A 143,657-nucleotide genomic window follows, 5' to 3' on the forward strand; every position below is an offset into this window, starting at 1 on the left:
AAAATATGACATGGAAAATTTCAGAAATAAGAATTCATAAATTTTAAATTGCACACCCTTCTTTTTTTATTATACTTTAAGTTCTAGGATACATGTGCAGAATGTGCAGGTTTGTTACATAGGTATACATGTGCCATGGTGGTTTGCTGCACCCATCAACCTGTCATCTAGGTTTTAAGCCTCGCATACATCAGGTATTTATCCTAATGCTATGCCTCCCCTTGTCCCCCGCCCCCTGAGAGGCCCAGTGTGTGATGTTCCCCTCCCTGTGTCCATGTATTCTCATTGTTCAACTCCCACTTATGAGTGAGAACATGCGGTGTTTGCTTTTCTCTTCCTGTGTTAGTTTGCTGAGAATGATCCTTTCCAGCTTCATCCATGTCCCCGCAAAGGACGTGAAATCATTCTTTTCTTTGGCTGCATAGTATTCCATGGTGTATATGTGCCACATTTTCTTTATCCAGTCTATCATTGATGGGCATTTGGGTTGGTTCCAAGTCTTTGCTATTGTAAACAGTGCTGCAATAAACATACGTGTGCATGCATCTTTATAGTAGAATGATTTATAATCCTTTGGGTATATACTTAGTAATAGGGTTGCTGGGTCAAATGGTATTTCCGGTTCTAGATCCTTGAGGAATCGCCACACTGTCTTCCACAATGGTTGAACTAATTTACACTCCCACCAAGAGTGTAAAAGCATCCTCTCCAGCATCTGTTGTTTCCTGACTTTTTAATGATCGCCATTCTAACTGGGGTGAGATGGTATCTCATTGTGGTTTTGATTTAATTGCTCACCCATCTGAGTAGTGTGATGAAATCTCATGCCATCCGTCAGGAACATGTATCATCCCTTTGTCCAATGTATCTGTACTGTATATGCTACCTGCCTATTTGTCGTGAACATCATCGTTCAATGATCCAGGATCAGTGAAGCAGATGATCTTCCTTCTGACCTATCTTCAGAGGGTCAGTAGTAGCCTAACGCTACAGCACAATGCCTACGTCATTTACTTCATTTCATCTCATCATGTAGGCCTTTTATCATCACACTCAAGAAGAGTGAATACAGCACAGTAAGATATTTTGAAAGAATCCACATTCACATGACTTTTATTACAGTATATTTTCATAGTTGGTTGATTTTATTATGGTTGTTAATCTCTTAGTGTGCCTCATTTATAAATGTAATGTTGTTATAGGCATGTACATATGGGAAAAAGCATAGTATAAATAGGATTTAGTACTATCCATGGTTTAAGCATCCACTGGGAGTCTTGGAATGTATCCTGTATGGAAAAGAGGGGATTACTGTATAAAAACTAACTTGAAATGGATTAAAGACTTAACTGTAAGACCTGAAACTATGGAACTAATAGAAGAAAACAGTGGAAATGTTTCATGACATTGGTCTGGGCAAGGAGTTTTTCTGACCTCAGAAGTACAGACAGCAAAAGCAAACTAAAAAGCTTCTGCACAGCAAAGGAAACAATCAACAGAGTGAAGACACGACCTACAGAATGGGAGAAAACGTTTGTAAACATTTGTGACAAGAGGTTAATATCTAGAATATATAAGGAACTCAAACTATTGAGTTCAATAGCAAAAAAACAAAACAAAACAAAAAAACCCCCAAAAATCCAATTAAAAATGGGCAAAAAACCTGAATAGACATTTCTTGAAACAAGACATACAAATAGCCAATAAGTATATGAAAAAATACTCAACATCACTAGTCATCAGGGAACTGCAAGTCAAAATCACAGTATCACCTAACTCCAGTAAGAATGGCTATTACCAAAAAGACAAAAAATAACAAGTGTTCATGAGGATGTGGAGAAAAAAGAACCCTTACACACTGTTGGTGGAAATGTAAATTATTATAGTAATTATGGAAAACAGTTTGGAGGTTTATCAAAAAAATAGAAATACAACTACCACATGACCCAGCAATCCCAACACTAGCTATTTATCAAAGGAATTGGAATCAGTATGTGAAACAGACATCTGCATGCTCATGTTTATTGCACCGCTATTCACAAGAGCCAAGGTCAGGAATCAACTTAAGTACCCATCATCAGATGAATAGATAAAGAAAATGTGGTATATATGCACAATGGAGTACTATTTCACCATAACAAAACAGGAAATGCTGTCATTTGCAACAACATGGATGAAACTAGAGGACATTATGTTAAGCATAATAAGCTAGATAGAGAAAGACAGATACCACATGATGTCATTCATATGTGGAATCTAAAAAAGTTGATTTAATAGCAGTAGAGAGTAGAACCATGGTTATCAGAGGCTGGGGGAGAAGGGTGGGAGGTAAGGGAGGGGAAGAGATAGGGAGAAATTGGCCAACAGGAGCAAAGTTACAGTTAGATAGGAGGAATAAGTTCTGGGTCCTATTGCAAGTAGGGTAACTATAGTTAGCAATGTATATTTCAAAATCACTAGAAGAGGATTTTGAATGTTCTCACCACCAAGAAACAATAAATGTTTGAGGTGATGGTAAGGTAATTACCCTGATTTGATCATTATACAATGTATACATATATTGAAACATCAGATAGTACCCCATAAATGTGTACAATTATGAGTTGATTAAAAAAATTTTTTTAAATAGTGAAGCTTATCATTATTAAGGAAAAATTAATTCAAGAATTAAGTGTTTAGGAGTGTAAATCTTCAAAAATATTGTAGCTAAGTTTATTTGGATTGGAGATAGGTATCAAGAAATTAGGTAAAGAAAATTGAATTCTAATCTGAAAACATTGCCAAGCCTCGATAGGAGGTCCTGTTGCAACACCGGGCCTGTCTTCTGGACACACAAAGTCCTCAAGGGAATGGAGGTAGCTGGAGACCCCTGGAGGAATCTTGCAGGGCTGGGGCTGTAAGAGAGTCCTATGGAACAAATAAGACGGAAACAGCTGCGACATATATTTTTTCCTTTTAGAGATCCAACCTTTTCCCACTTTATAATAAACTGAGAAGTTATATATCAAATATAACTGCCTATAAAATCTTAAATTGCTTCAATCTGAGTTTAACACCCACCTTTCCTTTCATCTTTTACCAAATAATCTTAAAGCTGTATCTAAAATTCAGTAAGAAAAATTACAATAAAAATGGGTTTTGTAGTTTTTTCAATTTATTTAATATTTCTACAGAGAATGGATAAATCACAATTTACAACTCCAGCATGAAACGATATCTTAAAGTCACACTTATGAGGAAACAAGTTAAATATACTGAACCCCCAGAGACTCTATACCATTTTTGAAATAGGCATGAGACTCATCCATTGTGATTCTTCAGATTTGGCAGAAATGTGGCAAAAGGGAATTTATTTCATATTGAAGGCTAGAGACAATTTGTTTCAACACCAGGGAAAGGGTCCTCAGGAATGAACGCACTCTGATACTCTTGCTAGAATAAGATGGTATTCACCTAATTAGACATAGTTATCAACTGAAAGTCAGTAGCCATCTATTTGTACATGTCCTCTTCACCCTTGTTTTTCTCTGTGCCTGGCCTTACAAAGGGTACTTCCCCAAGGAGGATTTCCTACCCCAACTGCCTAGGTAGTTACGAGGTAGCACAGTGCCCAGTGACACAGACACTCAAAAAGGATTTGTCATATGAATGCAATAATGGAAGTCTATTTTTAAATTTTATTTCTCAGTTTTCCAACTTAATAGGACAATTGTCCTACTCTTCTCTGACAAATATGCTGTTTTTATGATGTTCCACAGTGAGATTTAAGATCATTTCAGATTTTATCAACAAAAAGTTGAGCAAACGACCACATTGAGTTCCAACAGCATATGCCATATTACTAGGGTTGGAAATTTAGAGTCTAGTGGTATTAAACCCAAGTTTTATAATTCAAAGAAACATGCTCATCTTCAGTCTTTTCCCTTTAAAACTTTTGGTTGTTACCTCCTCTTGAAAGTAGGTATTAAAATTAAAATTCTAATTCAAAAATTCTCACACCTTAGTTTTATGACACTTCAATATCTTTAATTATCCCAAGATTGAAGAATTGCTTGTCCTTTTTTTTTTCTTCTTCTTCTTCTTTTTTTTTTTTTTTTTTGACATAGAGTCTCACTTTGTCACCCAGGCTGGAGTGCAGTGGTGTGATCTCAGCTTACTGCAATCTCCACCTTCTGGGTTCAAGCGATTTGCCTGCCTCCGCCTCCTGAGTAGTTGGGATTACAGGTGTCCAACACCAAGGCTGGCTCATTTTCGTATTTTTAGTAGAGACGGGGTTTCACCATGTTGGCCAGGCTGGTCTTGAACTCCTCACCACAGGTGATCCACCCACCTCAGCCTCCCAAAGTGCTGGGATTACAGGTGTGAGCCACTGTGCCAGCCTGAATTGCTTGTCCTTTTAAATTAACTTTTTATTATAAAAGACAAACTCATTGTAGAAAATCTGTAAGTGACAGAAAGAGAAGATAAAAATTATCCACGTATGAAATTGTTAATATTTAGTGTATTTGCTTTTGATCCTTTTTCTATGTACACATTGAAATTATTCTGAATATAGTTATGTATCCTGTTTTTTCACTAGAAAATGAATCTTAAGCACTTTTTAAAATTTAAAAAACTAATACCTGTTCATAAAAATGTCTTTTATGTCCCGCTCCAATCTCAAACCTTAGCAGTAACAACTTGAACTGCAAGATGTATATTCTTTTCTTTTCTTTTTTTTTTTCCTTTAGACAATCTTGCTCTGTTGCCCAGGATGGAGTACAGTGGCGTCATCTTGGCTCACTGCAACCTCCACCTCCTCCCACCTCAAGCAATCCTCCCACCCCAGCCTCCCAGATAGCTGGGACTACAGGTGCGTGCCACCATGCCCGGCTGATTTTTGTATGTTTTTGTCTTAGAGGCCAGGTTTCACCATGTTGGCCAGGCTGGTCTTGAACCACGGGCTCAAGCAATCCTCCTGCCTTGGCCTCCCAAAGTTCTGGGATGACAGGTGTGAGCCGCCACGCCCAGCCCAAGATGTGTATTTTTACATTTTTCTCTATCATAAGCATTTTGCCATATAAAATATCCTGTAAAAAATGCCTCCAAAGACTGTATTCTATCCTACCTTACAAATATGCTATAATTGCCATAATTTATTTAACTATTCCCCTAAATGTTTCCTAATTTTTTCATACTGAAGCAACTCTTTTATTAGGCTGTATTTCTAGAAGTGGAATAAATAGGTCAAAGGGTATGACTATTTTCCAGACTCTTTTTCTTTTTTCTGGAGACAAACCGTTGCTATATTGACCAGGCTGGTAACTTCTGGCCTCAAGCAATCAATCCACCCACCTCCTCCTCCCAAAGTGCTAGAACTGCAGGCATGGGTCACCATGCCCAGCCGTATTTTTCCACACTCTTAATATCTTCAGCTATAGTACCCCCGACATAGCTGGGCCTACCTCACACCCCCATCAGCAGCAGAGTGGAATGCCTATCTCAAACCTGGAGATGTCAAGTAGGCAGCTGGACATTTGATTCTGGGATTCGAAGTGGAGAATCAAGGTTTCAATAAATAATGTTTTGGTTTTTTTTTTTTTTCTTTTTTGAAAGCCATAGGACTGAATCAGTCAGTGAATGAATATAGACAAAGAAAAGACATAGTCCTGGGATATACCAATGTTTGGAGGTAATGGAAATGAGGAGAAACCTAAAAAAAAGAGACTGAAGGCTGGGCATGGTGGCTCACACCTGTAATCTGAGCACTTTGGGAGGCCGAGGCGGATAGATCACTTGAGGCCAGGAGTTTGAGACCAGCCTGGCCAACATGGTGAAACCCGGTCTCTACTAAAAATACAAAAATTAGCCGGGTGTGGTGATGCACACCTGTAGTCCCAGCTACCAGGGAGGCTGAGGTGGAAGAATCGCTTGAACTCGGGAGGTGGAGGTTGCAGTGAGCCAAGATTGTGCCACTGCACTGTAGCCAGCCTGGCGACAGAGCGAGACTCTCCCCCCGCAAAAAAAAAAAAAAAAAAAAAAAAAAAAAAAACCGAAAAGGAGTAGCCACAGAGGTAGGTGGAGAACCCAGAAAGTAGAATTCTGGAAGCCAGATTCACTGTGTCAAATGCTGTTGACAGGTCAAAATGAGAACCTAAGATTGACAATTTTATTTAGTGGTATGTAGGTCAAGGACAGGGTTAGTGGAGAGAGTGACAAAAGCCTGACTGGAATGGGTTTCAGAGAAAAGGAAACAGAGGCAGCAAATACAGACAACTCCTTTGAGTTTGCTGTAAAGGGAAGTAAATAAATGAGAAAATAAGTGAAAGATTTTTTTGTTTTTACGCATTGTGTGTGTGGCAGCATGGTCGTGGTGTTTTAGTCTGTTTTTCTAAGATGGGAGAAATAACAGCATGTTTAAAAAAATTTAGGAATTCTGTAAATATCTTATACATTATGAAACTTAGTTAGGAAGCTTAAGGAAACCTGGAAAAGCAAACACAAATTAATTATGGCCATTTCCCAGGATACCTCCCATTAAGTGGACTCAAATTAGGGTCCCAGCATCTTCTATACTTGAAATCACTGGGCCATGATGGATGAAGAATTGCTTGGTTCTGATCAAGGCAGAACCTCAAGAAGGACAAGAGGCCACAGCCATGAGTAATTCTGTCCTGGTTATTGGATGAGGGGATTATCAGGATGGGTCATCCCCCACGGTGACCATCAGGAATGATTATCTGGTTGACAACACTGCCATCATCTTCCATCTTCTAAGGGCCTCATGGGCATCTAGTATGTCATAGCTTGCATATAGTAAGTGTTCAATAATTGACATGGGCTGTCAATCCATATAGAAAATGTCATAAGGAAATTCAATTTGAGTAATTCCTTGGAACTTCAAGCAGTGATGATATTAGACCATCTATCACCCAATCTCTTAATGCTCTTTTAACCTCAATGTGATCTGCCATAGTTCCAGGAGTAATCTAGAATTCATCTTATAAAATCTCTTTTAAATAGATTTAACAAAATAGAAATAATCATACATTACGGGAGGATTTCTTTAAATTGTGAACTCTTCTAGTGCATCTAAAAATAGATTTAGAAATATTTAATTTACACAATGTCCAGAAACTTATTTTTCTTTTTTTTGTTTTTTTTTTTTTTGAGATGGAGTCTTGCTCTGTCAGCCAGGCTGGAGTGCAGTGGCACAATCTTGGCTCACTGCAACCTCCGCCTCCTGGGTTCAAGCGATTCTCCTGCCTCAGCCTGCTGAGTAGCTGGGACTGCAGGCACGTGCCACCACACCCGGCTAATTTTTTGTGTTTTTACCAGAGATGAGGTTTCACTGTTTTAGCCAGTACAGTCTCCATCTCGTGATCCGCCCACCTTGGCCTCCCAAAGTGATGGGATTACAGGTGTGAACCGCCGCGCCTGGCACAGGAACTTATTTCTTGTATAAAGTGTGGTACTGGTACCAAAACAGAGATATAGACCAATGGAACATAACAGAGTCCTCAGAAATAATACCACACATCTACAGCCATCTGATCTTTGACAAACCTGAGAAAAACAAGAAATGGGGAAAGGATTCCCTATTTAATAAATGGTGCTGGGAAAATTGGCTAGCCATAAGTAGAAAGCTGAAACTGGATCCTTTCCTTACTCCTTATACGAACATTAATTCAAGATGGATTAATTCAAGATGGATTAGAGACTTAAATGTTAGACCTAATACCATAAAAACCCTAGAAGAAAACCTAGGTAATACCATTCAGGGCATAGGCATGGGCAAGGACTTCATGTCTAAAACACCAAAAGCAACGGCAACAGAAGCCAAAATTGACAAATGGGATCTAATTAAACTAAACAGCTTCTGCACAGCAAAAGAAACTACCATCAGAGTGAACAGGCAACCTACAGAATGGGAGAAAATTTTTGCAATCTACTCATCTGACAAAGGGCTAATATCCAGAACCTACAAAGAACTCAAACAAATTTACAAGAAAAAAACAACCCCATCAAAAAGTGGGAAGGGATATGAACAGACACTTCTCAAAAGAAGACATGCATACAGCCAACAGACACATGAAAAAATGCTCGTCATCACTGGCCATCAGAGAAATGCAAATCAAAACCACAATGAGATACCATCTCACACCAGTTAGAATGGCGATCATTAAAAAGTCAGGAAACAACAGGTGCTGGAGAGGATGTGGAGAAATAGCAACACTTTTACACTATTGGTGGGATTGTAAACTAGTTCAACCATTATGGAAAACAGTATGGCGATTCCTCAAGGATCTAGAACTAGAAGTACCATATGACCCAGCCATCCCATTACTGGGTATATACCCAAAGGATTATAAATCATGCTGCTATAAAGACACATGCACACGTATGTTCATTGTGGCACTATTCACAATAGCAAAGACTTGGAATCAACCCAAATGTCCATCAGTGACAGATTGGATTAAGAAAATGTGGCACATATACACCATGGAATACTATGCAGCCATAAAAAAGGATGAGTTTGTGTCCTTTGCAGGGACATGGATGCAGCTGGAAACCATCATTCTCAGCAAACTATCGCAAGAACAGAAAACCAAACACCGCATGTTCTCACTCATAGGTGGGAACTGAACAATGAGATCACTTGGACTCGGGAAGGGGAACATCACAAACCGGGGCCTATTATGGGGAAGGGGGGAGGCGGGGAGGGATTGCATTGGGAGTTATACCTGATGTAAAGGATGAGTTGATGGGTGCTGACGAGATGATGGGTGCAGCACACCAACATGGCACAAGTATACATATGTAACAAACCTGCACGTTATGCACATGTACCCTAGAACTTAAAGTATAATTAAAAAAAAAAAGTGTGGTAAACCTGCACCTCCTTCCTTTCTCACCACCTGGGCCCACCAATCCCATATTTTGATCTCTGAGACCTTTACGTGATGAATGGTATCATACTTATTTAGCCCTTTGCTTGGCCACAAGATAAACTAACATGAACATTCAGAATCATAATTTATCAACTTGGGTAAGAATTTTTGATGGCTCAAGAACATTTTTGTAGGGTTCAATTGTTCCCTAATGTTCAGAATGTATAGTATGCCTTTGAATGAGAGGAAGTCAAATTCAAATTCTTCATTTTGAACATGAGAAATGTATTAGCTGAAAGCAATGCTTACCAGTTGGTAGCCTTAAGTTATAGCCCAAGAGCTATTTGTATTGATACATTTCTAAGAGATAAGCCAGAATTTTATCCTCCTGCCTCCAACAACAAAAACCAGGCACTCTAATGTTGTGCACTGTACAGACACTCTCAAATATTAAAGAGAGATTAGGATTACTTTAATCCACCACATCAGGACTGTCCACAACAACTTTCTGTGATAATGAAAATGTTCTATATCTGCAGTGTACAACACAGTCACTGGCCACATGTGGCTACTGAACACATGAAAATGTGGCTAATGCAACTGAGGAACTGAATTTATTTTATGTAATTAATTTAAATTTAAATATCCCCATGTCACTAGTGGCTACTATATGGTAAAGCATATTATGTGTTACTTCCTGTTGATGTAGTAATTTTCAGTAAACACAACTCTGGAAATAGGCTGTGTACTTAAATTATCAGAAGGTTCATTAATATATATACTATTTTATCATCTTTGTGGAATAGGGGAAATATATAATAAATGTATGTATATATGAATATATACATTAAATATCTATAAGGATATATCACAAGCTTATAACATTAGTTGCCTCTGGGAAAAGAAAATGGATAGCTGGGAGCAAGGTTGAGAGAATGTTTCCTATAAATCTGTTTGAACATTCTGAATTTAGAATCATGTGAATGTTTTATCTATTCAAGTACAATTATAAAATATAGTCAGCTTTTCGTATCCATGGGTTCGCATCTCTGATTCAACCAACATCATATTGAAAATACTCAATGAATAAAAAATTGTGTCTGTACTAAACGTGAACAGGCTTTTTTCCTTGTCATTGTTTCCTAAACAATACAGTATGACAACTACTTATATAACATTTATATTGTGTTAGGTATTATAATAGAGATTAAAGTATCCTTGAGGATGTGTGTAGGTTATATGCAAATATGCCATTTTATATAGGAAACTTCAATATCCTTGAATTTTGATATCCCAGGGATATCCCCACAGGGTATTCCTACAGATACCAAGGGATGACTATATATATAAATTTTTTTTTTTTTTGAGACGGAGTCTTGCTGTGTCGCCCAGGCTGGAGTGCAGTGGCATGATCTCGGCTCACTGCAACCTCCGCCTCCCGGGTTCAAGCAATTCTCCTGCCTCAGTCTCCTGAGTAGCTGGGACTACAGTTGCACACCACCTCGCCCGGCTAATTTTTGTACTTTTAATAGAGACAGGGTTTCAGCATGTTGGCCAGGCTGATTTTGAACTCCTGACCTCGTGATCCGCCCACCTCGGCCTCCCAAAGTGCTGGGATTACAAGCATGAGTTACTGCGCCCGGCTGGGATAACTATATTTTTGAAACTTCTGATTAATTCTAATTTTCACACCTCTCCCTGAATTTCTTTCCTACATGGTTCAAATCAATGACTGACATTTGAACAAAATATTATCTTCTGGATATGTTTATCCATGGTAGTAATAAATATCATGTAAAAAATAGGCCAGCACAGTGGCTCACGCCTGTAATCCCAGCACTTTGGGAGGCCGAGGCGGGCAGATCACAAGGTCAGGAGTTAATGACCAGCCTGGCCAATAAGGTGAAACCCCTTCTCTACTAAAAATACAAAAATTACCCGGTCAAGATGGCAGGTGCCTGTAGTCTCAGCTACTCGGGAGGCTGAGAGAGGAGAGTCGCTTGAACCTGGGAGGCGAAGGTTGCAGTAAGCCAAGATCGCGCCATGGCAATCCAGCCTGGAAGACAGAGCGAGACTACTATGTCTAAAAAACAAAACAAAACAAAACAAAATAGCCTAAAATAACAGACAAGACCTCAGCGTCCGTAAAAACCTTAATGAGGACCGTGCACAGTGGCTCACGCCTGTAATCCCAACACTTTGGGAGGCCAACGGGAGGATCACGAGGTCAAGAGATCAACATCATCCTGGCCAACATGGTGAAACCCCGTTTCTATTAAAAATACAAAAATTAGCTGTGGTGGTGCCTGCCTGTAGTCTCAGCTACTCGGGAGGGTGAGGTAGGAGAATCGCTTGAACCCGGGAGGCGGAGGTTGCAGTGGGCCGAGATCGTGCCACTGCACTCCAGCCTGGCAATAGAGTGAGACTCCATCTCAAAAGAAAAACACAACAAAAACCCCCCAAATCCTCCCACCCAAAAAAACAAAAAAAACAACTCAATGATCCATGCCCTACCCCACCGGTCATCCTCCTGTCCCAAGAGGTCTGGGTTAGATTTAGCTAACTATTCTGACTACTGAATATAAATTAGGTGACTGTATAATAATATAATGAATATTTCCTTTCTACTTTTTATACAGTGTTACTTCTTTTCGGCTTTTCTGTTTAGCAGAAAGCTTCCTTGAGAGTTCAAATTCTGACTCTGCCTTTTATTGGATGAGTAGCCTCAAACACTAATATTAACTACTGTATCTGTTTCCTCATCTGCAAAAATGTGAATTACAGACCACATTTCACTGGCTCTTTGTGAGGATTAAATGTGTATATGTAGGCCGGGCGCAGTGGCTCATGCCTGTAATCCCAGCACTTTGGGAGGCCGAGGCAGGCAGATCATGAGGTCAGGAGATCGAGACCATCCTGGCTAACACGGTGAAACCCCGTCTCTACTAAAAATACAAAAAAAATTAGCCGGATGTGATGGTGGGCGCCTGTAGTCCTAGGTACTCCGGAGGCTGAGGCAGGAGAATGGCGTGAACCCAGGAGGTGGAGCTTGCAGTGAGCCGAGATTGTGCCACTGCACTCCAGCCTGGGTCACAGAGCAAGACTCTGTCTCAAAAAAAAAAAAAAAAAAAAAAAAAAAAGTGTACATGTAAGACAGTACCTGGCAAACAGACCTCAAAATATTGTTAATGGCTATTATAATACTAACAAGTATATATTTCAGTCTATTTAAAACCCTTTTCAAAGGGTTTTATTTTGGGCCTTAATGACATATACAATTCTTTTCCTGTGCAAATCATAAACTGTAGTGGTTCTACTTTCAATAAGTTTTGAATTTTGGGAGGGAATTATACCCTCTCAAAATACCAAATTACTTTGGTTTAGTTTCTCATGAAAAAGAAAATACAGTTGGAATTCCCACAGGATTAGTATAGAGTTCAATTTAGATTACAGTGCAGGCTGGCCTTAGGTTGAGGGTTTTGATGTTCCCATATTTTGCATTTTTTTCTCTAAATATACTCTTGTAGACACATCTGAAACAAAACAGCCTAATTAAAATCTAGGTATGTCAAAATATACTGATAATATATATCACTAAGGAATATAACTTTCCAGATTTTGTTTTACCAAACACATATTAATAGTTAATATGTTAATAAACAGTATATAATAACAGTTCTTTTTAAACTGAAACTGATTATAAAATGATTAAGTTATTATAGTTTGGTTTTATAAAACCAAAAAGTTAATAATTCTCTTTAAACTGAAACCGATGATAAAATGATTAAGAGTTATTATAGTTAGGTTTTGTATGACCAAAAAGAATCTTAAAAACTAACAGGCACACTGAATGAGTAACAAATTCTGTTCAAAAACATAGGCATAATTTTTAGGGTAAAATATATCAGATTATACAGTTTAGTTCTTAGCACATGAGGTAAAGAAGAATTTATGTTCAACATTTATTTCTCAAGGGAAAAAAAATCCCAAACTAATAAATGAGTTGCCTTTATTTACATATGACATTTATTAAGGGAAAAAGTATCCTGAGGGGACAGGACCATGTTAATGTGCCAGGGAAATCAGATGAAATACAATATAACAAATGAAATTTTCTTTTTGCATAAAGCCAAGTCTAAGGATGCAAGTAAACTTAACATGCAAATATAAAGGCTATCAGACTAATCTTCTATATAAATGCCTTCCAAAGTTCCATTTCAGAGACAGGAATGAAGGATTTAGGGGAGACAATCTTTGAATCAACATTTTACCTTCGATTCTTTGCTTCACTGACTTCTGACAGTTTGGCAAATTGGGGGTCATCACGTTTAAAAGAAATGCTGCCAAAGCAATCTAAGAAGATAATACAAATTCTAAATGCCTGTGCAGTTTTCTGTAGTTCCCAGCATTCTTCCTCAAAAAGTCATCAGATTTAAAACTTAGAAACTCTTTAGATGGTATTTTAGCAAAAATCATTATCTAAATTATGAGATAAGGTAACACTGAAAGCCATATACAAAAAACTCAAGCCTTAAATGATATTTTGTTATTCACTTTGCAGTATGTGTGTGTGTGTAGGGGGATGTATGCAGGGATTAACTTTGCTTTTGAAAAATCTTGAAAATTTTTCCATCTGATCTTATCTCACGGGTTCTTTAGTATATGTTCAGGAACCTACCTCTTTGGAGTTGGGTACCATAGGCCCCCAGGATAGTCCACTTAAAAACAGATCACCGGGAGCAGTGGCTCACACCTGTAATCCCAGCACTTTGGGAAGCCGAGGAGGGCGGATCACCTGAGGTCGGGAGTTCGAGACCAGCCTGACCAACATGGAGAAACCCTGTCTAAACTAAAAATACAAAATTAGCCGGGCGTGGTGGTGCATGCCTGTAATCCCAGCTACTCGGGAAGCTGAGGCAGGAGAATCACTTGAATCGGGAGGCAGAGGTTGCGGTGAGCCAAGATTGTGCCATTGTACTCCAGCCTGGTCAACAAGAATGAAACTCCGTTTCAAAAAAAAAGAAAAAAAAAATCTCCACCCCTCATCCTCCCACTGCTATGAAGAAAACTGTGCCATCTTATATAGAGTTTGGGGCCTGCTACTTACAGTGAATTAGAGATCCATTCTGAACCAAAGCTAAAAGTAGGTACAGATGCTCTTTGACTTAATGAGGTTATGTGCCAATAAACCCACCATAAACTCAAAAATTCTTAAATGCAACCATTGTAAGTCAGGGACCACTGTATACCTCACGTTTGATAAATCCTAGATTTTAATTTTGGGCAAGTAGGAATCCATCATAGATCCTTGACTGCCCCTCCTCTCTGTCCAGAATTATTTTTGTAATTATTCTCCTGCAGAGAATATTTTTCTTAAAAATGATTTATATGCTTTAATATTCAAATGCTATATGCCGAAATAGATACAAAGAAACATTAATTTGGTAAAATAACAAGAAACCTGAGAAACTAAATATAACATTATTTTTGGAGAAAGAGATCCAAATTCTCTGATTTTTTGAGACAGGATCTCACCCTGTTATCCAGGCTGGAGTGGCACGATCGTAGCTCATTGCAGCCTCGACCTCTGGGGCTCAAGTGATCCTCCCACCTCAGCCTCCTAAGTAGCTGGGACTGCAGGTGCTGATATGCTTTGGATCTGTGTCCCCACCAAATCTCATGCCAAATTGTAATCCCCAGTGTTGGAGGTAGGGCCTGGTGGGAGGTGACTGGATCATGGGGGCGGAGTTCTCATGAATACTTCAGCACCCTCCCCTCTGGGTACTGTATAGCGAGTTCTCATGAGATCTGGTTGTTTACAAGAGCAGCACCTACCCTGGGCCTCTTGCTTTTCCTCTGGCTATGACTGCTTCCTCTTTGTCTTCCACCATGAATGAAGTTTCCTGAGGCCTCCCCAGAAGTAGAAGCTGCTGTTTCCTGTTCAGTCTGCAGAACCGTGAGCCAATTAAAGCTCTTTTCTTGATTACTCAGTCTCAGGTATTTCTTTATAGCAGTGTGAGAATGGACTAGCACAGGTGAACACCACCACACCCGGCTAACTTTTTTTAGTAGAGATGAAGTCTCGCTGTGTTGTCCAGGCTGGTTTTGAACTCCCGAGCTCAAGCAATCCTCCTGCCTCAGCCTCCTAAAGTGCCGGGATTACAGGCATAAGCCACCATATCCAGCTCAAATTCTCTGATTTTAAAATTCAATGACTCTAGAAAAATTTCCTGATTCCACATAAATACTCAAATTCCTTGATATGTTGTACTCCTTTATTTCTTATTTTACATAAACAAACTTTTATGTAAGTTTATCAGTGCAAAACAGAATTAGAAAAAATGGCAATATAAACCTTCAATTATTATTTAAGAATGGTATGACCTCAACCAAAATCAGATTTAAAAAGAAATATCAGAAACTGGCTTTTTTAAGGGAATTCTAAAAAAAATTACCATTTGGAATACCTGCTGCACATTGAGGGTCATCTTGGGGAAAAAATGAGTTAATTATTCTTGTCTGGCTTTGTGAAATTTTTCAGAGTAATATCACTAAGAGGAAACTGGATATAATTTGGTACTTTCCCATATGGCAATGACATGAAGTAACAAATGGCAAGTGGTAAAGGGGAAGGAAGAAGAAAAAAGTATAGAGTGAATTGTAACGGGTAAAAAAAAACCAAGGTTTTTTTTTTTTTTGTAAAGAAGGGGTAAGGAATTTGAAACTTTAAGAATAGAGTATCAAATTATATATATATATATATATATATATATGTAGAACACAATTTTCTATCTTAAAAATAAAACTGGAATGTTATTTCACTTAAAATGTACAGTATGCAAAATACTCTAAACAGTAAAATTAAAAAACCACAAAAAAACCAATGTAAATGCTTGTAATTTTTCCAGTAAATGAGATTTCTAGATCAAAAATCACCATTACAAACCCTTTAACCAAGGATTTATTTTTTGTTTCCAGCATTACAATTTGTAATAATTCATAAATTTCCATTTCAGTACGTTTTAAGACACAGATCTCACACAGGCAGTTGTGTCCACATGTTAACAACTCTTTTATTCAGCAAAGAGATCACCCAGCCGCCATTCTCATATAAACAATGCTCATTGCTACCTGAACATTTTAAAGTACGTTATGAGTTGTTTTGATGATGACAGCTGTAGCTTTTCACCACATTTTCAATTACTGAATTGCATTTTTTTTCACCTTGATAACTTAGGGTCAGTAGAAAGCTATTTACTTACATGTTATAGTCAATATTCTATGCTAAATGCCCATTTGTAACTGGAAGAAACTCACAGACACACTATAAACTATATTATACAAAATCATGACCATGAGTTTCAGTGAGAGATTCTGTCTCTCTTAAAGCAAGAAATATCCCACAGCTCAGATTTACATAAGTAGTGCCGCCTTTTAAATAAATTAAAAGTCAAATGCTGTCCTGCCTGTAAAATTATAAATATTTCTAACCCATTTTACAGAATTTTAAAATGTTTATAAATGCATTATCTCCCAGTAAATAAACATTACGGTACTGAACCTCATTTAAAAAAAAGTCATCACACTGGCCCATGGGAACATCTAGGACTGTACCTCCTAACATTAAAAATTAAACCAAATAAGGGGAAAAGAGCAAAGAAGAAAAAAGAAATTTTACAAAGTGGCAACTACTATGACCTAAAAGTGTATACTGAGATGTCGTCATTCAATTCAGTAACTAAACATTTCTGGAATGAACATTTGTAGATAACTAGGTAAGGAGAGTGATTCTCTTAGCACTCAGGTCAAAATCACAAAGTATGGAGAAATAATTTCCACATTCTATAAGGAAATACAGACTTTGAAACGGAGTGACTGTTTAAAAACTACATACCAAGATTTAGCCAGAACGTTCAAGATTGGCAGATTCTGATGGAGTGAAATCTTCAGTGGCAACAAATTAAAAATCATGATCCTATGGATGTCACTTATTTTTACCAATGTGAAAAAAAGAAAGATGATTGCAAAGTACAGTATACACTGAACAGGTGAAATATGGGACATTATGAACAATTTAAATAACCAAAATGTTCCCTATGGAAGCATAAAAACATGATTTGCAAATTGATTCAACTTGTAGTGTCTCTCTTAGATGTAAGAAGTAGTTTTAGTTCTGTGTCCTGCTGAATTGCTCTTTACATAAAATATTTCCTTCATCTTAAAAAAAAAAGGCTTCTGCATGGCACTGAGTCCTTCAGTGTAGGAGAGGAGGAAACTTTGTAGAGTGGACGGACAAACTTGTTTCCAAGGTCCCCACCCAGGTGATTCATTCCATCAAACTCACAGTATCTCCAAATCTACATGTCGAACTTCAGGATTTCGTTTCTGTAAAGAAAAATCACCACCATATTATTTGTAGCAAAATAAAATCTTGTTTCTTTTTATTCCTCTTGATCATTAGAGCCAATGAAAACATTTGCAAACTATTTCACTACAGCATACTAATAAGAGAAACAGTTGCATAAGAAAAAAAAAAAGATCAATAGGTAAACAGACATACTATAAACAGTACAATAAGTAGTCCCACATTTCCTAAGTTTTTTCATGTGTTCGTTAATACAAAAATGCATTAAGGATCTAGTACATGCCAAGCATTGCAAAGCACTGGAAATACACATTTTTGTGTGGTGAAAAGAAAATCACTGCAAAGCAATAATCAGAAAGAGTAAATTGACAACCACTCATTTTATATACTTCAGCAACAATCCATATATTCTTGGGCCGGGCACTGTGCTAGAAAACAGAGCTATGATTATTAAATAAGACTGTTCCTGACCCTAAGTGGCTCAGTTTAGCTAGGGAGACAAGCATAGCAGTAACCACCTACAAGTTAAAGTATTAGAGCTAATAATAAAAAGTTAACATTTATTGGGTACTTACTGAAGTATCAAGTACTGTGTTACATGTGCACATGCATGTATGTTTTAAAAGCCTAATAACCTAATTATTATTTCCATCTTATACTTGGGAAAACTGAAGTATGAAGAAATTAACTAACCTGTCTGAAGTCACACTGCTAGTAAGTGATGGAACCAGGACTGATTCCAGGCCTGACTCCAGACCTGATTCCAGACCCCAAGCTCCTATTACACTGTACTAAATAATAACACTAGGAGCAAAAATGAGACAGCCATTTTGCTCATGGGATCTAGAAAGATTTCAATGAGGGTATAATATCTAAGCTAGGTCTGCATATGGTGAGCCTTCCAGGTAGATAATGAAGAGTGTCTAGACAGAAAACACAACATCAGCAAAGTCAGACAGCCTGCAAAGTGTGCAATGGCACTATGGTATAGCTAGCACAGAAGCTGCAAAAAGGGTAGGGTTGGTAATGAGGCTGGAAAGACAGGCAGAAATCAGGTTACTAAAAATCTTATATGCTAGCTTAAGGAACTTCAATTCAATAACAACCAATACTGTCTACTATTACATGCCTACTCTGTGCCAGGCATTGAAGTGTATATGACAATGAACTGGGAACAAACAGTATTTGCCTTCAGTTATGTTTGGTAGTGAAGTGATACGGGTAAATTAAGTAGCCAATTACAATACTCGGCTACCACAGAGCAAAGTAAAGATTTGGGGTTTCTTTTTCCTGTGAGTGCACAAAGGAAAGGCACCTAAATCAACTTGAGGGGAATTACAAATATAATAAAATGTAATATATTAATACTGTGAGAAGGGAGGACAGAAAGTAGTGTATAATTACCACACCTATCGAAGAGGAAATACTGTTAAATCAAGAGAAGTAGTATAAGACTTTATATAGAAATATGACAGTAAATAAAGACATACTAAAAGTATTAAAAATTATTTTATCTCTTATAAGTAATGAGGTAAGTGAGGCAGTGATAGTTATTTCTGTTATCTTTTCAGTTCTATTTGACTTTATAAACTTTGTGCATTATTTGATCAAAATTGCAAAAATAGATCACAAGGGGAGAAAAGTTCCTGTAAATGATTCAGTTAGGATTAATAATTCCTAGCTTAAAAAGTAATATCCTAGGACCATGTGCATATTACTCGTATTAAAGGCATCCAGTCATAAAAACAAAATCTGGCAGAATACTGGAGTTTTGCTCCAGCAAGAACACTCTATTGAGTGCACACAGGGATTTTTCTTATAACTAGTGTTGTTCAAGTGTGCCTGGGGGTACCTTCCTCTTAGATCCTAATGTGAGAATGACCAGGGACCTTTTAACAAGGAGGGTACACTTTTGTTCTCAACCTTTTCCTTATTTAAAACCATTCCCTGTCTCTAGAACTCTGTAAACTCAATATGGAATTAAAAATAAAATCCTCCAAACAAAAATGAAACTAAATTTTATCTTCCTACTCCAATCAACTCTTACCTATCCTAATATGACTTGAAAAATTTACCTGTTCATTGAAAGTTTGACATTATTCTATCTAAAAAGCACAATATAAACAAATGTGTACTAATAAAAGCTTTATCTCAAAAAAAACCCTAAAAATTGGCTCTGCTTTTAAAAATCAAATTTTCAGAGTAAACTAATCAAATCTGTAAAAATGTATGTGCACAATACAAAGCACACAATATATGCTGAATGAATGAGTAAATATAATTAATATCCTTAAAACTCAATGTTCACTGCCTAACAAGATATCATGTGTATAGTAGAAACTAGTATTTATCGAACAGAACTGAAAATCAATAACTGGTATCCAACATAAACTTTTCATTCACTTATTCAACAAATACTTTAAAATCTACTATATTCCTTACATTGCTCAATACCAATTAGGCTATTTTACACACCATGAGGATTTTATTCCAATACTTGCACAGAGTTAAAACCCAAATTACATAATTTATTTTGCAATGCTGCAGATTCATTAAAAACAATGCTATAAGAGAAACTGGAGAAACAGAGGCAAAGTAAAGAACAGAGCATTTAATTCAGACATTATTTATAAGGAATTTACGAATGCTACAGCAGTCTCCCAATGAACTAATTTCCATTAATCATCATGAACAAAAAACTTAATGGAGGGATAGAAGAAAGAAATATAGAGATAGGACAAAAAAATGTTTAACAGATCAAAGAACTTTAAAATCATAACAAGATATATTTATATTAATTTTGTAGTTCCCATCTTGTAATATGGGAATCTACGAATTAGTCTCTATTATTTTTAATACCTTTACAAAGAACTATACAAGTTCTAGAATTTTTTTTTTTTTTTTTTTTTTTTTTGAGATGGAGTCTTGCTCTGTTGCCCAGGTTGAAGTGCAGTGGCACTATTTCGGCTCACTGCAACCTCTGCCTCCTGGGTTCAAGCAATTCTCCTGTCTCAGCCTCCTAAGTAGCTGGGACTATAGGCGCCTGCCACCACGCCCGGCTAGTTTTTCTATTTTTAGTAGAGACGGGGTTTCACCATATTGGTCAGGCTGGTCTTGAACTCCTGACCTCAGCTGATCCACCCACCTTGGCCTTCCAAAGTGCTGGGATTACAGGCATGAGCCACCATGCCCAGCCACAAGTTCTGGAATTTTAAGCCAAAAATATAGTCTATTTCAACACTCAATGGCATTACTCAACAGAGATGGCTCTACTGCTACAGAATTACATAAATGAGTGTGACCTTCCAAAATAATCCAGTAATAATTACAATTTAAACTTGGAAGGCAACCATGAGATACTAAAAATGAAGGAATATGCCAGTGAACAAAGTTTTAGTTTTCAAAAGAAAATCAGCTTATTTTCATGACTAGGAAAAACAATTACATTCGTGCATTCCCTTTTGGTTTAGCACCTCAACTATGAAGATGTCCTTTGACTTAAGATTAATTATGCTTTATTATCTTAGCCAAAGATGTTCCCAACTGAATGTATGGATTATACTTAGCTTACTGGTTTGAAAGACTTACATAATTCAAAAACATTCTTAATGATTTAATAGCCTCTACTTAAAGGACAAAGTTAACAAAAACAATAAGGTCTGATTGTTATAAGAGTAAATATAGGTGATAATGACCAATTTGTTGATTATTCTTAAATCTGGCTTCTGATTTCTTGTATCTACTAAAATGTAAAGCAAATATTTAGTCCATTATTTTCCTTGCCAGCAAAATAAAAACAAATAGAATAAAGAGCAAAGTGTATTCAATCTTGTGCTACCTTGCACAAAAATAACCATCGTCTCACATTTTATATACATTAGTTGTTCGCAAAGTGCAGTTCAAAGACTGCTGGGGTCCTGAGACCTTTTTAGGGGGACTCTAAGGTCAGAACTATTTTCATAGTAACTCTAAGACATTCTTTTCTCTTTTTTTACTATGCTGACATTTCCTGATGGCATAAAAACAATGGTGGGTAAAACTGCTTGCACATTTGCACAATTCAAGGCAAATGGCATCGAACCATACCAGTAGTCATTGTCTCTACTGTCCCACACTGGACATAAAAAAGAAAAAAAGCCGGTTTCATTTTTAAAAGTCTTTCATGAAATAGCAAATGTATCCATTGTACAAGGATAATCTCAACCTTTGAGTTCACTTTTAAAATCCTGTGACAAAATGGAAAGTATGTAAAAGTACTTCTGTGATTGCTTGAGTTGTGAGCTGAATAAACTGCTTTTTAATCTAGAATATATTTTTATTTGAAAGATTAACAAACTCGGTTTATTCAAATTTGGGTATTTGGCAGGCATCTTCTAAAAAAATGAACAAAATGAGTCTTATTTCAAGGAAAATAACAGTATTTGTTGCTAATGATAAAATGCAAGCTTTTAAGTGAAAATTTAAGTTGAAAAACATATCCACCCCTATCAGCCTGACAGTGTACCCATATTTAGAAATGTATCAACATCTGAAAGATCTATGTACCTCACTGAACCAGTATTTTCCAAAATACTAATTCATAATGTTATAGAATCATGCATGGGTAAAGGATTCATTCAGAGTATAAAGACAGACCAAAAGATTTTAATGTAACAGTGTATAGTAGAGAATTAATCTTACCCAAAGGGAGGTTTGGCTTTTGTTCTCCATAACCCGGAGGGAATTTCTAGGCCCTTGACATGTCCTGCCTAAGAGTGTCTTTGTTTATCTGGGGGCATTAGCCACCAGACAGTCTAACAATGTGACATATGATGGGGGCCTTTGACCACACAGTATCTGCTCCACCTCTAGAGGGGCTAGAGACAAAAGGTCAGCCACTTAGGCAGTCAACCATGGAGCCTCAATAAAATCTCTGGTCAAGTCTCAGATGAGCTTCCTGGTTGGCAACACGTCCTGCTACTGTCAAACTTCACTGCCAGGAGAGTAATACTGTACATTACAGAGAAAAGACAACTGAAACGTCATGTTTGGAACTTTCCTGGACCCTGCCCTATGCACTTCTTCTGTTGGCTGATTTCAATCAGTATCCCTTCCCTGTAATAAACCAAACCATAATGGGTATAACATGATTTGGTGAGTTCTGAGAGTACTAGTGAATTATCAAACCTGAAGTGCTCTAGGGAACCTCCTGAACTCAGAGTTGGTATGAGAAGGAAGGACAGTCTTGTAGACTGTGCCCCCTACCTTCACAAGTAGCATATGAAAAGAGAATATCACAATTATCTCAAAAGGCTATAGGAACAGTTCTCCTTTTCCTTCATATTCTTCGACCAAACAATCAAATCACTACGACAGAAGGCAGAAGCAGATATGGGACTGTAGCTGTCTTCTACTAAGTCAGGCATAAGAAACTTTTGCAAAAATGTGAAATATCACTCTTCTAACTACGTTTTTCATTTTGGAAAATATAACTATTTATATAAAAATGTGGGCTTAGCGTGGTGGCTCACGCCTGTAATCCCAGCACTTTGGGAGGCTGGGGTGGGCAAATCACAAGGTCAGGAGTTCAAGATCAGCCTGGCCAACACAGTGAAACCCCGTCTCTAACTAAAAATACAAAAAAAAAAAAAAAAAAAAGCCAGGCATGGTGGTGGGTGACTGTTATCCCAGCTACTCGGGAGGCTGAGGCAGGAGAATCCCTTGAACCTGGGAGGTGGAAGTTGCGGTGAGCTGAGATCACGCCACTGCACTCCAGCCTGGGCGACAGTGCGAGACTCCGTCTCAATTGAGAAAAAAAAAAAAAATGTGGCCGGGTGGGATGGCTCACTCCTGTAATTCCAGCACTTTGGGAGGCCAAGACAGGTGGATCACTTGAGGTCAGGAGTTCGATACCAGCCTGGCCAACATTTTGAAACGTCATCTCTGCTAAAAATGCAAAAATTAGCCGGGCATGGTGGTGGGCACCTGTAGTCCCAGCTACTCGGGAGGCTGAGGCAGGAAAATCACTTGAACCCAGGAGGCAGAGGTTGCAGTGAGCCCAGATCGTGCCACTGCACTCCAGCCTAGGCAACAGAGTGAGACTCTATCTTAGTTAAAAAAAAGAAGTCATTTGTATTAAATAGGTGTATGTTTTTAAAAGTAAATGATAAATATTTAAAAATTTATCTACTTTCATGTATGATTTGGTAAATATCAATAACTATAACTCAAATAAATAAAATCTCTTTGGGGTCTGCAATAATTTTTAAAAATGAAAGAGTCTTAAGACCAAAATATTTGAGAAATGCTCATCTAGAAACTTCAAAAATTGTCAGATAAAGCTCATGAACTATAATATTAACAAAATCTTATTTGAAGTACTTGTATTAATCTAATCAGATATCCAGATTCTCAAAGGAAAACTTACAGAGATGGAAGATTTTTCCTTCCATTTTTTACAAAATTAAAGAATGGTCAATATCAACTGAAGAAAAAGCACTGCCTTCAACAAACTATATACATTAAAGATCATTTACAAGTTTTTATTCATTGCAAACAGAATTCAAATGCCAATAAATGGCAATTTGAGAACACTGAGACATTTTAAAAGGCAACCTGATCCAGATCAGGTAGTATTTCAGTAACATAACCAATAAATTACAATAACCTCCAACTGAATAGAAACAAACAAAAACAGAAAATAATTTCAAATGGACTAAAAGCAAGATACACATTCTATTTTTTCTAACTTTTGACCAGAGTCTAAAGTTTCCCTTTTCATCTTTCTCTAGGAACTTTCAAAATGCTTATTTAATAACAACAAAAATCCTTTGACTATTTTAGAAACTAAGCAGGCAGCATAAAATAGTGGTTAAAAGTAAAGAATCTGGTTCAAATCACAACTTCCCTATTTCCTTGGGTAAATTATTCAACTTCTCTAAACCAGTCATTTTCTGGCTTATAAATACCTACACATTGTGGAGTTATGAGTGGGTTAAAGCATGCATGTGATGGATGCACTTAGTGTCTGCTGTAGATTAAGTACTCAAAAAAATAGCTGCCATTATCATTATGTTATTTTTATGAATACATCTTACTTTCAGTTCCTTCTCAAGTCTATCTACTTCAGCTCCTAAAGTATCAATAATATTTTCTCCATGTTTAAGCATAAAGGTCTCTAGTTCTTCAGGAGTTTTCACTTCTTGAATTTCCTATAAAGAAAATGAAAACAGGAAAATAAATTTTTTAAAAACCATAGTGGTACACTGATGACTCCTTAAAAAAAAAAAACCTTATAACAAACACCATTACGTTTAATGAACATTTTTAAAACTTTAAGCCACAGGCAATGGATTACCTATTTCCAAAACAATTCAGATCAAGAAAATTGAGTACAATACTACACAGAGGTAGCACTACAAAATTACTGGGGAATAATACAGTCAATAAATAGTGTTAGAATAATTATTTTCCTATAAGAAAAAAAATTTAATCCCTATCTCAGACCATTAAAATAGTTGAAATGGATGAAAGACATAAGGGTAAAAAACAAACCACAAAACTACTAGAAGAGAAGACAATATTTTTATGATAATGGGATATGGAAGGATTTTTCATGCAAAAGAATAAAAAGCACAAAGGAAAAGATTACAAATCTGACATTAAAATTAAAAATCATATTAAATCTTTTGTATAACAACAAAAAGAAAAGGAAGCTACAAAGTGGAAAAAAATAATTGCATATATACAAGTAAGAATTAGTATCCAGGATATTAAAAATAAAGAGTTTTCCAGGAGTTTAAGACAAGCCTAGACTAGATGGTGAAACCCCATCTCTACTAAAAATACAAAAATCAGCCGGGTGTGGTGGCGGGCACCTGTAATCCCAGCTACTTGGGAGGCTGAATTGCTTGAACCCGGAAGCAGAGGTTGCAGTGAGCCGAGATCGCGCCATTGCACTCCAGCCTGGGCGACAGAGCAAGACTCTATCAAAAAATAATACTACAACACAATAAAATAAAGAGCTTTCAAATCTATAAGTGGAATACAAATGAACTTAAAACATGGAAAATCAGGCCAGGTGTGGTGGCTCACGCCCGTAATCCCAGCACTTTGGGAGGCTGAAGCGGGAGGATCACGAGGTCAGGAGATCAAGACCATCCTGACTAACATGGTGAAATCCCGTCTCTACTAAAAATACGAAAAATTATCCAGGCGTGGCGGCGGGCACCTGTAGTCCCAGCTACTCGGGAGGCTGAGGCAGCAGAATGGCGTGAACCCGGGAGGCGGAGCTTGCAGTGAGCCGAGATTGGGTCAGGGCACTCCAGCCTGGGCGACAGAGCAAGACTCCGACTCAAAAAATAAATAAATAAAACAAAAATAGAACGAAAAAATCAGGGAGCAATGTAGAGGAAATCCCACTGGTCAACGAACTTCAATGTTTATTAACCTCAGTGCTCCAAGAAATAAAATTAGAACAAGATACTATTTCACACCTATGAAACTGGCAAAAATTTAAAAACTCTATCAATACAATCGTAAGAATATGAAGCAAGAACTTTGATATGCAATGATGGAAGTTAAATTGACACACTTTGGAAAATAATTTGGTAAGACCTAGGCAAGCTGAAGATAAGTATACCTAATGGCTCACCTATTTAAAGCTATCTATATATATACCATACTAAAGAAACTTTCATATATGTGAACAAGGAAACATGTGAGAACACAATCATGGCATTGTTTCTTTCTTTTTTTTTTTTTTGATGGAGTCTCGCTCTGTCGCCCAGGCTGGAGTGCACTGGTGCGATCTCGGCTCACTGCAAGCTCTGCCTCCCAGGTTCAAGCGATTCTCCTGCCTCAGCCTGCTGAGTAGCTGGGACTACAGGCATGCACCACCATGCCCAGATAATTTTTGTCTTTTTAGTAGAGACGGTGTTTCACCATGTGGGCCAGGATGGTCTCAATCTCAATCTCTTGACCTTGTGATCCGCCCGCCTCAGCCTCCCAAAGTGCTGGGATTACAAGTGTGAGCCACGGAGCCCGGCCATGGCATTGTTTCTAATAGTAATACAAATGTCTATCAACTGGAGAAAAAATAAATAAATCACAGCATATTCATAGGATGAAATACTCTGTAACAATGAAAAATTGACTAGAGATATAATAATTAACATGGAAGAATCTAAAAAATATGTTGCTATGCAAATTGCAGAGATGCATACAGTAAGGTACCATTTATACCAATTTTTAAACATTCAAAATGTTACACATTATACTAAAAAATGCTGAAAAGTATAAAAATCTGAATGGAAAAGACAAGTACCAAGTTCAGCATAATGTTTAATTCTAGGGACGGAAGAAGAAGAATAAGATCTAGAAAGAGAAAATGGGGGCTTGAACTGTTTTTGCAATGATTTCTTTTTTTAAGACCTTAAGCAAACACACTGCAAGCAAAATGTTAAGATTTGACAGGGGCAAGTGGTAACATCTGTGCTGTTCCTTATATTCTCTTTTATAAATTCTCTTTTAAACTATTCTTAATAAAAAATTGATTCTGGAGTCAGGCAGATTTAAATTCATATATGACTCCATCTCTATGGCACTACAATTTCAGGCAAGTTACTTAATTTCTCTGTGCCTCAATTTCTATATATGTTAAAATAAAAATGTTATTTCATTGTTGAAATAACAGGGTAGTTGAGGGTAAATTAGATTTAAAAAGATTAAATGCACATAGCAAGCACTTAGTAGTAAGTTTGTTCTGCTGCTGTCTCCTCTGCACCCCTCCATAGTAAATATAAAGGTCTCTGTTAAATTTTGGAACCTAAGAAGTTGAGAGCTAAAGTGTCTTCAAGATCTATAAAAAAATTTCATTTTGTTTACCTTAAAAGTATTTTTCTAACTCTCAGTTATGTAAGAAAATGATAAATAAACTTACTTGTAACATTTGGTCAAAATCTTGTTTTTCCAAATATGATCTTGTAACAACTCGCCCATCAAAATCTACTTCTGCCTTAAATCTTACTTTACCTAATCCCAGATCTGTGGCTTTAACATCATGAATTGCCCTGCAATCAATAACAATGCATACAAATTTATTTATACATACATACACATATATACATACTTTAATAGCACAAAGGCTTGAATTATTGTTTTTTTCCCCACTAGTTATGAGAATGGACTAAGACGGCTTCAGAGCATTCACCATTAAGTACCACCTATCATTTTCTAAGGCCTGTCCATTTAACTTTTTTTTGGCATGATATCACACAAAGGTGCAAACTTAACGAATATTATTTTATGGTAATTTACACATATGAGTTATAAAGCTTGTGTATTAAAAATTCATTAACTCTGCCAGGCGCAGTGGCTCATGCCTGTAATTCCACCACTTTGGGAGACCGAGGCAGGAGGATCACCTGAGGTCAGGAGTTCGAGACCAGCCTGGCCAACAAACTCTGTCTCTACTAAAACTACAAAAATTAGCCAGGCGTGGGGGTGCATGCCTGTAATCCCAGCTACTAGAGAGGCTGAGGCAGGAGAATCGCTTGAACCCGGGAGGCAGAGGTTGCAGTGAGCCCAGATTGTACCACTGCACTCCAGCCTGGGCAACAGAGTGAGACTCTGTCTCAAAAAAAAAATAATAAAAATAATAATTATTCTATATATATTCATTAACTCTAAATCACTTTTCTAAAATATCATGTTATCTCATAAGCTTTTGCCCCCATATATCCACTTAACAATTTCCTAAATGCCATATAAAAATTTGTTTTAATTTATAATGGTGTTTTAGAGTACATTAACCAATTGTATGTTCACTAGCTTCTTTAAAAGTCTTCATACAACGCTGTGAAGTTCTCTATTAGAATGAGGTTAATAGTAACTGCCACATGGGACTGATGTGAGGAATAATGAGCTAATACATATATAAAATGTTTAATATAGTACGAACTATAAGGCAGACATTTAATCAATGGCTTTCATAAGTGGATGATAGGGTGACATCTTTATTTTACAGATGATAAAACCATCCCAGAGGGGCATAAGTGACTTGCTCAAGGTAATTCAGCTAGTAAACAGCAGACTAGGACTCCCCAGCCCAGCTCCTCAGATATCCAAGCCCAGTAAGTAGTCTTTGCATCATACCCTTCTGCCTCCCAGACAGGAAAGCAGATACTCAAGCATAGCTACTTTTCATTCCTCCTGCTCTAACCCTCAGGAGTCAATCTTCCCTAGAAACTGTTGAGAAATTCTCTTCTTTCTACAGTGGTCACTGTAAGATCTCTTCTGTACAGCTATATAAGAAATACCAAACACTCTGAATTCTGAGGACATAGAGATCTACTAGAAAAGCAAGCCTAAGTAAGACTCCAAGTATTCTTAAAACATTAGACCCTAATTTCTGAGCGATCCTGAGCAAGTTACTAAACACTGAGTCCAAAATTTTTTATCCATATAAAGAAGCTATATTTTAATCAACCATCAAGGGTGAAATAAGAATTAATGTTTTAATATTTATAAAGTTACACGTGCTCAAGTTAAAACAAAACTTGTTCAGATTGGCCGCAAGAGGCTGTATCATTTCTTCTTTTTTTTATTTCCTCTCGTGGTAACTCACAGAACATATTTATTCATTTTAAAAAATCATTTTTACTTTAGTTTTCACAGAGTATTAATACATTTCATTATTTGGCTGGTATGTAAATAGCAACTAATAAATATATTTAGATATACTTTTTCCTTATGTTCTTACATATAACTAACTACAGACAGATAACTGTTTGGAGGGTTCCCAATGATTAATCCTTGCATCTACACACAAGCCCTTCTGTGATCCCCTCTCCCTGAATGTGGGCTATACCTACCAAATATGGCAAAGATGTCATTTCTAAGATCAGGTGACTCATCTGTGACTTCTGTCTTGTTCACACTCACTCTCTATTGCTTTATCAGCTTACACTCTTTGATTAAGCAAGCTGCCATGCTGAAGAGGCCCATTTGGCAAGGAGGTAAATCTTGCCAACAATCATGTGAGTAAGGTTAGAAGCAGCCTCTTCCCCAGGAGATGGCTGTAATTCCAGTCAACACCTTGATTACAGTCTATGAGAAACCCTGAAGTCGAAGACCCAGATAAGCTGTGCCCTGACTCCTGACTCACAGAAACTGTAAGATGACAGTATGTTGTTTAAACCCTAAGTTTTGGGCCAATCTGTCACACAACAGTAGGTAACTAATACACTGTTTAAAAAATTGTATGAATTTTCTGGATTACTAATGTATTTTTTCCAATAATTGAATCCACAGATTTTCACTCTTCCAGAAAAGTTCGAATTTGCTAGTCTTTCAGTTTATAGCTCTTTTTTAGACACTACTTACTAAACAATATATGCAAAATTATAAACATGTATGTACCAACAACAGAACACCTAAATATATGATGCCAAAACCGAGAAGAAATGAAGGGAGAAACAGATAATACAACAACAATAACTAGAGGCTTCAATACTTTCAATAATGGATAGAGGCCGGGCGCAGTGCTCACACCTAGCACTTTGGGAGGCCGAGGCAAGTGGATCACCTGAGGTCAGGAGTTTGAGATTAGCCTGGCCAACATGGCCAGTGATGAAACCTCGTCTCTCAGGAGTTTGAGACCAGCCTGGCCAACATGGCCAGTGGTGAAACCTCGTCTCTACTAAAAATACAAAAATTAGCTGGGCATGGTGGCAAGCACCTGTAATCCCAGCTACTTGGGAGGGTGAGGCAGGAGAATCACTTGAACCTGGGAGGCAGAGGTTGCAGTGAGTCAAGATTGTGCCACTGCACTCCAGCCTGGGCAACAAGAACAAAACTCCATTAAAAAAAAAAAAAAGGATAGAACAATAGAGCAAGAAGACAATTAGGGAAATTGAAGTCACTATAAACCAATTAAACCTAACAACCATCTACAGAACACTCTATACAACAACAGCAGAATATATATTCTTCTCAAGTGCATATGAATATTATCCAAGACTATATGTAAGGCCATAAAACAAACCTTAGTAAATTTAAAAGGACAGAAATAATACAAAATATGTTCTTTGACCACAATAGAACAAAATAATAAACCAATAATGGAAAGAAATCTGTGCAACTCACAACTATGTAAAAATTAAGTAACATATTTTCCTAAATAACTGAAAAGAATAAAAAAAAAAGAAAATACATATACGGAAATGTATGGAATGCAGAGAAAGCAACACTTAAAGGAAAATTTGTAGCTCTAATTGTCTATTTTAAAAAAGAAGAAACATCAAATTAAAAGCTTAACCTTAAGAAACTGGAAAAAGAGCAAACTAAACCGAAAGCAAGCAGATGAAAAAAAATAATAAAGATTAAAGCAGAAATTCATGAAAAAGAAAATAGAAAAACAACAGAGAAAGTCAATTAAACCAAAAGCTGGTTCTTTAGAAAGATCAAGAAAATGAACAAACCTTTAGCTAAACTGACAAAGAAAAGAGAAGATTCCAATTACAGAAATGAAAGATGAGACATCTGTACCAACACTAAAGAAATAAAATGGATGACAAAGGAATATTATAAATGGCTGTATACCAACAAATTAGGTAAATTAGAAGCAAAAGACAAATTCCTAGAATACAAGCTACTTAAACGAAGTCAAGAAGAAATAGACAATCTGAACAGATCCATAACAAGAGACAGAATTACGAATCAAAAAACTACCCACACAGCAAAGCTCACATCCAGATAGCTGAATTCTACCATTTAAAGAAGCTGACATCAATTATTCACAAACTTCCAAAAAAAATAGGAGAGAACATTTCCCAACTCATTCTCTGAAGCCAGTATTATCTTAATACCAAAACGAGACAAAAACATCACAAGGAAAGGATATTAATTTGGATTATCTCACATTATGTTACTAAATCTAATACTGATTTTCAGAATGCTCAACTTCTAATCTGTTTTTTTTTTTTTTTTTTAAGAGACAGGGTTTTGCTATGCTGCCCAGGCTATAGTGCGGTAAGTGGCTATTCACAGACATGATCATTGCACACTAGCCTCAAACTCTTGGCCTCAAGTGATCCTCCTGCCTCAGCCTCCCAAGTAACTGGAACTATAGGCGTGTGCCACTGTGCCCATCTCTCAATTTCTAATCTTGTTCCAATGAGATAGTTACTTTTCTAGATTAAACATATAGGGCATAGAATATAAATCTAGTAATCATTAATATGTTTTACTAATTCAGATACGCATGTCATTTTTAAAAGATTTAAAGATTTCAAGTATAATACACAAAAATATCTTATTTTAAAGTTTGAAAAAATATATAACAAGTTAGTAGAAAATTGGGTTTTTAAAGGTTTGTTCTTTCATTTCATTATAAAACCGCAATGCTGCTGGAATTTCACTGAAAAGCACTATTAGAATTCTATATCTCTTCTTCTGATTATCTCCTAAGTCTCCAATCTTTAGTTTTAAAAATTTAAAAGATAAAGATTATGAGAAAAATATTTAAAAATAAGTTAAAACAAAGTCTATTTTCAAAATAAATATAAATTATATTTAATTTGGTAATCATTTTTCAATGAACAAAAATCTTTTTAAGTTTGTAATTGCAATGCAAATATAAGGCAGCTCTACAGGTTCCATATTAAGTATTTCCACATTAAGAAGACAACTACTTTACAGATTCAATGCCATCCCATCAAGCTACCAATGACTTTCTTAACAATTGGAAAAAACTAAAGTTCATATGGAACCAAAAAAGAGCCCACATTGCCAAGACAATCCTAAGCCAAAAGAACAAAGCTGGAGGCATCACGCTATCTGACTTGAAACTATACTACAAGGCTACAGTAATCAAAACAACATGGTACTGGTACCAAAACAGAGATATAGACCAATGGAACAGAACAGAGACCTCAGAAATAATACCACACATCTACAAACATCTGATCTTTGAAAAACCTGACAAAAACAAGAAATGGGGAAAGGATTCCCTATTTAATAAATGGTGCCAGGAAAACTGGCAAGCCATATGTAGAAAGCTGAAACTAGATCCCTTCCTTACACCTTATACAAAAATTAATTCAAGATGGATTAAAGACTTAAATGTTAGACCTAATACCATAAAAACCCTAGAAAACCTAAGCAATACATTCAGGACATAGGCATGGGCAAGGACTTCATGTCTAAAACACCAAAAGCAACGGCAACAAAAGCCAAAATTGACAAATGGGATCTAATTAAACTAAAGAGCTTCTGCACAGCAAAAGAAACTACCATCAGTGAACAGGCAACCTACAGAATGGGAGAAAATTTTTGCAATCTACTCATCTGACAAAGGGCTAATATCCAGAATCTACAAAGAACTCAAACAAATTTACAAGAAAAAAAACAAACAACTCCATCAAAAAGTGGGCAAAGGATATGAACAGACACTTCTCAAAAGAAGACATTTATGCAGCCAACAGACACATGAAAAAATGCTCATCATCACTTGCCATCAGAGAAATGCAAATCAAAACCACAATGAGATACCATCTCACACCAGTTAGAATGGCAATCATTAAAAAGTCAGGAAACAACAGGTGCTGGAGAGGATGTGGAGAAATAGGAACACTTTTACACTGTTGGTGGGACTATAAACTAGTTCAACCATTGTGGAAGACAGTGTGGCGATTCCTGAAGGATCTAAAACTAGAAATACCATTTGACCCAGCCATCCCATTATGGGGTATATACTCAAAGGATTATAAGTCATGCTGCTATAAAGACACATGCACACATATGTTTACTGTGGCACTATTCACAATAGCAAAGATTTGGAACCAACCCACATGTCCATCAATGATAGACTGGATTAAGAAAATGTGGCGCATATATACCGTGGAATACTATGCAGCCATAAAAAAGGATGAGTTCATGTCCTATGTAGGGACGTGGATGAAGCTGGAAACCATCATTCTCAGCAAACTATCTGAGGACAGAAAACCAAACACTGCATGTTCTCACTCATAAGTGGGAATTGAACAATGAGAACACTTGGACATAGGAAGGGGAACATGACACACTGGGGCCTGTCGTGGGGTCGGGCGAGAGGGATGGCATTGGGGGATATACCTAATGTAAACGACGAGTTAATGGGTGCAGCACACCAACATGGAACATGTATACATATGTAACAAACCTGCACGATGTGCACATGTACCCTAGAACTTAAAGTATAATAATAAAAAAATAAATAAAAAAAGAAGACAACTACTTTGCGAACTTCTATTCTCATAATATCAACTTACTGTTCCTTATTCTAAAAATTAGAAGTATAGAAAATTTAAAAGGAAACTTACAAGGAGTTTCCTAAGTGTATTCCTTTTTCCTTCCAGGATTATAATTCTGAAAAGTTACAGACTAAAAAGTTCTGAAGACCAGGAATCCAAAACTTCCTCTGGAAGTATTTACAAATGAAGCATTTCTGTTTTTAAATATGTTTTTGTAAGCCTTAACAGGATTACTGGAATAAGGCTGACCTTACTGATGGGTCATTCTCCAGGAGTTCAGTGAGCCGTTGTACTTGTTCTGGCTGGATGGACCGCCCTAAGAGTGCTTCTGTGTTAGTGTAGATGAGGAATGCTGAGACCACACCTAATAAGGTGCCCACACCCAAAGAACCTAGGCTGTCATACAGTGGATTGCCTAAATAAAGCACAAAAAAAAAAAAAAATCAGTAAATTAACATTTTCTATTATTTCAGTGAACTTTATAGAGAGCAAAGAACCAGAACCAGAAATCAAGGCACTTGAAATTTATTCCTAATTTCTTTAATTACTTCCTTTAATGACTCCTAATAGTTTTAATATATTTTAATATACTACAAAATGAGGATGCTACAACTTGCTTCCATAAGAGCATTATGTGACATCATTAAGATCTACTTGTACCTGTCATTACATATGTGAAGTTTCTGAGCACACAGACACCAATACAAAAAAATGACATAATGAAGAGTCTATTTCTTTTCTTTTTCTTTTTTTTTTTTTTTTTGAGACGGAGTCTTGCTCTGTGCCCCAGGCTGGAGTGCAGTGGCGCGATCTCGGCTCACTGCAAGCTCCGCCCCCCCGGGTTCATGCCATTCTCCTGCCTCAGCCTCCCGAGTAGCTGGGACTACAGGCGCCCGCCACCTCGCCCGGCTAATTTTCTTGTATTTTTAGTAGAGACGGGGTCATTTCTTTTAGATATATCAGTAGCACTTTTCCTACACCACAGACAAAATAACAGTAAAATCAAAAGCTGAAACCATTTTCTGTGTCGTCTTCCTACTAATGTTCTGTAAGAGAATTAAGCCCTACAGAAAATAATATGGGTGACTCTCTTCTCATCCAACCAAGGATGATATATAGCTAGTATCATTCTAGATACAAAGGAGAGAACTTAATTCATTATATGCCGTAGGTGCCTCAATGTGGTACTTCTCAAAGTGTGGTTCCTGGACCAGCAGCATCACTTGAAAACTTGGTAGAAAAGCAGATTCTCAGACCTCATTTCAGGCCTCTGAATAAAAAATTCTGGATGTGGGTTTCAGCATTCTGTGTTTCCCCAAGCCCTGTAGGTGATTCTGATTCTAATATTTGCCTTAGGTTGTCAGGGCTTCTCTCCCAGAACCAATGAGAAAGGCTGATTTATCATCTATGAATGTATAAGTAATATTTATATAATAGACACATTTTAAATCTTTATAAATAAATACATTTTAAATCTTTATAATAAATTTTACACATGGCTTTTATGACAAGTCTTTTTATTCCAAAGATGAAATGTCATCAATATATTTAACTCTTTTAATGCTTGACAAAACATATATTTTGCTAAGCTATAACACTAAAAAGCAAACTCGTTTATCTATACTAAGTGTTAAAAATGATCCACTTGTAAAACATTATCCATTAGAAGTTTTGTAATTATAGAGCTCAAAATCAAATACTGCTCTTTAGAAATCCAAATGTAAAGTTATTTTTATTTAAATATATACATTCATGTACTCTTACAGAAATCACAGGAATATTAGCTGAAAGAAAATACCTTTTTAAAGAAAACTTTTATTTCTTGGCATGTTATTTAATTTGAATAAATTAGCTAATTAAGAAAAATTTAATTCATGTAAAATACATTACATAGTTTTGTAAGTTTGATCTGATTGGTTTCTGTTATGTAAAAGAAAATAAATTATTCAAAGTTGACTTCTGCATCAAGTCACACTTTCCTCAAGCCTAAAATTTCGCTAGTAATTTATGTTCAAAAACAGTCTAAAACTAAATGGTCAACCAGAAAAACAATCAACACTTTTACAAATATTTTGGATCACAATAAACATCAGAGAATGCTGGTTTGGTCTTAAAATGCACACTCAGAATGAGAAAGAAGTATTCATATTTCAGACTATTTGAAGAAACCCTGCAGAATTGTGGAAGCTTGTCACTTAAAATTATTTTAAATATGTAAGGACAAATAGAGAAGAATGGAAGACGTTCCTTTCCAAGAGAATTCCAACTTCATAAATTGAGTCTTTTCATGATAAATGGTTCTTTGTTTTAGAAAATAAAAATAAAATAGAATTTCTGTCTTTTCATTTACCTGTATTGTATTGGCCCTCAAAACACTTAATTAGCTACCAAAATGAGGATAGAACCAACTTAAAGAAATAGGAAGGCAACAGTAGTTATTACTGGCATTAAGGGTGGAAAAAGACAAATGAACAAGAGCCACAATATATGGTAAGTCTTCATTTATGTTGTCAATAGTTTCTTAGAACTGCGACTTTATAGGGAACAACATATAACAAAACCAATTTTACCATAAACTAACCAATATAAACAACAGTTAAGGTCTGGTGGGGTGCAGTGGCTCACACCTGTAATCCCAACACTTTGGAAGGCCAAGGTGGGAGGATCACCCGAGGTCGGGAGTTTCAGATCAGCCTGACCAATATGGAGAAAACCCGTCTCTACTAAAAATACAAAACTAGCTGGGTGTGGTGGCGCATGCCTGTAATCCTAGCTACTCAGGAGGCTGAGGCAGGAGAATCGCTTCAACCTGGGAGGTGGAGGTTGCAGTGAGCCGAGATTGCGCCATTGCACTCCAGCCTGGGCAACAAGAGCAAAATTCCATCTCAAAAAAAAAAAAAAAAAAAGAGTTAAGTTCCTATGGCATATTTCTGGTCACAAAAACATCACTCAACTTCTAAGACCCAAAACATGTCTAATATTGAACACCAAAATAAATGTGGGCTATACGTACATTTTTAAAAATTAATGAAAACTATGTAAAATAAGTATTTACCCAGTTTTTGGTGAATCAGTGAGTATCGGCAATAGTGGTGGTGGTGGGTTAAATCAAAGAATAAAGTTTGCAAAGTGAAAATTGTAAGGAACACCTATTACCACCACATAATTCAAAAATAAACAACCACAAACATGTGGGCTTGCTGAGCGCTTTCATACATCAGTTATTGTCCTGTATCTGTCTGATTATCACCCACTTGAGCCTATCCTAGCAGCTCAGGACACAAGAAGGAACCAGACCTGGCCAGGATGCCATCCCATGGCAGGCCACACTTAAACACACCCCCACACTCACTCAGAATGGGACTATTTAGACACCCCAATTCACTGACCATGCACAGCATTGTGATGTGGGAGGTAGTCAGAGTGCCTTTACCACGCAGGTAAAGGGAGAATGAGCAAACTCCACAGAGATGGTGGCCCCAGTTAGGAATTGTTATTTTTCGCAACAACGTTATAACAAAATCAAGTTGAACAAAACAATGTTATTTTAGGATCTATGTATATTTGTTTGGAACTTTAGAGTTCATTAAAACTTATCTTTTCTTAATAAACCTATGAGGTTACCAAGGCAAATATTATCCACACTTTTATAGGTAAATAAAAAGTTCACAGTGATTGCACAATTTTTAAAGTCACAGCTAGAAAGACTTACAGCATTACAGAAATCCTCTACAAATAGCCTTATTTCTAATTTAGAGACATTTTTAATTCAAATAAACCTGAATACTTCTGCTGACCAAATCTTATACAAGTCAATGATTAGTATGGAATTAATATTTAACAATTTATTGGTTTAATATTATTCAATGATATAAGAGAAAATTCCCACATATTAGAGAATTATTTAGGTAGGACAAATCACCCGTAATTTAAGAAATGTTTACCTGTTATAGAAGTAAGGCCCATGCAAGTGGCTGCTATTATAACTCCCAAGACTGCAGCAGTATCCTCCAATAATATCACATTTGTACTAGGATCACGACTTTCCATTACTTAGTCATTGGGGAAGAGACAAGAAAAATAAATTTCTAAAATTTTAACTTGATACTACCAGGTAACATTTTAATAAGTATCCATTTAAAATCAAGACATAAATTAAAAGTGTATGAGAGATTATGATTTTAAAAACCTTGTTCAATGCAAACATAATTTCTTGGCTTAAATGTTAACAATAACTGATACATAAAGTTAAATTACTTTCTCAAGTTATATAACCATATAAAGAAATACCTTAGTTCACTTAAGTCAAATCCAAATATAAAGTATCCATGTTCAAATTTCTACACTACTTTTCTTTTTAATAAGGGCTGAAAGATATGTAGGAGCCACATAGGGATGATATTTAGATATATTTTGTACATATCTATTAGGAACAAAGCAATAACAGTACTAAGTAATTTTAAGCAAATAAGGGAGGTGAAACAAACACCTCCTTTCTAAAATACATACCATACTTGTAAAATGTCATTCCTTTGGCCCGAGCATTCCTACGAAGTTCATTTACAGCAACAAGAAGTGTTGCTAAAAGAAAAGCATTCATATCAGCAAGACAGAAACTTCATGCCTCCAAACTTTAAAGATGGCATCTCAAAAGATAAACAAATAAGCACAACATTTTAAAACTAGGGATGGCAATAAGGAAAAGTTATATGTTAATTAGTTGTTATCAATTAATCATTATAATATAATGAACCCCATAATTCTAAACCATAATAATTAAATACAATTACTAATAACAACAGCTTTAGTTTATTGAAGAGCTGCTATTTGGCAGCACCACACTAACCACAATCATTTTTGAGCCTCCCAATCTTTTGAGACAGGTGGTGTTATAACCATTTTACAGACTTTCAAAGATGAGAGGCCCCATAAACATATACAGTTAGGATCTGTCAATAAAACATAATCTTAATTTTAAAAATAGATGAAGGGAACATCATACACAGAAAGTTACAATGTTTTGAAGTAAACATGAGCACAGCAGTGAATCAGGCAGTTTTATACTGATATTAGCAGTTCTCTGTCATCATACCGCTATAGAGGTATATTTCAAAAACGTTGAAATATTTGTATCACAAGAGCCTGGCTTCTTCTGATGAACACTATTAAGTGCTAATTTTTAAAGTTCAGTTTAGTTATGCTTTTTATACTCGCTTTCAAATGTTTTGAGTATTATGATACTCAAAAACGAAACATACTTTCCCTTTAAAATAAATAAAATAATTATTTATCCAATTTTTAGTGAATCAGCAAGTAACGGCAATAGCAGTGGTATTGGGTTCAATCAAGGAATAACGTTTACAAAGTGAAAATTGTAAGGAACACCTCTTACCACCACATAGTTTAAATATAACCACAAATATGGTGGGCTTGCTAAGCACTTTCATGCCACATCAGTTATTGTCCTGCATCTATCTGACTGTCACCTACTTGAGCCTATCCTAGCAGCTCAGGACACAAGAAGAAACGAGCCCTGGCCAGGATGCCATCCCATGGCAGGGCGCACTTACACACACCCCCACAGCTATCCATTACAGAAACAACCACAGTACATCATACAAAGACTTTACTCCCTAAAAGTAGAGAAAGCTTAGATGACTATTCCCACACTTACTTTTCTTTAATCAACAGAACTTAGCAAACTAGAATATGAACAGCTGAATACATATTACTATATTAAGAATAGAGACATACTTTGTGACAGTACATACCTCCTTCAGATACTAATGATCCTGCTAAAATACAATATGCCTAGAAAAGAAATATTAAAACAAAGCATAAATTAAGTACTTCCAATCACAATTGTTCATATATAAAGTCCGTAATAAACAAAAACATGAATTCAAATCTAAGCCAGACAATAAGGTTACTAATGGGAAACAACTCAAATGAGGAGGACAATGAGATATGAACTCAAATATTTGATATCAGAGGTTCTAGACACCAGATACAGTAAGATCCACACCCAAACTCAAGTAACTTCTAGATTTTGCTTGGATGCCTAACACCAAGAAAATCCTGATTCAGAAAGGTAAATAGTTACAAACAGTAACCAATTTTTGTTTTTTTGGTAACACCACATTCCCTGCAATCCCAGGACACTCTTCAATTAAAGATGGTAAGAAAAGCTTTAGTCTGGGGTGTTTAAAAAAAAAAAAAAGTTAACCTAGCAACACATATTTTTTTATTTTAATGAAATTCAAACCAAACATCTACAGAATTTTCAACAATGTTTAGAACCCTAGGCTTTCCTAAAATAGAAAACTTTGCACCTAGTCCAACACTATTTTTAAAAGGGCCATAGTCTAATGGAAATCCATTTAGTTACTGAAAGGCACAAGAGCTTTTAAAAGTTCTAAAACTTATACACAACTGAAAATTTAACTAATTACCTAATCTCTAACTCCAGAGACTGCTTTGCCTCTATAAAGTGATGCTGAACAAATTAGAAGAATGCTAGGACAAATACCCATAAAGTGGCCAAATCTTTTCAGGATGGAGGAGATACATTTGTTTCTTTTAATTATATGAAATGTATTATGATAAGAAACTAGTCAATTAAAACTATAGAAAACTAGAGAATAACAAATAACTCTAGTTTAATGGGCTTGTTATTAAGTAGATTTGCATGATATAACAATATGTTAAAAAACTAGACAGAGTGATTCTGTCTAGTTCTGACTGTAACCCAAAATAGAGAAGAAAATAGGTACAAGTATCCCCGCAATCCAAAAGGAGGTGTTACACCATCTATTCAGGCCTTGAACAGAAGGTAGCCCAAACCTGGGGCCTTTACCCACTAGACTACATTCTAGTCCGCATCCTCTAGACCACATGAGAAAAGCTGAAATTGAGGAGGCCAAAAATGAAGATTTCTTTGGTGAATGCTGTTGATGTGTGTACCTGGATATCTGATATCACAGCAAACTGTCTGATGCATACCTGAGTGATACATCCATATGCAAGCCTACTAACTGATACTGGCTGTACCAGCAGAGTAGATCATTGGGCTTGAGAAAAAACCTGCACTCCCACAGAAAGTGTGTTAAACATGTCTGTTTTAACACACAGGTCCCTAGGAGTCTTTCATAAGGAGATCTACTGCTCAAAGGGCATTCTTTCCAAATGCAAGACCACTTCAGCACTGTCTGGAACCACACCATGAGATGCAGAAGCTGAGAGGGTATGCTATGTGACCAATTTGGGCAGCCATAGCCAGAGCAGCCAAGCAGGGTAATCTCCAAGAAGTGCCCAAGGAAAAAAAAAAAAAAAAAGACAGCTTTAAACATCTACAAAGGCCAGAGGAAACCAATGCAAAATAACATTGTAGTCAGTAAAGTAGTATGTTTTTATCCCCTATCCCAACCTTCAATACTGCCTAGGGAATAGGACAGAGGAGCAGAAGCCCCAGAGGGGATCACACGGGTGATCACCCTGCTATCCTCCCATTCCCCCAGTGCAGGCTTCCTACCCGAAGGAAGCCCAGGATGAGGGAAAACAGAAACTTTAACTTTAAATATAGTTCCAACTTATGACTATTACATGGGTCTGGATATTTTAATTACTGAAATGAGATTATTCTTGGGACCAAAAGTGAACAGAGGTTTTCTTGTTCTTCAACAGTAACTGCAGAAATTAATGGAACTGCCCAAGATTTTAACCAAGGAGCAGGGCTTGATAATCGGTACCTACAGAGATCTTGTTCAACATCATTGAATCTTATGGATTTAGAGGTTATGTCCAGTCACGTTCTAAAAAATAAACTACAGATACATAACCCTATATTACACAGTCAAGAAGGTATATGTCATTCCCCTTCTTTAACACCAATATGACAAAGGCCTTCTACTGTACACAATCACTAAGTCATAAAGACATCAAACTGAGGAGAAAAAAAGAGGATTACCCATAGAAGGGATTCTATTGGTTGAGGATGAAGCAATCCCATGACTCCATGGTACCAAGATAGTCCCGCACCCATCATGAAAATACCAACACCACTAATTAGCGAAGAAATATAGCGCATATTTGAAAATCCATACCTGAAAAATAGAAAAGAAAATAGTTCACAAGAAATACAAATGGTTTCTTTTAAAATATTGACCTTAATAGGTCAATGAAAAAGACTAAGAATATCAAGATGTTATCATTTTATATTTAAGTGAGATGTTAAGTGCCAAACTTGAAAAGCAATATGGAAAGTGGAAAAAACCTGTAAGATCTTTGAAAATACATAAAAACAAAGTGAATACCATCTAATTCAGCCTTTTTCTGATCTCTTTTCCAAATAGCCTATTTTGATTTAGAGAGCTACTTTACTATTGTGTACCACAGATCCTGGTAAAATTAATCTTTTAAAAAATGCATTCAGATGTTTAATGAACAGGGTAACATTTAAATTTCCCTGTAATGCAGCTTCTAATTGAATATTTCCATCTTTTTGTGCAGCCAGTCTATGATTTATATTACCTATAACTTGATGCTGGATACAGAAGTTTACAACACATAATTTATTGCTGGTTCTGAAAGGGTTAGCACACAGCAACTTTCAACTATTACTAGAACTAAGATCTTCAGCTTTCTGGGTGTTTTCATGGTGTTAAAATCTCAATTATTTTTCAAGCATGCTTTATCAATATGTATATTATTTTGTATTATTGTAAGTTCTGACACAATACTTAGTATTAAAGGTGTTCAAAAATATATTAATAACATACTAGAGGAGGAAAAGAATCACTCATTAATAAAAATATTTCCTGGAAAATTTAGTCCCAAACCCAAACTGAGTGGGACTCTTCTGAGAAATACAAATTTAAACAAGAATTCTTTTTTTTTTTTTTTGAGATGGAGTTTCACTCTTGTTGCCCAGGCGGAAGTGCAATGGCGTGATCTTGGCTCACTGCAACCTCCGCGATTCTCCCACCTCAGTCTCCCAAGTAGCTGGGATTATAGGTATGCGCCACCACGCCCAGCTAATTTTGTATTTTTAGTAGAGACAGGGCTTCTCCATGTTGGTCAGGCTGGTCTCGAACTCCCAACCTCAAGTGATCTGCCCGCCTCGGCCTCCCAAAGTGCTGGGATTACAAGCGTGGGCCACTGCGCCCGCCTTTTTTTTTTTTTTTGGAAACAGAGTTTTACTCTTGTTGCACAGGCTGGAGTGCAATGGCGCGATCTTGGCTCACTGCAACCTCCGTCTCCTGGGTTCAAGCAACTCTCCTGCCTCAGCCTTCTGAGTAGCTGGAATTACAGGCATGTGCCACCATGCCCAGCTAATTTTTCGTATTTTTAATAGAGATGGGGTATTCTCTATGTTGGTCAGGCTGGTCTCGAACTCCCGACCTTAGGTAATCCACTTGCCTCAGCCTCCCAAAGTGCTGGGATTATAGGCGTGAGCCACTGCACCCAGCTTTAAACGAGAATTCTTAATCAAACTGCTCTTGGAATTCCTTTTCGCAAAGATGTAATCCTGCCATGGGTAATTCCCAGTTTATAGATGTGACAATGTGACAATCAGCTCACTCAGAAAAATTTACTTTCTTCTGAAGTTTCCTCCCAAAGTAATATAGAATATATTAAAGTAAATTAAGATCTAAAATAAATGGTATTACTTACACTTTAGGTGATTTCAAGGAATTATTAACTTTTTATTGAAAATTTTAATTATGTAGATCTAAACTGTCCAATATGATGAGTCACAAGCCACATGTGGCAATTTAAATTTAAATAAATTAAAACTAAATATAGTTTAAAATTTAGTTCTTCAGTGGTACTGGCCACATTTCACGTGCTCAATAGTTACATGTAGTCAGCTACTACCATACTGGACAGATATAAAATATTTTCATCATTGCAGAAAATTCTGTTGGGTAGCACTAAAGTAGACTATAAAAATACCTAGAGAAGAAATCTTTATAACCAAAAATGTAAAATTTGTACCTTCTGTTTTTAAATCTTTTGTATATAAAACTTGCCAAGAAAAAAAAATTTTTCTTAAGATGGTAAAATACTGTAATGATGTGCAATTAACACACTAGAGAGCTATTCTCTATACTAGCTTATTGACAGTTACAAAACATTCAAATATATTATTTATAGGAAAACAGTAGTATTGCTTTCAAGAAAAGAAAGGCATTTCTAAAGAACAGAGGTAGACTCCTTTACAGAAATAAAAGTGCATTTTTGGCCTTAAGAATCAAATTATATTACTGAAGCTAGTCTTAAAATGATGCTTGTGGAATTCAAAAGTGTTTAGATGGTTATGTTAACAGAAGCAATAGAAAAAAATCTCTATCAAATAATGGCTATGATTCAAAATAATACATTCTAAAAAGTATACTCACTTTACAAATAAATAATTCTGATATATTAACAAAATACTATTTCTAAATCACAACAGGAAGATTAAAATAAGTGTGTATGTAATAGAAGTTACCATCAAAATTTTAGATTGGGCAGCCTATGAGTCTAAATCTAGAATATATGTTTCCTTGGACCAAAATAAAACAGAACTCTAAGATCAAAATATGTGCTTTATTATTATCAAATATGGAGAAAACAAGATCTCCATGCTGTGCTACAAAGCATAAAAATAACTTAAACTCCATTTTGAAATTATACCTTGAATTTACTTTGACACAGTGGTAAGTTCTGCATTTTAGATACTACAGTGGAAGAAAGGACCAACTCTTTAACAAACTGCAGGTACATAAATGGCAGGAGATTTCTGAAATTTAGTTATTTCAATGACTTATTGCCAAAACAAACAAAAACAAAATAAGGCAATGTCCTTACGGATGAGAAGGATCTGGTGTTTGAACAGACTTACGGATGCCCAATGCTAGTAAACCCTACGAAGAAGAAGAAAAAAAGGTGAATAATCATTAGCAAGATGGAGAGTATAATATGGTAAAGCCAATGTGGAGGGTGCAGGCTGACAGTGACAAAGAAACACTCAACATATGCATGTCCAATGGCCCAGCAATTCTGGTTTCTAGTACTTACCTTAGAAAAATAAAGATGAACTCAAAGGAGTTCAAAACACCATTATTTATAAAGATGAGAAACATGAAAGCAACCTAAAAAAAATCCATCAATTGGGAATGACAAAATAAATGATAAACCATATATTACTTCTACAGTAGGTTAAAAAAATAGGGTTAGAGTAGAGCTTTCTATACTGACACGGATAAAGCTCCTAGACATACAATTAAGTGGAAGAAGAGAAAAAAGTTAGTTAGGAACAGTATATACAGTACAGAATTTATGCTTTGTAGTTTTTATAAACTACATATAATATAAAGCACAGAAAAGGTTAAAAAGAATAAGCATGTAACTATGTTTATATCTCTGAAGAGAGGCAAAAATTAAGGTAGTCTGTAATATTTGACTTTTTACAGGAAGAATAACTTGCATAGCTGTACAAGTAAAAGATAAAAACTTTAAACTATACATATTGTATATGGGAACATACATTTCTATTAAAGCTGCAAAACCATGCACAGGAATTATATATCACATTCTTTTATTTCCTTCCTTTCTTACTTGCTCTCCTCTGTCTCACTTGCCTTCATCATTTCTTCCTTCTTTCTCATTTCCACTTAGGTGATTTTTAAAGTTTTGTCCTTTGTTAAAGAGTTATCCACTGGAACTTCTCAATAGCATTATGCTTGTCCCTATTAAGTTCTTTCCATTCAAATTTAATGGAAATACAAAGCCTCTGAGTAAATTCCCTATGTAATTTTAGTTGATTAATCTGAGGCTTTTCCTTTTTTCAGCATCATATCAAATAATCAGATAAGTAAAGTTTCTAGATAATGACTTCTTCATAGATGACGTTTCCCTTAGGCTCCAAGAAATTTAATAGAAACATTTTTTCTAATAAAAAATAGAGATTAAACAAACTTGAAAATATTAATACAAATATATTTTTAGGTCTTAATATTGGAAACCCTATCCTAAATACACAGAATATTATAAGCTTTTACCACTGGATTCCATGGGAAAAGGGAGCAAACCACCTAAAATATACATGATTTTTCAGGGAATTAAACTAAGAGAATGAGAGTAAATTGAAAGGAAGATATAACTCCCTTACACCCTGTTATGGTTTGGCTGTGTCCCCACTCAAATCTCATCTTGAATTCCCACATGTTGTGGGACCTGGTGGGAGGTAACTGAATCATGGGGGCAGGTCTTTCCCTTGCTGTTCTTGTGCTAGTGAATACGTCTTATGAGATCTGATGGTTTTAAAAAGAGGAGTTTCCTTGCACAAGCTCTCTTCTCTTGTTTTGCCACCACATGTACGTGCATTTCACCTTCTGCCATGATTGTGAGGCTTCCCTAGCCATGTGAAATTGTAAGTCCATTAAACCTCTTTTTTTTTTTGTAAATTGCCCCGTCTTGGGTATGTCTTTATCAGCAACATGAAAACAGAATAATACAGTAAATTGGTACCAGCAGAGTGGGGTGCTGCTCTATATACCCGAAAATGTGGAAGCAACTTTGGAACTGGGTAACAGGCAGGGGTTGGAACAGTTTGGAGGGTTCAGAAAAAGATAGGAAAACGTGAGAAAGTTTGGAATTTCCTAGAGACTTGTTGAATGGCTTTGCCCAAAATGCTGACAGCGATATGGACAATAAAGTCTAGGCTGAGGTGGTCTCAGATGGAAATGAGGAACTTGTTGCAAACTGCAGCAAAGGTGACTCTTGTTATGTTTTAAGCAAAGAGACTGGTAGCATTTTGCCCCTGCCCTAGAGATTTGTGGAACTTTGAACTTGAAAGAGATGCTTTAGAGTGTCTAGCGGGAGAAATTTCTAAGCAGCAAAGCATTCAAGAGGTGATTTGTGTGCTATTAAAGGAATTCCATTTTTTTGTTTTTTGTTTTGTTTTGTTTTGTTTTGTTTGAAGCAAAGTCTTACTGTTGCCAGGCTGGAGTGCAGTGGCACGATCTTGGCTTACTACAACCTCTGCCTCCCAGGTTCAAGCGATTACCCTGCCTCAGACTCCCAAGTAGCTGGGAATATAGGCAAGCGCCACCATGCCCAGCTAATTTTTGTATTTTTAGTAGAGACGGGGTTTCACCATTGGCCAGGATGGTCTCGATTTCTTCACCTCATGATCCACCCACCTCAGCCTCCCAAAGTGCTGGGATTACAGGCATGAGCCACCGTGCCCAGCCCAGGCATTTACTTTTAAAATGGAAACAGCATAAAAGTTTCAAAAATTTGCAGCCTTACAATTCGATAGAAAAGAAAATCCCATTTTCTAAGGAGAAATTCAAGCCAGCTGCAGAAATTTGCATAAGTAATGAGGAGCTGAATGTTAATCACCAAGAAAAGGGGGAAAATGTCTCTAGGACATGTCAGAGACCTTTGTGGCAGCCCTTTGAATCACAGGCCTGGAGGTTTAGGAAGAAAAAGTGGTTTTGTGGGCTGGGCCTAGGGTCCCTCTGCTGTGTGCAGTCTGGGAACTTAGTGCCTTGCATCCCAGCTGCTCCAGCTGTGACTAAAAGGGGTCAAGGTATAGCTCCAGCTATTGCTTCAGAAGGTGGAAGCCCCAAGCCATGGCAGCTTCGACGTGGTGTTGGGCCTGTGGGTGCACAGAAGTCAAGAATTGAGGTTTGGAAATCTCAGAGGATACCTGGGAAACACCTGGATGCCCAGGCAGAAGTTTGCTGCAAGGCAGGACTCTCATGGACAACCTCTGCTAGGGCAGTGCTTAAGAGAAATGTGGGGTCAGAGCCCCCACACAGAATCCCTATTGGGGCACCACCTAGCGGAGCTGTGAGCAGAGGGCCACTGCCCTCCATACCCCAGAATGATAGATCCACTGACAGCTTCCACAGTCCACCTGGAAAAGCCACAGACACTCAATGCCAGCCCCTGAAAGCAGCCATGAGGCGGCTACATCCTGCAAAGCTACAGAGGCGGAGCTGCCCAAGGCTGTAGGAGCCCATCTTTTGCATCAGCATGACTTGGAGGTGAGACATGGAGTCAAAGGAGATCATTTTGGAGCTTTAAGAATTGACTGCCCCTCTGGATTTTGGACTTGCATGGGGCCTGTAGCCCCTTTGTTTTGGCCAATGTCTCCCTTTTGGAATGGCTATTATTTACCCAATGCCTGTACCCTCATTGTATCCAGGAAGTAACTAACCTGCTTTTGATTTTACAGGTTCATAGGCAGAAGGGACTTGCCTTGTCTTGGATGACACTTTGGATGGACTTTTGAGTTAATGCTGAAATGAGTTAAGACTTTGGGGGACTGTTAGGAAGGCATGAGTGGTTTTGAAATGTGAGGACATGAGATTCAGGAGGGGCTGGGGCGGAAAGATATGGTTCAGCTGTGTCCCCACCCAAATCTCTTCTTGACTTCCCATATGTTGTGGGAGGGACCTAGTGGGAGGTAATTGAATCATGGGGGCGAGTCTTTCCTGTGCTGTTCTCGTGACAGTGAATAAGTCTCATGAGATCCGATGGTTTTAAAAAGGGGAGTTTCCCTGCACAAGCTGTCTTCTCTTGTCTGCTGACATGTGAGACCTGTCTTTCACCTTCCACTGTGATTGTGAGGCTGCCCTAACCACAATTAAACTTCTTTTTTTGTAAATTGCCTGGTCTTGGATATGTTTTTATTAGCAGCGTGAAAATGGACTAATACACACCTGTACATTAAAAGTGACAGTCATTATTAATTCACATTATGCGTATATATGTATACATAGATATGTATTTATATTATTTTAAAAATATTCAATAAACATTCAATTATTTTAAAAATCTTTAATATTCAGTTGGCTATGCAATGAAGTGTGAGATACCATCAACTATTTTATAAACTGAATATGGACCATATTTATTAGTTCTAACAAAAATGAGACCACCCCAACCAGTTCTCCCTCAGAGGTAAGATAGAATCAGTTATATTTGATATGTATCCTTCCAGACCTTTTTCTACACATTTACAACATAACCTCTATCAGTTACATATATATAACCTACAGAGCATTTGTTTAGTTTGCAGCATAACGAACATTAACATCTGGTAGCTAAGAAGTACTGTAAATGCTCTCTACTCCATGATTACCCTTCACCTTTCTGGTGTTCCTTAAGTATCATACTATCCAGCACCTGCATAATGGTACCTCAGAAGAGCTTTCTAGTTGTTTCGTGTGCATATAATCTGTTTACAGAAGACAGAAAGAACCATGCCTTCTTCTAAACACTTGCTACATTGCAAACTCAGGTGCTCAATGAATTCATCCGAGTTGATATTAAATGATATGAAGTGCATGATTTAACAGAAAAGTTTTCCAAAATGAACGGCAACAGAAATTGTAAGGCTAACAGTTGTAAATGAAACCCTGTCTCTACTGCAAATACAAAAAAATTAGCCGGGCATGGTGGCGGGCGCCTGTAGTCCCAGGTACTCAGGAAGCTGAGGCAGGAGAATGGCGTGAACTCAGGAGGCGGAGCTTGCAGTAAGCCGAGATCACACCACTGTACTCCAGCCTGGGTGACAGAGCAAGACTCTGTCTAAATAAATAAATAAATAAATAACATTATAATTAGAGACACAGGTCTAATTTAAAAGTTGGATGTACTTAAGTCTCTCAAGAAGTGAGGAAAAAATATGGCATAAAAAATATTATGATGAATTAAAATTTTTAAAATATTATAGATCTGGAAAGAAACAACTTTCTGAAATACAATTTTCATCTATTCAGAAAGGTCCAGTTGAAATATTTTTCATCAAAGCCTTTTTGAAAACTCTAATTGAGACATACTCTTCGTCCAAGAATTTTCAAATCACTTGATATCATATGGTCTCAAACTTTCATTTACCTCTTGTCTTGTTGTTCAATCTTCTACAAAAATTCGTTTGTTTTTCTGGTTCCAAAACTAATACATTCTCATTGTAAAGAAATTCAAGTAGTATAGGAGAAGAACTATTTGAGTCTGGAGTATATTTTGGACTGTCTTTATACATATCTGTATATACTTTTTAACATTCCTTTGAGAATATTTTTGTGCTGGATTTCAAGGAGAAGGTTGTATGTACTTAAACATATGACCACAATTATAATGTCTTTTTGCACTTTGTTTTATGAAAATTTTCTAACATGCGGATGGATGGATGGATGGATGGATGGACGGACGGACAGAATAATTTTTAAAACCTGATAGAACTTTTTTTTTTTGAGACAGAGTCTCACTCTGTTGCCTAGGCTGGAGCGCAATGGCACAATCTCGGCTCACTGCAACCTCCAACTCCCAGGTTCAAGCAATTCTCCTGCCTCAGCCTCCTGAGTAGCTGGGATTACAGGCGTGTGCCACCACACCCAACTAATTTTTGTATTTTTAGTAGAGATGGGGTTTTGCCATGTTGGTCAGGCTGGTCTTGAACTCCTGACCTCAGGTGATCTGCCTGCCTCGGCCTCCCAAAGTGCTGCAATTACAGGCATGAGCCACTGTGCCCGGCCCTGATAGAATATTTTTAAAAACTCAAATCATCCATCATTAAGCTTTAACAATTATAAATATGTAAGCAAATACGTTTTATTTCATCCATATCTACTCCCTCATGAGTATTCTGAAGTAAATTCCAAGCATCATACCATTTCATCTTTAAATATTGTGGATGAATCTCTTTAAAAACTAGGCTTTTTAGAAAATACAGCCACAAGACTATTATCAGACTTTTAAATACTAATTCCTGGCTGGGCGTGGGGGCTCACGCCTGTAATCCCAGCACTTTGGGAGGCTAAGGCGGGTGGATCACGAGGTCAGGAGATCAAGACCATATCGAGACCATCCTGGCTAACACGGTGAAACCCCATCTCTATGAAGAATACAAAAAATTAGCTGGACATGGTGGCGAGTGCCTGTAGTCCCAGCTACTTGGGAGGCTGAGACAGGAGAACGGCATGAACCTGGGAGGCGGAGCTTGCAGTGAGCCGAGATTGTGCCACTGCACTCTAGTCTGGGCGACAGAGCGAGACTCCATCTCAAAAAAAATAAAAAATAAAAATAAATAAACTAATTCCTTACTATTATCAAATGTAATCACATTTCCACATAGGGAGAATTTTTTTGAGGTAAAATTCACATACAATGAAATGCACAAATCCTGAATGTACAGTTTTTTTGTTTTTGTTTTGAGATGTCTAGTTCTGTCACCCAGGCTGGAGTACAGTGGTGCCATCCTGACTCACTGCAACCTCTGCCTCCCGTGTTCAAGTGGTTCTCCTGTTTCCGTCTCCTGAGTAGCTGGGATTACAGGCATGTGCCACCATGCTCAGCTAATTTTTTTGTATTTTTAGTAGAGATGGGGATTTCACCGTATTGGCCAGGCTGGTCTCGAACTCCTGACCTCCAGTCATCTGCCTACCTCGGCCTCCCAAAGTGCTGGAATTAGAGGCATGAGCCACTGTACCCGGCCCAGAATGTACAGTTCTGTTTGTTAACAAATACACATACCCTTGAAACATATATTCCTATGAAGACATAGAACTTTTCCATCACTCCCAAAAAGCTCCCTGTGCCGCTTTCCTCCCCTACATCAGAAGCAACTATTTTTCCAATTTTTTTAAACTATTAAAAATTAAAGTTCCTTGCCGGAGATACATCTATGTTGCCAGTCAGAAAAGTAGTTCTTTCTCTTTTATTGCCAGATAATATTCCATTGTATCAATTTGTTTATCTGCTGTACTGCTGAAAAACATTTGGGTTGATTCCAATTTTTTCAGCCATTATAAGTAAAACTGCTATAAACATTTCTTTTTTTTTTTTTTTTTTTTTTTTGAGACTGAGTCACTCTTGTCGCCCAGGCTGGAGTGCAGTGGTGCAATCTCAGCTCACAGCAACCCCCGCTTCCCGGGTTCAAGCGATTCTCCTGCCTCAGCCTCCCGAGTAGCTGGGATTACAGTGACCCACCACCTAATTTTTGTACTTTTAGTAGAGACAGGGTTTCACCATCTTGGCCAGGCTGGTCTCGAATTCCTGACCTCAGATGATCCGCCCGCCTTGGCCTCCCAAAGTGCTGGAATTACAGACCTGAGCCACCGCGCCCAGCCAACATTCTTATACAAATCTTTTGGGACCATTCATTCCCACTTCCCTTCAGTAAATACTTAGAAGTAGAATTGGTGGGTCACAGGATAAGCATATGTTTATAGGACGCTCCCAGATGTTTTCCAGAGTGGTTGTACCATTTTATTAATACACTCCACCAGCAATGTCTAGGAGATCTGGCTGCTCCACATCTTCACCAAAATTTGGCTGTCAGGGTTTAAACTTGTAGCCATTATAGTGGATATGCAGAGATGTCTTGTGGTATCAACATACATTTCCTGATCATCAATGATGTTAGCACTTTTTCAGGTGTCCACTAGCCACCATTCATGTTTCCTTATTTGTGAAGTACCTGTTCAAATCTTTATCCTTAGGGAGAAAAAACTGGGTTCTCATTTTATTACTGAATCATGGAAGTTCTTAATTCTGGATACCAGTCCCCTCTCAGAATGCTTTGTGAATATTTTCTCCCAATCTATGCCTATTTATTTCCTTAAGGATGTCTTTCAATGAGCAAAAGTTTTTAATTTTGATGAAGTTTAATTTGTAAATCTTTTTATTTTACGATATTGTTTCTGTGTCCTATTTATGAAATCACTGCCTACCAGGTCTAAAAGATATTCTCCTAGGTTTTCTTCTAGAAATCTTCATAGTTTTAACTTTTATATTTGGACTATGATCCATTTCAAACTTGTATACAGTGTGTGAAGTAGGAGTCAAGGTCCTTTTTCTCCTCATATGGATCCAATTTTTCAAACATTATTTGTTTTAAAAAGTTTCATTTCTTCACTCAACTGCTTTGATGCCTTTGCCAAAAGTCACAGGCCATGTAAATGTGGCTCTGTTGTTGGATCAATTCTGTTCCACTGATTTGTCAATCCTTATGCCAGTAACTCACTGTCCTAATTTCTATAGGTTTATAATGTCTTGAAGTTCTCCAAATTTCTTGTTTCAAGGTTGCTTTGAATATTGCAGGTTCTTTGCATGTCCATATAAATTTTGGAATTTATTCAGTTCGTCAATTGTACAGAAAAGTCTGTTCATATTATGAATGGAATTCCATTATATCTGTAAATCAATTTAGTGAGATTTAACAGATCTATGACATCCAATCTATGAACACGCTATTATATCTCTCCATTTATTTAAGTTTTAATTTCTCTCAGCAACATTTTATGACTTTCAGCGTAAAGGTCTTATATGTCTTTTGCTAGATTTATCTCTAAGTATTTAATATTTTGTGATACTACTTCACATGGAATTTATTAAAATTTCCTTCTCCATTTATTTGCTGATAGTAGAAATGCAATTAATTTCTTCATATTAACTTACTGATTTTGAATGTTAAACCAACTTTACACTCCTGAAATCTTACCTAATTATGATGTAATATCATTTTTATATGTATATTTATATATTTATATAATTCAATCTGATTATATTTTAAGGAGTTTTGCATCTGTGTTCATGAGGAATAACTGGTCTGTAGGGTTTTTTTCTCTCATAATGACTTTGTAAAATTTTGGGATCAGGGCCTCATTAAAGCAGTAGAAAACATTTTATTCTCTATTTCTGAAAGCCTGTGTACTCAGTATTGCTTCTTCCCCAAATGCTTGATAGAATACTCTTGATACTGTTACATAGGTTACTGAGGCTTCTTCCATTGTTTTCAATCTTTTTTGTCTGTGGCTTTAGTAAGAATGTTTTCTGCTGTTACATACTCAGGTTCACTGACTTTTACCTGCAGTGTCTAATCTGCTGTTAATTCTATACAGTGAATTTTTCATATCAGACTTTTTTTTTAGCTCTACAAGTTTCATTTGGCTTATTTTTCATACCTTTGATTTCTCATGTTCATATTTTCCTTTCAATACATAACTGTACTTGAAGTAGCTGTTTAATATCCTTGTCTGCTAATTCTATCATCTGTTAAGCCTGCTTATGACTGATTTTTCTCCTGGTTATGAGTCAAATTTTCCTGCTTCTTATACTGGCTATTAGTATTTTTATTGGATGCTAAACACTGTGAATGTTATACTGAGTGTTTGGATTTTGCTGCCTTTATTAAAGAATGTGAGGCTTTGTCCTGGCAAGTGATTAAATTATTTCAAGATTGGCTTGATCCTTTAGAACTTTTAGGAAGATTTGTTAGGGAGGGTTCTAGAACAGCCTTTACATTAAGAATAATTTAGCCCTACTCCTAAGGCGAGCCTTCTACTGGCCTGGATAATGAGAACTCTCTTACCTCAGCTAGTCAGAACTTGAATGTATCCTAGCTGTGTGTGAGTACTGGGAATTAGTCAATTACTGCTCCCTGCTGGTTCTCTGCCAAGATTCATGCTCACATCTTAGACATGTGTAACTTAACATTCAGCAAACATTCAATTCAAGGAAATCCCTATGTAGACCTCTATAGCTTTTTGTCTTTGTAGCTCCCTCCTCTGTGGAACTCTGCCTTGTAAGTTCTAGCCACCTCAGATGCCCTGAACACTGATTTCTGTCTTCTCAACTCAATGAGACTGTTATTTCCCATCCTGCTCCACTATCCCAAATATGCCTTCAAGCAAAAAGCCACAGAGATCATAGAGTTCAAGTAATTTGTTTCTTATCTCTCAGGGATCATGGTCTTATGTTGCTATTGTCCAATATACTGTCTAATTTTTTAGTTGTTTATGGCAAAAGATTAAATTCAATTCCTGTTAGTCTGTCATGGGTGAAAGCAGAAGTTCTGAACATAATATTTTGCAACTTTTTACTCAATTTATCATGGTTATTATTTCAGGTCAGTACACAGATATCTACTACATTCTTTTTAAATGCCTGAATAGCATAGAGTATGAACACTTAAACATTGTCTTCAACGTTTGAAATAAAAACTAACATTGAAACTAGTAACATCATATATATCTCCTTGCCATATGGACAAATATTTCTGTATTTCAACTTTCCTGGATAAGCTTACAAGAAAACAGAGATTATAAGTTATATATCTCCCCCTATCCCCTCTCCTCCCACCGCATGCCACAGTTGAATGGTAAAATTTTATAGAGACGGTATGTATTAAGTATATATTGAGTATAAAAATTAAGTTCAAGGTAAATACTTAGTACTAATGGCAAATGCTTGTCTTCTTTCCTTACTTTTATGAAGGGTTTTAATCCATCTGATTTGACAGTGAGTGAGACAAGTTCTCAGGCTTAATTTTTAATTAATATTGCTCTCCTTGCTCCTTATCTTCATATTATTTTTATCCTTGTCTTAAATATTCCTATTTTATCTGTGTCTTTCATTGAAGTTCTCCCAAATCTGTTTTTATATAACAGGATTAAAAATAAGTAAATATTGAAAAGGTATCTTCTTAATATACCACTCTCTTTAAAATGTAATAGTGATGCACACACAGAAATTTTTATTATATTCTTACAAAAGGTTTGGGTTTCTAGTTTTCACAATTTGGGCCACAAGGGGTTTAAATGGTATTTTAATTTTATTAATATAAAAACTTTTCTCCATTTGCAAAGCCAAGGAAAGTAATTCAAATTATGAATCTAATGTGAAAGCATTTTAACCGATTACATATGATTTTACATCTTTATTCCAAAAGCTTAAATTCATGGACTATTACAGTCATTGAGAACTCATATTCAGAGACCAGATTTCTGCTCAGTGACTGATAATGTTATACTTCACATTCCATTGTCAGAGGTTCTTAAAGCATAACAACCTGCCTTAAAATACTATGATTAAATTTCTATGCACTTCGTTGCTGAAAAGTAAACTTTTATTTTCTCCCACAAGCCAACTACTGGAATCATTCAGTTTTAAAATAGATCAACTTTTAGATTAAAGCCTAAAACTATTACTTCAAAATTGATTTATAAAAAAGCTTTAGTCCTCACCTGATTACAAGTATCAGATAATGAGTGTATGGCTTCTGAGAACATACTTGCTGAACCAGTATAAATCCAGGCAAGAAATTTAAAGAAGCAGTTTAATCCATTGCTAGAAGAGAAGGAGAAAACAATTTAGCATAGGTTTGGATAAAAATTTAAGCCAAAAGCATACTCAATCGGCTGTATATACCTCTATACTAGATTCTGTTGAAAGTAAAATTAGGCTAAGCACAGTGGCTCACACTTATAATGCCAACATTTTGAGAGGCTGAGGTGGGAGGATGGCTTGAGGACAGGAGTTCAAGACCAGGCTGGGCAACAAAGTAAGACCCCATCTCTATTAAATTTTTTTAAAAAACTTAGTCTGGTGTGGTGGTACACGCCTGTAGTTCTATCTACTCGGGAGGCTGAGTTGGGAAGATCATCTGAGCCCAGGAGTTCGAGGCTATACTACACTCCAGCCTAGGCAACAGAGTGAGACCCTGTCTCTAAAAAACAACAACAACTGCAACAAAAACGAGTACAATTAAAAGAATCCCTAGCCTTAAAAAACTTTCTGTTTAGGTAACAAGAGTAAAAATTTGAAAAAATATAAATTATGTACTGTTAAGAGGCATGCTATGTGTAAACAAATTACTTAAGTGTACTTTGAAGACTGGTGAGAAAAGAGGGTCTTCTATATTTCGACAAGATAAAATTTAAAAGACAATTATGTGTTTTAGGTAGATAAAAGCAGATCTGCACCTAATACTGTCCAGTGGGCCAGTGTCAAAGGCAAGATTTCAGTGAAAGTCTGTTTACTTAAGGGGGCAGATGCCAGAGGTGACTCTAAGCAGTCTCAGAGTCATACTAGAAGAAGCTAGATGCCACAATAAACACAGTTAACTCTGAGGAAGCTAGCTGCTCAGATACCAACAGTAATGACTAATATGATTTATCTCAGACGTTATGCTAGTGAGTTACCATGTTATATTACAAGTCTGTTATACAAATATTAACACCCCCATTTTATAAATGAGAGAACTGTATGTCCCCTTTTAGCTACCCTTTTCCCGTCTCCTCCACCTCAGATAACTTCTTAAAAACAACATATTTATTCTAGCTGTCAGTCTTCATCTTGTCAATGCCACCTACCACTCCATACTATTAAATTCCTGGAAACATTTTAGTATTTCTCTTAACTTCCTGGGAGCATCTGACACTATTTTCTTCTTTTCTAAAACAATGTTTATTTATTTTATTTATTTTTTAAATTTATAATTTAAGTTTTGGGATACCTGTGCAGAATGTGCAGGTTTGTTAAATAGGTATACATGTGCCATGGTGGTTTGCTGCACCCATCAGCCCGTCATCTACATTAGGTATTTCTCCTAATGCTATCCCTCCCCTAGCCACCCACTCCCCAATAAGCCCCAGTGTGTGATATTCCCCTCACTGTGCCCATGTGTTCTCATTGTTCAACTCCCACCTACGAGTGAGAACATGTGGTGTTTGGTTTTCTGTTCTTGTGTTAGTTTCCTGAGAATGATGGTTTCCAGCTTCATCCATGTCCCTACAAAGGACATGAACTCATCCTTTTTTATGGCTGCATATTATCCCATGGTGTATACGTGCCACATTTTCCTTATCCAATCTATCATTGATGGGCATCTAGGTTGGCTCCAAGTCTGCTAGTGTGAATAGTGCTGCAATAAACATACATGTGCATGTCTCTTTATAGTAGAATGGGACTGCTGGATCAAATGGTATTTCCGGTTCTAGATCCTGGAGGAATTGCCACGCTGTCTTCCACAATGGTTGAACTAATTTATACTCTCATCAACATTGTAAAAGTTTTCCTATTTCTCCACATCCTCTCCAGCATCTGCTGTTTCCTGACTTTTTAATGATCACCATTCTAACTGGTGTGAGATAGAATCTCATTGTGGTTTTGATTTGCATTTCTCTAATGACCAGTGATGATGAGCATTTTTTCATGTTTGTTGGCTGCATAAATATCTTTTTTGAGAAGTGTCTGTTCATATACTTCACCCACTTTTTGATGCGGTTGTTTGTTATTTTTTCTTGTAAATTTGTTTAAGTTCCTTATTAATTCTAGATATTAGCCCTTTGTCAGATGGATAGATGGCAAAAATTTTCTCCCATTCTATAGGTTGCCTGTTCTGTTCACTCCGATAATAGTTTATTTTGCTGTGCAGAAGCTCTTTAGTTTAATTAAATCCCATTTGTCAATTTTGGCTTTTGTTCCCACTGCTTTTGGTGTGTCAATCATGAAGTCTTTGCCTATGCCTATGTCCTGAATGGTATTGTCTAGGTTTTCTTCTAGGGTTTTTATGGTTTTAGGTATTATGTTTAAGTCTTTAATCCATCTTGAGTTAATTTTTGTATAAGGTATAAGGAAGGGGTCCAGTTTCAGTTTTCTGCATATGGCTTGACAGTTTTCCCAACACCATTTATTAAATAGGGAATCCTTTCCCCATTGCTTTTGTCAGGTTTGTCAAAGACTGGATGGTTGTAGATGTTCAGCATTATGTCTGAGGCCTCGGTTCTGTTACATTGGTCTATATATCTGTTTTGATATTGGTACCATGCTCTTTTGGTTACGGTAGCCTTGTAGCATAGTTTGAAGTAAGGTAGCGTGATGCCTCCAGCTTTCTTCTTTTGGCTTAGGATTGTCTTGGCTATACAGGCTCTTTTTTGGTTCCACATAAAATTTAAAGTAGTTTTTTTCTATTCTGTGAAGAAAGTCAACGGTAGCTTGATGGGGATAGCATTGATTCCATTAATTACTTTGGGCAGTATGGCCATTTTCATGATATTGATTCTTCCTATCCATGAGCATGGAATGTTTTTCCATTTCTTTGTGTCCTCTCTTATTCCCTTGAGCAGTGGTTTGTAGTTCTCCTTGAAGAGGTCCTTCACATCCCTTGTAAGTTGGATTCCTAGGTATTTTACTCTCTTTGTAGCAACTGTGAATGGGAGTTCACTCATGATTTGGCTCTCTGTTGGCCTATTATTGGTATATAGGAATGCTTTTGAGTTTTGCACATTGATATTGTATCCTGAGACTTTGCTGAAGTTGCTTATCTGCTTAAGGAGATTCTGGGCTGAAATGATGGGGTTTTCTAAATATACAATCATGTCATCTGCAAACAGAGACAACTTGACTTCCTCTCTTCCTATATGAATACCCTTTATTTCTCTTGCCTGATTGCCCTGGCCAGAGCTTCCTATACTATGTTGAACAGGAGTGGTAAGAGAGGGCATCCTTGTCTTGTGCCAGTTTTCAAAGGGAATGCTTCCAGCTATTGCTCATTCAGTATGATATTGGCTGTGGGTTTGTCATAAATAGCTCTTATTATTTTGAGACATGTTCCACCAATACCTAGTTTAAGATGAGAGTTTTTAGCATGAGGCGGTGTTGAATTTTATCGAAGGCCTTTTAGATCTTTCCCACTTTCTCCTGTGGGTATTTAGTGCTATAAATTCCCCTCTAAACACTGCTTTAGCTATGTCCCAAAGATTCTGGTACACTGTGTCTTTGTTCTCATTGGTGTCAAGGAACTTATTTATTTCTGTCTTAATTTAGTTATTTACCCAGTAGTCATTCAGGAGCATGTTGTTCAGTTTTGATGCAGTTGTGTGGTTTTCAGTGAGTTTCTTAATCCTGAGTTCTCATTTGATTGCACTATGGTCTGAGAGACTGTTTTGATTTCTGTTCTTTTGCATTTGCTGAGGAGTGTTTTACATCCAATTATGTGGTCAATATTAGAATATGAGTGACGTGGTGCTGAGAAGAATGCAAATTCTGTTGACTTGGGGTGGAGAGTTCTGTAGATGCCTATTAGGTCTGCTTGGTCCAGAGCTGAGTTCAAGTCCCAAATATCCTTGTTAATTTTGTCTTGTTGGTCCAGTTAAAGTCTCTCACTACTACTGTGTGGGAGTCTAAGTCTCTTTATATAGGTCTGTAAGAACTCACTTTATGAATCCGGGTGCTCCTGTATTGGATGCATATATATGTAGGATAGTTAGCTCTTCTTGTTGCAGTGATCCCTTTACGACTATGTAATGACCTTTGTCTTTTTTGATCTTCGTTGGCTTAAAATCTGTTTTATCAGACACTAGGATTGCAACCCTCCTTCTTTTTTTTTTTTTTTTTTTGCTTTCCATTTGCTTGGTAAATATTCCTGAATCCCTTTATTTTGAGCCTATGGGTGTCTTTGCACGTCAGATGGGTCTCCTGCATACAGCACACCAATGGGTCTTGACTCTTTATCCAATTTGCCAGTCTGTGTCTTTTAACTGGGGCACCTAGCCCTTTTCTATTTAAGATTAATATTATTATGTGTGAATTTGATCCTGTCATTATGATGCTAGCTGGTTATTTTGCTCATTAGTTGATGCAGTTTCTTTACAGTGTCGATGGTCTTCACAATTTGATATGTTTTTGCAGTGGCTGGTACCAATTTTTCCTTTCCATATTTAGTACTTCCCTTCAGAAGCTCTTGTAAGGCAGGACTGGTGGTTATAAAATCTCTCAACATTTGCTTGTCTGTAAAAGATTTTTCTTCTCCTTTGCTTATGAAGCTTAGTTTTGGCTAGATATGAAATTCTGGGTTAAAAATTCTTTTCTTTAAGAATGTTGAATATTGGCCCCCACTCTCTTCTGGCTTGTAGGATTTCTGCACAGAGATCTGCTGTTAGTCTGGTGGGCTTCCCTTTGTGGAAAACCCAACCTTTCTTTCTGGCTGCCCTTAACATTTTTTCCTTCATTTCAACCTTAATGAATCTGATGATTATGTGACTTGAGGTTGCTCTTCTCGAGGACTGTCTTTGTGGTGTTCTCTGTATTTTCTGAATTTGAATGTCTGCCTGTCTTGCTAGGTTGGGGAAGTTCTCCTGGATAATCTCCTGAAGAGTGTTTTCCAACTTGGTTCCATTCTCCCGGTCACTTTCACATACACCAACCAAACGTAGGTTTTGTCTTTTCACATATTCCCATTTCTTTTTCATTTTCTTCTCTAATCTTATCTTCATGCTTTATTTCATTAAGTTGATCTTCAATCTCTTATATCCTTTCTTCCGCTTGATTGATTTGACTATTGGTACTTGTGCATGCTTCACAAAGTTCTCGTGCTGTGTTTTTCGGCCTATGAGGTCATTTATGTTCTTCTCTAACCAGTTATTCTAGTTAGCAATTTCTCTACCCTTTTTCAAGGTTCTTAGCTTTCTTGCGTTGGGTTGGAACATGCTCCGTTAGCTTGGAGGAGTTTGTTATTACCCACTTTCTGAAGCCTACTTCTGTCAATTCGTCAAACTCATTCTCCCTCCAATTTCGTTCCCTTGCTGGTGAGGAGTTGTGATCCTTTGGAGGAGAAGAGACATTCTGGTTTTTGGAATTTTCAGCCTTTTTGCACTGGTTTTTCCTCATCTTCATGGATTTATCTAATTTTGGTCTTTCATGTTGGTGACATTCAGATGGGGTTTTTGTGAGAACATCCTTTTTGTTGAGGTTGATGCTACTCCTTTATGTTTGTTAGTTTTCTTTCTAATAGGCCCCTCTGCTGCAGGTCTGCTGGAGTTTGCTGGAGGTCCACTACAGACCCTGTTTGCCTAGGTATCAACAGCAGAGGCTGCAGAACAGCAAAGATTGCTGCCTGTTCCTTCCACTGGAAACTTCATCCCAGATAGGCACCCACCAGATGATAGCCGGAGCTCTCCCGTATGAGGGGTCTGTTGATCCCTGCTGGGAGGTGTCTCCCCATCAGGAGGCATGGGGGTCAGGGACCCACTTGAGGAGGCAGTCTGTCCCTTAGCAGAGCTCGAGCGCTGTGCTGGGATATCCACTGCTCTCTTCAGAGCCAGCAGGCAGGAACGTTTAAGTCTGCTGCCACAGTCGCTCCTACCCCCAAGTTTTCTGTCCCAGAGAGATGGGAGTTTTATCTATAAGCCCCTGACTGGGGCTGCTGGGCCTTTCTTTCAGAGATGCCCTGCCCAGAGAGGAGGAATCTAGAGAGGCAGTCTGGCTACAGCAACTTTGCCGAGCTATGGTTGGCTCTGTACAGTTTGAACTTCCTGATGGCTTTGTTTACACTGTGAGGGGAAAATCACCTACTCAAGCCTCAGTAATGGTGGCCTCCAAACCCCCACCCCTGCTCCACCAGACTCAAGCATCCCATGTCAACTTCAGACTGCTGTGCTGGCAGCCAGAATTTCAAGCCAGTGGATCTTAGCTTTCTGGGCTCCGTGGGTGTGGGATCTGCTGAACTAGACCACTTGGCTCCCTGGTTTCAGCCCCCTTTCCAAGGGAGTAAAAGGTTCTGTCTCTCTGGTATTCCAGGCACCACTGGAATATTAAAATAACTAGTCTAGCTAGCTTGGTGTCTGCCCAAATGGCCGCCCAGTTTTGTGCTTGAAACCCAAGGCCCTGGTGGTGTAGGCACCTGAGGCAATCTCCTGGTCTTCAGGTTGTGAAGACCATGCATGGGAAAAGTGTAGTATCTGGGCTGGAACGCACAGTTCCTCACGGCACAGTCCCTCATGGCTTCCCTTGGCTAAGGGAGGGAGTTCCCTGACCCCTTGCATTTCCCTGGTGAGGCAACGCCCCACCCTGCTTCAGGTCACCCTCCGTGGGCTGCACCCACTGTCTGACCAGTCCCAATGAGATGAGCCAGGTACCTCAGTTCGAAATGCAGAAGTTACCCACCTTCTGCATGGATCTTGCTGGGAGATGTAGACAGGAACTGTTCCTATCCAGCCATCTTGCCAGACACCCCCCGGCTGGCTATTTATTTTATTTTTTAAAGACAGGGTCTTGTTCTTGCCCACGTTGGAGTGCAGTGGTGTAATCACAGATTACCGTAGCCTTAAACTCCTGGGCTCAAATGATTCTCCTGCTTCAACTTCCTGAGTAGGTCTACAGGCGCACATCACCCACCATGCCCAGCTAATTAAAAAAAAATTTTGTAGGTACAAGATCTCACTATGTTGCCCATGGTGGTCTTAAACTCCTGAACTCAAGTAATCCTCCTGCCTCAGCCTCCCAAAGCCTGGGATTCCAGGTGCGAGCCTGTACCAGGCCTGCTATTTTCTTAAAACATGCGCGCCTGTGGTCCCAGCTACTCGGGAGGCTGAGGCAGGAGAATTACTTGAACCTGGGAGGCGGAGGTTGCAGTGAGCCGAGATTGCGCCACTGCACTCTAGCCTGGTGACAGAGTGAGGCTCCGTCTCACACACACACACACAAAAACAAACACTGTCTTCCCTTGGCTTTCATGACACTCCTTGACATGGTTTGGCTCTGTGTCCCCCAGAAAATCTCATCTTGTAGCTCCTATAATTCCCACATGTTTTGGGAGGGACCCAGTGGGAGATGACTGAAGCATGAGGGTGGGTCTTTCCAGTGCTGTTCTCATGATAGTGAATGAACTCACGAGATGTGATGGTTTTTAAAAATGGGAGTTACCCTGCACAAGCTCTATTTGTCTGCTGCCATCCACGTAAGACATAACTTGCTCCTCTCTGCCTTCCACCATGATTGTGAGGCTTCCCCAGCCACAGGAACTGTAAGTCCAATTAAACCTCTTTCTTTTGTAAATTGCCCCGTCTCAGGTATGTCTTTATCAGCAGCATGAAAATGGACTAATACACTCCTGGTTTTCTTTCTACTTTTTTTCCTTACTCCTCCTCAATCTCCTCTGCAGGCACTTTTTCCTCCACCTTTTTCTTAATGTTAACATTCCTCAAGGAATTCTTCCGGAGAGCTTTTTATTCCTCATACTACATATACATACATTCCTCAAGTGATCTTTACTTTTATGGCTTTAATTATACTCTACATACTAAAAACTATCAACTCCATATCTCTAACCCAGATTTCTCTCCTGAGCTTCAGACCAATATATATTAACAATAATACTTCTTAAGTACATATCTTAGAGCAGGTACGATGTTAAGCACTTTTCACACATATATCCCTCCAATAAGAAAAGCTATAATCACTATCCCTGTATTACTAGTGAAAAGAACCCTGTTGACTCTCTTCACCTGGGTGCCCTAAACACACCACCAGCTCAAATATGAGCTCATCATTTTCTCTGCTCCCACCCTGCTCCTCCTTTCAGTGTTCTCCTCAGTGAATGGTACATTATTTATACAACTGTACAAGCCAGAAACCTGGTCACTATCCTTGAACATACCTTCAAAGAAGTTGAAGCTGTCCATGTCTATCTGTACCACCACTATTTGTAGTTATGACATCATTATCCCTTGTATTATAAATGCCTTCCTCTAGTTTAGTGTCCCTCCAATCCTTAAAGAATTACATATTATATCTTCATATTTTCAGATCAATGATATCTGATATTTTACATATATATTTAAAAATAAAAGAACTAATGAATTATTGAAGGATTTCATACATCCTAAAATAAATTAATCAGAAAAATAGATAAAAGGTGAACAAAACAATAGAAATCAAGAAGATAGAGGGGAAAAGGGGGAGGCAAGGCCGGGCTCAGTGGCTCACACCTGTAATCCCAGCACTTTAGGCTGAGGTGAGCAGACCAAGAGGTCAAGAGATCGAGACCATCCTGGCCAACATGGTGAAACCCCATCTCTACTAAAAATACAAAAATTAGCTGGGCATGATGGCGTGCGCCTGTAATCCTAGCTATTTGGGAGGCTGATGTAGGAGAATGACTTGAACCCGGGAGGCAGAGATTGCAGTGAGTTGAGATTGCACCACCACGCTCCAGTCTGGCGACAGAGCAAGACTCTGTCTCCAAAAGAAAAACAGAGGAGGCAAAAATAACAATTATGTTCTTCTGAGATAAGTGGAATAAAGATAATAAGCACAAAGATATTATTCAGTAGCTGTAACCCAGGTTGGTTTAGCTACTCTAAAAATAACCTTGGCCAATCTAACTTCTTTAAAAAAGACTTCTATCAACTCCAATAAAAATAAGAAAGGATTTTCAGGTAGCAACTATTCTTAGATCTAACTACATCAAAAATATACAGAGAATGAGCATGGGTGTCTATATGAATTCATGCTCTTTCCCCATATATTGTCAGTAATAAATACTTATTCAATTTCCTCCTAAAACAAAATAAACCTCAAACTCTATAGCTAGCTACTAGGTAATAAGTTTACATATTCACGGATATACACATTTAAAAGAATATATTCTATTTCACAAAGCTTATTTTTCAGTACTTACATGCAAATTGCAACCATCACCACTTTTCCTGGTCCCTTAAAAAACACTGATGCCGTTCTGGAGCGTGGCTGTAAAAAAATAAAAACTTTTTTTAATATCTCCAAAATTTTGCAGAGAAGCACTATAACTGGTGGCTTTGACAGACCAGAAAAGTTTCCTCTATCAAAACTTCTGAATTACGTTACTTATTTTTTTCTAGAAGTTCTTGTTTAGAAAGTGGAAAGATTAAAACAGACAGCATATCTGGGTCTCTTTCCGGAATCTTGTTTATTTTGTTTCCTTGTAATTCATGCCCTGCCTTCTTCCAGAAAGGATCTGAGTTGGCTATATAAAAACTAGTAATAAAGTAGAAAAATGCACTGAGCTGAAATTCATATGCTCTAAGAATGTGTGAAATCAGACACCCCAAATTCTGTATTGACCTGCCTTCAGAGCTAAGTGAAGGAACTACACAGGGATAAATGTTGTCCATGTGGTCTCAACTTTTACTTCGATTTGTAAGCCATAAACTCTAACTATGGGTCTAGATTTCTGAATTATACTGTTTATTGATAACAAACAGAATATATGTTTTATTATAACAAGAATCTATTGTATTCTTTGGTTGAATAGAGAAAAAACTCAATGAAATTATTATGGGAATAACAGAATGCTGCTTAAGGTAAAACATAAGATTTCTTTAGAAGAAAGGTTTGGGAACTCATGGGAGGGGCAAAACAGGGAAAAGAAATGAGATCTTTAAGATCAGAATAAGAAATAATAAGAAAAAAAATAAGGAAAAAGATTCACTGGGTTCAAACCATTTTAGTAAAGAAGGCTGCAGCAAAAGGGAAGATGTGTTGGTAGTAACTAGGAATAATGATAAGGCACAAGGACTCTAAGAAGAGAATAAAAATCTGGAAAAACAAGAGATCACAAGGAACCAGGATCCAAAACCCGCTTAGGAAGCATCCTGTAAAAGCTACTCAAAAATTCCATAACCAGGCTGGGCGCAGTGGCTCACGCCTGTAATCCTAGCACTTTGGGAGGCCAAGAGGGGCAGACTGCTTGAGCTCAGGAGTTTGAGACCAGTTTGGGCAACATGGTAAAACCCTATCTCTACTAAAATACAAAAAAATCAGTCGGGTGTGGTGGTGGGTGCCTGTAATCCCAGCTACTCAGGAGGCTGAGGCATGAGAATCTCTTGAACCCGGGAGGCGGAGGTTGCAGTGAGCCGAGTGGGCAACATAGCAAGACTCTGTCTCAAAAATAAAATAAAATAAATTAAATTAAATATTAAAAAATTCCATAATCAGAGCAATTGGAGAACTGCCCCTTTTTGAAGACCAGGACAGTAAAATGTTAGAAATTAATGAAACTGGATAGCCAATATCTATTTTTTCTATTTTTATATATCTTTGAAAATATTCACAATAAACAAGGTTCTTTAATATTGGTACAAGTGAAGAAAATTTGGAGAGATTTCAGAGAGAACTACCAGGAAAAGAAGCATAAATTGTTCAAAGCATTATTGATGCATTTCAAGGTGATACTATTGTGGAGTTAAATATATTAAGCAGAGATAAAGGTACTTCCAATTTTCTGAAGTACTATTCAAGAAACTCATGAATTAGAAATAGAAGGGAAGGCATGGGAAAGTAGAAATATATTGAAGGGAGAATTATTATACAAGAAATTAAGTACCAGAGAGGCAGACCCAGAACATTGTGATTTCATATATCTCACTGGAGTTCTTATGAGTTAAGAATATATTGGAAAAACAAGTGTCTGGGTCAGAAATAACCAAAAAAAAAAAAAAAAAAAGAAAGAACAAGGCATTTAATTTGTGCAAACAGGATTAGTTTAATTTGTGCAAACAGGATTAGCCTTATGTTTCAGAGAGGAAAGCAACCATCTTCAGTGGGAGAACAACCATTCCTTAAGGGAACAGGGGTATAGTAGAGGGAAATGAAATACTAATTTTATCCTAATGTCCCTGCAAGAAAGGTTGTAATAGCAAAAAAATTCGATTCAAAACATGGAATATTCAAAAGCTGACCAATATTAATCTTCTAAAGGCCTGAAATAACAAGAGATTTCATAAGTCAACCGCTACTATTAGAAAATCTGGTGAGGATGATTCTCCATGTGAAACAGATGTGAAGGCGAGGAGTGAATCTTCCCAGGAGGCAGGTCTCACCAGCATAAGTTATCCCAGCACAAGAGGCAATGGCAGTAGCCCTTTAGGCATGAGAGTGAAAATGCTGGCTCACAAGACATATGAAGGCTCTACCAGAGGAGAGTTCACATCTTCAGGGCAGCACTGGGGTGCCAGAAATGCAGGGATCAAAGGGGAAATGGAAATTAAGAGGTCTTGAAGATAATAAATGGAAAAGGAAAGCATATCAAATAAGATTTGGCTAAAATTATCATCACTGCCAATGTCTAAACTTTGCAAAAGGGGTGCAATGTCTCAAATGCCACTAGAGAGAAGAAAATGTGCATAGGTAGCTTTTTATCCAAATATGACATTAACTTCTTGATAGGAGATCCTTCCCAGTCAAGTTTAAATGGAAAGTCAACTTGGCCATAGACTGCTTGGCATCTTAAAGGTGCTGGGGACTTTGGTAAATCATTTCAGTGGAGTGGTGGAGTTGAAAGCCCAGTTGGATTAGGTTCAGGAGAAAATAAGAGGTAGAACAGTAAAGGCAAACTTTCTGTATGTGTCCCAATATTAATTTTCTTCTAGTAGGAAGGAAAGCAGAGTATTTTGTCACATGTGTAGATGAGTTAGTAAATTTGGTGATGAAAAGATGAGGTGATGGAAAAGATCAGGTACTTTTATGAAATTACACCTATTTTTTCAATAAAATATGAAGCAAGGGCAAGAGCTGAAGAGTAAAGAGTGAGGCTGTTGGGAAGAAAGAAAAAGATACGCAATAGCTATTTCAAAAAGTGGGAAGGTAAACATACCCTGGAAGTTTAGTAAGACTGCCAAATAATATTGAATATCCATTGATTCTGTATAGTCATATAATGAAGAAAGAACAATCACACTGGCTGGGTAATTTTCTTCTCCAAGGGCTAACCTTCTTGGATACAAGCATAGAGTTGGCAGTCTGAATGCTGAACCAGAGTCAGGAGCAGAAAGAGAGAGGCTAAAGAAAATTAAGAGTGTGTATGACAGATATAAATCTCACTAAAACCTAAGAAAATAAAGTCTTCTTCCTCATTTATATCTACATGCTTAAGGTTCATAACATGGTCATGACTTTAAAGAAAACTTACATACGAATGTTTTAAATTTCAAGAAAATCGAGGCCGGGCGCGGTGGCTCAAGCCTGTAATCCCAGCACTTTGGGAGGCCGAGACGGGCGGATCACGAGGTCAGGAGATCGAGACCATCCTGGCTGACACCGTGAAACCCCGTTTCTACTTTAAAAATACAAAAAACTAGCCGGGCGAGGTGGCGGGCGCCTGTAGTCCCAGCTACTCGGGAGGCTGAGGCAGGAGAATGGCGTGAACCCGGGAGGCGGAGCTTGCAGTGAGCTGAGATCCGGCCACTGCACTCCAGCCTGGGCGGCAGAGCGAGACTCCGTCTCAAAAAAAAAAAAAAAAAAAAAAAAAAATTTTCAAGAAAATCAGGCTGGGTGCGGTGGCTCATCCCTGTAATCCCAACACTTTGGGAGGCCGAGGCAGGTGGATCACCTGAGGTGAAGAGTTCAAGACCAGCCTAGCCAACATGGTGAAACCCTGTCTCTACTAAAAATACAAAAATTAGCTGGGCATGGTGGCCTGCCTTTGGTCCCAGCTACTCGGGAGGCTGAGGCAGGAGAATCGTTCAAACCTGGGAGGCAGAGATTGCAGTGAGCCGAGATCGCGCCACTGTACTCCAGCCTGGGCAACAAAAGCGAAACTCCATCTCAAAAAAAAAAGGAAAATCAGAAATGAATGAATAGACTATAATTCAGTGAACTACAAAGTACTCAAGAAAATCTTAGACTGAGATCACAGACAGGCTAGAATTTTACAATGGACTGATATTAGAATTTTGAGGTACAACGCACACATACACATTATTACAAAGATATCCTTACCTTGGTATTTCCCAAGAAATCTCTGTACTCTCTTAATATTTTTTGGTTTCTAAATAGCCCTGTAAGAATAACAAAATAAATTTAGGTCACAGATATTCTTACTAGTCACAGTTTAGATTAACATGATATTCTCTTTAGGACTATGTTAAATATGCTCTACAAGCTAACAGCAAAAATATTAAGTTATAAAAAATTTGGATTTGTAACCTGATTTAAAAATAGGGAGAGGATTTCAATAGACATTTCTCCAAAGATTATATAGAAACCACCAACAAGCATATGGAAAGATGCTTAACATCACTAATCATCAGAGAAATACATATGAAAACCACAATGAGATATCACCTCACATCCATTAGGATGGCTACTATTAAAAAAACAAGAAACAGAAAATAACAAGTATTGGCAATGTGTCAAAACTGGAACCTTTGGGCACTGATGGCAGGAATGTAAAATGGTGCAATTGCTACAGAAAAAAATATGAAGGTTCCTAAAAAAAAATTTTAACACAGAATTACCATATAATCCAGCAATCCTACTTCTGGACATACGTCCAAAAGAATAGAAAGTTGGGGCCTCAAAAAGCTATTCACATGCCCATGTTCATAGCAGCAGTAGTCACAATAGTAGTCAAGAGGCGAAGCAATCCAAATGTCCACGGATGGATGAATGAATGGATAAACAAAATGTGGTATAAACATATGATGATGGAGTATTATTTAGCCTTGAAAAAGGAAGGAAATCCTGTCACATGCAACAACGTGGATAAACCTTGAGGACACTATGCTAAGTGAAATAAGCCCATCTCAAAAGGACAAACACTGTATGATTCCACTTATATGAGGTATCTAAAGTATTCAAGTTAATAGAAACAAAAAGCAGAATGGTGGTTGCCAGGGACTGGGGGGAGGCAGGGAAACGGGAGGTAGTTATTTAATGGGTATAGCGCTTCAGTTTTGCAATATGAAAAACCTCTGAAGATCTGTTTCACAACAATGTGAATACACTTACACACTTATGAACTGTACCTCTGCAAATAGTTAAAAGGGTAAATTTTGGGCTATGTGTTTTTTACCACAATAAAAAAGGAGGCAGGAGAATCTGGATTTGCAATGAGATAAAGGCAGTTTGGAAAGATTCTTTTCTCAATATTACCTTTAAAAAAGTTAATTAAGCCTGATATAAAAACAAAAGTCCTTCATTTTTACCTCAAAGTTGAAAAATATAAGAGAGTTTTTCTATTAATGTGTTTTCTCAAATTTTTGTATTACAAAAAATTCCTTTAACTTTTATTTACAAGGCTACTCATGGTATCATTTTAATAGCAAAAGATGAGAAACGTCCTATGGGGGAATGACTGAATACATTACGGTATATCAAAAAATAGAGTATTACAAAATAAACAAAGAAATGTCTTTATTTACTGCTATGGCATAGTCCTCAGGACGGAGTTAAGTAAAATAAGCAAGAGCAGCTCAGCGTGGTGGCTCATGTCTGTAATCCCAGCACTTTGGGAGGCCAAGGCAGGCGGATCACAAGGTCAGGAGATCGAGACTATCCTGGCTAACATGGTGAAACCCCGTCTCTACTAAAAATACAAAAAATTAGACAAGCATGGTGGCATGCGCCTGTAGTCCCAGCTACTCGGGAGGCTGAGGCAGGAGAATTGCTTGAACCCGGGAGGTGGAGGTTGCAGTGAGCCAAGATTGCGCCACTGCACTCCAGCCTGGGCCACAGAGCGAGACTCCATCTCAAAAAAAAAAAAGCAAGAGCAGAAAGTATGTATAGTATGCCTTATTTATGAAGGGTATGGAGTTTAATACAAATGTGTATGTTTATTTTCTTTTTAAATATTATTTTTATTTTTAAATTTTGGGTAGGGAAAAGGGTCTCGCTAATGTTGCCCAGGCTGGTCTCAAAAACTCCTGGTCTGAAGTGATCCGCCGACTTCAGCCTCCCAAAGTCCTGGGATTATAGGCATAAGCCATGGAGCCTGGCTTTATTTTCTTATATTTTAAGTACAAAAAAAAAAAAACACCAAAAACTAATTTTTAAAACAGTTACTTATACAAGAGAGAGGACTTAGAGTGGAAAGGACAGAGATGGAAGCTAGAGTCCTCTGAAATATCTGTTCTATAGGTTTGACTAAGAAATCATGTAAATTTTTAGGCAATTATAAAATAAAAACAAAATTATGTTTAAAAATCAGAAGCAAAATGAAACAAATGAGCCTAACTGTATATCTATTGATGGTATTTCTATATAGAAAAATTTTAAGTGACTTTATAACACAGAAATTGAAGTATGAATCTCTAGTGGGATATATATACTAAAGATACAAAGAAAAGCAAAGAAATCTTAAATTACATTGTTAATATTAATACTGTTATTTGAAACTACACTTTATTCTCTATGTGTGTAGAGACATAGAATAAATCAATTAAATAATTACTTTAACTTGATTTTATTTTCCAGTAAAAGTGGCTCATTTTAGAAATAGTTGATTACCACCCCAGGATAGGAAACGTACAATATGAGTCTGAAACATATTATTCCTAAAAGTAAGGACGCCATGATACTAGAGTTATGACAAAGGGACTTAGGAGCCAACTGAGGCGCTTCCATTGATCAACATTAGGACAGTTTGACCACTGCTACTTTGTTCTATTCCTTGCATGTTTTCTTCTCCCTCTTCTCTCTTCCTATACCGCTGCTCCCCTCTTGGTAATGAACTCCTGTACTCTCAAGAAACTCTCTCCATCCCTTTTCTTCCTGGGTTATTGACCATAATTGTCTCACAATTTCCACTTTGAAATTTTGCCAACTCATCTGAAAAAGGAAATATTGTCATTTCTAAGCCTTGGTCCCGTGCAAAACTGAGATAATCAAATAGTTTAGAGTCCTCCTAAATATTTATATTCCAAGGCTTCTCGTTTCATATCCTTCCAGTTTCATAATTTCTTATCAGGTTACTAGTAACAAAAATAAATAAAATGGGGTGGAATCCTAATGAAACCATTGAAATAGGGTTGGCAAACTTTTTTTCCAAGAGGACTAGTGACATGGTTTGGACCTGTGTCCCCATCCAAATCTCATGTCAAATTGAAATCCAATTGTTGGAGGGGGAGCCTGGCAGGGGGATAACTGGGTCATGGGGGTGAATTCTCATGAATGATTTAGCAGTATCCCTCTTGGTACTGTCCTCATGACAGGTGAGTTCATTCTCATGAGATTTAGTCATTTAAAAGTGTGAGGCACTCCCTCATCTCTCTCTTGCTCCTGCTATGTAAGATACCTGTTCCCTCTTTGCCTTCCACCAAGATTGGAAGCTTCCTGAGGCTCCCCAGAAGCTTCTATGCTTCCTATACAGCCTGCAGAACTCTGAGCTAATTAAACCTCTTTTCTTTATAACCAGCCTCAGGTACTTCTTTATACCAATGCAAGAACTGACTAATATAGCTAGGTAGCAAATATTTTATGCTTTGGAGGCCAAGAGATAATATAAAGGATATGATAAAGGTATAATAAGAAATAACTACAAATTTCCATGAAATTTATTGACAAAATTTAAAATATAATAAAAATATGTGAATGCAATTCTTTGTAACACAGGTCTACAAATCAGAAGAACAGAATACTTTTTGGGGAGATAGGATAAAATATTTCACTTAATTGGAATTCAGTTAGTATTCCTTATCATCAAAATTAATTGCAAATATTCATCTATTGATGATGATCTGATATTTTACTATTTCATCTTGAAAATCTTATAGGTAAGTACTGCCAAATACTGATATAAATCTATAAATGTGATTTTAAATAACTATATTCATAGCTTTGAAAGCATTTATAGAATTATATGAAATTCTTGTTGATATTTGCCTTTTAGCATCTTGTTACATTGAGGACTAATCACTTCCAATTGAAGTTAGGAGAAAGCTGCTAAACTGCACAATTCAACAGATTTTGAAATATGCAAATTTCCTCTGCACTTGCATGGAAATCTGAAAAACGCTTCTGGTTGGGCTTGGAAAATATATCTGCTGCAGATGTCTTCTGTTATTTTTTTAATGTGTTCATTCTTTTACTGTCCATTGTTTTAACCTGACTGAATACATGATCCACAAGAGCACTGTATTCCTGGCAATTATTAGAACATGGATTTTGCATGGTAGAAAACATTTAACACTAGTCTATGGGGTGCTGCACTGCTGTCTATAAAGTTCAAAATAAAGATTTATTTTCAAATAAGTGACTCTGGTTTATTTCATACACGACATTTTTTTTGCAGGAAAAAATAAAACTGTACAACTGCATAAATATAAAATTCTTCCACCATGAAAATGGTTAAAACATTCATAAAGACACACCATCAGCATGTGATGCCTCCAGAAAGGAAGAAAGGAAAGTAAAACAAAATGTACAAAGCAAATTAATTAGGCCTGTTACTAGCCAAAGTGATGGGCAAATTCAGATCTCAGACAAAGCTTTAGAACATACTAGAGGACAAAGGAAGAGATGTCAAGACAGCATTCAAAACAAGCACAACACAACTCATCACCTTTTTGTGTTTTTCTGTAGTGTCACTTAAAATTTAAAGGGCAGTTCCCCCATGACAAACCCCCATCCCAATCCCAGGAGAAAAAATAATAATAAAGTAAGACCTAACGCCACAGGAAAAGACTACAGAGTATGTTAAAAATGCTCATTGAGTAGGTTTCAAGATGGCTGAATAGGAACAACTCCAGTCTGCAGCTGGCAGCATGAGTGACACAGAAGACAGGTGATTTCTGCATTTCCAACTGAGGTACCTGGTTCATCTCACTGGGGCTTCTCAGACAGTGGGTGCAGCCCACAGACCAGGGTGGGGCATTGCCTTACCTGGGAAGCACAAGGGGTCCGGGAATTCCCTTTTCTAGCAGAGGGAAGCCATGACGGACAGTGCCTGGAAAATCGGGACACTCTCACCCTAATACTGCGCTTTTCCAACAGCCTTAGTAAACAGAACACCAGGAGATTATATCCCACCCCTGGCTCAGAGGGTCCCACACCCACAGAGCCTGACTCACTGCTAGCACAGCAATCTGAGATAAAACTGCAAGGCGGCGAGGCTGGGGGAGGGGCATCCGCCATTGCTGAGGCTTGAGTAGGTAAACAAAGCCACCAGGAAGCTCGCCCACCCCAGCTCAGGGAGGCCTGCCTGCCTCTGTAGACTCCGCTTCTGGGGGCAGAGCATAGCTGAACAAAAGGCAGCAGAAACTTCTGCAGACTTAAACGTCCCTGTGGGACAGCTTTGAAGACAATAGTGGTTCTCCCAGCACGCAGGTGGAGATCTGAGAGCAGAGAAAATGCCTCCTCAAGAGGGTCCCTGATCCCCTACTAGCCTAACTGGGAGACACCTCCCAGTAGGGGCCGACTGACACCTCACACAGCCAAGTGCCCTCTGAAACGAAGTTTCTAGAGGAAGGATCAGGCAGCAACATCTGCCAATCTGCAATATTTGCTATTCTGCAGCCTCCGCTGCTGATACCCAGGCAAACAGGGTCTGGAGTGGACCTCCAGCAAACTCCAACAGACCTGCAGCTAAGTGTCCTGTTAGAAGGAAAACTAACAAACAGAAAGGGCATCCACACCAAAACCCCATCTGTACGTCACCATCATCGAAGACCAAAGGTTGATAAAACCACAAAGATGGGGAAAAACCAGAGCAGAAAAGCTGAAAATTCTAACAATCAGAGTGCCTCTTCTCCTCCAAAGGAACACAGCTCCTCACCAGCAACGGAACAAAGCTGGATGGGGAATGATTTTAACAAGTTGAGAGAAGGAGGCTTCAGATGATCAGTAATAACAAACTTCTCAAGCTAAAAGAGGATGTTCGAACCCATCACAAAGAAGCTAAAAACCTTGAAAAAAGATTAGACAAATGGCTAACTGTAATAAACAGTGTAGAGAAGTCCTTAAATGACCTGATGGAGCTGAAAACCATAGCCCGAGAATTATGTGACACATGCACAAGCTTCAGCAGCCAATTTGATCAAGTGGAAGAAAGGGTATCAGTGATTTGAAGATCAAATGAATGAAATTGAGAAGCTGAGAGAAAAGAGTAAAAAGAAACGAACAAAGCCTCTAAGAAATATGGGACTATGTGAAAAGACCAAATCTACGTCTGATTGGTGTACCTGAAAGTGATGAGGAGAATGGAACCAAGCTGGAAAACACTCTTCAGAATATTATCCAGGAGAACTTCCCCAACCTAGCAAGGCAGGTCAACATTCAAATTCAGGAAACACAGAGAACGCCACAAAGATACTCCTCGAGAAGAGCAACTCCAAGACACGTAATTGTCAGATTCACCAAAGTTGAAATGAAGGAAAAAATGTTAAGGGCAGTCAGAGAGAAAGGTCAGGTTATCCACAAAGGGAAGCCCATTGGACTAACAGCAGATCTCTCAGCAGAAACTCTGCAAGTCAGAAAAGAATGAGGGCCAATATTCAATATTCTTAAAGAAAAGAATTTTCAATCCAGAATTTCATATGCAGACAAACTAAGCTTCATAAATGAAGGAGAAATAAAATCCTTTACAGATAAACAAATACTGAGAGATTCTGTCACCACCAGGCCTGCCTTACAAGAGCTCCTGAAGGAAGTACTAAACATGGAAAGGAACAACTAGTACCAGCCACTGCAAAAACATGCCAAATTGTAAAGACCATCAATACTAGGAAGAAACTGCATCAAATAACGAGCAAAATAACTAGCTAACATCATAATGACAGGATCTAATTCACATATGACAATATTAACCTTAAATGTAAATGGGCTAAATTAAATAATTGGGCTCCAATTAAAAGACACAGACTGGCAAATTGGATAAAGAGTCATGACCCATCAGTGTGCTGTATTCAGGAGACCCATCTCACGTGCAGAGACACACACAGGCTCAAAATAAAGGGATGGAGGAAGATCTACCAAGCAAATGGAAAACAAAAAAAAAGCAGGGGTTGGAATCCTACTCTCTGATAAAACAGACTTTAAACCAACAAAGATCAAAGCAGACAAAGAAGGCCATTATATAATGGTAAAGGGATCAATTCAACAAGAAGAGCTAACTATCCTAAATATATATGTACCCAATACAGGAGCACCCAGATTCATAAAGCAAGTCCTTAGAGACCTATGAAGAGACTAGATTCCCACACAATAATAATAGGAGACTTTAGCACCCCACTGTAAACATTAGACAGATCAACGAGACAGAAAGTTAACAAGGATATCCAGGAATTGAACTCATCTCTGCACCAAGTAGACCTAATAGACATCTACAGAACTCTCCACCCCAAATCAACAGAATATACATTCTTCTCAGCACCACATCACACTTATTCCAAAATTGACCACATAGCTGGAAGTAAAGCATTCCTCAGCAAATGTACAAGAACAGAAACTATAACAAACTGTCTCTCAGACCACAGTGCAATTAAACTAGAACTCAGGATTAAGAAACTCAATCAAAACCGCTCAACTACATGGAAACTAAACAACCTGCTCCTGAATGATTACTGGGTACATAACAAAATGAAGGCAGAAATAAAGATGTTCTTTGAAACCAATGAGAACAAAGATACAGAATCTCTGGGACACATTTAAAGCAGTGTGTAGAGGGAAATTTTTAGCACTAAATGCCCACAAGAGAAAGCAGGAAAGATCTAAAATGGACACCCTAACATCACAATTAAAAGAACTAGAGAAGTAAGAGCAAACACATTCAAAAGATAGCAGAAGACAAGAAATAACTAAGGTCAGAGCAGAACTGAAGGAGATAGAGACACAAATAACCCTTCAAAAAAATTAATGAATCCAGGAGCTGTTTTTTGAAAACATCAACAAAATGGATAGACCACCAGCAAGACTAATAAAGAAGAAAAGAGAGAAGAATCAAATAGATGCAATAAAAAATGATAAAGGGGATATCACCACTGAACCCACAGAAATACAAACTACCTACCATCAAAGAATGCTATAAACACCTTTATGCAAATAAACTAGAAAATCTAGAAGAAACGGATAAATTCCTGGACACATACACCCTCCCAAAACTAAACCAGGAAGAAGTTGAATCCCTGAATAGACCAGTAACAGGCTCTGAAATTGAGGCAATAATTAATAGCCTACCAACCAAAAACAGTCCAGGACCCCATGGATTCACAGTCGAATTCTACCAGAGATACAAAGAGAAGCTGGTATCATTCCTTCTGAAACTATTCCAATCAATAGGAAAAGAGGGAATCCTCCCTAATTCATTTTATGAGGCCAACATCATCCTGGTACCAAAGCCTGGCAGAGACACAACAAAAAAAGAGAATTCTAGACCAATATCCCTGATGAACATCGATGCAAAAATCCTCAATAAAATACTGGCAAACTGAATCCAGCAGCACATCAAAAAGCTTATCCACCATGATTAAGTTGGCTTCAAGGCTGGTTCAACATAAGCAAATCAATAAATGTAATCTATCATATAAACAGAACCAAAGACAAAAACCACATGATTGGCCGGGCGCGGTGGCTCAAGCCTGTAATCCCAGCACTTTGGGAGGCCGAGGCGGGCGGATAACGAGGTCAGGAGATCGAGACCATCCTGGCTAACACGGTGAAACCCCATCTCTACTAAAAAATACAAAAAAACTAGCCGGGTGAGGTGGCGGGCGCCTGTAGTCCCAGCTACTCGGAAGGCTGAGGCAGGAGAACAGCGTAAACCCGGGAGGCGGAGCTTGCAGTGAGCTGAGATCCGGGCACACACTCCAGCCTGGGCAACAGAGCGAGACTCTGTCTCAAAAAAAAAAAAAACCACATGATTATCTCAATAGATGCAGAAAAGGCCTTCGATAAAATCTGACAGTCCTTCATGCTAAAAACTCTCAATAAACTAGGTATTGATGGGACGTATCTAAAAATAATAAGAGCTATTTATGACAAACCCACAGCCAATCATACTGAATGGGCAAAAACTGGAAGCATTCCCTTTGAAAACTGGCACAAGACAGTTTTCTGTCTCTCACCACTCCTATTCAACATAGTGTTGGAAGTTCAAGCCAGGGCAATCAGGCAAGAGAAAGAAATAAAGGGTATTCAATTAGGAAAAGAGGAAATCAAATTGTCTCTGTTTGCAGATGACATGATTCTATATTCAGAAAACCCCATCGTCTCAGCCCAAAATCTCCTTAAGCTAATAAGCAACTTCAACAAAGTCTCAGGATAGAAAAATCAATGTGCAAAAATCACAAGCGTTCCTATATACCAATAACAGACAGAGAGCCAAATCATGAGTGAACTCCCATTTACAATTGCTTCAAAGAGAATAAAATACCTAGGAATCCAACTTACAAGGGATGTGAAGGACCTCTTCAAGGAGAACTAAAAAACACTGTTCAACAAGATAAAAGAGGACACAAATGGAAGAATATTCCATGCTCATGGATAGGAAGAATCAATATTGTGAAAACGGCCATACTGCCCAAGTTAATTTATAGATTCACTGCCATCCCCATCAAACTACCAATGACTTTCTTCACAGAATTGGAAAAAACTACTTTAAATTTCATATGGAACCAAAAAAGAGCCCGCATTGCCAAGACAATCCTAAGCCAAAAGAACAAAGCTAGAGGCATCCCCCTACCTGACTTCAAACTAACTACAAGGCTACAGTAACCAAAACAGCATGGTACTGGTACCAAAACAGAGATATAGACCAATGGAACAGAACAGAGCCCTCAGAAATAATACCACACATCTAAAACCATCTGATCTTTGATAAACCTGACAAACACAAGAAATGGGAAAGGATTCCCTATTTAATAAATGGTGCTGGGAAAACTGGCAAGCCATATGTAGAAAGCTGACACTGGATCCCTTTCTTACACCTTATACAAAAATTAATTCAAGATGGATTAGAGACTTAAATGTTAGGCCTAAAACCATAAAAACCCTAGAAGAAACCTAGGCAATATCATTCAGGACATAGGCATGGGCAAGGACTTCATGACTAGAACACCAAAAGCAATGGGAACAAAAGCCCGAATTGACAAATGGGATCTAATTAAACTAAACAGCTTCTGCACAGCAAAAGAAACTACCATCAGAGTGAACAGGCAACCTACAGAATGGGAGAAAATTTTTGCAATCTACCCATTCTACCCATCTGACAAAGGGCTAATATCCAGAACCTACAAAGAATTCAAACAAATCTACAAAAAAAAATCAAACAACCCCATCAAAAGTGGGCAAAGGATATGAACAGACTATTCTCAAAAGAAGACATTTATGCAGCCAACGTACACATGAAAAAATGCTCATCATCACTGGCCATCAGAGAAATGCAAATCAAAACCACAATGAGAGATACCATCTCACACCAGTTAGAATGGCGATCATTAAAAAGTCAGGAAACAGCAGATGCTGGAGAGGATGTGGAGAAACAGGAACACTTTTACACTGTTGGTGGGACTGCAAACTAGTTCAACCATTGTGGAAGACAGTGTGGTGATTCCTCAAGGATCTAGAACTAGAAATACCATTTGACCCAGCCATCTCATTACTGGACATATACCCAAAGGATTATAAATCATGCTTCTATAAAGACAAAGCACGAGTATGTTTGTTGCAGCACTATTCACAATAGAAAAGACTTGGAACCAACCCACATGTCCATCAATGATAGACTGGATTAAGAAAATGTGGCACATATACACCATGGAATACTATGTAGCCATAAAAAAGGATGAGTTCATGTCCTTTGTAGGGACATGGATGAAACCAGAAACCATCATTCTCAGCAAACTATCGCAAGGACAGAAAACCAAATACCACATGTTCTCACTCATAGGTGGGAACTGAACAATGAGAACACTTGGACACAGGAAGGGGAACATGACACACCAAGGCCTGTCGTGGGGTGGGAGGAGGGGGAAGGGATGGCATTGGGGGATATACCTAATGTAAATGACAAGTTGACGGGTGCAGCACAACAACATGGCACATATATACATATGTAACAAACCTGCACATTGTGCACATGTACCCTAGAATGTAAAGTATAATTAAAAAAAAGAGTGATAACCATAATAGATTAAAACACATTGATATATTTTTTTAAAATGCTCATTGATGGGCCATTATCTTTGAAAGAGCAAAAATAAATAAATAAATAAACCATGCCAGTTTTATTCCCATTGAATATTTATACCTTGGACAGCAAACCCTGTTCACATAAATTACAAAACAGATATGATAAAACATGGGTTGAAAAACGACCAGAGTATGCACCTATAGTACTGTACACTAAATAAAATACAGGAGGCAATACTTAGAGGCCAGAAACACTCCTTACAAGTCACTTATGGAATCATAATTTACAGAAAAAATTAGCACATCTCAAGGCTCAATTTTTCTTGTCACTTACAGTAGAATATTTTGTTGCTATTGCTACACTTTAGTTTACAGTAACTACATTCTAACCGATTAAATGCAGAAAGCAAGTGTAAAGCACATAGATTATGCTTTAAGTGTAGGTCCCATACGTATGACAGTTTGTTCAAGACTAACAGGTTTTTGCATCTTTTTTTAAACTTATTAAATGGCTAGTGGGAAAGATTTGTGCTTGTGATCAGCTCTTAACTTCAATTTTTACATCAAGGGATCCCTGAAAACCATCTTTCTCACTGTGCCCAATGTTCTCACCATACACTTTACACTCTATGCAAATTTCAGTGTCCATGGTAAGGTTGGTGAACTGTACAGCAAGGAGGGGATGCAGGTATTTGGGCTGCAGGAGTTTGCCATAGCAGAGATAATTCTGCAGAGGAAAACCAAGGTAGGTGTCCAGTCCAAAATACTCCACATTTCCATCTTTATCCTTATCTTCATCTCACTAGCCAGTGCACTGAACAGGAAAGACATACTCATTATACTTCATCACTGGGTAACTCCCCAAGGACTCACTCTCGGGAGGCTTAGGTTTAAAGCCTAGAACTTGCTTGAGCTTTATAACAACACATAGTTTTGTAGCCATAAGTTTCGTCATTTAATCCAGAGCAATTTCCCAGCCACTCAAGCTTGAATCTGCAGAACTTTCGCTCACCTCATTCATGATTAAAGTCTCCTTGTTCTTTGGGTTCACTGGGCACATTGTCACAATCTTCAAAAATCAAGTCATCCTTCTGGGCTGAATCTTTGTACTTTTCCAGGAACCTAACTACGTTCAGCACATATGCCTCACAGTGCTTGGGATCATTAGGATGAAAGGCAGTTTCAGTCTTCTGGATCTGAGATATCTGTGTTAATCCTGGTGGGGTCCTGATATGTGGTCCTGATATGTGGGCTTAAGTTCACTGATGGTGAGCAGCACCACTTGGATGATTCCAATGAAGATGCCATCCAGGCAGCCATAACATATTATGTAGAACAGAAGGATCTTAAACCAACTGCCACCAGTCCTGCCCCAAAACTCCTTCTTCTCTGAGTTCCAGATGAATTTCTTCCAACTGCCCTCCTTCTTGGCTTTCCTGCAGGTCATGGCAACGGTGGGTCAGCAGCTGCCGCAGTCGGAAGGGCAGGTGGCTTCGGGACGCACCCTGGCGTTCTCTGAGGCGTTGCTAGTTGTCTCTGGCCTGGCTCTCCACAGACAGGACATGCCACTGCCACTGCGGATCTGAGTGCTTCTGTTAAACTTCTAACAGCATGGGAAGTACATAAAGCTGACTGACGTTACTTTAATTCAAACAATGAATCTACTGCTGAAATGACTTTATAGCAGAGTAAGTTTTGTATTTAAACACTGCTTTCCCCTATAATTTTACATTGAATGCATTAAGAAACATAAGGTCTGCAGCAAAAGCTAATTTTCTAAGCCATTCAGTGTTTGATAATAGTGGTTGACAGGTAGGTCTTCTTATTCAGAAAAATTTGTTTTGAATTTTTCAATCCTGAGCTCAAAAAATGGCAGTAAAACTGCTAAACCATTGAAATGCAGTGTAGATGGACAAGTCAGGATAATCAGCTTCTATTTCTTTCAGTGGTTAAGTCCACAAGTTCAAAGGTGATACTACTGGTTCAATAGCAAACAAGAGATTTAAGTATTTTCCACAAAGTTCCTACTCATGACAAATATTTTCTGCGAAGTATCTACCGATGAAAAGGCTTTCAACATCTTATGTTTTCACAAGCTTTATAAATTTGTCCAACTAAGGCTTTTTCTGCTCTACACATATTTTTACCACCACTGTCTAAGACATCTTAGCAGATTCCACATCAGGTTTACCGAATTAGTATTTTCACATCTTCTTTGAAAATATTCTTGTGTGGCTGGGCGCAGTGGCTCACACCTGTAATCCCAGCACTTTGAGAGGACGAGGTGGGAGGATCACAAGGTCAGGAGATCGAGACCATCCTGACTAACATGGTGAAACCCCGTCTCTACTAAAAATACAAAAAAAAAATTAGCTGGGCATGGTGGCACACACCTGTAATCCCAGCTACTCGGGAAGCTGAGGCAGGAGAATCGCTTGAACCCAGGAGGTGGAGGTTGCAGTGAGCTGAGATCATGCCACTGCACTCCAGCCTGGCGACACAGCGAGACTCCGTCTCAAAAAAAAAAAATTCTTGCCTGTGGTTGTTCCACACAGACTATTCACAAAGGGTAATTCTTCAGTCTCTTCAAACTCAGCACTCACTCCTCAAATAGTATTGGTACATAGGTCAACTTATCAAGAGCCAAGGAATATCATTCAAAATCATTTGCCTTGCTTTTTAATTGACTACTGATGTCTGTCCCCAGTGTCCTCAACTCTTGAAGCAACTAGTCTTGTCTAAAGACCACTGTACTGGATATATTTCTTCAGCTGCTCAAATTAAACAGGACTTAATTTACCTGCCATTAGAAAACTACTTTCTTTGCTTGACTAATAAGCCACTCAGAAATCACAACTTTGGTTGCAGCCTCATTTTCATTTTCTATTTTTGTTAACAAATTCTGCTGTAATAGATTCCATCTTAAATTTTCTAGTTTTTCTGACTATTACACTCCTGTGAATTAGGAATACTGTCATGATTGATTAATCTGGTAATGTCAACATATATTATATTCTTTTAACTCAGCTATGGTGTCACTGCATAGTAGACACAGTACTTTGCCATCTAATTCAATAAAAAATAATCCATGCTCAACTGTGACTTAAAAGCACAACACTAGATGTCTACTTTTCTTACTCACCAGATAGGTATGCACTCATACTAAAAAAAAAAAAAGAGGTCATGTACAAGGATACCTATGACATTTGAAATACTATTGAATTATAACTGTTACTGAATTATAGTATACTGAGCAGCAGTGCAAAGTGACAGGAGCACCACATGTGGTCTCTGTTGGAGCTACTCAACTCTGCTGCTGATATGCAAAGGCAGCCATAGACAATAGGTAAATAAAAGATCATGGTTACATCTTAATAAAATTTTATTTGTGGACTCTGAAATTTAAATTTCATTTAATTTTCATCTGTCACAAAATATTGTTATTCTTTTGCTTTTTTGTCAGTCATTAAAATATGAAAACCACTCTTGGCTTATAAACTATACATAAACAGGCGGTGGACCAGATTTGTTCATGGGCCATATTTGCCGACTCTGGCTACTGAAGACAGACTCCGTAACACCAGCAAAGTTATTTATTAAGAGCCAGGGACATAGGTTGTTGTAAGCTATCTAGGAAGCCATCCTCTATTAAAATTGATTACACTAAAATCCAAAACTATAAACAAAAAAACCCCATAGAGTTGACAGGCAATTTTAGAATTAGACTTGCTAGAAATAAACAATATGTGGACACTGACCCTGATGTAGAATGCCGAAGGAACTGTTATGCTCTCTTTGGTTAAAGCGCCTTAGGTTAAAAATAGGGTGGTAAGAAAGATTAAAATGAGCTGGCAGTCAGTTCATGTTGGAAAAACTAAATTGCAATGCACTGTCAAGAAACCAAAAGAGAAGGTGAAAAAAAAAAAGGAACAAACTTAGGGCTTTCAACAGCCATGCAAGGCAAACTCTATTAACTTCTCAAACCCTAAGCAAGTGCAGTCCCTTTCTAATACTAATAAAAATCGTCTACGGCCATACCACCCTGAACGCGCCCGATCTCATCTAATACTAATAAAAATCAGTGTCGTTGATAAGAAGTATAAACACTAAAAAATAAATTGTTCTATCAAATCAGAAAAGGGAATAACAGCAATCATACTGTTCTGAGAAACCCTCACGATGCTCAATAAAATCTCTTAGTCATTTAACAGATAAAGTTGGCCTGATTATCAAAGAAAAATATGTATACATTTTTCATAAATACTAGCACATAGATCTCTACTTTAATCCTGACACATTACCATATATAAGTGCCCAAGAGTAAAAGAACTATATAACTGCACTGGCAATATCTAATTCCCCAATGGAATATGCCCTATCTGATTGTATCCCATATTAGCACCTATATTACCTATAAAGAAACTCAATGGAAACCATTAACTGAATAGTATATCAGAATTTCCAGGACTACCTGTTCCCGGTATGTATTTCTTCCATTGAAACTAAATACTTCACTTCTGTTAATTTAAGTGCAGTTCTCTTTAGCATATCTGTGGATAAAGATAGTCAGCTAGGCATGGTGGCACACACCTGTAGTCCTGGCTACTCAGGACGCTGAGGCAGGATGATCACTTGAGCCCAGGAGTTCAAGGCTATAATTCACTATGATTGCACCTGAGAATAGCCACTGTATTCCAGCCTGGGCAACACAGTGAGACCCCATCTCTTAAAAAAAAAAAAAAAAAAAAGATAATCAACAACTTTTTCTGATGCCAAAAATCCTTTGATACTAGGATTCACTGTCTCCTTCAAACTTTTGAAAATGCCAAACCAATGATTTAAAAAACTTGGATTTTACAAGGAAAACTACACTTATTCAACATCTAGATGATTTAATATTATATATTCCAGGTCACAAGAATCTCAAACATACTCCTTATTCCTCCTGACTAGATTAGCTGAAAAGAGACACGCCATTTTCAATTTTGCCAAGAAAGGAATCATCAACAGAAGGTCAATCACTTTCTTTGTCAGAATTAAAGCTATTCGAGAACATCCTAGATCTTCAACTAAAGGGCAAATGAGAGGATTATTAAGACTGACAGCTTACTACCGGCAATGGATAGTTAACTTTTCTAAAACAGTTCAAACAACACCATCACATGAACTGACTAAAACAGACATCCTGACCTTTTAATATATACTGGAATATTTATAAATAAAATGATACAATGTCTGGACCTGGTTTCAAAGTAATCCAGTAGAATGAAGGTTAGTGAAAGGGATATACATTAAACAAGGCTGGCCATGTGTTGATAGCTGTAAAGCCAGATGATGGGCATTAAAAGGTTATTATACTTTTCTCTGCGCTTCTGAATATGTTTGAAATTTCCCTACTAAAAAGAGGCGAAACCAAATTTCAAGATAGACTGTTAGAAAATATTTAGAACAAATAAAACTAACGTGGTTAGATTTTGGTTAAAATCCACCAAACACTTATTTAAATCAATTTTAAAAGACACACAATCTAATAGAAAAGTGAACAAAATATATAAAAATTATTACAGAAGAACTAAGAAAAACCAATACACATAGAAGATAATCAACCTCAGTAGCAGTCAGAGATATTCAAAATTAAACGAGGTACCATCTATTGCCCATCAAATACACAAAAAAGTTAAAATCTTGTTAATATCCAGCATGGGCAAGGGTATGAAAAAACAGTCACACTCATACACTGTGATTGTAAATGTAAACTGGTACCATATTTCCTTCAGAGAGTAATTCTTCAGGATCTATCAAATTTTTAAATACCTATGCCATTTGATCCTAAAATTATACTACTAACAACTCAATCCTATGTAAATATTCACAATTATCTAACATGTTAAAAAAATTAGAATATTTATTGATGTATTCTTTGTAACAGTGAAAAACTGAAGAACATAAATCTTGCTACATCCATATAATGGGGTACTATACAACTGCTGAAAAGAATGAGGTAGATTTCTATACGTAGATATGGAAAACGGTTATGATTACACCACTATATAAAGAGCAAGATGTACAACAATATGTATAGTATCATCCCAGTTATGTCTTTGTTGCCCAGGGTGGTCTCAAACTCCTGGGCTCAAGTGATCCTCCCACCTCAGCCTCCTGAGTAGCTGGGATTACAGGCAAGTAGCTGGGACTACAGACATGTGCCACCACACCTGGCTCCTAAGAGTCTTACTTGCATATACATTTCAAACACCAAGTACAGCTTCTTGTTCATAGTGGGTACTGGATAAATACCTGCTGAATTAATTAATGTAGCTGAGTTAATAGACCTTTCTATAAAAAAGCAATTGCTATGATGTGGCTCTGTGTCCACACCCAAGTCTCATCTCGAATTATAATAGCCATAATCACCACATACTGAGGACAGGACATGGTGGGAAGTGACTGGATCATGGGGATGGTCTCCCCCATACTGTTCTTGCGATACTTAGTTCTCGAGATGTGATGGTTTTATAAGTGTTTGACGGTTCCTCTTACACATAAGCTGTCTCTCGCCTGACACCATGTTAAGACGTGCCTGCTTCTCCTAGTGCCATGATTGTAAGCTTCCTAAGGCCTCTCCAGTTATGTGGAACTGTGAGTCAGTTAAATCTCCTTTGTTTATAAACTACCCAGTCTTGGGTAGTATCTTTGTAGCAGTGTGAAAATAGACTAATACAGCAATTACTTCCTATTCTATCACTTTTATAACAAGCATAATCTTCAAATCAGATCATAAGTTCTGATAGTTATATGTCTTATAAAAATGATAAACTGTAGCTTCTCTTCCTCTCATCATCTTCAAAAAGCTATACGGGAGAAAACAAAAACACAGTTCCTGTTTTTGTGAAATAATTGAATCCCAAAACGGAAACTAGTATTTGCTGGAAGCAACAGAGCCTAGGCCAACAGGTATGCTAGCACTAGAGAGTTCTTACAGGCACAGTTCTCACCTACAAGTTACTTTTCAACTAACTTGACTTCAAATTGAATATACTTACTTTCTCTGTATTCTATTTCTGCTTCCTTACGCAATTTTTTCTCTCTGGCAAGAGCTTCAGGGCTTCCCCAAACTTCCAAAGATCTGTCATACACACATGGTCACCACAATGAATAATTTTAATGACTTACTGACATCACATTTAAATCTAAATTCTCTAGTGAGAATCTTACAACAAAGCATAAGGTGCTTTCAGAGAAATATAAAGAACTTAAGGAACTTTTCCAAATGAAATCTAAACAATTAGAATAAATTCAACAGCAAATTTTCTTACACATTATGACATATATTTAGTTGATGAGTACATATTAGTAACTCACAAATATACAAATTTGCAAATACAAAAATATTGTTTTTAAAAAGTCATTTAAAAAATTCTGAATCTGTCTAAAATCTATTTTTATTAATCCAAAATTTGGCTTGCACTTTTATTCTGAAAGAACTATGTTCTTACTTTGCCTCCACATCTGATCTCAAGTATACAGTAAAAGACTCAGTATCTTCATGAGGACTTCGTCGTCTGATTTTTCGAAGTTGTTCTAGATCACTAGAGAAAGAAACATGTTGAATTCATTCAGACAAAGTGCATATAGTTTATATACTTAAAGAGGATTACTAAGGGCAGATAAAAGCAACAACACTGATCCCCATCTTAGAGGAATAGAGATGTGAATGGCTTTTAAAGATCTGTTTAAAGATGACATTTTGTATACAAAAAATATTCTACAGACAGTGAAAAAAAATTACTCTTGATGCTCAGTGTAGACACTACAATATAATATGTAGAGATTCAATTCCTTCACCAATGCTTATATTTTTATCTGCTATGGGCACACCACTGCCATCTCTAATATACGGGAAAAAAAGTGAAAAGTTAGGTAATGCATGGGGGCTCACTGCCAGCACTTTGGGAAGCCAAGGCAGGTGGATCACCTGAGGTCAGGAGTTCGAGATCAGCCTGCTCAACATGGTGAAACCCCGTCTCCACTAAAAAAAATACAAAAATTAGCTGGGTGTAGTGGTGCCTGCCTGTAGTCCCAGCTACTCAGGAGGCTGAGGCAGGAGAATCGCTTGAACCCGGGAAGCAGAGGTTACAGTGAGCCAAGATCATGCCACTGTACTTCAGCCTGGAGACAAAGCAAGACTCCGTCTCAAAAAAAAAAAGTGAAAAATAGGCAAGGTGTGGTAGCTCACACCTGTAATCCCAGCACTTTGGGAGGCTGAGATGGGTGGATCACTTGATGTCAGGAGTTCGAGACTAGCCTGTGCAACCTGCAAAACCCCGTCTCTACAAAAAATACAAAAATTAGCTAGGCGTGGTGGCACACAGCAGTAGTCCCAGCTACTCGGGAGGCTGAGGTCAGAGAATCACTGGAGTCTAAGGAGGCAGAGGCTGCAGTGAGCCACGACTGTGCCACTGTACTCCAGCCTGGGCAGCAGAGTGAGACCCTGCCTCAAAAAAAAAAAAAAAAAGAAGAAGAAAGAACATGGATTAGAATATCATCCCTCTACTTAAGAATTTAAGTTAAAAATTTACAGTCATTATTTGTTTATATGTAGATTAATACTAAGTGGTAATAGCTATTCAAAGGTATGAAGTCATAAAGAGTATATGTCAATTACATGTTATTTATTTTCCTTTCTCTTAAATTCTGAAAGGCTTATATATTCATCAAGTCACTGCTAAATAGTCATTCTGTATTTAATCATGGATCTTCCTATAGAAATTTTGTAAAAGCAATGAAATAACCTATAAATAAAAAGTCTGTGACTATATAATGTTATCAAGTTCTAGAAATTAAACCTAGATTTAAAAAACATCAATAGCCATCACATGTTAGTAAAAATGTATGGATCAGCTTTCAAAAGATACATATTCTAGTTCTCCCGGTCACTGACTCACTTAAATGAGCTGGGTCAATCACTAACATCTTATATTATGTTCATCCTGGCCTACTAAAGTGGAGACAGCAATGCCTAATCCACTTAATTCACAAAATTTTTGTGAGAACTAAATCAATATTATAATTGGTTGTTGATGTAATAGTTATAGAAGTTAAAAATTATAGGAATACCTATTTCTTGATATATACCAAAGTGGCTGTGACAATGAGGAAGACTGAAAAAAAGATCATCTGATTTCTCTAACTGGCACACAAAGGAGGGAGAAAAGTTTAAATTTGCGACTAACAGAATTTCAATAAATATAAATATGAGAAATTAATAATGACAGATATTGGAAAATAGTAAAAATAACTTATACTCAACAGAAACCACAGTTGGGAGCATGAATATAAATTTAACTCTAAATTAAGTACTCAACTCTGCTGGCCAAAAAACCAAAAGAGTCAAACATACAAATATGCAAATAATCTTACTGAGAATTCTGTCACATATCAATGACTTAAAATTTAACTCCTAAGATTCTTATGTGATGGAGAGGTTTTGAAGAATTTACCATTGTGGGTTTAAGAAACTAAGAAAGACTAGAATTGGTAATGTTGGGGCAGGATTCAGTTTAGTTTGCTAACAATTTTTAACATTTTTGACTGAATAAAAATATTTCTCCATTTTAAGGAGCCAGTAGCAAATGTTCCATATATGGATGGTAGCAGGTAACACACTCTAATAAAGGAAAAGTTATTTAGATTATTTAGACACGGCACACGGCTACATTTTTTTTTTTAATTACCTGGATTTGAGGCAGAACTCATTTATTGCTCTGACTCCAGTGATGAAATTATTCTGAGTGTACTTTGATCCATACTCCCTTTTCTTAAGGACTGCTTTAACTAAACAAAAAACAGGAAAACATAATAAATATGCACATTGAAAATCACGTGTGAAGATGAATATAGGCTGATATTTAAGAGGCTTCACGAATTAATTTCACAGAAAACTGATCTTTTTCACCAAATGACATCAGAGAAAAAATTATCCAAGTGCAGAATAGGATGAAATTGCATTTGTAGCCATCTAGCTTTTGTCTCTATAGATCATCTATAACCGATGCCAAAATGTCAACCTCTGCCTAATGAACACCTTGAATAGGTATTACTGGTCTGTCTAAATAATATTAGTATAATTTAAATTGCTTAGGGTCTAAATGAAAATGAACTGAAGTTTCGATAAAAAATTACAGAATATTGGGAGGCTGAGGCGGGTGGATCACTTGAGGTCAGGAGTTTGAGACCAGCCTGGCCAACATGGTGAAACCCTCTCTCTACTAAAAAAATACAAAAATTGGCCAGGTGTGGTGGTAGTTGCCTGTAATCCCAGCTTCTCAGGAGGCTGAGGCATGAGAATCACTTGAACCTGGAAGGCAGAGGTGGCAGTGAGCCAGATCATGCCACTGTACTCCAGCCTGGGCTACAAAGTCAGACTCTGTCCAAAAAAAAAAAAAAAAAAAAAAAAAAAAATTACAGAGTAGTTGAGTGCTTTTCAAATTGTGAGGTGAAATTAGCATTTCATACAAAGCAGAACTATAAAGTAATTAAAGACTATTACATATAAGTATTTTTTTGTGAAAACCTTTGTTTCATTTACATATACTAACTTATATGTATACTAGTTGCTAATTAGTGTTTCTTACGTGGGTTGCAGTCATAAAAGTTTAAAGCCACTAGATCATTTCACATAATGTAATACAACTAAAGAAAAGGATGGAATAATTTCATCAGTTAAAAATTACAAAAAAATTCATTACAGATTATAGGTTAAATATTGCCTTCTAATAAATTGTTTTCTATTGTCAAGTATCAAACTGCTCATAAAAAGGCCAGTGACACCAACACCAATACCAGTTTGGCATCAATTATAGTCTGTGAGTTAAAAATTACACAACATTGGTCTATGTTAATAAATCATTATAAGGTGAGACTTTTGGTCATATGATAGAGATAAATAAGCAAATACCTTAAGTGCAAGAGCAAAATAACAAACTCACGTGTTCTATTTCAAATTGTCACCTATTCACTTCATGTTCTATTCTCACATTTATTATTTCACAATTTTCTGTTCTACTTCCAAGTTGAAAGAGCAAATTCAGCCTAAGATTACCTATCACTACAGTGGGTAAAAAGACTCCTAAAATAATACATACTTACATTAAATGCACAAACATTGTGTAATAAGAATATTTCAAAAATAAAGTTCAATTAAAAAATCAAAACCTTAATCTGAAAAAATACATAAAGAAAATACAGTTTTTTTTTTTTGCATGAGTTTCAGGTCTCTAAACTGCCTTTTATATTTAAAAAAAGTTTTTTATTTTAAATGTCTTCCAAATAGCTAAAAAATCCTGGCCCAGGTTATTAATGATGAAGATGAGGATGATAATGATAATCACGGCTGCTATAACAACATTAGTTAATTGACTGTCTACCATGTGTTAATCAAAGTTACCCTAGAAAAGAAGTCTCATTTTCAAGCACCACGTTATAGCGGAGAAAACTAAGCCTCAGAGAAGTCAAGTAAATTGCCCAAGGTCAGCCAGTTGGTAAGAACTGGAGCCACAAATTTAGTCCAGTTTTGTCTGATGCCAAAGCCACAGTGCTATTAATGATAGAGTTGCTGCCTCCATGAAACAGCTGCTTTGGAGATGAGAACCATAGCCTGTTATACAGAAAAGAGCTACAAACGGGAATTCCTTCCATTTCTCCCAGAAAAGAAAGTCAGACAAGAACGGCCAAACTCTACCTGGATTTGAATAAGCAGTAGCTGAAAGGTGTGGGCCTCTTGTTCTTTAACTGCATTACTCTTCTAAAAATGATAATGCAATTGATGATTCTTATTTGCCATTATTCCTTTCTTTGGGCTTTTGAAAAAATTTGTGACAAAAATGCAAAATAAATTTAATGGAAAATTACTTTAATATGTAAGAGAATAAATCCTTATGGTCAATCTATTTAAATAAAAGCAAAAATAAACTATACTCTCAGAATAATATAACTATAAAGAGCTCTACATAAACCAATGTTATATATTTAATTCAAAACATTTTTATAATAAAAAATAGGATAAAATATATTTACCTCTTACTTGGAGAGGTTCTTGCTTAAGTGGAGCTTTGAGTTCTGCGCCTATATCTTCTGCTGTAAAGTTTATTAAAACAAGTTTACACTGAACAACTGCTTTCACACAAATCTATAAACTTAATTAATATTAGCCAACGTAATATAACAATGCATCAAAACGACAATGTATCATAGACCATGTTGGATTCATCTTAAGAATGTAAGAGTAGTTAAACATTACAAAAGCTATTTATCTCATTAACAGATTAAAGAAGAGAAACTGTACCATCATTTCAGAAGCTAAAGAAAAAGCATTTAATACAATTCAACATCCATGCAAATCTCAAATGCTTTTAGAAAATTAGGACAAAAAGGAATTTCTTTAAAGGGTAAAACAAACCTACAACAAACATTGTCTTTAATGGTGAACGTTTAAATGCATTTTTAAATTAAGGAACAAAAGAATGCGCAGTTCTTCCATTTAAAACTGTACAGAGATATCATTCAATGAATAAAGAAGGATTATCAAGTAGGACTGGGACAACTCTACAACCCTACACCTACAAAAAAACACATTAAATAAGAAAAATTTGAATCTACCTCCCACCATAAAGAAAAAACAATTACAGGTAGATTAATTAATTATTTAAATGTTAAGGTATTTACATGCCTCATAGTAGACAATACAGAAAACTTTTATGGTACAGAAAGATTTCTTAAACAAGATATAAACAACACAAGAAAAACTGGATAAATTTCTGCCAAGTTAAAATTCAGAAAAACTGTTTATCAAATAATCCCATAAAAAACAGAGAAAAAAGGCCTCAAACTGAGAGAAGATATTTCCAACAAATAGAATCAACAAAAGTAATCAAGAATATTTAAATAAGTCCTCTAGATCAAGAAAATGACAATCCATTAGAAAAAAATAGGAAGGACAATCTTGCAGAGAAAAGGATATACAAATAACCAATAAACATTTGAAAAAATGTCTGCCTCATCATTAATAGAGTCCAAATGAAATCACAAGATGCTATTTTATAACCATCAGATCAAGAAAAAGGAAAATATGACAATACCTAATATTGGCAAGGGTATGGCACAATGAAAACGCATACACTGCTGGTGGAAATATAAACGGGCACAATACCTTGGTAAACAAGTAGGCATTATCTACTACAGTTGAACACAAGCATAAATTATGACCCAGCAATTCTTCTAGGTCAATATATTTGGCTTCAAGGAACTCTTGCATGAGGGCACAAGGACAGAGGTACGTGAGTGTTCAGAGTACCGCCCATTAGCAAGAGAATAGATAGATACATAGATAGATAGATAGATAGATAGATAGATAGAACATGTTATATTCACACAACATTTCATACAGCAATGAATAATAACAAACATAATAATGGCCATCTTTCTCTGAGCTTTTACTGTGTGCTAAGTACTACTCTAAGCATGTATCAACTCATTTAACTTATACAACATCCCTGAACAGTATGTGCTATAATTATCTCCAAGAAAATTAATGAACCAGACACACACACCAATCAACAGGATAAATCTTAGCAACTAAATTTAATGAAAGAAGTAAATCACAAAAGAACACATACAATAAGCTATCACAATGAAGTTCACAAACAAGCAAAAGTAAACAATCAGGGCTATATACAAATGTACAAAGCTATTTCCTTTTTTTTCACATGGATACATAGGACAAATGGAGATGTGAGGATGTGATCAAGACAGTGAAGTTCTTAGCTTGAGTAGTAAATTCCAAGGTTTGATTTTATGTTTTTTAACTTATATATGCATTATAATATCCTTTTGTATGTATCAAATACATTGTAAAAATCTCACCCCCTTTTTTTTTTTTTTTTTTTTTGAGACGGAGTCTTGCTCTGTCGCCCAGGCTAGAGTGCAGTGGCCGGATCTCAGCTCACTGCAAGCTCCACCTCCCGGGTCTACGCCATTCTCCTGCCTCAGCCTCCGGAGTAGCTGGGACTACAGGCGCCCGCCACCTCGTCCGGCTAGTTTTCTGTGGTATTTTTTTTAGTAGAGACGGGGTTTCACCGTATTAGCCAGGCTGGTCTCGATCTCCTGACCTCGTGATCCGCCCATCTCGGCCCCCCAAAGTGCTGGGATTACAGGCTTGAGCCACCGCGCCCGGCAAAAATCTCACCCTTAAAACATTTTCCATTATATTTATATCCTCATTCAATAATATTTCAGAGTTTATGAAGAATGGCTACATTTACTAAGTATTTAACATGTGCCATGTACTGTCCTATGCACTTTACAAATTATTTCATTTAATTGTCCAAAAATTGCTCTGAGTGAAAATACTATTATCTTCATCTTATGAGGAAACTGAGACACAGAGATTATTGTAACTTCCCCCAAAGTCACAGAGCCAGTTTTCCTTATTATGAGGAAACTGGGGCATGGAAAGGTTTTGTAAATTCTCCCAAAGTCACACAGCTAGTATTTTAAACATGGAGGTACAGTTATTTTGATTACTCTATACTCTTAACCACTTTCCTGTATTGCCTGTGTTTAGAACAATATTTAATTTTATGTGTAGGTATTTGTGCATTTTTCTAGGGGGTAAAAAAGGAGTAGATAATGGATTACCAACACGGAGATCACTGGAACCTCCTGAAAACAGCAGTTTCTGGACAAGAATGGGAATGGACACAGTAGTTGGGGAGAAAACAGGAGATTAAATGGAAGTAGTATTTGGACTTTCAGCAGGAGCTGAAAAAGAGAATGATTCAAGGAAAGGTTGACTGCATTTTACATAGAGATGGGAATGATGCAATAACCATGAAGAAAATATAAAGTAGGCTAACGGGATAATCCCAAAAGCAAAGTCCTTGAGCAGATGAGATAGTAGGGGACCCAGAATATAAGTCTCTGAAAACATGGAATGAAACAGAAATTAACTAATTCCACATATTTAGATTATGAGTTCATTTAAATGATATGGAACACCACTAAGTCTGACTACTTAACTGTGGTACATTTGTACTTCTGCCATTTTTCAGTTTACCATCTTGTTTTCTTTGCTTTTATTTTTATTTCGCTTTTCCTGCCATCTCTTAGACTGAAAAAGTTTTCTATATTGTCCTCCCAATTGCTATTTAGAATTTCCAAGACTATATTTCTATTGTTTAACATTTTTCTTTAAAAAAACCTTTTTATTATTAATTTTTTGGGTTTTTGGTTACATTTGCTTTTATATTTTAATTTTTTTATTTTTAATTTTTATGGGTACACAGTAGATTTATACATTTATGGGGTACGTGAGGTATTTTTAAACAGGCATACAAAGTGTAATAATCACATCAGGGTAAATGGGGCATCGATCATCTCAAATATTTATCCTTTGTGTTACAAACAACCCAATTATACTCTTTTAGTTGTTTTTAAATGTACAATAAATTATTGCTGACTGCAGTCACCCTGTTGTGCTATCAAATACTAGATCTTATTCATTCTATCTAACTGCAGTTTTGTACCCATTAACCATCCTCACTCTCCACCTCTCACTATTCTTCCCAGTCCCTAGTTACCATCATTCTACTCTCTCTCTCTCCATGAATTTACTTGTTTTAATTTTAGCTCCACAAATAAGTGAGAACATGCCCTTTTCCTTTCTGTGCCTGCCTTATTTCACTTAAGGTAACAACCTCCAGTTCCATCCGTATTGCTGCAAATGACAGGATCTCATTCTTTTTCATGCCTAAATAATACTCCATTGTATACATAGACTACATTTTCCTTATCCATTCTTTTGCTGATGGACACTTAGTTTGCTTCCAAATCTTGGCTATTGTGAGCAGTGCTGCAATAAACATGGGAATGCAGATAGTTCTTCTGATATGCCGATTTCCATATTTATTTATTTATTTTTTTTTTTTTGAGAGGGAGTCTCACTCTGTCGCCAGGCTGGAGTGCAGTGGCACGATCTCAGCTCACCGCAACCTCCACCTCCTGGGTTCAAGAGATTCTCCTGCCTCGGCCTCCTGAGTAGGTGGAACTACCGGCGTGTGCCACCACATCCAGCTAATTTTTTTGTATGATTTCCTTTCTTTTAGGAATATACCTAGTAGTGGAATTGCTGATAGATCTATTTTTGGTTTTTTGAGGGTCCTCCAAATTGTTCTTCAGAGTAGCTGTACTAATTTACATTCCCATCAACAATGTACAAGGGTTCCCTTTTCTCCACTTCCTCACCAGCATTTGTTATTGCCTGTCTTTTGGATAAAAGCCCTTTGAAGCGGAGTGAGATGATATCTCATTATTGTTTTGATTTGCACTTCTCTGATGATCAATGATGTTGAGCACTTTTTCATATACCTTTTTGCCACTTGCATATTTTCTTTTGAAAACGTCTCTTGAGATCTTTTGCCCACATTTTAATTAGATTATTAGATTTTTTCCCCCTAGAGTTATTTAAGCTTATATATTCTGGTGAGATTGATAGTTTACAAATATTTTCTCCCATTTTGTGGGTTGTCTCTTCATTTTGTTGACTGTTTCCTTTGCTGTGCAGAAGCCTTTAAAAATGGACCCCATTTGTCCATTTTTGCTCTGGTTGCCTATGCTTCTGGGATCTAACTCAAGAAATCTTTGCCCAGCCCAATGTCCTGGAGAGTTTCCCCAATGTTTTCTTTAAGTAGTTTCATCATTCAAGGTCTTAGATTTCAGTCTTAATCCATTTTTATTTGATTTTTGTGTATGGCAAGAGAAGGGGTCTAGTTTCATGCTTCTGCATATGGATATCCAATTTTCCCCAGCACCACTTGTTGAATAGACAGTCCTTTCCCCAATGTATGTTTTTGGCACATCTGTCGAAAATGAGTTCACTGTGTATCTATGGATTCACTTATGGGCTCCATATTCTGTTCCATTGGTTTATGTGTTTGTCTCTATGCCAGTAAAACAGCACAAAGGATTTAGGTTTAGTAACCTAAACCTATGCTGTTTAGATTATTAAAGCCCTGTAGTACAATTTGAAGTCAGGTAATATAATTCCTCCACAGTTTTTTCTTGTTGCCCAGAAAGCAAAGGTGGGTAGGGGGTGATTTGGAATAATACATAGGAAAGAGTAAGAGGAAAAATAAATGTTTCTCTAGAATTTCATAGTGATCTAAATGTCTTCCATCATACTATTATTATTTTTTTAAGCATCAGGATCTTGCTATGTCACTCAGGCTGTAGTGCAGTGGCGAGATCATAGCTCACGGCCATCTCCAACTCCTGGGCTCAAGTGATCCCACCTTAGCTTCTCTAGTAGCTGGGACAAGAGGTGAACACTATCACACCAAGCTAATTTTTAAATTTTTTGTAGAGATGAGGTCTCACTATGTTGCCCAGCCTGTTCTCAAACTCCTGGGCTCAAGTGATCCTCCCACCTCAGCTTCTCAAAGTGCTGGAAGTACAGGCCTGAGTCACTGAGCCTGGTTATAGTACCAGTCCTCAGCCACTGAGCCTGGTTGATTAGAGTTTTAGCATTTAATATTAAAAGAAAGTTTACTGTTTTATTATCAATAGTTTTACCAGGACATTTTATCCATTTCTTGTTCATCGTTGTCTCTTGGATATCTCATCCCTTCTGTAACTCAGGGTTTCTTCTGCATCTTGCAGGAGTACATGCTTTTAAGAGTTTTTGTTTGTTTTTTAATGTGGAGGGGTTGATTAGTAAAATGACTCTAATCTTTGGGAGATGAAGATGGTTAACAGATAAAAAAATAGAGTAAGACCTACTATTTGATAGCACATTAGGGTGACTATAGTCAGCAATAACTTAATTGCATATTTTAAAATAACTTACAGAATGTAATTGGTTTATAAATCAAAGGATAAATGCTTGAGGGGATGGATACCCCATTCTCCATCATGCGTTTATTTCACATTGCATGCCTGTATCAAAACATCTCATGTACTCCACATATACACCTACTATGTACCTCCCAAAATTTTAGAAAATAAGTTTTTTTAAAAATGGCATTCATCTTCATATGTATGATAACATTCCTATTTTTACCCTCACTTTATAAGGATTATTTAGATCACTATAAAATTCTAGAGTAGCATTTATTTTTTCCTCTTACTCTTTCCTGGATATTACTCCAAATCACTCCCCCATCTTTGCTTTCTGCATATTTTTGCAGGTAAAAAGTCTACCTCAGTAGAACAACAATTAGGCTGATAGTATTCTGATTTTTCTCTTTGTCAGCTTTTAAGTTGGGTTGTTTCGTGTTTTGGTTTTTAAATCTGTGGTTTCTCTACACAGTGTCTGGGGTGGATTTCTTTTTATTTATCCTGCTTGGTACTCAAAACATATTTTTGATCTGAGAATTCCTGTTTTTCTCAAATTCTGAAACATTCTCATCCATTATCTCTTTATATATCGATTCCTCGCCATTTCTCTACCTATTAAATGTAGGCTAGAGCTGCATGCTCTTAAATGCTTTCAATTTTTGGAAAATCTTTCTGCCTTCCTATGTGCCTTCAGACTGAATTTCAATTTGCTAACTCTCCTGCTGACGATGACTATTTAGTTTACTACATTTTTACTTTAGTGGCTACGCTTTCATTTCTAAGATTTTTAATTGTCTCCTTTACCTAATTATTTGCTCTGGTTTTATTTCTGCAAGTTTGTGTTTCAAAACTCCCTGTCATTTTTAATGAATATGAGTCCTTCATTTAACCTTTTGAGAACATTAAACTTATTTTAAAGCAATTGAAGCTGTTATTTTAGCTTCATCTGGAATTAATTCACATTTGTTGATTCTGTTGGCTTTCGTAGCATTAGGATTCTTCATGTACTTTGAAATTTCAGAGTTCACCATCTTACCCTGAATAGGGTATATCCTTCATTCTCCTCTTCACATTCTTGTGCTCAGAGTTCAGTCTAATACCTCTATGCAGAACTCGTATTGCCAGTTTGATCTCATATTGCCAGTTTGAAATTCCTTCCCCTCAAGCCAGTCTCTAAGCCAGGAAACAGCAGGTTTCAGTTCCTGGTTCATATGGTTTGGCTCTGTGTCCCCATCCAAATCTCACCTTGAATTATAATCCCCATAATCCCCACTTGTCAAGGGCAGGACCAGGAGGAGGTAATCCGATCATGTGGCAGTTTCCCCCATGCTGTTCTCATGATAGCGAGTGAATCTCTTGAGATCTGATGGTTTTCTAAGTGTCTTGCATTTCCCATTTGCACTCATTCTCTTTCCTGCCACCCTGTGAAGAGGTGCCTTCTGCCATGATTTTAAATTTCCTGAGGCCTCCCCAGTCATGTGGAACTGTGAGTCAATTAAACCTCTTTTCTTCATAAATCACCCAGGCTCAGGTATTCCTTCACAGCAGCATGAGAATGGACTAGTACATTGGTCTTCTCCTTGCCTCCCTAGACCTACAGCCTCCTGTAAGACACAGCCTCGGGTAGCAACTGGAATTAGCTATTTTCAGCCTTCTTCTATGGGGGTGGGTGGATAAGTTCAAATAGTGAGTCTGACTCCAGTACCTTGCTATTCATGTAGCACATGCAGCATATTACTCCAAACAAGCCAGACTCCTAGCTGCCACTTCCAGGTTACAGACCTAGAATCCAGAAGCTTCTGTTCCATTTCTTTGATATAACATGTCTTTTTTTAGTCCAACTATGTCTTCAATTTTCTCTTTTTATGCTTTATTATTCAAATGAGTGGTTAGTAGAACAGGTGCCTCAAAGCATGTATTCACAATACCACTGTGATCAGAAGTTCTGCCTATCCACTGAGTTACCGCTTTCAAAGCTTATGTGAAGCAATTAAATGCCAATATATTAAGCACTAACAAAAGCAAAGCCCTATTTGAAATAAAAGCAAAATATTTTACACATAATTTTTAGTATATTTCTTGGCAATTGTTTTGCAGTGAAAACCACTTGGAAAATGACTAAATACTGTGTGTGTGCTTATTTTATCCTTTTTTTGAGACAGGATCTTGCTGTGTCGCCCAGGCTGGAGTGTGGTGGCACAATCAGGGCTCATTGCAGCCTCAACCTGTTGGGCTCAAGTGATCCTCCCGTCTCAATCTCCCGAGTAGCTGGGACTACAAGCACATGCCACCACACCTGGATAATTATTTTTTGTAGAGACAGTGTCTCCCCATGTTACCCAGGCTGGTCTCAAACTCCTGACCTCAAGGAATCCTTCACCTTGGCCTCCCAAAGTGCTAGATTGTAGGTGTGAGCCACTGCACTTGACCAAAATACAGTATGTTTTGATACCTAAAGCATGTACAGAAAATCTAAAAAGGCTTTAAGTATTTGTCAAATCCTAAGTAGGTTGTGATGTCATACTGGTAAACTGAAGATAAGCTTAAAAACACTTCTATTTACTAACTACATTTGACCTTGAAAAGTTAAATTATTATTATTTTATTTTTGTCTGGCTACACAGCAAGTAAATTCTAAACTATCTTTATCTGTAGAATCTATATATCCATTTCTTACAATTTAGCTTTGGGAAATAGAGAGCAGGGCAGAGAAGAGTGAAGGGAAAAAGGTAGAATAATACATTTTCAAAACTTACCTAATGTCCAAACAACTGATAGCTACTGTCAAAAATTTCAGAAACAACAGTAGTTTCTACAATGCTCAAATTTATTCAACTAAATCACATAAAATGAGTTGCTCTAAGCTGTGTATTTCTGGATATTCTTCTCACTACAAACTGTCTAGATGTTACTAAATATATAGTGTTATATAGCACAAACAAGAATGCTAGTAAACGGCTTAAACGCATGTATGAATACTTATTTTACATAGCACCAACTTAATAAACTCACACTGCATCACTAGAGTAGAATCTTTATGATTTCAATCAGTAACCAAACATTCTATCCATGAATATCTCTAGACATTTGTTTTAAGCTCAAACCCAACGCTGGCTGTTTGCCACACATCTGCTGTCATTAGCAAAATTAAAACTAATTTTACCAAAATTTAACACATCTGAATGCTCCTTAAAAACTTAAGGATTCCTTAGCAAGTCTCTGCTTCTTAATGAGCTGTTCCTGACTTCATCATGTGATTTGAATTATTCAAAACTCAATCTCAAATCCTTAAATATACAAATTACCTTTCAATCAAGCAATTACTTGCTCTCTATCTGATGGCTAACAAGGTCTAATGTGGCCTAAGCAAGTACTGAAAAATTGAGCCCAAAATAAAACTGTCAATAAACAATACATTTCTAATATAAGAAAATAAACTAACATTTTTATTCCAGTCAGCAGAGAAAAAAGAAACTTAATCATGGATCTCAATTTGAAAGATTCTGAATGGTGGAACCATATTAAATATTTTCCCCTTTGTCTATGTTCACCTCTGCAGAGCATTATAACATATTTTACCCTTAATTATATTATTTCATCCCTATTTCTTTTCCCTTAACTATGTTCTAATAAACATGCTTATTTATGGAACTTAGGGACTCATTACACTCTGCATTCTTTCATTGCATAAAATCAAACTCTCAATCAATATTTACCCCAGCAGTTCTCCATCACCACAAAAGAAAGAGAAGAAATTGCACAGGTAAACCCAAAGGGAGGATGAGGCTTAGGAAAAATAATGAAAACAAGGAACCATTAAAATATATACAGGTTTCTCAAGGAATCTGTAAAATCTTCCCCTGTGAAAGACATCTAACTAAAGGAAAAATGGTCTTGAAATGTTTATTACTCTTCAAACACTGTCTTCTCCTGACACCAGATAGTCTGGTTTTTCTCCAGCCACTCCTTCTCAAGTCTTCTTTGCATGCTCCTCTTCTACCTGTCCCTCACCCATGTGGGGGATTTTATACTAGAAGATCTCTTCTTACTCTAAACACTCCCCGCACTGTCTCAAACAGACCAATGGTTTCAGTTACCATGTATGTATACGTAAAAACTCCTAAATCTTTAGCTCCAGGTTAGAACTCTAAGCATTCACTCACTTATAAATATTTATTATGTCCCTACTATCAGCAAGGCACTGAGGTTCATGTTGTCATGGAGCTTGCAAACATGTAGGTGATGAGGAAATAAACAAAAGATTGAAAACATCAATCAGGAGTAAGTGCTACCTATGCCGAAAATTAAATTAGGGTAGTATTAAAGACTTACTGGGTAGCTACTTTAGGTTGAGTGATTTTAAAATGTCTCTATGCAGAGGTGACATTTAAACTGAGATATGAATGACCGGAAGAGGTTAAGCCATGTGAAGAAGGGCACCTTGGAAAGAGAAAGCAACTAGAGCAAAGGCCCTACAACAACAAGCTTGCCATTTTCTCAGAACCAAAAGGAGAGTGCTTTGGCTGAAACATAATGAACAAGCAAGAGAGTAGTAGAAGAAAATAAAGAGGAATATGGAAGCCAGATCAGCTAGAGAGAACTCTGAGAGTCAGATTAATAAATTTTAATTTTATTCTAGCAGTCTTGGCTTTGTTCTATGGGTAACTAGAAGCCAATGGAGAGTTTTAATTAAAAAAGTGACATGATCTGTTTTTAAAAAGACCACATTTGTTATGTGAAAAATGAACTACAGAAGGACAAGAATGGAAACAGAGATCCCAGGGAGAATACCACCACAGTAAATCAGACAAGAGATAATGATGGCTCAAAGTAGGATAGTAGTTGTGTTAAGATGCGTGACGTTCTTTTTTTTTTTTTTTTGAGATGGAGTCTTGCTCTGTCGCCCAGGTTAGAGTGCAGTGGCGCGATCTCAGCTCGCTGCAACCCCTCCCTACTGGTTTCAAGCAATTTTCCTGCCTCAGCCTCCTAAGTAGCTAGGCTACAGGTGACTGCCACCATGCCCAGCTAATTTTTTGTATTTTTAGTAGAGATGGGGTTTCACCAGGTTAGCCAGGATGGTCTTGATCTCATGACCTCGTGATTGGCCCATCTCGGCCTCCCAAAGTGCTGAGATTACAGGCGTGAGCCACCACGCCCGATCTGATGTGTGACATCTTAACAGATGATGCAGTGACTAGTACATTCACTGGATAACCAACTGCCTACTGGTCACTGTATCATCCGTTAAGATCTTCCATAGGTATCTATAATTCGGATGTCCAAACCAAGCCATCATCATCATCTCATTAAAATATCCTCCAACTCTGGTACTCCTAATTTCCTAATTTTAGAAATTATTGAAATCATCTAGACAATTGGCCAAACAGTAACCAAGCACTGCCCTTGGCTTGACCCTCTTCTTCATCCCCCAGACTCAATTACTAAGTCCTAATTATTCAGCTCCTAGGTCTCTTAAGGTCATCTACCCCTTTAAAAAAAAGCATTATCATTACCCTAGTCCAGAACTCCATTTGTACTACTACTTTCAATCTCCCTCCTTTGCAATCTGTTTGCCATTTTGCAACTAGTTATCTTTTTAAAACCTTAAACCTGATCAAGTACCTCCCCTGTTGGGAACAAGCCCCCCAAAATCTGGCCATAAACTGGCCCCAAAAATGGCCATAAACAAAATCTCTGTAGCACTGTGACATGTTCATGATGGCCATAACGCCCACGCTGGAAGGTTGTGGGTTTACTGGAATGAGGACAAGGAACACCTGGCCCGCCCAGAGCAGAAAACCACTTAAAGGCATTCTTAAGCCACAAACAAGAGCATGAGTGATCTGTGCCTTAAGGATATGCTCCTTCTGCAGTTAACTAGCCCAGCGTATTCCTTTAATTCGGTCCATCCCTTCATTTCCCATAAGGGATACTTTTAGTTAATCGAATATCTATAGAAACAATGCTAATGACTGGCTTGCTGTTAATAAACACGTGGGTAAATCTCTGTTCAGGGCTGTCAGCTCTGAAGGCTGTGAAACCCCTGATTTCCCACTTCACACCTTTATATTTCTGTGTGTGGGTCTTTAATTCCTCTAGCGCCGCTGAGTTAGGGTCTCTCCGACCGAGCTGGTCTTGGTCCCCTACTTGTATTAATAATACTCTGTTATTCCCACTACCTACAAAACAAAGTCCAAACTCCCGAACAAGAGTCCGATCTGACCACTGCTTAACTCTTGCCATTTTCTCAGAACATGGCTGAGAAAAAGGGAGACTGCTTTGGCTGAAACACAATGAGTAAGCAAGAGAGTGGTAGAAAAAAAATTAAAAGGAATATGGAAGATGGATTACCTTCTCTTGTACTTTCAATGCTACCGACACCACCAAATCCTCTACTCACTATTCCAGGAATTTTACCTCCTTTTTCCACCATTCACCACACCAATACCTACTTTTGTGTGTGTGTGTGTGTATGTGTGTGTGTGTGTTTTTTTTTTTTTTTTGAGACAGGGTCTCACTCTGTTGCCCAGGCTAGAGTGCAGAGGCACTATCATGGCTCACTGCAACCTTGACTTCTCAGGCTCAAGTGACCCTCCCACCTCAACCTCCTGAGTAGCTGGGACTACAGCTGTACACCACTATGCCCAGATAATTTTTGTATCTTTTGTAGAGACAAGAGTTTCATCATCTTGCTCAGGCTGGTCTCGAACCCACCTTGGCCTCCCAAAGTGCTAGGATTTCAGGTGTGAGCCACCACACCTGGCCAATACCTACTTTTCTTTCATGTCTCGAAGTAGGTATCATTTCCTTATGGAAAGCTTTCGTAACCACTCAAAACTCGGTTAAGTGCCTCTCCCGTGTGCCCCTGCAGCACAATGAATTTCCCCTATCACAGTCTGGTTATCCCTCAGTATTTGTTGGGGATTGGTTCCAGGACCTCCCTATAGATACCAAAATCCATGGATGCTCAAGTCCACCTTATAAAATGGTGCAGTATTTGCATATAACCTATGAACATCCTCCCATTTACTTTAAGTCATTTCTAGATAACTTATAATACCTAATTCAATGCAAATGCTAAGTAAACCATCGTTATACTGTATTGTTTAGGAAACAATGACAAGAAAAAATGTCTGTATATGTTCAGTACAGATGCAGCCATCCATTTTCCCCCCAAATCCTTTGATCCTTGTTTGGCTGAATCCACAGATGCAGAACATATGAATACAGGGCTAAATGTTACAATACAATATTTGTTTGCTTAATTTTCTGCTTTAGTATCAGCTCTGAGTCATTCTCATTTTCTGTCATATAAAAAGTACTCAATAAATACTTCTTGAGTAAATTAATGAATAAAGGACTTCCTTTAATGCTTCCTTTTATTGTACCTCCAGCAAAATCTTTTTAAATGCATTGTTAGTCTAGCAAAAAATTACATGAAAAGGGCAAAAATGAAGTGAAAGTAGAACCTCTACAGAATAAATGAACACATCAAAGCCAGCTCTCCCTTGATTTCTATTGAAGCTTGGATTCTTTGAGCTTATTTCTACCTCCAGACCTACAAGGGGCATGGAAGACCAGAGAATAAGACTAGGTTCTGCCCAAGATAAGGAGTCTAACAGGGGACACTGAAGTAAAAAGCCACAGCCATGGAATCACTATGAACTAGAAATAAATAATACACATAGAAGCAAGGAAATTGGCCTGTCTGTATTTTGGTGTTAAATAGTGGGGAAGAAAAAACTACTCCTCTGAAAATCCTACAGACAAGTGAACCCTAACACAAGTATACATCTGAATTCACAATGTAAATCTAAAGCAGAGAACTGAATTTAATGTGGTCCCAATAATGCTACTAGAGAGTAGCATACAAAAGCCAAAACAAATCCCTCCTGGCAGAAAGTCATTTTCAGTCCAGATAAACATCAAATACTTTCAAGATGCAAAAACATCATGGAAAATGAGCAACTCACAGTTATAAAACACAGTTATGACATCATGAATAAGAGCAAAAAAGGTAAGAAAAGGATCATATAGTGAGAAACAAAAAGATTTCATATAGCAGAATTTTCTGTTAAAAATATAAAATAGTTATGTTTAATGTATCTAATAAAAGGTAAGTCTGAAAATACAACCAAAGAATTAAAGACCAACCAAGCAAGGTAAAAAACAATTTCTAAAAATGAAAAATATGGCCGGTATGGTGGCTCACCCCTGTAATGCCAGCACTTTGGAAGGCTGAGGCAGGAGGATTGCTTGAGCCCAGGAGTTCAAGACCAGCCTGGGCAACACAGAGAGACCTTGTCTCTACAAAATACAAAAATAAATTAGCTGGGCATGGCAGCACACACCTGTTTTCTCAGTTACTTGGGGGGCTGAGGTAGGTCGAGCCCATGAGGTCGAGGCTGCAGCGAACCATGAACACACCACTGTACTCCAGCCTGGGCAATAGAATGAGACTTGGTCTCAAAAAAAATATATATATATATATATAGAGAGAGAGATATATATATACACACACACACACATATATACACACACACACCTCTATATACACACACACATACATACACACACGTACATATATATATATATATAATCATTTAAGTTAAAAACCCAACATACATAATCAACCAGCATATTTGAGGCAACTAAAGAGGAAATTAGTGATTCTGGTAGACCTGAGGAAATAATACAGAATGCAGGCCAGAAAGGTAAAGAAATAGAAAATATGATAGAGAGGTTTAGAGACATGAAAAACATATGATGTAACATATTTCTAACTGAAGTTCCAGAAGAAAATACAGAAATGGGAAATGTAATATCTGAAGGGATAATAAGAGAACTGTAGAATTCCAGAATTGTAGAAAAATATCCATCTTCAGATCTAGGAACCCCAACAAATCTCAAGTAGAATAAATACAAAGAGATACATAGCTAGTTACTTCATAATAAAACTGCCATTTATACCAAAGAAAAAGACTTTCAAATTAAAGTTAATCAAATTTTAAAATGCTGTCAAATAGAAAAGATATACAAACAAAGGCATAATATCTGACTTCTCAACAATTAGTGGAAGCCAAAAGACAATTGAGTAACATCTTAAATGTGCCTTTCCCACAAAAGATCCTCACCTAAACGAACTTCTATAGGATGCACATCAGACAGAAAGATTAGATATAAGAAAAGGTGGCTAACAAAGACTCTGAATAAATCTAAGCAAACAACAATGTATATTTCATAGCAGAGAAAGAGCAGAATAGACAGAAAATATTAGCCAACAAGTAGTACATAAGTTGGAGGAGGCGATCAGAATTAAAGCACTCTAAAGCTTTTGTGTTTTTCAGAAGGAAAGTAAATTTATCAATTAACTTTAGTCTTTGAAGTACAGACACAGAGTCTGAAACTTTCAAATGAAAGAAAGAGAATATTGGAGAGGGGATGATGGAATGAGGGGAAAAAAAAGAGGCAAAAAAGGAATTTAAGAAAACAGGACAAAGAAACATGACAAAATGGTAGAAATAAGTTTAACTATATCAGTGATTACAGTAAATGTAAACTGCTTAAACTTCCAGTTAAAAGACATAGATGATTGTATTAAGACAAAAAGTTAAAATCAAAGGATGGGAAAATAGTAACCAAAAGAAATGTAGTGGAGAGGTCACTAAAGAAAAAGAGTAGCTGCACAATGATAGAGGGTATAATTCATCAGTGTTATGTAATAATTCTAAATACGTATGCATCTAATGACAGCCTCAAATTATAAAAAGTAAAAATTTACAGAACCATAAAAAAAAGACCAACAAATCTACTATCAGACTCTGATACTCCAACATCTCCCTTGGTAATAATGAATTTTTAAAACAGGACAAAGATTTGTATTGAACACTAAAAATAAGAATTGATGTGTATAAACACCACACCAGCAATTAAAAATACATATTATTTTCAAGACAGGAAAATCATTTAGAAAAACTGACTAACTGCTAAACCAAAATGTTACACTCAACAAATTTCAAGACTGAATCAACACAGACCACAGTTTGTGAAAAACATTTAATACAAAAAGATAAACAAAAATTCCATCTATCTGTAAATTTAAAATGATACTTTAACAACTAAAAAGTCATAGAAGAATCACAACAGAAATAAGAATACATTTAGAATTATAAATAATAAAAATATTATATATCAAAACTGTGGAATGTGTTATGGCTTAAATGTCTACTTCAGAAAGGAAGGAAGGGTTAATATTAATAAACTAAGTATCTAACTGACAATTAATAACAGAATGACAGAACCAAAAAACAAGAGATGCTAGTGAGGCTGCAGAGAAAAGTCAATACTTAATACACTGCTGGTGGGAATGTAAGTTAGTTCAGCCACTGTGGAAAGCAGATTGGAGATTTCTCAAAGAACTCCAGCAATCCCATTAGAGAGTGCATATCAAAAAGAAATAAATTATTCTACCAAAAAGACACATGTACTCGGTGTTCATTGCAGCAATATTCACAATTGCAAAGACTTGGAATCAACCTAGTTGTCCATCAATGGTGTACTGGATAAAGAATATATGGTACATATACACCATGGAATACCATGCAGCCACAAAAAGGAATGAATTATGTCCCTTGCAGCAACATGCATGTAGCTAGAGGCCATTATCCTAAGCAAATTGACACAGAAAACAAAAAACCAAGTACTACATATTCTCACTTATAACTAGGAACTAAACACTAGGTACGCATGAACATAAAGACAGCAAAAATAGGTACTGGGGACTACTAGATGAGGGAGAGAGAGAGAGGGCAGCAATGGTTGAAAAACTATTTGGTACTATGCTCACTATCTGGGTGATGAGATCAAGTGTACCCCACACCTCATCATCAGACAAAATACCCATGTAACAAGCCCTCAAATGTACCCTCCTATATCTAAATAAAAGTTGAAGTTATAAAACAATAAAACAGAGAAAAAATAATGACAGAACAAACACACAAAAAAAGACAGCAAGGAGGCTATAATTAAAAAGCAAAAATTGATGAAATAGGATACAAACATATAATGGTTCAAAGTAAAAAAAATTACTTGGAAAAATAATAAAAGACAAACCTCTGGGAAGACTAGTCAAGAAAATAAAACAAATATTAGGAATGAAAAAAGGACACAACTACATATGCTATTGAGAGTAAACAGGGAATATCATTATACACCTTATACCAATAAATTAAAAATTTAGTTTAAGTAGATAAGTAGATAGTTTTTCATAGAAAACTGAGTCACAAAGAAACAGAAAAAATAAAGAAATTAAACAAGTGGTTTAATAGTTCCCACAAAGAAAACATCAGTCCAGACAGTATTATAAGTAAGTTCTATCAAACATTCAGGGAACAAATAATTTCACACAAACTATTCCAGTATACAGAAAAAAATACATTAAAAAAATTTATACATACCTGTTTCAAATGACGGTACTTTTTCCACTCTGAGAGTTTGTGATCCCTGTCCTTCTTTCTGAACATTTGTGGAGTAAAACTTTACTTGACTCAGTGTACCAATATATGGATGAGTACAGGGAACCATGTTTGAAAAGCTTCCAAATGTCACTAAATTCTGCCACTCTAAAAGAAAAAACATATATACTTTGATTTCAAACCAACTCCCAGCTGCACAATTAATTGCCAAGTCACCCTCTCCAGAGGAGGTGTTTCACTGCTTCTAGGTACACAGGAAATACATTTTGTAAAGAAAAATTAGTGACAATATTCTAATTTTCTCTAACCTGTAAACTTATTTGGAAATTTTTAAAAATATTAAAAAATCAAATAAAATATTTATGCTAGTCAGTTATTTTGAAAGGTATATAGTACATAATAGAAACCCTTTATTTTGCATGCTGGTTGCAAGCTAAAAAAATTTTGGCATAATTACTTTTCAGAATAAAGGACTCTGGGAGGGAAGGTCAGGAAGACTTCCTACACAAAATTATCCTGTGTCCTTCTTCCACTAGCTAAAGATTCATTCCTCTTTCATTTCACAATCAATAAGTGAATTATATTAATCATTCATTCATACTGTCACCAATTTTTTAATCAGATAATTAGATCAACATTTGGTGAGATGCCTCAGTATATGGGGAATTTTAATTGAGTGAAGAATAGAAGACTAATTACAAAGCACTTCAGCTGCTTCCTCTGGGTTTACTGTGAGCTTTGAAGGGCTCAAATACAGAAGGAAAATATATTCCACAATTTACCCAAGTACAAGAAAACCAAATTTGTCTCTATTTTCCTGTGACCCTCCTTCTCTTTTATTTTTTACTATGAGTACTGAGAATTCCTCTTTTTGAAAGAACCCAAAAACCCTATCTAGATAATATTCATATATTTTGTAAAGTTTTAGGTGAAATCAAATTACATCATTACAGATAGTCAAGTTTTTCCAAGGATGGAGGGTTGAGCGTTTAAGAGTTGAAACTTTTTTAACTGCTTAATAATGATCTTCCAAAAATGTTAATTCATGTATTGTGTGTGCAGATATATGCATTCTGAAAGAAAAGTCATTTCTTAATGGCGCAGAGAATTCATCAGGAACATAAATTACTAATGTTGAAGATAATATGAAGAGCACAAAGGGCATAAGGGAATATAAGTATTCACTCAAGTTTCAGGCCTAGAACTTACTTCCTTGAAAAAGTTTCTGATGTCAACTGATTCTTTTACTTATTTGGGAAACTGTTGAAGGCCTAGAATGTTTTTGGTCATTTGTGTCTATTTTTTAAAGGGTCAGTAAAGCAAATATAACAGAAGATTCCTACACATTAAAATATGCTGCCTGCTAGCAAAAATAATTAGTAAATATGGGCTAAAGCAGATTTTCATAGGAAACACACTCCAGAAAAGCATCTTCTTCATCCTGGCCACTGGTGTTCCGACTCTTCAGCCCTATTCAAAATATCTTCTGTAATTATTACCTGACAAAGGCAATATGCTACTTTTTTTTTTCCACACACTGATGAAATACTTTCATAGAATTTGTGCTAAGATGTTTAAAGAGGGATTACTCCACAGTTTAAAAGTCCTTCCTTGGAAGATGACCCATTTCCATGACTTGATGCTAGATTTTTTTTCAACATTCTCCTTTGTTTTTAAAACAGTACAGAAAATCTCAAACATATGCAAAGGTAGAAAAACCAGCACAATAAACTGTCACGTACTCATTGCCTACTTTCAACAATGATCAACTCATGGTCAATTTCATCTCATCACTACCTGCACCAATATTAATTTGAAGCAAATCTCAGACATAATTTCATCCATAAATATTTCAGTATGTATTTACAAGAAACAAACACTTTAACACAACCATAACACCATTAGCAGAAATTTTAAAAAAATCCTTAGTATCATCAAATATTCTCAATTTCAAATTTCCAGTTGTTACAAATGTTATAATTTTTTTCCAGTTTCTACGTGAATAGATTCAGACAAAGTTTACATATTGGGACTAATTGAGATGTCTTTTAAGTCTCTTTTAAGCTACAGAATGTCTGCTTTTTTTTGTTTTGTTTTGTTCTGTTTAACTGCAATTTTTATGTTGAAAAAGCCAGGTTGTTTGTCCTGAATTTTTGTCCTGGTGATTTCCCAGGCTGATTTTGCTGACTGAATTCCTATGGTATTGTTTAGCACATTCTTCTATATGTTCTATAAATCAATGGCTGTAAAGGCTTTATCTAACTTCAGGCTCTTTTTATTAGGTCAACAGTACTTTGTTAAGTGGTAATGAGTTTTTTTTATCAGGAACCACACAGTAATTGGTTGATTTATTTGGGATGATAATGTCTACTGTTCTTCAATGCCTAGAATCATTTATTCATTAGGTGGTTACAAAATGATACTAATTTTATTACTCCTTCATTTACTACTCAGAATACTTCTACAAAGAGAAAATATCCGTCATTTATTGGTTATTCAGAAAAGTAGTTCATATAGGAAAGTCAGACTAAATGCTTCTTTCCCTTTGTTTACCAGTTCTCAAAATAATACGTTAATTACCTAAGGTCCTGTAATAGTGACACATTTTTAATTTGTGTGTATATCATGAAAACTTCATAAATTTAAACATTACTTGGCATTTTTCAATCTAGTTTAGTCATCATCCTGACTAATGCTCAAACTGTTCTATTTTGGGCCAGTAGAGGTCTCTTAAAATTGACTCCCAAGTGCTTTTGACACTATCCCCATAATCTTTGAAAGCTTTCTTGCTGGCTGTTTTGAAAAGTCCTTAATTTTTAACACCAGTAGAAATTCAGGTATCAGCAACTTTAAAAGTACACATTTGGCATTAATACGAGACAGAAAATGGCACATACATTTACCACCTTTAACACTGTATATTATAACAACTGTACTGGAGCACATTTAACTCAATAAAACAAATATAATACCTAACACATAGCAATAGAAACACAACCACTGGTTAAAGAATTACTAAATTCCGCAGGGTGCAGTGGCTCACGCCTGTAATCCCAGCACTTTAGGAGGCCAAGGTGGGTGGATCACAAGGTCAGGAGTTTCAGATCAGCCTGGCCAACATAGCGAAACCCCGTCTCTACTAAAAATACAAAAATTAGCCAGATGTGGTGGTGGGCGCCTATAATCCCAGCTATGCAGAAGGCTGAAGCAGGAGAATTGCTTGAACTCGGGAGGCGGAGGTTGCAGTGAGCCAAGATCGTGCCATTCCATTCCAGCCCGGGCGACAGTATAAGACTCCATCTCAAAACAAAACAAAAAAACAACAACAAAAAAAGAATTACTGAATTCATTAATTCTAGTAAGCAGAGAGACAGAGTGAAAAATATTACCCACCATTAATACACTTTTTTCAAGGTAACTTCTAAACAACCTACATATGGAAGTCTTTACTCTGGCACTTACTATTCTACTGGCCTGGACAAGAACTGTGTATATAAGGGCTATGTCTTCAAGACTGCAGAGCTACTGGTATCCTATCATCAGTCTATTCAGAACAGCCACACTTCTGTGTTTATTTTACTCTCATGGCCTTTGTAGCTAATAACCTAATGGCCACTGCCAGTGATCACTACTTGTCCTCTCTCTCCAATCTAGTTTGTCACCTACCACTTACTCTGGCTTCCAGAGAAAATCTGACCATCATTTTTAGGCTACGAATAACAACAAAAAGATGCTCCTTTTCTCTCACACAAACTGACAACTCAGTCTACTCTATATGTTGCTTCCGCAACAACAACTAAAAATAAACAAAAAGATTTCTTGCAATGTGAGTTTATTTCCGCCTAACCTCAGAGACAAAGTCAAGCTTGCAGCCTGTCTTCTAGATTTCAGTCTCCTTAGTTAAGAGACTATTTCAGTAATTATTTTCCAAAATTTCTAAGGCAGTGATATATGAAAGCTAAATAGCTGTTAAAAGAGGTTACCAAGAGGTTATATAACCTTTTAAAGAAGTTATTATGAATTTAAAATACATAATATAGAACACAAAAATTATTCCTTATAGTATTATTCATCGCAGGAAAAAACAGAAACAACTCAAATGTTTCCTAATAGAACAATGATTAAGTTACCGCAGGTCCTTATACTTTTATTATGTATTCATTAAGAACTTTTAATAACAAGGAAAAACACTCATGCTCTAATGTTGCATGAAAAAAAGCAGGAGACTTGTACAGTATGATTTCAACTACTAAAAATGTGGTGAAACATCTGGATTATGCACAGTTTTTACTTTATACCTTATACTTTCCCTGTATTTTAAAAAATGCCCATAATAATAAAAAAAAAACCCTAAGAATATATCAATTGCTAAATCATCTGAAACTTCATCAAGGTCTTATTAACATCATCATCACAATTTGTAATATAGTCTACCATTAACAGATTGACTATCTCTGGTTTACTTTAATCCTTTCAGCTGGCCAAAACTAAAGGAAAATCCTTTTTATCCTTAATCATGTAGCAAGCAAAAGTGTGACCTGGATGGAGCAGCTTAGTCTAGAAGATCACTGCTGATGTAACTTTTCTCCAGACCAGAGTAAGAAACAGAGAATCTCTTTTTTTTTTTTTTGAGTTAGGAAACAATAGATGACGACAACTTCCTGGACTGCATCTTGACATACATCTCTACTGCCTTGCTTAATTCTATTTTTTTTTTCCATTTTTATTTATTTTTGAGATAGAGTCTCACTCCGTCATCCAGGCTGGAGTGTAGTGGCATGATCTCAACTCACTGCAACCTCTACCTCCCGGGTTCAAGTGATTCTCCCACCTCAGCCTCCCGAGTAGCTGGGATTACAGGCATGTGCCACCACACCTGGCCAAGAGTGACATTTTAAAAACACTCCTCTTTTTCTAAGACTGTGGCTTAAAATACTCAAATTTCCACCAGGTGCAGTGGCTCATGCCTGTAATCCCAGGACTTTGGGAGGCCAAGGCAAGCAGATCACCTGAGGTCAGGAGTTCAAGACCAACCTGATCAACATGGTGAAATCCCGTCTCTACTAAAAATACAAAAATCAGCCAGGCGTGGTGGCTAACACCTGTAATCCCAGCTACTCAGGAGGCTGAGGCAGGAGAATCGCTTGAACCCAGGAGGCGGAGGTTGCAGTGAGCCGAGATCCGCCATTGCACTCCAGCTTGGGCAACAAGAGCGAAGCTCCATCTCAAAAAAAACCAAAAAATGAAAAAACTCAATTTTATTTTCATACCACCCCACCACACCCTAGACACAACAGGTTTCTTTCTGCTCCTTAAAACTATTTGTCTGGGCCAGACACAGTGGCTCACACCTGTAATCCCAGCACTTTGGGAGGCTGAGATGGGTAGAATGCTTGAGCTCAGGAGTTCAAGACCAACCTGGGTAATATGGTGAAACCCAGTCTGTAACAAAAATACAAAAATTAGCTGGGCATAGTGGTGTTAGCCTGTGGTCCCAGCTACTCAGAAAGCTGACGTGGGAGGATCACTGGAGTCCGGGCAGTCAAGGCTGCAGTGAGCTGTGATCGTGCCAGTGCACTCTAGCCTGGGTGACAGAGCAAGACCCTTTCTTAAAAATACATACATATATACATACTAGTCTGATCTTTACAGTTCCTCTTTACTCTTCCCAAATTGCTCTTTCTCCCAGACCTTCACATGGCTTGCTCATTTTCATCTTTCATGCCTAGGCTCAGTCATCACCTCAGAAAAGTTGGAGTCCCAGGCCATCTTATCTAATGAACTAGCCCGTCCTGGCTACTTTCTAGCCCATCGTCCTGCCTATCTCTTCTATGGCACTTTAAATATATTTGCTTCTGATGGAAGAAAGGTGGAAACCAACTACCTTGTTCAGCACTACACTATCAGCAACAATAATGCCTGGCATCCAATGCTGATTCTCATTCACAACAACTCTAGGAGGTACATACTACAGTTAGCTTCATTTTATACTTAAGTACAATAAATTCTACAATGAACTTGATCTGCATAGAATCTTTCTGTCGACCTGCCCAAATGGTCTTTTTGTTTGTTTGCTTGCTTTTTTTTTTTTTTTTTTTGAGACGGAGTTTTGCTCTTGCTGCCCAGGCTGGAGTGCAATGGCGCGATCTCAGCTTACTGCAGCCTCCACCTCCTGGGTTCAAGCAATTCTCCTGCCTCAGCCTCCCAAGTAGCTATCATTACAGGTGCCCACCACCATGCCCAGCTAATTTTTGTATTTTCAGTAGAGACGAGCTTTCACCAAATTGGCCATGCTGGTCTTTTATAACTGTCAATACTCTTAGTTATTTAAAGAGTTTGAGGAGGAGGAGGGACCTCTGCTGGGGATAAAAGTTAAATTCTCAGTCTACTTTCCTTATGACAATAAATACCAGCAGATTAGAGACAATAATAACAGAGTATGTTTGATTTCTATTTTCTATTTAAAAATTACACTTTTATTAATTTCAGTGTTCATCTAGTATACTTAAGCGTCTTCCCCTCTCAAATGTTTGCCAAATGAGGCCACCTGTAAATACATGAAGAAAAGAAATATGTGCTCTATCCTAACCCAAATAACTTTTTATAAAAAAGGATATACTTACTACAGAAACTAAGTAACATTTTTATTCTTTAGAAGTATATGTCTACTGTAGATCATTTGTAAAACACAAATTAAAAAAATTTTAGATATGAAAACTCACTGTTAATATCACAGTATACATTTTTACTGTATTTTTCTAGTTTTTACCTAATAACACAAGAGTACTTTCCATGTCACTATTCTTCTGAATTATAACTTCTTTTTTTTTTTTTTGAGATGGAGTTTCGCTCTTGTCGCCCAGGCTGGAGTGCAGTGGCGCAATCTCAGCTCACTGCAACCTCCGCCTCCTGGGTTCAAGTGATTCTCCTGCCTCAGTCTCCCAAGTAGCTGGGATTACAGGTGCCCGCCACCACGCCCAGCTAATTTTTAAATTTTTGGTAGAGATGGGGTTTCACCACGTTGGCCAGGCTGGTCTCGAACTCCTGACCTCAGGTGATCCACCCACCTCGGCCTCCCAAAGTGCTGGGATTACAGGAGTGAGCCACCACACCCGGCCCTGAATTACAAGTTTTTAAAAAATGGTTGTAAATATCACCAGCCCATAATAAATGTATCATAATATATTTCAGTTTCCAACTCTCCATAACGATAAACTACCAATTTATTACTATAGTAAACTTCTGCAAACATTTTAATATGTATATGATTATTTCTTTAAATCCTTTTGAGTAAAAACTATTAGGTCAGAGGGCATAAACCTTTTAAGTTTTCAATCAGTAGTTAAGAGAGTTCCTGTTTTCCCACACCCTCAATATGGGGTATCATCATTATGAAAAATTCGGCAAAAATGAGATAGGCAGTGAGAAGTAAAACCCTTTAAAGTCTCTGTTTTTTAGTAAGTATGGAACATTTTTGCATTTTTATTGACCACTTGAACAACTTTATGAACTTTGTATTCAATTCCTTTGTCCATTTTCCTACTGGAATGTATACTGGTTTGTAAAAATTCTTTATAACTTAAAGATACTAACTCTACACTATCTAATTGAGTAGTCACTGTTTACTGAGCACTTAAAATGTGGTTAGTCTGAACTGTGATGTGCTGTAAGTGTAAAACACTCACTGGGTTTTCAAATGTCCATCAATGACAGACTGGATTAAGAAAATGTGGCACATATACACCATGGAATACTATGCAGCCATAAGAAAGGATGAGTTCATATCCTTTGTAGGGACATGGATGAAGCTGGAAACCATCATTCTCAGCAAACTATCGCAAGAACAGAAAACCAAACACCGCATGTTCTCACTCATAGGTGGGAACTGAACAATGAGAACACTTGGACACAGGAAGGGGAACATGACACACCGAGGCCTGTCGTGGGGTGGGAGGAGGCGGAAGGGATGGCACTGGGGGATATACCTAATGTAAATGACAAGTTGACGGGTGCAGCACAACATGGTGCATGTATATATATGTAACAAACCTGCACGTTGTGCACATGTACCCTAGAACTTAAAGTATAATAAAAAAAAAAAAAGCCAAGAAAAAAAGAATTTAAAAAAAAAAAAAACCTCACTGGGTTTTAAAGACAGTACAAAAAGACGATGTAAAATACTTCAATAATTTTGATATTGATTACATGTTGAAATATTTTGAATATACTTGATAAAATAGTATTCAATTTTAATTTTATTATTAAAATATATTAATTTCATTATTTAAATTAATTCTAGAATATATTAAAATTAATCTTTAATTTTGTTTTTTTTTAAATATGGCTATCAGACAACTCAAAATTACAAACAGGGTTCTCATATTTCTTTTAGACAGTTTCTATTTTGCCTTTAAAGGCATTTCTCATTTTTAAGTATTCAAGCAATCCCTCAAGGTTTCCTCCTCTCTTTACGCTTTATAAGTTTTTCCCAGCCACAGGCATTTTAGAAGCATAAACTAAACCTTACTTCTAGACAAATAAAAACATCTGTTTTTAGATTTTCTTTTTCCAAAAGTTCTTCAAATAGTCTTCTCACATGCATCCAATTTAAATAGTACTCTTTTTCTAAATGATTTTTAAATTTTGCCATAATAATGGTTGCCCTTTTAAGAAATGTTTCATTATTGAAACTAAATTTTCACAAAGTTATTTTTAAAAACCTACTAAGCATTTTTAAGTGTGAAAAAACATTTTAATTTTTTGTAGTAATAAACATTCCAAACAACTTTGCGAAGTCATTTTGACCACTAAGATAGGTAATAATTATCTATGTTTCACAGACAGATGAGACAAAGAACACATAATTTTCAACATGATTACAGCTACACAGAAGAGGGATTACAAATTACACTGTTTCTACTCCTTTTTGTCAACACTTAAAGGGCAGTTTAGACTAAATTTAACAGCCACTGTAATTTCAGTGTAAAATGCCAAAATTGGTTGGTCAATAGAAACAATTGTGCTAAAAACTTACTTGGGGATTCTGGAGATGATTCATTTTTCTTTTTCTTTTTTTTTTGAGACAGGGTCTCACTCTGTCACCCAGGCTTGAGTGCACTGGCACACTCAAGGCTCACTGCAGCCTCAACTTCCTGGGCTCAAGCGATCCTCCCACCTCCGCCTCCGGAGTACAGGCTAGGATTACAGGCGCATGTCACCAAACCAGGCTAATTTTCTGTAGAGAGGCGCTTTTGCCAGGTTGCCCGGGCTGGTCTGAACTCCTGGGCTGAAGCGATCCACCCACCTCAGCGTGCTAAGGTTTACAATCCTCCTGAGGATTACAAGCATGAGCCACTGCACCCAGCCGACGATTCATTTTGTCCATAAGAGAACCTGGCAATATATTGCCAATATGGAAAAACTCAACAGTTACACTTTTCTATCACTACCAAAAAGCCCTGGGAATAGTGCTGTTAAAATTTATCCGTTTGAAATTTTAAGAGCCAGCTTTTACATTTGTTGCAAATAAAAGATATGAATATATTCTAATTTATATGCACAGCACAGTTATTATAGCTTATATTACATAAAATCTCGAATGACTGCAACTTCCACCTTCTTTCAGGAGGTCACAAACATGCTACGGGTTTTTTCAAACATGATATGTTTTTAGAGACAGGTCTCACTATATTGCCCAGGGTAGCCTAGAACTATTGGGCTCAAAAGATCTGCCTGCCTCAACCTCCCGAGTAGCTGGACTACAGGAGGGCACCACCATGCATGGCTTCAAACATGAATGTTTCGGTAAATACTCTCTGCATCCTAAGAATGGAGGGATTAGATTAAGGGTGGACTTAGTTCTGTCTTCTCCCTCAGAGTTCCTATCAGTTCTCAGTGTCAAGCAATGTGTCAAGCTACGGCAAAAACGAAGGTAAGCCTTATTAGAAGTTCAATGTTATTTTGGAAACTCTCAAACCATTTAAATTTGAGTCAGAAAAGAATGTTGAGAGAGATGAAAATTCTCTTCAACCACCTTTTTTTCTGGGTTACAATTACAACTGACATCTTTTCACCAAAAAGACTGCTCAGCCGAGCTGAAGAGTTCCTTTGTTTTTCGGCTCCAAACTGGGTTCATTCAATGATCGTCGGATACTTTCGTACTTCTTCCGAAAGATCCGTATTGAGTAGCACTCCTCCTTCCTTTTAGAAAATTTAAGAAAATAAGTTGGGAGTATAAGAAAAAGAACAGGCCAAGAAAATCTCAACCTAGTGTTAAATGAAGGTGCGCTGGAAAGCTCCAAAGACCCTGGAACTTTGCGGAGTCCGCAATTTCCAACCGCGGAGGTGAGTCACCGCGGGACACCGCGATGCGCACGTAACATTTTGTTTGGTAAAAAGCAGTAGGCTTCAGAGGTGCAATCCGGCCCGCGAGATGCCCACAAGTTCCCGCGGGGGCCATGCTAGGGCTGCAGGAGGCATCAGAGTCAGGGAGACCTGTCAGGACACCCGCGGGCTGCGCAGGGTGAACTGGAAAGGCGGAGGCCGGAAAGGAAGGTTCTGAGGTTGGCGAAAGGCAAGCGGGGGACCTGCCCCAGGCGAGGCGCCGAACCCATCCTGGCCCTCCAATTCGGCTTCTACGGAGCCAGCGGCCAGCGCGGGACACTCACCCTGGCGGTCGCTGGGGCCACGGGCCGCCGCCCTGCATCGCAGACGGAGCCGGCACAAGGAGGACCAGCTACATCTGTGGGCCGCGACGGCGGCGGCCAAACCCGGTAACATCCTGGCGGGGCACGGGCCCCTACTCGGACACCGCCTCCTGCCTCCGCGCCGCCACCGACACCGACTGACTCCATAGACTGGACATCAGCGAACACTGATACCTTCGCCGCCACAGGCTGCCTCAGTGACCCGGAAACGGCGACGTCATTTAGCGACGCCTGCCGTGGAAGCAGCGGAAGTGACGTAACGCGTTGACTACCAATAAGGAGGCCTTCCCTCCCAGGGACCCAGACCCCCAAAGGGGGGAGGGCGTGGCCGCAGGGAAAGTTTGGTGTCCGCCGTTTTCTTTTGCACCTGTACTTTTGCACTTGCTTGGAAATCATCACGTAAACTGTTTACATCTTGGTCAGCCAGGAAAGCTGTCCTTTGGGAGTTCTGCCTACTTATTTCTTTTTTCTAGACTCGAAGCCAGGACCATGCTTTCGGAAATGGGAGGAAAGATGGGAAGGATGGACGCAGGTTTTCTGAGCCTCTCTACCTAGAGCCTGCCAGGATAAACTCAGGTTGGAGCCAACATGTCTAGTAATCTCCGAACCTCTGCTACGTACATCGTTCTCCTTGTTAACACCAGTGTGTATCCAGTATCATAAAGGCAAGTACACACTTCGGAATCAGTTACTTGCCCTACTAATCTGTGAACCTCGGATTTTTGCCTGTAATATAAGAGGTTTTATATGTTCATGACATGTTAGGGTAAACGGAGGTATGGAGACTTCGAAACAGTCTGGTCCCAGGAAGAAAGAAAGTATCCACGTTAACTGTTTCTCTCTGCCATGCTCATTCAGCTCTTAGCTCAAACTCAAGAGAGGCCTTCCTTGACCACCCTAGCTATGGTAGGCCTGGTCATTCTCTACCCCGCTGTCCTATGTAATTTTCTTGAAAATGCTTATCACTCTGAGGTTATGGGGGTTTTTTTTGTTTTTTGGTTTTTGGGGGTTTTTTTGTCTATTTTGTGACCTAGAATAGAAAATAAGCATCATGATGCTGGAATCTTGTCTATTTTGTACATGGCTGTATAAAGAGGCTAAAACAATGCCTGGCAAAAATGAATTGAATGGAATGTATGGTGGTTTGTTTTGAAGTTAATCTGAGTCGCTTATGTATATTACTCCAAAATAACTATCTCAGGGGGAAATTTAGTATGTCCTTAATTTTAAAAAAATCAACAAGTCTTTTATACTAATTAAGTATAACCAAATGAGGAAAGTGAAGAAATTATCGTAAGAATGGTAAGCAAATTTAATTTCCTATGACAAACATAACTTAAAATATTAAGTGGACAAACATTATAAAGAGATGTCCCATAAATGTAGGCTCAGTATTACTAAAAAATCTGAATATTACTGGAAAGTTACTTTCCCTTTCTTGTAATAGATTTTAATAGAAATTCAACATTATGAAGTAAAAATACATAAAGGCTTACCTCTTATGGTAACTGTGTGCAGACATCTGTTAACTTTTATGGATAATTATTTTTGAACAAAACTAATCTCATATTTTGCATTCTTAAAATGGCTCTGGTTTCAACTGTCATTTTAGGCAAGCCTGATCAGAACTTCTCAGGTTTTGTTTTTAATTTGTGCGATAGGATTATTTTTATTTTGTTTACTGTATGTTCTAATCATTTTTAGAAGAAAATATGTTCCTTTTGTGATACAAAACTTTAAAAAAAAATACATTTTGTGCAGAGTTCTTAATTTCCATAACGGCCCACCTGATGTGTAAAATATAATGTTGGTGCACAGTAAAATTTCACCGTGTGTTAATTTTTTCCTGTCCTTCTTTTTCCTGGTATAGTTGAGGTGTAACTTGACTTAGACACTACTATTTGTTATAAACTACCAGTACCCTTGATTTGCCAAATAAGTTTGAAGAACAAAGTGTATCATTCCGTGTTACCTTGTTTAACCCTCACATTGCTGTGTCACATAATAAAGCCTCAACAGACTTGGATTAAAATAACTCTGCAGTTGTCGTGGTATTTATACCTACATATCATGATATACTTATCCTTTTGGAAAGTCTTTGAAACTTCCCCAAGTGCTAAAACTTAAGATAATGTCAGTTTTAGAGTTCCTCAGGGGAATTTCCTTTGACCCTAAATCCCATCCTTACCAAGAGACTTTGCTTTTATGCTCCATTTGAGACACATTCAGCGTTGCCTATACAAAACAGGTAAGATTCTAGTATCATAGGGCTGATTTTCTATTGGAAGAGGCAGCAAATTTATAAATGAACATATTGATAATTTAAAACAGTAATAGCAACGGTAGTAATATTAATCATTTACTAATTGCCAGGCCCTCTATGTACACTGTCTGATTCATAATACTTTAAATAAGTTATAGGTAGATGGAGAAACCAAGGCACAAAGATCTTGCTCTTAAGCACCACTCTTTCTAAGTCAGTGGGTACTTGCCTTTGGAAAAAAATGTGAGGTCTTCTCAAAAGACTCGAATGAAAATGTGGTGTTTCTATTTTTTTTTTTTTTTTTTTCTGGGATGTACGTTAAAAGAGAATTTCCCCAGATATTTTTTACATCATTTCATGTGATCAACGTGGTGTAAAATTGTCTGAGTTTCATGAGGATTCATGATATAGATGCCTAAATACAGGGAACTTAATAAGTCAGATAGAAATAGAAGTAAGAGAGGAGTGAAGTGTCATTTGATTATTACCATACACCATGATTCCTGCAAGGTTTTCCATTAACTCTGAAGAAGTTCCAGCATCTTTCAGAAATTTGCTTGTGCAATTGAGCTGACTACTATTCCTTGGTTTCATCCTGTCTACAGCTTTGGGAAAATAATTCTGATCTTGAGATAAACTTGGCTGGTTATCTGGAAAACTGACTTAGATAATCCATTAAAAATAAAGTAAGTGGCTCTATCATGAGGCTTACCAAGAACACAAATTTAATTTTGAACACACACATATTTGTTGTCATCACGTTTTGGGGATTTTTTTCTTTGCCTCTAGGAGTGGGGAAGGAGGGAGCTTGCCCACCTGAACACTTCAATAAGAAATTGGCCCAGTCTGGCCAACATGGCAAAACTTTTTCTCTACTAAAAATACAAAAATCAACTGAGCGTAGTGGCGCACACCTGTAATCCCAGCTACTCAAGAGGCTGAGGCACAAGAATCACTTGAACCCAGAAGGCGGGGGTTGCAGTGAGCTGAGATTATACCACTGCACTCCAAGGTGGGCGACAAAGTGAGACTCTGTATCGAAAAAAAAAAAAAGCAAGAAAGAAAATGGCTTATAGCCAGGTGCTGGTGGCTCATGCCTGTAATGCCAGCACTTTGGGAGGCCAAGGCAAGAGGCCAGAAGTTTAAGACCAGCCTGGGCAACACGATGAGATCCCATCTGTACCAAACAAAAAACAAAACAAAGCAAAACAAAAAACGAAACAGAAGTGGCTTATACATGGGTAAAAAGAATTATCTGGTCAAACCCCCTCTCTCCTATACAATAGTCAGAAGCAATAAGGGTCTGCACAGACACATTTGGCCTGTAAACGCAAAAATGCAAAAGAAATGAAACATGCAGTTGATATGGTTTCTGACCAGGTTGCTAATCCTCATCTCCATTTTTCAGAGAGGTGAAAGGTTTTTCCACAGTTCACTTAGCAAGAATGTCATAGAAGATGGAATCAGACTCAGGTCCTCTAACTCCAAATCAATTTACGTGGCTGAGTGAGCACTGTAGAGGAGAGAAGAAAGGAGTGGCTTGTTCTTACAGGTTTTCCCTCTGACATTATCCTATGAAATTACTTGTGGGATTTTTAAAATCACAATTATCTTGTCAAATAGCCATTTAGTATTCCACTACCATTAAACTTAGGTTCACTGTTTGCCACTTTCATCCAAGAAAAGGAGAATGATTTCTCCAATGATAACTATATTCCTGGATCATAGCTCTCTTATTCAACACTTCTTAGCTTCTCCAATAAAAGCTCCTACAATTTACCTGGTGTGGTGGAGAAAAAATTACATATACACACATGCACACACACCTTTTCCTCAGAGGGTAGTAAACAAGATTCAGATTACAGCTGGAATAATTGAGTTATTAAATACTCCTGGAAACAAGAGACTGACTGTTTGATAACCTTTATCCTTGAGAGGAATTAAGCTGAGACAGAGCATGGAGATGTAATACTTTTAGAGAGGGTAGCATTTGTGAAGAGTCAATTCTTTCCCCAAAGCCACAGGGGGAGGCAGCAAGAGAAAGTCTTACTAGGTTTTTAAAAATTTAACTTTTTATTGAAGTATAATACACAGAAGAAAACACATAAAGGCACAGCTGTAAGAATTATCACTAGTGAACAAAAACTGTGTAGCCAGTACCCCACTATACAGCAGATGCACCTGACAGCAGTAACAACCATACTCTGACAATGACCCTGTGATCTAAAATGAGTGTGTGCTCAGAATCCCAAATTAAGGAATCAGGAGTGACTAATCCTGAGTTTCACTCCTTATCTATGCAGGACATCTGAACCCCCAGCGCATCCCTTACAACACAGGCAATACAGGGGATCAAGGTCCTTTGCTTTGGGTTAAATGGAGGTTGCTAGGTGGAGTGTGCTAAATGACAATGCTATATAAACTGCATGCTTTTTACAAACAGTAGTGGTTCTTCCATTCAGCCTACTACCACTGGACCATCCCTATATATAAGTTCCCCCAATAAACCCAAGTCTTGTTCGTTGTCTACACGTCTTCTTTGGCCTCTCGGACACAGTGCCATTCCTATTGGAGTCACCAGGTGTCTGGCATGACACCAGCATTGCTACCTTCCTAGAATCCCCTTCTGGTCACTACTCTCCTACCCTGCAAGTATACCATTAATCCTGCTTCTAAGAACATAGATTAATTTTGTCTGTTTAGGGACTTTATGTGCATTAATTGTACAGTATGTGCTCTTTGGTGTTTGGCATCTTTATTTCAACATTATGTTTGTGGGATTTGTCCATACTGCTATGTTCATTCTTACTACTGCAAAAAGGATTCCATTGTGTTAATATCCCACAATTTATCCATTCTACTATTAATGAACATTTGGGTAGTTTCCAGTTGGGGCTATTAACAAATTATGGTCGACACAGGTATGCATTTCTGATGAATATATTCCTAGGACTGAAATTACTGGGTCATAGAGTATGCAAACTCCTAGCTTTAGCAATTACCAACTTTTCCAAGTGCTTGTACCAGTATACACTCTCAATAGTATATGAAAGTTCTATTTGCTCACAACTGCACCAACATTTGCTTCTTTTTTAACTCCCAGTGTCACTCCACCTGATCTATTTTATTTTAACCATTATAGTGAAAGTGGTGTGGCACTGTGATTTTAATTTGCATTTCCTTGACAATAAATGAAGTTGGATGCCTTTTCAAATGTATATTAGCCATTTGGATCTCCTCTTTTTCTCCTATTCAAGACTATTGCCCACCTTTCTTTTAGGTGTCTGTGCTTTTAGTACTGATTTCTTTCTTTTGTTTTTTTGCATTTGTTTTCTTTGCAAATGAGGATAAACAGTTTATCAAGTTATGTAGTCATTTTTTGTCAATTGCCAAAGAAATGACATATCACTATCAGACATATGTATGTGTGTGTGTATATATATACCTGCAGCTAGTTCTTACTGAATGATTACAATGTCTTTTTTTCATTAATTTTTTTGTTTTATTTTGAATGCTTATAATGTAAAAGGGACAACGTATATATCCTTTAACCCTGTATCTACTTTATCATTTAGTTTTATTGTCTAAGACATTTTACACTGAAGAAACAAGTAAAGCTTACACAATTTCTCATGTCACATATCAAGTTAGTTATCAAAAACTGACTGAAAGGATTCCAAAAATCTGTGCCTAACCACACTCCCCATATCTTCTGTATTGATCTACTCATCTTCTATCAATATGTAATTACATTATTAACCTCATCTAGGTCATATAAAGCACATCTATCCCATCTACTTTAATTCTATGTATTGAAGTCACCAAATTTGTAATACCAGCCGTGACATGACCACAGATCTACAGAATACTTTGTATCTCCAATTGGAGGTTTAGTAGATGTCTAAAACTCAGCATCATTCCCTTCACCTAAAGTTTTTTTCTCCTTATCCTCCCTAGGTTAGTAAACGACACCATCATCTACCAGTTCTAAAGTTAACAAAAAAAACTGTCATCCTCAGAGCTTGCAGTGAGCCGAGATCGCACCACTGCACTCCAGCCTGGGCGACAGAGCGAGACTCTGTCTCCAAAAAAAAAAAATTGCTGCCATCCTTTATTCTTTCACTTTCTAGTTTACTCTCATCAGCAAGTCTTACCAATAATACTACCTTCGAATGATCTTCCGATGCAATCATTTCTGATAATTTCTACTTCTCACATGCAGGTCCAAGGCATCACTGTCCCTTGCCTGACTAACTACAATAGTGTCCTAATTGCTTTCTTATTTTTATTTAAGAATAACATATATACAGTAAACTATAAAAATGTGAAGCATATAGCTATATGAATTATGTATTTATCAAGTGTCAAGATAAAGAAAACTCAGCATTCCTAAAGCTTCCCCATGTCACTTCTCAAGCATCCTAAAAAGAAAAAGAAAAAAAAAAAATCCTTTCTTTCTACAGAGGTATCTACTATTCTACCGTTAATCACCATAGACAAGTTTTTACTGCTTTTGAACTTCAGAATTGAACTATACAGTTTGTACTCATTTCTACCTAATTTCAATCACCATGTTGAGATTGGTCCATACTGTTTCACATAGCAAGTGTGCCTTATTTTCTATTATTATGCAGTATCCAATTGTATGATTATAGCACGAGTTTTAGCATTTTGGAAATTCAGATAATTTCCAGGCTTCGGCTATTAAGAAGTAGCAACTAACATTACATTTTTTTTTCTTCCTTGCTTGGTAGAAAAACAGGCTCTTTAACATTTTTAATAAACCTCTCACAAACTGCTGCTCCTAGATTACAAAAAGTCAAAGCCAATTCCTTGAATCTGAACTTCAAGTCACCATAATAGAAACCGGAGCTGCTGCACCTTACATTCTGAAAGGTACTTCAACAAAAGCACATTAAAGACTGTTTAAAACTTCTCGTATTTAAGAAGATCCCTCTTTCCTTCCAATGCCTATGGATAATAATAAAAGGAGAATCTTAAGGGATCTGCTATTGAGTTTGAGAAATTTAATGATTCCAAACTGCAGCCTTAAATATTTCTGTAGAGACTCCGAGAAATTACCTCTCCCTTGTCTCCACTCCCACTGGCTTCCTCAAGCACAGATGCCTGGGACCCTGTGTGACTAGTCAGTCTTACTAGTACCATCATTATGCTTCTCTAAAGGGCTACTAGTGAAACAAGCTGCTTTAATTTATTTTAGTTTTTGCCAATCTTCAGTCCTTAGAAAAGTCTTACAAAAAAAAAGGGTGGGGGAGATGGTTAACTGTTCTAAGGCATTCAACAAGAGGAAATAGGTATCTTTTATGAAAAGGACTTTCAAGTTAAGTCCAGTTTAACTGAAATAACTTTACGGAAAAGTCTCCACATAAAACTCTTAACACCTTACCCCTGGCAGCCGGATAGATGGGATCTATATATATCACGTCTCTTAAACTGCTCTCACAGAAACGGTAGTAAGATACTCTTAACTTCCTTAAGTCAAATCCACATTCGGCCGCGCTGCAACCTGCGGAATTAGCTGAAGGGGAAACAATAAAGGTCCTGCCGGACAGCCATGAGAAGCCCTGGTGCTGCTCCCCGGATGCCCCCGAGCCGAGAAGCGAAGGCCACGCTGGGAATGTCGTCCTCGGAGGCAGAATACGGGGAAGGGATGGTTCTGAGCAGGTGGGCATCATGGAGGCTCCAGATTCTCGTGTAGCAGTCCTGGCCCACTGCCACCACGATTCCCTCTTCCTCGTGCACATGCAGGGGCAGATAGGCGGACTCATTCACGTGACCTTCGTACTGCCTTAAACATTTAGTGGCCCTCAGATCCCACAGCTTGATCTTTCCAGTCATGTCTGACGCCATCAGGCATTGCTCTTCTTGGAGGATTTGCACAGAGGTCACTGCAGAGTCATGGAACAGGCGAGTGGCCCTCCACCCCTTGCCTCGATTTCTACAGCGCAGATCAATGGCAAAGATCTCCCCGGAGCGACAGCCATTAAACAGCAAAGGAGCCGTACTAGCAAATTGCTGGGCCAAGACATCACTGCTGGCACCAAACGACTGCTGGTGTCCCGTCGCCACGTTGGTCAACAGGACCTGCTGAGACAAGCCTGCACTAAAGCAGTGATATGCCCGGGTGTTGAGGGACCAGGCACAGGACCAGGCCTCAGGGATCTGGAAACTGCAGAGCATGCCAGGCTGGTTTACTCTTGTGTGAACACTTAAGAATCGCGACGCTGGGAGCAGCACCGCACAGCTTGGAGCATCTGTAATTCCCTCGAAGCACAGCAGAATGTGAGAGTCCAACTGGTTCAGCGAGGCCCAGCACAGGGACTTCACCTTCCGGTTGGGGACGTAGAGGTTTCTGAGCACGTACACGTGGAATGAAGGGATCTTCAGAGTTCGCAGGCTGATAATGCCGTACTTGGAGCCTTCGACTTCGACCTGGTTCACTACGAAGAGCTGGTCGCTGTTGGTACTCGCCAGAATGAAGTTAAATCGGTCGGTCGCCAAAGAGGAGGGATCCAAGCTCCGAATCTGGACTTTTTTTCTCTCCATGCAGCTCACACGCAGCTCGTTGGCTAAACGGGAGTAACTGGTGACGTTGAGGAAACCTAGCTGGCTTTTTCGGAGCATAGAAGATGCATTAAATCCCATTCTGGCTACCTTTTTCTGCTTGGCCTCCTCCTCGAGGAGTCGCAGCCTTTCCGCCTCCATTTCCTCCTGCGGACTGTTGCTCGTGACAGGAAATTCTTCAGGATGTTCTTTTCCGTGACAGGAAGTTCCGTCCGGGCGTGAACGGAAGTGTTGCTAATTTTTATCTCTGTATTCTGGGAGCAAGTCCTTTGTTGCAGATGTGTATTACAAGTCTCTTTTCCTACTCTGTGGGTTGTCATATTCTCTCAGTGGCGTCTTGACGAAAGTTCTTGATGTTAAATTTTTTCCTTTCTCTTTTTGAGACAGGGTCTTGCTCTTTCACCCAGGCTGGAGTCCAGTGGCCCGACCACGACTCACTGCAGCCTGGAACTCCTGGGCTCAAGTGATTCTCCTACTTCTGCCCTACCTAGCTGGGACTATGGGCTCGAGACACCACGCCCGGCTAATTTTTTTGTAAAGATGGGGTCTCCCTGCGTTGCTGATGCTGGTCTGAAACTCGAGCTCGAGCAGCCTGTCCGCCTCAGCCTCCCAAAGTGCTGGAATTACAAGCATGAGCCCACCGCGCCTTGCCTGTATTTCTTAATTTTTTATTTTTTATTTTGAGATGGAGTCTCGCTGTGTCACCCAGGCTGGGGTACAGTGGCGCGATCTCGGCTCACTGCAAGTTCCGCCTCTCGCGTTTCACGCCATTCTCCTGCCTCAGCCTCCCAAGTGGCTGGGACTACAGGTGCCCGCCACCATGCCTGGTTAATGTGTGTGTATTTTTAGTAGAGACAGGGTTTCACATGTAGGTAGGATGGTCTCAATCTCCTGACCTCGTGATCCGCCCGCCTCAGCCTCCTAAAGTGCTGGGATTACAGGCTGAGCCACCGCGCCCGGCCGCCTGTATTTTTAAAATACAGTTAGAGACCAGAGGGGGCGGCGTGGTGAAACTTTGTCTCTGAAAAAGTACAAAAATTAGACCGGGCGCAGTGGCTCACGCCTGTAATCTCAGCACTTTGGGAGGCCGAGGCAGGTGGATCACGAGGTCAGGAGATCAAGACCATCCTGGCTAACACGGTGAAATCCCGTCTCCACTAAAAATACAAAAAATTAGGGGGGACTGGTGGCGGGCGCCTGTAGTCCCAGCTACTCGGGAGGCTGAGGCAGGAGAATGGCGTGAACCCGGGAGGCGGAGCTTGCAGTGAGCCGAGATTGTGCCACTGCATTCCAGCCTGGGCAACAGAGCGAGACTCTGTCTCAAAAAATAAATAAATAATTATACAAAAATTAGCGGGGCATGGTGCACACCTGTAGACCCAGCTACTCAGGAGACGGGAGGGAAAATCACCTGAGCCCAGAAGGTTGAGGCTGCAGTGATCACCCCACTGCACTCCAGCGAAGCCAGGAGACAGAATAAGACCCTGTCTCAAAAAGAAAGAAAAATAAGTAAATAAATTATGGATTTGTCCAAACTGTCAATTTGTTTCATTAATGGTATCTTTCGTGTTCTGTTCAGGACATTTGTACCTATTACATGATACTAGTAAAGTTTTGGGGACTTCCAAGAGGAGACTGATAGCTCCAGTCCCCATCTGGATGTTTCCTCTGCCACAAAGCTTGCTGACTGTCCCTAGGCTATGAATTTCCAGGAAATTGGAGGACTGGGGAGAGTTGGTAGGGACTACAGAGAAATCCGGTGATATCTGGACTATGGATCCTGTCGGAATCTACAGGCCACAGAGCTGGGATCTCAGAGAGCACATGAGATTGAGGCCAACACACTTGCCATGGAATAACATGAGACAAGGGATTTCTATGTATCAGAAGAATGTGTTTCACCACTGCCAAATGGGAATCAGCTGACAGATGCAGGAAGTCTTGCAAAGGGCTATCAAAGCATAGAGGACTGCTTGATATTGAGTTAATCAGTGGAGCTGTTAGGAACCCCATGCATTCTCACTAACAATGACCTACAGAAAGCACATAGCAACGTGGCGGCAGTCAGACATTTAAGGCATTGCCAGTTTTCCTTCTTAAGCTTCCTGATCCCACCATTGGAAGAGCAGACACATGGAAAAGAGGGTTGCGTGTAAAGAGAATTGGAACTACAGGTCTAGTCTGCTCTGGAAGGCACGGAAGAAGTTTTTGAAATAAATATGAGACTAATATTTTAAATGAGTAGGACCTAATCTCAATACCTAGAATGAAAGTTTTAATAACTAAGGAGGCTGATACTTAGAAGCAATGAAATCTGACAAAATACCAAGTGTAGAAATGATGACTTTCATGCTTATGCCTCTTGAGGTGAGATTCTCAATCATACTGATTACACGTCTTTGTCTATCCTAGTATACTATGGACATTTTTAGACAGGGATTGTTTCTTATCCATTTTTCTATCCTTACTGTCTAGTGTATAATATAGTACATGGGACTTAGGATATAGGTAAGTGAATGAAGGAATGAAAATTATAAGAACTACATAATGTTTAATTCTCCTTTATTTCATAGGCCTCTTCACTGAGAGGAATAAGGGGTTAAGGTTATTTCTGCAAAATCTGTCCAACTTCTGCTCTACAGAGGGAGCTTTCAATCTATTTCCACTTCTTTTTTTCAATTTTTAATGTATGTGGATACATAGTAGGAGTATGTATGGGGTACATGAGATGTTTTGATACAGGCATGTAATGTGAAATAAGCACATCAGGGTAAATGGGGTATCCATCCCCTTAACCATTTATCCTTTGAGTTACGAACAATCCAATTGCACTCTTTATTTTAAAATATACAATTAAATTACTATTGACTATAATCACCCGGTTGTGCTATCAAATAGTAGGTCCTATTCGTCTTTTTTGTTTTGTTTTGTTTTGTTTGAGTCTTGCTCTGTTGCTCAGGCTGGAGTGCAGTGGTGTGATCTCGGCTCACTGCAACCTCTGCTTCCTGGGTTCAAGCGATTCTCCTGCCTCAGCCTCCCGAATAGCTGGGACTACAGGCTCCCACTACCACGCCCGGCTAATTTTTGTATTTTTAATAGACACAGGGTTTCACCATATTGGCCAAACTGGTCTCAAACTTCTGACCTTGTGATCCACCTGCCTCGGCCTCCCAAAGTGCTTGGATTACAGGGGTGAGCCACCGTGCCTGGCCAGTCCTATTCATTATTTAACTATATATATATATTTTTTACTCATTTACCATCCCCACCTTCCCCTTCTTTTTCTGATCAACTAACTTTCCTGCCTTCTCAATAAACATATAATCAACCTTCTAGAAAAATTAAGTCTTTCTCCTTAAATGTTACATGACTTTTTATCTACTGTCTTAAAAAATTATTTCAGCCTTTAGGATTCTTTCCTTCTCTTTAAGGAATTTACATACTCCATTCCCACCATGCCATTCCATTTCCTTCATCCACCTTCCCATTTCTCCACAGGAGAAATTGGAAACGTTCCCCACAACTCTCACAACTCTGCCCCCCAGGTCCCATACTCATCCTGCCCAACCACATCATGTGACCTTTGCAGCAGTGGTTCTCATCCTGGGACAACTGTTGGCAATATCTGGAGACATTTTTAGCTGTCACAACTGGATACTACTGGCATCGAGTGGGTTGAGGCTGGAGATGCTGCTAAACATCCTACAACACACAGGGCGGCCTCTCACGACAAAGAATTATACCCCAAAAAACATCAATAGTGCCACTATTGAGAAACCTTGCTTCTCTCAGAGTTAAAATTCAGAACTGTATATAAAAGGCAAGGCTTACCAGCTTCCACCATGTGTGTGTGTACGTTTTAATTTCCTAAATCTTCACGCATGCCACATGCCTCTTAATACTGATCATTTTTCCCATCCCCCACCTCTGTTCATGTCTGAAGCCACTTCCTCACTTTAGCATCACTGTTGTGAGTCACAGAGAGAAGAACAAGGGGCAACATTCCTCATCTTTTTACTCCAATATCTATACAAGAGGGATAGGGAGGTAAAAAGATAAACAGAGATAGATTCTTACTCTATTCTATTCTGAGCCTCTTGCAAAGTCTTCTTCCAAATGCTTCAGATAGGCTTCACTGCAGCTTATTTGTTCTTACCAATTTCACTATAATTTTTCCCAGTATCTCCAACATTCCTTTTCTTGTCTTTGAGAAGCTTGCTGGAAATAACTTTTGCCTGACATTAATCTAAACATATTATATTTCTGTGACATTTTACACTAATTATTGCTCTTTCTAAAAATACCCAGGCCTTTACTTTTTAGCCAATTTTTTTTGTTTGTTTCCAAAACAGAAGGTGAATTGGGTCAATTCAGGTATTAACTTTAGCTATGCCATATCAACTTCTGGACACAAGCAGCTAAAGGGAAACTGGAATGGGAAGAAAATTCCACTCCTGCCCTGTTTCCTGGTTAGGAAGGAGCAGACTTTAGAGAAAGAAGGCCAAGCATGGTTTGTAACAGGCTGAAAACATGCCCTTGAAAGCTGAGGCCTCAAGTGTGCCTGTGAAATGGTAAACAAACCTGGTAATGGTAAACAAGCCATGGCTTTGGCTTATTTGCAATAAGGAACAAATCAATTGAAGTATTTCATATTCCTCTTCAGAAGCGAACCATAAAGAGCCATGAGACTTCCCAAACGATTGGGATAAATGGGAGAATAATAAATAGAACGAAACAAACAGAAGGAAATAAAAAATAAGGAGCAAAATGCTTTTTAAAAAGCTAAAAACATTTTAGAAAGTGTGAGAATAATAATTACTCAACCCACATCTGTAACAAATGAATTGCAATGAAAGGCCAGAGTACAAATAAGAATTATTCATTAACTTGCACTATAGCACCTGCTACTTGTTATTTCAGCAAATGAATTGTGCAGTAATGACACTGAATTCTAAACTTGAATATCTAATAATCGAGTGGTCATTCCTGCTTTCTACTTGCAAGAAAAAAAAAGGAACTAAGAGAAAGGAAGAAAAAAGTTTTTTAAAAAAATGGTAAACTGATGCCAAGACTGGTCATATAATTCAATATACCATTCGAACTAGGCAGCAGGCTTCCCACTGACCCAGCTGCTGAGTATAGAGATTTTTATGGTAAGAGGTGAGCTCTAACATGGCAACCCAATATTTTACACGCTTGCTGTGTTTTCTGATAATGGACTCACACTCTTATTCCTTTTCCATAAATAAAGCATTCTGTTGTCTGTTCATCCCACTCTCCAGCCAAGGAGTACCACTTCATAATGGAAACCATTCTCCAGGCAGTGGGTTTCAGCTATTAATTACTGGAATGTCAAATGAGAAAATATGTGATTGGTTAAGCTTAGAAACAAGGTCAGGAATGAAGAATAATAAATTTGAAAGCAGACATATTTAACAATTGCTATGGGAAACGGATTCTGGATTGCACATAAAGTTTTAAAATAACTTCAGGTCTCCTGAGCTAGATTTTTTTTTTTTTTTAATGATAGCACTCAGTGCCAGTGAAGAACATTTATATTTTATGACTGCACAGCACATTTTGAACATAATTCCAATATCTGGGGAATGTCCTACCTTGTGAGCCTACCTCCCCAAAGTAGAAGGCTTGCTCTCCTGGGCTCCTTTGGAGCAAGGGCCCACACATGTGACAAACCACCAACCAACCATCAGAACATCTATGAGAGGCTACAGTATGAAATAAAATAATGGGAAAAGTAAGGCATCTCATGGGACATATTTTCTGCAAGGGAAGAGGCGTAAGGCAAAATATAACCAGTGGAGGTGGTAAGGACACAAGTCCAGGGGAGTGTCCCAGTAATAGTGGTGACTGTTCCCAATGGAAACTGCATTATTCCTGGTTAGATAGCTTCCAAGCTTGATTCTCTATTCCCTCCAGACTTTTAAATAGCTAATATCCTTTTTATAAAATTCCTCTTCTGTTTAACTAGGGTAAGTTTTGTTTCAAGCATTCAATGTGTATTTATTGAGTGCCTACTATGTTCCAGGAACTGGTTTTTAGCAATGAACAAAACAGAAAATGATTCTTGTCCTAATGAAGCTTACATCTGGTGGGGACACAAATGAGAACCAAAATAAACAAATGTGTGATAATGCTATGTGCATTATGATAGGCATTATAAGGCAGTAAGTACTACAGAGAAAAATTAAGCAAGAAAAAAGAAATGTCAGTGTGGAAGTGGGTGTAGTATATTTAAATAGGGAGGTGAGGAGAGGACTCACCAAGGTGACATTTGAATAAAGATCTGAAGGAGGTAAAGGAATGAGTCAAATTGATATCTAGGACAACATTCTAGGTAGAAGGAGTACTTTTGTACTTGGCAAATTCAAAAAAGAGCAAAAAGCCAGTCTGGCTGGAACACAGCAAATGAGGGAATAAGTAGTAGGAGATGAGGAACAAGAAGTGTCATCAAAAGGCGTTTGTCAGTCACTGCAAGAGCTCTAAGAGTAGAAGCCACAGAAGGGTTTTGTGCAAAGGAGACATATTCTGGTGTATGATTTAACAGAATTATTGTGGTTGCTGTATCAAGAACAAATTGGGGAGAGGCAGGCAAAAGCAGAAGAGAAAAGTGAGGAAGCTACTGGAATAATCAAGGTAAGACATGGAGGTTGTTTAGTTCACAGTGATAATTGAGCTGGGTGAAGAGAGAATCTGATTGTGGATATATTAGTTTTTTTGTTTGTTTTTTGTTTTTGTTTTTTTGAGATGGGGTCTCACCACGTTGCCCAACCTGGTCTTGAACTCCTGGGTTCCAGCAGTCCTCTTTCCTTAGCCTCCTAAGTAACTGGGATTACATGTGTGCACCACGGTGCCTGGGTATTTCTGAATATATTTTGAAGGTATAACTGACACAATTTGTTCATGGATTGTTTGGGGGACATTCTAATGACCTAATGCACCTGATAACTAGAATTAGCATGTATGATTTAATGTGGTTTCTAAGAATCAAAAGCCAGAAATATGTACTAAAACATTATTAGTGGTTCTATAAACCCCCAACATTGATATATTGATATAGAGCTTTAGAGTCAACACTATCTGATGCATGTAATAAAATATATCATCATTACTATGCCAAACTCACTTTTTAAAGTATTTATTTTCAGCACTATGTGCAAGACATAGTAATCTAGTAATATCACCAATCATTTTAAATAGCACTAGAGTTTACAAAGCACTTCAACATCCGTCCTTGAACGCAGCCAGATTCTGTAACTCACAAAGTGCTACATTACAACTATACTCTGAAGTAGGATTCCACCATCACCTAAGTTTCACTTTCTTAGTTATAAAATACTTTCTACATATGTTTCTTGAACACTAAGCCCATATACTATGGACTAAGTAGGCCCCCACAAATTCCTATTTTGAAGCCCTAACCTCTAGTATGTCTGTATTTGGAGACAGGGCTTTTAGGAGGTAATTAAGTTTAAATGAAGTCATAATGGCACTGTATTAGTCCATTTTCTTTCTTTTTTTTTCTTTTTTGAGACGGCGTCTCGCTGTGTCTCCCAGACTGGAGTGCAGTGGCGTGATCTTGGCTCACTGCAAGCTCCACCTCTAGGGTTCATGCCATTCTCCTGCCTCAGCCTCCCAAGTAGCTGGGACTACAAGTGCCCGCCACCATGCCTGGCTAATTTTTTGTGTTTTTAGTAGAGACAGGGTTTCACCGTGTTAGCCAGGATGGTCTCGATCTCCTGACCTCGTGATCCACCTGCCTCAGCCTCCCAAAGTGCTGGGATTACAGGTGTGAGCCACCACGTCCGGCCTAGTCCATTTTCATGCTGTTGATAAACACGTACCCAAGACTGGGTAACTTATATAGATAAATGAGTTTAACGGACTTACAGTTCCATGTGGCTGGGGAGGCCTCAGTATCATTGCAAAAGGCAAGTAGTAGCAAGTCACGCAGAGAGAGTGCCTGTGCAGGGAAACTCCCATTTTTCAAAACCATCAGATCTTGTGAGACTTATCACAAGAACAGCACAGGAAAGAGCCACCCCCATGATTCACATATCTCCCACTGGGTTCCTCCCACAACACATGGGAATTACAGGAGCTACAAGATTAGATTTGGGTGGGGACACTGAGCCAAACCATGTCATTCTGCCCGGGTCCCTCCCAAATCTCATGTCTTCACACTTCAGAACGAATCATGCCTTTCCAGCAGTATCCCCAAAGTCTTAACTCATTACACCATTAACTCAAAAGTCCACAGTCCAACATCTCATCTGAGACAAGGCAAGTCCCTTCTGTCTATGAGCCTGTAAAACCAAAACCAAGTTAGTTACTTCCTAGATACAATGGGGGTACAGGCATCGGGTAAATACAGCTGTTCCAAATGGGGAAATTAGCCAAAACAAAGGGGCTACAGGCCCCACACAAATCCAAAATCCAGCAGGGCAGTCAAATCTTAAAGTTCCAAAATGATCTCCTTTAACTTCATACCTTGCACACGGGTCACAATGATGCAACAGGTGGTTTCCCACGGTTTTGGGCAGCTCTGCCCCTGTAGCTTTGCAGGTTATAGCCTCCTTCCTGGCTGCTTTCACGGGCTGTTGTTAAATGTCTGCAGCTTTTCCAGGTGCAGGGTGCAAGCTGTCGGTGGACCTACTATTCTGGGGTCTGGAAGATGGTGGCCCGCTTCTCACAGCTCCACTAGGCAGTGCCCCATTAGGGACTCTGTGTGGGCTCCAACCCCATATTTCCCTTCCACACTGCCCTAGCAGAGGTTCCGTATGAGGGGTCCACCCCCGCAGCACACTTCTGCCTGGGCATCCAGGTGTTTCCACACATCTTCTGAAATCTAGGGAGAGGTTCCCAAACCCCCATTCCTGACTTCTCTGCACTCGCAGGCTGAATACAACGTGGATGCTGCCAAGGCTTTGGGCTTGCACCATCTGAAGCCAAGGTCCAAGATCTGTGTTGGCTCAGCCACGGCTGGAGCAGTCGGGACACAGGGCACCACGTCCCCAGGCTACACACAGCAGGAGGACCCTGGGCCTGGCCCACAAAACCACTTTTTCCTGCTAGGCCTGTGATGGGAGGGGCTACCACAAAGGTCTCTGACATGCCCTGGAGACATTTTCCCCATTGTCTTGGTGATTAACATTCGGTTCCTCATTATTTATGCAAATTTCTGCAGCCAGCTTGAATTTCTCCTCAGAAAATGAGATTTTCTTTTCTATTGCATTGTCAGGCTGCAATTTTTCCAAAGTTTTATGCTCTGTTTTCCTTTTGAAACAGAAAGCCTTTAACAGCACCCAACTCACCTCTTGAATGCTTTGGTGCTTAGAAATTTCTTCCACAAGATACCCTAAATCATGTCTCTCAAGTTCAAAGTTCCACAAATCTCTAGGGCAGGGGCAAAATGCTGCCAGTCTCTTTGCTAAAACATAACAAGAATCCCCTTTGCTCCAGTTCCCAACAAGTTCCTCATCTCCACCTGAGACTACCTCAGCCTGGATTTCATTGTCCATAGCATTAACAGCATTTTGGTCCAAGCCACTGAATTCCAAACTTTCCCACATTTTCCTGTCTTCTGAGCCCTCCAAACTGTTCCAACATCTGCCTGTTACCCAGTTCCAAAGTCTCTTCCACATTTTTGGGTATATTTTCAGCAACACCCCACTCTACTGGTACCAATTTACCGTATTAGTCTGTTTTCATGCAGCTGATAAAGACATACGTGAGAGTGGATAATTTATACAGGAAAAAGGGTTTAACAGACTCACAGTTACACACGGCTGGGGAGGCTTCACTCATGGCAAAAGGTGAGGAGGAGCAAGTCATGCCCGATGGCAGCAGGCAAAGAGAGAGCTTGTACAGGCAAGCTCCCATTCTTTAAAACCGTCAGCTCTAGTGAGACTTACTCGCTATCACAAGACCAGCACAGGAAAGAGCCGCCCCTATGATTCAAATATCTCCCACCAGGTTCCCCCCATAATACGTGGGAATTACGGGAGCTCAAAATGAGATGTGGGTGGGGATGCATACCCATATTAGGCACCCTAATCCAATAGGACTAGTGGCCTTTTAAGAGGAAGACAGAGAGATATCTATTTATCTCTGCATACACACACACTGAGGTAAGGCCATGTGAGCACATGGTGAGATGGTAACTCCCAACAAACCAAGGGAAGAGGCCTCAGAATGAAACCCATCTTGCTGGCACCTTGAAGTTGGACTTCCTAGGTTCCAGAACTCTGGGAAAATACATTTCAGTTGTTAAACCATCCAGTCTGTGGCATTTTGTTATGGCAGCCCATGATGACTAATACACCACATTATAGAAGGAAAAGGTGGTCTTGATATTAACCAATTACATATACACACAAAATTCCAAGAATGTTCATTCACAATTTCATCCTCAGGCCATATGATCAAAACCATACAAGGTCCACAAATCCACAAGCCAATGAGCCTAGAATCACTGTTTTGATCTCTTCAACTTATCCCTAAGTTCCATTCACAGCCACAGGGTGTTTGTCCTAGACTCTGGGGGAGCAATGTGAAGTGACACTATGGTTACCAGAGAATCTCCAACAATCCCCTTCATACCCTCAATACTTGTACTGTCCAGTATATTAGCCACTAGCCATATGTACCTATGGAATATGTACATAAATATTTGATATATAGTCTAATATGACATGCTATAAGAATACCATACCAGATTTCAAAGACTTAGTATGAAAAAATGTGAAATGTTAACTTTTATGTTAATTACTGCTGAAACAATATTGTTGATATATTGTGTTTAATAAAATATATTATAAAAATTAACTTCACCCTTTTACCGTTTTAATGTGGCTAATAGAAAATTTAAAATTACATATATGGCTCACATTAGTACCTTGCTTTATATTTCTATTGGACAGTGCTAATTCTCTCTCTCTCTCTCTCTCTCACACACACACACACACACACACACACACACAGTCTCTTAATTCTTTTGATATACAGTACTCACTCCTTCATTGAAGTCCCTGCTCCAGCTCTTCTTGAGTCTTGTCTCCAAAGGATGTTGTCAATATTTCTCTACTCAAACTGGTTCTGCTGTTCATAGCAGTCAGGTTTCAGAACATGAGTGTGCATGAGGCAGAGGGGAAAAGTTCTCATGGGGGTCTGCCCCCCATGTAAATATCTGATGCAATTAGATATATTTTTCCTCATCACACTGATGCTTTTTCTGCTTTACTACCTTAGGCAATATTAAAAACCCATCCTTTATTTATTTATATTTTTAAATTGAGACAGGGTCTCACTCTGTCAACCAAGCTGAGTGCAGTGGTGCAATCACAGCTCAGTGCAGCCTTGACCTCCCAGGCTCAAGCAATCTTCCCACTTCAGCCTCCCCCAGTAGCTGGGACTATAGGCACATGCCACCATGCCCGACTAATTATTTATTTTATTTTTGTGGAGAACAGGGTCTTGCTATGTTGCTCAGGCAGGTCTCAAACTCCTGGACTCAAGCACTTCTCCCACCTCAGACTCCCAAAGTGCTGGGATTATAGTTGTGAGAGAGTGTTCCTGGCCAAAAACACACCCTTCTATTAAGATAGCCTTGAGAGATTTAACATTCTAGAAAATGGGAGTGGCAGGGGAGAGAACCTTCCACCACACAAAATTATTTTGATTCAATATTACTCTCCCAGTTTCACAAGAGGAAGCAGATGTTCAGAGTGGTTAAATTTGTTACCCAAGGTCACAGAGCTGTATGTAATTAATACTGACGTCTGGTATCTGATCTTTATTCATTCCTGTTACTATTATATCACAATATCATGTATCTCCAAAATTTAAATTTTGACATTTCAAAATTTTAGACCATCTGGGATGGAATAAGATGGGGGGTGGTCATCATTACAAATATCAATTACCAGAAAGTATCTGAAGAATAGTTATTTTCTAACCCTTTGGAATATAAATATGTGGGAAAGTATGTTAACTACTCAATTTATTCAATAAAGCAATTCACAGAATTATTCTAATCATAGATTCTATTAGTCCTTTCTCATGTTACTAATAAGGACATACCCAAGACTGATAATTTATAAAGAAAAGAGGTTTAATTGACTCACAGTTCAGCATGGCTGTGGAGGTCTCAGGAAACTTACAATCATGTCAGAAGGGGAAGCAAATACACCCTTCTTCACATTGAGGCAGCACGGAGAAGTGCAGAGTGAAGGGGAGGAAAGCCCCTTATAAAACCATCAAATCTCGTGAGAACAGCATGGAGGTCAATTACCTTCTACCAGATCCCTCCATGATACATGGGATTATGGGAGCTACAATTCAAGATGAGATTTGGGTGGGGAAACAGCCAAACCATATCATTCCAACCGTGGCCCCTCCCAAATTTCATGTCTTCACATTTCAAAACACAATCATGTCTTCCCAACAGTCCCCCAAAGTCTTAACTCATTCCAGCATTAATTCAAAAGACCAAGTCCTAAGTCTCATCTGAGACAAGGCAAGTCCCTTCCACCTACGAGCCTCTAAAATCAAAAGCAAGTTAGTTATATCCTAGATACAACGGAGGTACAGGCACGGGGTAAATACACCCATTCCAAATGGGAGAAATTGGTTAAAACAAAGGGACTACAGGCCCCATGCAAGTCTGAAATCCAGTAGGGCAGTCATTAAACCTTAAAGTTCCAAAATGATCTCCTTTGACTTCATGCCTCACATTTGGGTCATGCTAATGCAAGAAGTGGGCTCCCACAGCCTTGGGCAGCTCTGCCCCTGTGGCTTTGCAGGGTACAGCCCCCTCCTGGCTGCTTTCATGAGCTGGTGTTGAGTGTCTGTGGCTTTTCCAGGAGCACAGTGCAAGCTGTTGATGGATCTACCACTCTGGGGTCTGGAGGACAGTGGCCTTCTTCTCAGAGCAACATGAGGCAGTGTCCCAGTGGGTACTCTGTGTGGGGGCACCAACCACACATTTTCCTTCCACACTGCCCTTGCAGAGGTTGTGCATGAGGGTTCCACCCCTGCAGCAAACTTCTGCCTGGACATCCAGGCATTTCCATACATCCTCTGAAATCTAGGTGGAGGTTCCCAAATCTCAATTCTTCTGCGCACCCACAGACTCAACACCACATGGAAGCTGCCAAGACTTGTGGCCTGCACACTCTGAAGCCATGGCCTGAGCTGTACCTAGGCCCCTTTTAGCCACAGCTGGCACACAGAGCACCAAGTCCCAAGACTGCACAAAGCAACAAGATCCTGGGCCCAGCCCACGAAACCATTTTTAACTCCTAGGCCTCTGGGCCTGTGATGGGAGGGACTGTCAGAAGACCTCTGACATGCCCTGGAGACATTTTCCCCATTGTTTTAGCAATTAACCTTTGGCTCCTCTTTATGCAAATTTCTGCAGCCAGCTTGAATTTCTCCTCAGAAAATGGGTTCTTTTCTATCACATCATCAGGCTGCAAATTTTCCAAACTTTTATGCTCTGCTTCTCTGCTTTTAAACTTAAGTTCCAATTTCAAACCATATCTCTGTGAATATATAAAACTCAATGTTTTTAAAAGCACCCCAGTCACATCTTAAACACTTTGCTGCTTAATAATTTCTTCCGCTGGATACCCTAAATCATCTCTCTCAAGTTCAAAGTTCCATAGATCTCTAGGGCAGGGGCAAAGTGCCACCAATCTCTTTGCTAAAACATACAAGAGTCACTTTTATTCCAGTTCCCAGTAAGTTCCTCATCTCCATCTGAGACCACCTCAGCCTGGACTTCATTGTCTGTATTACTATTAGCATTTTGGTCAATGCCAAAATGCTCTAGGAAGTTCCAAACTTTCCAGCATCTTCCTGACTTCTGAGCTCTCCAAACTGTTTCAACCTCTACTTGTTACCCAGTCCCAAAGTTGCTTCCATATTTTTGGGTATCTTTACAGCAGTACCCTAGTACTTGGTACTAATTTACTGTATTAATCTGTTCTCACACTGCTATAAAGAACTGCCCCAGACTGGGTAACTCACTCACTAACACAAGAACAGCAGAATGAGGGTAACCACCCTTATCAATTACTTCCCACCAGGTCACTTCCATGGCAAATGGGGATTATGGGAACTACAATTCAAGATGAGATTTGGGTGGGGACACAGCCAAACCATACCATTGATGATGACGATGACAGCCAAAATTACTGAGCATTATGTGAAACACTATGCTAAACACTCTGTATGTTTCAGCTCATTTTACCATTTCACAAAGTATGGGGTATTGGTATTCCCATTTTACAGAGGAAAAACAGGTCACATGGCTAAAAAGTAATGGCAACCAAGTCTATCATACTTCAGAGCCCTAGAGTCTGGTCACGTTACATACTCATGCATTGCTTAATGAAGGATTACATTCTGAGAAATACATCATTAGGTGATTTAGTCATTGTGCAAACATCATAGTGTACTTACACAAACCTAGATGGTATAGACTACTATACAAATAGGCTAGAGCTTATTGTGTAGTCGATTACAAACCTGTACAGCATGTGACTCTACTGAAGACCATAGGCAATTGAAACACAATGGTTATTTGTGTATCTAAATACAGAAAAAGTACAGTAAAAAGAGAGTGTAAAATACTTTTTTTTTTTTTTTTAAAAAAAGGGTAGACCTGTATAGGACACTTATCATGAATGGAGCTTGCAGGACTGGAAGTTGCTCTGGGTGAGTGAGTAGTGAGTGAATGTGAAGGCCTAGGACACATCTGTATACTACTATA

At 38.0% G+C, this 143,657-nt stretch overlaps 2 protein-coding genes and 1 pseudogene across 2 annotated transcripts; all 3 read right to left on the reverse strand.

Moving 5' to 3' along the window:
• Nucleotides 1–15,815: 15,815 nt before the first annotated feature.
• On the reverse strand, nt 15,816–120,263 carry SLC30A9 (solute carrier family 30 member 9). Its single transcript, XM_050791554.1, has 18 exons — nt 119,977–120,263; nt 109,292–109,456; nt 92,022–92,081; nt 89,681–89,780; nt 87,443–87,535; nt 86,990–87,072; nt 68,823–68,881; nt 64,747–64,814; nt 55,532–55,634; nt 44,358–44,413; nt 41,473–41,608; nt 39,278–39,317; nt 38,016–38,087; nt 37,451–37,558; nt 33,756–33,921; nt 27,155–27,284; nt 24,312–24,425; nt 15,816–17,255 (listed from the first exon to the last, which is right to left on the reverse strand). The coding sequence occupies exons 1-18, from the start codon at nt 120,086–120,088 to the stop codon at nt 17,211–17,213; spliced, it is 1,710 nt and encodes a 569-aa protein (XP_050647511.1). The 5' UTR covers nt 120,089–120,263; the 3' UTR covers nt 15,816–17,210.
• Nucleotides 76,831–86,980, reverse strand: LOC126955224 (sodium/potassium-transporting ATPase subunit beta-1-like; annotated as a pseudogene).
• A 4,067-nt stretch (nt 120,264–124,330) lies between the features above and the next one.
• On the reverse strand, nt 124,331–129,643 carry DCAF4L1 (DDB1 and CUL4 associated factor 4 like 1). Its single transcript, XM_050791557.1, has one exon. The coding sequence runs from the start codon at nt 129,002–129,004 to the stop codon at nt 127,814–127,816; it is 1,191 nt and encodes a 396-aa protein (XP_050647514.1). The 5' UTR covers nt 129,005–129,643; the 3' UTR covers nt 124,331–127,813.
• Nucleotides 129,644–143,657: the final 14,014 nt, after the last annotated feature.

Source organism: Macaca thibetana, chromosome 5, assembly GCF_024542745.1.
Source record: "Macaca thibetana thibetana isolate TM-01 chromosome 5, ASM2454274v1, whole genome shotgun sequence".
Lineage (NCBI taxonomy): Eukaryota > Metazoa > Chordata > Mammalia > Primates > Cercopithecidae > Macaca > Macaca thibetana.

Coding starts and splice junctions, on each gene's coding strand:
- DCAF4L1 (XM_050791557.1), bottom strand. CDS start 129,004: ATGGAGGCGGAAAGGCTGCGACTCCTCGAGGAGGAGGCCAAGCAGAAA.
- SLC30A9 (XM_050791554.1), bottom strand. CDS start 120,088: ATGTTACCGGGTTTGGCCGCCGCCGTCGCGGCCCACAGATGTAGCTGG. Junction 38,088..39,277: donor ATCATTAGTATCTGAAGGAG/GTATGTACTGTC, acceptor CTTTTCTTTTAG/CAACACTTCTTGTTGCTGTA. Junction 37,559..38,015: donor AATGACATTTTACAAGTATG/GTATGTATTTTA, acceptor CCAATGACTAAG/TAATGGAAAGTCGTGATCCT.